General features: G+C 33.8%; 1 protein-coding gene across 13 annotated transcripts; it reads left to right on the top strand.

Moving 5' to 3' along the window:
• The first annotated feature begins 7,033 nt into the window (after positions 1-7,033).
• Positions 7,034-114,369, top strand: CALCRL (calcitonin receptor like receptor). Of its 13 annotated transcripts, XM_073807505.1 has the most exons (18): positions 7,034-7,262; positions 26,603-26,670; positions 61,824-61,908; positions 63,511-63,624; positions 67,123-67,212; positions 67,400-67,488; positions 68,542-68,634; positions 70,932-71,064; positions 73,772-73,882; positions 73,980-74,092; positions 75,485-75,576; positions 91,419-91,545; positions 94,449-94,602; positions 95,941-96,001; positions 96,085-96,151; positions 102,980-103,198; positions 103,354-103,395; positions 108,724-114,369. In XM_073807505.1, the coding sequence occupies exons 7-18, from the start codon at positions 68,581-68,583 to the stop codon at positions 108,937-108,939; spliced, it is 1,389 nt and encodes a 462-aa protein (XP_073663606.1). In that variant the 5' UTR covers positions 7,034-7,262; positions 26,603-26,670; positions 61,824-61,908; positions 63,511-63,624; positions 67,123-67,212; positions 67,400-67,488; positions 68,542-68,580; the 3' UTR covers positions 108,940-114,369. The 13 variants fall into 13 exon arrangements, with proteins under 13 accessions (XP_073663606.1, XP_073663605.1, XP_073663607.1 ...); XM_073807504.1 differs by lacking the exon at positions 61,824-61,908; XM_073807506.1 differs by lacking the exon at positions 26,603-26,670.
• Positions 114,370-144,179: the final 29,810 nt, after the last annotated feature.

Below are 144,179 nucleotides of genomic sequence, written 5' to 3' on the forward strand. Positions count from 1 at the left end.
GGAAAAACGCCAGTCATCAACAATGCTACTCTTCTTCCTCAACTTCCCCTAAAACAGAGCAGAGACCACAGAAGCACTGCTAGATATTAAGTACTTAAAGATACACTAATTAATACAACTCAAAGTTGAATCTATTTTTTATGCTTCCTTACAATTAATCCAAAAAAAGAGGGTCCTCCAACCATAGTATTTTTTTTCTGAATAGTCACAAATACCATGAAAAATGCATTTTAAGGATACCATATATAAGGGACCATGGTCGACACTGCAGACATTAACTTCCTAATAACTTTGCAGAAAGACATAGAAACATTTCTCAGGGAAAGGTTTTGTACTTGCCTACTCACGCCACCCCCACCACCCCAGTCCCACCCAGCCTCACAGAATAAAGCATAAAACTTGATTTGGAGTGCATGACCATTGCAAATAGATTAAAATACAAATTCCTTATCACAACCTACATGGCCCTACTTACTATGTCCTGATATACTCACCTGGAACTCTCTTCTTGCTCACTGATCTCCAGACTCTAGGAACAATCGAGGTGCAGCACTTGGACAGGTTTTGCTTACTTGCAGTAGTATTCCGAGTCAGCTTTGTTTTGGTTTACCACCCGTACTGAGCTGGTGCACTCACCTCCCTGTTGCTGGGAGAACTGGCTGCTAATAGTTCCCAGCTGCGTCCTTCTGCAAATTGTCCTCAGCTGATAGTAGTTACTTTCCCTAGAAGTTGTTTCCCTCTCCCAGAGCGCTTCACACAAGGACTGACTAAGAAGAAGCTATGAAAAGACAGACTCCTGTGCAGCAGGGGAGGACAAATCTGACCGGCAATTTATACTCCAGAGCCCTAGCCTTATGCATTAGGCCAAATCCAGATTTTACCTGAGACCACATGCTTGCTCACCTCATTCTTCTTCCAGTCCTGCTTCATTCCCTCCCTTAATGCTTTTTCCTAAAGTCTAAAGAGCACTCCTTCAGTAAATTGTGGGAACCTAAATCCTTCTCTCAATCTCTGCTTCTGGGCCCTACGGAGAACAGACTCCTTTCTAATCCATGGAATACCTCATATTTCTTGACTTTTAGGTTCCAGAGTAATTATTACCTTCAGAGAAAATGCGCTTCTGCAAGAAGTATGTCCTCCCTCCATCCTACCTTCCTATCCACTCAGTCCTGATGTGTTTCAGTCATTGAACATATTGCTTTTAAGCAATTGGAGTATTTGAGCAATATGAGTAAAAATAAGTGTATTTCCCTAAATGTCTACCTGAGGATAGAAACTAAATTCCTTGAGAGCAGGGACCATGTCCCTATTATCCAACTTTGTACTCCCAGTAACCATCCAAATGCTTGGTACATGGCAGATGATCAATTAATATGATGATCAGTTAACATCCAATGGATGGCTCTAGTTCAGAAACCTTGCTTTCTGATGATACAACTGTTTAGAAAGGTAGATTTCAGGGGGAATTAATATGCCCCCAAATACTGTCTCTCAAATATCAGCTGTATTAAGCCAGACTGGCAGGATTATAACCAATTAATCATTGATATTTTTCCCTAACACAGAGTGGTAAAACAAATATCTTTCATGCTTGAATACAGTGAGGTCCTTGTTTATCAAATGTGAAAGACACTTTTCACTCTGTTGTGAGCTTTTGAAAATCTGATTTGTATTCCTGATCAGATATGTAGGAGTTAATCCACTTTAACGTAGCCATAGGCTTCAGAGTTGTCCTGCTTTAGATCATTTCAAATATTTAAATGTATGTATGTTACATATATGTGATATGTACATTCATTGGAAGAAAAAAGGTGGTATGTCATTTTAATTTGTAATGTTTCACTCATGTTTTAATATTTATTTAATGATTGTTTGCCTTTGTATCTAAATACTGTATGAAGTACATATTCTTTTTGCTGTATATAAAAGGATATTTTAATTGTATAGCTACCATAAGTACATGCCCACTATAACTCTAGTCATCATGTGCATCAGATTGTTTTCTTAGAAATCTTCCCTAGTTATTGGGATTTTTATTTAAAGAAAAAAGGACAGAATTCCATTATTATTTCACTTAAGAGAGCAACTTTGGCAATTTGAGAATGTTTAACACTAGATGGCAGGATGAGACTGTAGATACGCAACTCCTCAAAGCTAAGTATTAAAAAAAAATGATACTTTCTCAAAGGTGTTAAGAATTCTTAGGCAAATACATTGCATTATTCTTTAATATATGCATTATATATAGTTCCACACTACTTTATATTTAAAAGCTTTCACTGTGTATGATAGAGTGATGTTAAACACAAATAAATTATTGAAAAGAAAATATAAATTGCTAATAATTTTACAAGTTATATAAATATGACAATAGCTGAATAAAATAGTCTGTACTGGGAAAACATTCATACTATTTGGCATTCTTAGAACTTAATAATTAATTTTTTAAGCAAAATGTAAGATGTGGTCACTTAATCAAATGTTGCTTAGGTCAGCATGCATAAACACAAAATTAAATAAACCATTTATTTTCACAATGAAGATGGATATTCAGCAAATAAGAAGCATTTCAGAATAAGTTCACAATACATATCCAGCGATGAAAAGGGCATCTTTTTCAATGCCAACTAATACTATCCTAGAAATAAGAACTATTTTAAACTCTTCTGGGAAAAGCGATTCTAGTTTCCCAGATGAATTACTCACTCTCAGTATTTATGTACCACTGGTCAGTGCAATATGGATAAGTATAGCTAGGGTGACCATATATAATTTTTCATCCAAACCAGGACACTTTTGAATATAAATATATAAACTGGAACTGCCCTAGCAAACTGGGGCACATGATCACCCTGCTTAGGGGACTTCATCCTCAGAAAGTTCATTTTGTGAGCATTTATAATTTTATTGTATTTTAAAATTAATCTTTAATTAGTCCATGACATATCTCATTTGCCAGTCTTAGCTTTTAATTCTAGCAACAGTTAGCCCTTTTGGAGGAGGAGAGGCTCAAACACTCATTAATATCTATAAGAAAATATTGAGTTCCTTAGAAGATCCAAATCCATCAGAACTTCATAAGAATCAATGAAAAGAATAGGCAGGTTTGTAGCCAATTGTTACTGATATGTTGTTTGACTTTCTTGGGGAAACACATTATAAAATACTGAAAGAAATACTCTATATAAACTAGTAAAATAGTTTTATTTATCCATATAGGGACCTGATGTCATGGTACTCACTTCAAATTTAAAGTTTTCTGTTCTTTTCAAATTTGTATTTATAGTAAATATTTTAAAAACAACATCAAGATCTCCTTGAAATGATAAATTATGTGTATAATTAGAGTGAAATCAGCCCTTTGGTTTTAATAATGGAAAATAGCATATTCACTTTCAATGGCTCAGCCATCAGATCTGGGTCCTTCTACTAAATGCAATTCATTTAGTAATAAAATAACTTTAAATATGTTAAGCAATTTAAGTAAAATAATAGAAGGTCAGGTCGACTTCCTTACTAGGATTTTTTTGATTTAAAGATTATAAAAATTGTGTTTCTCCCCAAATTATTGGTTCATTTTAAACAATGCATGGTATACATAATTTTGTTGATGCCTACATTTTCTGAGTATGACTTTCCAACAGTTGAGAACACAGAGGAATTATTAATTCACAATAATACCTGAAAAACTTCATAGAAATAATTTTTAAAGTTCTTTCTTGCACTCTCACGAAGGACAGTCTGTTCATAATATGTTTCATTTAAAAGTGTTTTGTTTTGTTTTGTTTTGTTTTGTTTCGTTTGTGGCAGAACTATGCTCCAAGGCAGTAGCCACATGAATTCAAAATAAGTGGTCAGTTCAACCCAAACCACATTTTTGGTCTAATTTGACTAAGTTAGTCAAATAATATAAACAGTAATCCAGATATTTTGAGATAATCTCCTCCTGAGTGTTAGTCAAAGTGCATTTCACATGGTAATTGGTACTCATTACTGGTAGACTACGGCTCTCATGTGCCTTACATGGGACCACAAATGTAGGCACAAATCTGTGTCTAGGATTCTGAAATGGGCAAGCATGACTAATTATTATCATATATTTCATTCTGCATTGTACATCATTCCTGAGTTCTATAGAAAACCTTATTGACAGCGTCCTGCATGGTTACATCTAGACTCTGCGTTTGCAACATTAGTTGTTAATTGCAGAGAATTTGGCACTTGATTCCTCATGTGCTCGTCAATCTATGCTGTATAAACTAGATAACAGAATACATCCTATTTTTTTCTTAATTCCCCAACACAGCTAGTACAGTGTCTAGCTCAAAATATAGGTTTGATCACTTATTAAATGATTACAAGTGTCTTTAATCATCTGTTCTGGAAAAAAATTATTTTATAAATAAAATACATAAGGCTAAATTAATATATTGATTAATGCCTCACTGGTTAAGAATCACCTCAATGATTATTGAAATGCTTTCACTTTGTTCTACTGCATTTTTTCCAAATATCTGTTGTCATGTTTCAGTGTTGAGATCCATCTTTTCACCTGTCCCTTCATATCCAGAGTGGCTCCCTGAAAGTCCTCATGCCATTTATTTCATCTGGAGTTTATAAAATGGCAATTTAGAATCTGATTAGTGGGATGCAGTTTGCCTGTTATTTCTAAATAAGGCTTTTAAATGATAAGTAATAAAAATTATCCAAGGGACTTCATGGAGTATAAACATGTGCCTGAACAATAATTTAAATATAAATACTATAGCCTCTATTAGCCTTCCCATTTAGTGTAGTATTAGTAAAGGAGAAAGAGGATGTATAGTAGAGGAGAAACAGGGTTGGTTTCAGATTCTTAGGACATAAGTCCAAAGCATAGATTTTTTTATTCCCTAGACTTTACTAGTGTTGGGCAAATGAAATCAATGACTCTTGAAGAAAAAATATTAGTACTTTTGCAAACTTATTGGCAAAAGTTTTAGTTTTTTATAACTTAAATTCAAAAGCTATATTTTGATCTCTTACTAGGAGTCAGATGATATACCAAGCATGAGAGATCAGAAGACATGGACAGTAAACATTCAGGCACATATTAAAGTCTAGTATTTGATTCTGCTCTGAATTTTAAGATGGGAACAGCAACACGTAAAATGTTTTGTCAAAGGTCACACTAGAAAGTATCAGAACCAGGACTGGAATCTCATGTCTCTTGGTCCAATCCCAGTGCTTTGTATTAGTGGTTCCCTTAGTGTATTCACTCTGCAGCAGAATTCAGTAAAGTTTTCACCTGGCAATATCCATGTCAGTATTCTGATTAAAGAGCCACTGTTTGTGGAGTTGGTCATAATCTGCAACATTGACTTTTCTTCTCATGGGCTGAAAGAAATAACTCCAAATGAAGTACATCTCAGCAGCCTCCCAAAGCAAAGCAAAACCTAGTCCTAACTGGAAATGACAATATTCTGTAAACTTGCAACCTATGGTTATTTTCTATTTCTCAATAACCAAATAGGTATAAGTTAGTTTCTTACAAGCTTTATAACTATAATTTGATAGAGATTAGTATGTATCCAATTTTTATATGTATTTATTTTTATCAACCTTGATCCTCTTGATCTTAAGATCAATAATTGTGTAATAAGTTTCTTCCAAGTAATAAAATTGTCAGCAGGAACATACTGTTTAAAATACGTGAATTCTCTTTAATTTATGTTGCCTGGTCCTCCTTTGTTATTCTACAAGGAATATGAGAATCTCATTTTGTTCTGGAATTGCAGTAACACACCAATATCTCATTGCCTCTGATTTCAGATTTACTAAGAATTGAGTAATCATCATCATATCATATGTATTTCTAAATGTTACCTAATTTGTTGACTGAAAGTGTTAAAAATATATGGATTTTAGATATTCTTTGATGCATCTCTTCTAGTTTACAGATAGAAAATTGATGCCCAGATAAGTGACTTTTAGTGCTGTTTAGATTTCAGAAATTATTATTGTTGTTGTATCTCACACATACACCATATTGTCAAAAAAAAAGTTCATTTCAAATTTAAAACTTTCTCCCCTGATAACTTCCAATGATTTATTAAACACATTTAGAATAAACTTATGTTTTGAGGCAAAACTTTTTCTAAAACATTAAAGTATGTTACATATTTTACCTTGTTTCATAATTTAAGTCTACAAATTATTGGCATTTTTGTTAAGGCTATTTTGAGGTATAAGTGTAGTGGTATTAATTACTCTTTTATTTCATAGGTGATAACAAGTCAAATATTTTTAAATATGTGCAATTATTTTAAATGTATAAACACGTTCTCAAAAGGTTATTTTCTCTAAGATATATATTTATATATAATGAAAAATAATTATGTATGTATATGTATACACACACAACACATACACACACAATGGTTTTGGTTATGACACATACACACATATCTATGTCATGAACAAAATAAAAAAAATGTTCAAAAATAGAGTTTCATCATTTAATTGTGGAAAACTGATCAGGGAATAGCTCTGATTATCAGAGATCCAAATTAACAAGAGTTAGATCACAGAACTAATTATGAGGGAAAAATAGTTATTAGTTTTCTGTGTTCCTTTATGAAGAAAGACATGTTAGATTAAAAAATTCCCTTGATGCTTTGTAAAGTGTAATTCAACACACACACACACACACACACACACGCACACTTCCTAATTCCTTTAATTCTTTGAGCAGAATACTATGTTCAGATTTCCTTCAAATCATAGGCATCTCTGTTTGACAAGTTCTAACAGAACTCAGTCAAGGTGAAATACAGCCAGCTTTTGCTGCTAACAATGTATTCATACAGCATATGATCTCTGTCTGTTCAGGCTGCTTCTTGCTCTTGTCTCAGAATAAAAAAGGAGTGCTGCTTTCCTGGGGTATGCCATTTGAGAAAGAAAGTAACCTAACACTAACTGCAGGCGGGGTCAGAGTGATGTAACAGGAAGCTCTGATGTTTCCCTTCTGCTGCTGAGCACATACAATGTGACAACCCTTCCAATCTACTCAGAACAACCCTCTCTCTCCAGCAGAGAGTGTCACCTCCTGCTTTAGATCATCAAGCTCTGCTAACTGGACCTCACCCTGCCTGCAGGGTTACACTGCAAAGCTTTCACCCTTCCGCACCTTGTCTGGGGGTACATTTCTTCTGCGGAATCTCAGAAAATCAAATTCCATCCTAAGAATATTTCACCAAGAATTTCCTTAGGAGCTGTGCTGGGTAAGTGCATTATTCAAAATAAATATATTTATTCGGAGTCGTATTCTCATGTAGTTTGACAATGTTTCTACTATAGAATTTAGTTAGTGACATTGAAATTATGTTGAAACAATTCTCATTTATTTCACATGTTAGAAAAATGAGAGTATATCTCCCCAAGATGTACACAATACCTATTACTACTAGATAATATTATGTACAGTGATATTCTAGAAAAATAAATTTGGGAAGTGATAAAACATCTAAATGGATTAAAAGGCATACTTTTGAACAAATATCTTAATCAGGGAACAATGCTTTTTAAAATTAGCTCTACTATTAGCTAAGCTTAAATTTTGACAGCTGGAAAACATTTTTCCCCCAGGAAGAGTCTTTAAACTTTCCATATAATCAGTATTCTAAAAAGGGGGTGAAAGAATAACTACTTATGGGGGTCTCGGAGTCTCACTCTGTAGTTGAACACGATGGAGAATTAAAAGAAAAGGAATCACTTTGGATTTATTATATTTGTCTTCTATTTGCCACTCACGCCTATTTACACATACATCTCTAACTATTGAACTAATGGAATTTTCATTGTTCGCTGTTGCCAGATGTGTCTAAGTCTCTCTTTTACTAACTCTGAACTGTTTCCGCTGTATTGGATCATGGGGTGGGCAACAAAGGAAAAAAACAACTAGGGTTGAGAAAATGTTGATATTTCTATATTAACTCTAATTTCAAAGCTCTTAAGCTAATAGAATGTGTTACTTCCATTTGTCTGGTATCCCCCTGCAAACTTTTTCGGGGAGGGTGTGATACTGAGATAACCGTGGGTAAAGAAAAGTAACAAAATATTTCCCAAATAGATATATCAGATAATTAAACAGGGAAATTAAAGTGTGTATTAAAAAAAGAACTTCCAGGATAAAACTTACTGAAATGTTGAGATGAATCATCTGTTAATGCTTCTTTCAACAGTACAGACCGTCCTGGACAATTTAAGAAACTAGTATCTACTTAATAAGTTGTTGGTATAGAGACATGACAAATTTGTTGCTAAGAAAAATTAGATGTCAGATTTGGGTTCAAATTATATTAATTGACATAATTTTAATATATTTTCTTACCTAAGTGAAATTATAATCTGCAAAATATCCTTCAGTGGAGAAATCCTGTACTTAATCACCCATAATCTGGCACATTAACGGTGGACTACCAACACATTCTGAGTAATTCCTTCATAATTTTCTACTCAGTTTTCCCACAAATTTCTCCAAATAATGGAAAGTTCAATTAAGTCTTATTTTTGTGATTCTTTAAAAATATTATGGCTGGTTTCCTATCTCCTGTCATTCATTAATTGTACTGAGTTCCCTGACACATTTGTGGAAATGGATAGTGTTTTTAGAATGTGACTTTGTAAATAGCCATTAGATAATTAGGGGAAGAAATGGAAAGAACACACTAAATGCCTAACCCAATGCCATGGGTTAGTAACAAAAATTAAAATAACACTGTTTTTAATTTAGATTATTTTCTTACAAGGAGGTATTACATTAATATTATATTTTATAATAAGGAACTCCCTCAAATTCTCTCATCTTTATTTAATTGCTAGCCAAAACCCCATAATTTTCTTTAAATTATTAAAATAATTTAATTTATTTTTTGTAACTATTCTTATAGTATGGTTTATAATCTTTATTTTCAAAAAATACTGTGGAAAAACACTAGGCAACGAATATTGAGGGTCATTTGGCAAAGGTTTATTATTTGAGAAAATAATTGAAAGTTGGAAATAAGAATTCATATTATTAAATTCTACAGTTTGCTTTCTTTAATGGTAAGAGAATATCAGAGCATCAATGCATGCTTTCAGCCATTAAGAATTAATTTACTTTTCTGGATGATATTACCCTGTAGGATCATAAAATCAATACACAGAATCTAATTACAGTTCTAAATATGTAAGATAAAAATACAGAATTGAGAAATCACATGGGTAATGTGAGCAAAACTATGTTCTACCTGCAATATTTAGATATCTTTAAGAATATGCTTTTGGTTATTGCTACAAGTTCTTTTTTCCCCAGTATATCTTGGCATATGCCAAAATATTATTTTGTTAGTTAAAATATGTAAATTTTTAGAATATATGAGTATTCATTCACTTTGAAAAAAATGAATAACAAAAACTTAAATAGAAATTAGAACTGGGTCTGTAATTTTAAAAACTATGTTAAATGAATGGCCAAGGTATATGTACTTTACTCATTGGTGATGCCTAGGACATACTGAAGTTTAAATGGAGTCAACACCCTAGTATACTGTGAGAACTTTCACATTAACCTGTACATATTTTATCATTATTTTATGCATAACAGATATTTACTTCAGTAAAAAATTCAAAATAATATTAAGACAAAAGTTTACCTTATAAGCTTTATGTTAATGTGGAAAAATTCTTTGATAAATACAAAAAAACTAATCAGAATTCAGTTTATAGTATTATTACATATTTCTAATTTAGATATTTGTAACCATTATAACAATATTTTGTTTTCAACCTTTAGTTCCATGGTTAAAATTTGATAGTTACTTAATTTTTAAGAATTGCCTTAGAGACTGCTATAGAACAATTAAAATAAACTTTTTAAAGATCTAAATATGCATTCACTAAACAAAACTTATTTCATACTCTATGTATGACTTTGAACACAGCTTGAAAAAATAATTGTTTTTAGGGATACCATGATAATGGTGTCAACATTTCAGAAAACAAATATATTTAAAGGACATTATTTGAGTCTTTGGTTTTATTCCTTATCTTTATTTAGGATTCAGAGAAGCTCTTAAACCATAAACATAAGATACATCATTGCAACAGTGTTAAAGACGACACTCAAAGAGTGTAGTATCTCTTAGTTCTTGACTTGTAGTGTCTCTTAGTTCTTGACTTAGACTATCAGAGAATATACGTAAGATGGAAAATCAGTACACACCTATTTAAAAGATTTGTCTGTGTCTGGTTTTGAAGTTCATGGATGCACTATATAAATGTTTATAATTTCTTAGGAAATCTCTCTTTTTCTACCAAAGTACTATTACCATGCTGCACTATTAAATTTAAGAAATTCTCTCATTTAATATCAGAAAATGTTCTGATGCAATTAGGTGGAAAACAAATACTTAACCAGAAACACAAGGTCTATATGCTAACCAGATATCTCGATCATTTTCCCATTTATTCACATGGACAATCATACCTGCCCAAATTCTTTCATCAATAGTAGTTATGCAACTCAAAGTAACTGGATAGTTTTCACACCTTAATTTTAGTTTACCTACTTATAAGTTGGTTTATAATTTTGAAGGTATACAGCCTTAATTAGTGTAAAATTGAAAAAATAATATAGAATACATTTAATTGTAAACTTTGGAATATAAATATTGAACTAGTGTGATTTAAGAAAAAAGAGCATATGATTAGATATATGATAATTAAATCACCAAAACCCATTTAAATAATAGGAAATATATTTTATACATCCTATTGCCATTCCCATTTAAATAATTTAAACTTTTTATCCTCAATAAATCCAGATTATTATTTTCTCATGTCTAATTTGGATTATAATATTGTTCATTAAATCAGATTAGATCAAATAATCTGTATTTTTCCATATTTGAGTAAACTTAAAATCAAGTTAGTTTTTTAATTTAATGTTATTTACAAAAAAATGAAGAAATGGATTTTAAAGATCCAATAAAAGGCTTCTTAATGTTAAAAAATAAAATGGAATCACTGGCTGTGAACTGAGTTAGAGTCTATGTTTATTAGGTTACCAGAATTATTATCAGATGATAAGTTGCAAATACTTTCCTAGAACATGTTTCTTCCTCTTTTTCCTTTAAATTAGTTTACTTAAAAGAAACAGTATTATACAAAACAAACACAACATATTGTCGTTTGCAAAAATGGTCAAAAGAGTTTATTTACTTTTAAACATAAAACAAGTTTTAATCTTTTTCTTCCTTCCTGGTTTAATTAAATGCATCATATGCTTCCTACCTTACTACCAATTAAAAGATCAAAAACTCAGCTCGACCCAATATAAATCTAAATAAACAATTAACCAAACCAACCTTGTGGTATTGAGGCTATTGCTTTATACTTTATTGAAGTTGTTGGATGGAGCCCAATTTTTAGTGAAATCTTATTCCTTTTAACATGGAACATATTTTTTAGATAAAAAATGTTAATATGGCATAAACTTTTGTATAAATCTGTCATTATTTCTCTATTTAGGTTTAGGTTAACCTGAACTCAATTGTGCTTCTCATAAAACCATAGTGACTTGTGAGCATGTCATTTGGTATATTAAATAGCAGTGATATAGTGAAATAGCGGCTAGCTGGTTTACAAGGTGCCCCTCTCCTTCCAGCTTAGTCAGCTGGGAGGTCATTAGCATATTCATGAACACATAAGCTTGGTTTTATCAATCAAAACTAAGATAAATTTGTCTTATATCCAAGCACTGATTTCATACATTTTACAAACGAGCATTATTTTGAACCCATAACCATTAGTTAACCTGACACCAATTATTATGCAGATATTTGTGCATGAACCTCAATTTTGCTTCCCTTCCAAGGATAACTTGAAGGGAAAATTGGAACTTCAGTAAGTACTAGAGAAGAATAAGTAATGTTATAGCAGAAAATAAGGAGGATTAAAACTATGGGAAAAGAATGTCATCAATACAAAACTGTTGGGTTTTTTTTTCGTAATTCTGTTATTTTCAAATGTGAGGCAAAATAGGAGACTTGTTTTTCCTTAAATAATGCAGATCTAATATCAGGGTAACATGCTTAAATATTTTATTAATCAATTTACATATGTCTTCTTTAAAAATCTATTTTCAATGAAATTTTTTTGGTTTTAAATCCTTTTTTTTAGGACATGCCCCTATACTTTATTAGCTAAGGCAAAAAATATAACTTATGGATTTGTGTTTTAGAAATTTAGATATAGTTGTTGTTTGAAGCAATTCCCTGGAATGGAGTACATTTTAGACATCAATCATATCACATTTAGTAAGGATATTGCTACATTTTAAATGTGTTAAACACAATTTCGTTAAACTCCCAGTTAACTAACTAAAATATATTGGAATTGTCAGGTTTACTTGGGTAAATATATTTATTGTCAGCTTTGCTTTTTGGTCCTTGACATTATTAGATAAGGATGAATTATTGGATGAAGGATGCATTATTGGATGCATCTATCTTAATATCCCTGAGGGACAGAAACTTTTTTTTTTTTTTTCTGCCTCAAACAGTAGAGTCTGCCTTCCCTGCTGCAGCATTCCCACCAGAAGTCAGCATGGGTGAATTTGTCCACACTGCACTCATACAAGAGAACCCCCTTTTAAAGGGTGGCTTGCTGCTCCTGATTTAGCTAATTTCTTTAACGGTTTGCCATGTGCTATGGACATTATTAATTACTCATGTATAAACCCATTTAATCTTCCCCAAAGCCCTAGCAAATATTATTATCTTTGTTTGCAGGTAAGAAACTCCAAAACCAAGGCACAGAACTCCTAAGTAATGTGCCAAAGTTCATATGGTTATCAAGTGGCAAAACCAGAACTTAAATTCTGACTCATGCTCTGAACCACTCTTCTTCCCTTTCCAATTGGTGGCTGGTATCTCATCATTCCTATTGCAAAGGGATGCTGTTCCTGGAACCTTAAGTTAAGTATAGAATGAACTGAAATTCTTTTGAAACAGTGATAGAATAAATAATCTTGGGTTTCCTGGTTAGTCCATAAGTTTAATTTTTAAGTAGATTTTTATTTCCCACTGCTTTCTTATCAATTGCAAATAAAATGAAAAGAAAAAAATTACAATACCACAGCTGAAATATGAGCTGTGCATATGAAATATGAGAAGTGCAGCTTAATGGACTTTGGCTTCAGGTCATTCACATATGAACCCAAACTTCACCACTTCTTAGTTCCCCTTTCTCTTCTGTAAAATGGAAGTGATTAATCACATTGCTTTATAAGGTTTTGTGAGGAATCCAAGAAACAATACATTGAAAATGTTTAGCACAGCACTTGGCACGTAGTAGGTATTCAACACATTTTAGTGCTCATCATAAATCTTTTGTGAACAAGACTGAGGACATAACTTGTCTCTATGCAAAAGCTCATTCCAAACAATAAACATACAGACAATTAGAATACAACTTCTTCACAGGACAGGGAGAGTGAACAAGTGTGATTTGTAATCAGTTTTTAGACTGATCACACTTTGCCATCATCATATAATATGTGCCAGACCTAATAAAACTGACATTGTTAATCACCATTTCTACAGAGCTTGAGCACCTAAAAAGTATCTTCAAGCTAAGAATTGTAAAGGTATATTATACAGAAATTATTGTTTCTTTCTTTCTTTTACACATGATGCCCAATGAAGTACATGGTGTTCCCGAAGTCAAATGATATCATTGATAAAGCTCTGATTTTAACGTACATCTACCATGACTCTGAATCCTAACTATTTTGTTGCACTATTATATATTATCTATTATTAGATCTCTTATTGCTAACATTGCACAAAGTTGAATAAGCATAATGATCCACCAGATTTAAACTCAATTTCTTCTAACATAAGATAATAAAAGTAAGTTTATTTATGTTATGTGGATTTTGTGGAATATGGTACATTAGAGATAAATTTAGATGTTTGTCAAGAAATTTTTAGTTTTTACTACTTATAGCAGCTGTAGAAACTGAAAATTTAAAGGACATTTAGAATGATCAAATTAAACTTCATTTGTAGGGCTCCAAGTTTTTGGTGGTTATTTTCTTTTTGTAAAAATGTCTTTATTACAGGGCCTTCTTACTACTGCCTAATGGTAGACACTTATATTTTCTTATGTATTATATTTCAGAAATAGGATGAAAGAGTACTTGTGCAATAGGACAGTGAACATTCATTTAAGTTTTGGTTTAAGATAATTTATTTTAAAAATCTGTTTTTGAATATTTTATGAATTACGGTCCATATTGAGAATATAATGAAAACTACAAATTCTTTCTCCAGTACAAAACCAACTACATTCATAGGGACTCACATTTTGCATACAGTTGCATGAGTTTCATGGGATCTCCCTTTTTGATGGATCCATTAAGAGTTTTTGGATCTCATTTATGAAACTTGCTAATTAATTCAAACGACAATTTTTCTTCTGAATGAAGTAAATTATACGTATATATTTTTTAGTTACTTCAGATACTTTTATAAGTACCTATGAACTCAAAAAATAGACATGAACATCAGAAACAAATGGTTTTTAAGATTATCTCCATCAACTAGAGGGCAATACTGCAGGGCTCTAGGAAAAAACTACACAGTAGGTAGAATCCGCAATTGGTAATTTTCTATCTCCTCTCTGTACCCTTCTCCATTCACGATGTTTCTATACCTACACCTACACCTTTGGACTCTCCTCCAAACCAAATACTCAGCAGCTTCGTTCTGGCCTCAGATAGTCAAGAGTAGCATGGAAAAAAATCTTGAAGAAAAATTCTTTCTTTATTGGGAAACCTCAGTGTTTAATCTTAAAGCTTTCCACCGATTGGAAGAGGCCCACACACATTATCAAGGGTCATCTCCTTTATTTAAAGTGTCTGATGGTAGATGTCAGTCACATCTACAAAATATCTTCACAGCAGCATCTAGACTACTGTTTGATCAAACAACTGGGCACCATAGCCTAGCCAAGTTAGAACATAAATTAACCATCATACTAGTTTGGGGAATTCATCCATATTTACTCTTTTTTCTCCAAAATTATTTAGATTTTTAGATTTGGGAAATTCTTCAAAAATTCCTTCTGGAATGATAACTGGAACTGTAGTGAATTCACTAGTTAAATTGACAAGAACTGAGACCTTAATGTTGTCATCCAACCATGAGCATGGTTCATATTCTCTAGTTACTCAGGACTTTTTTTAGGGGATTGGTAGGGCAGTCTGATATGGGCTTAAATGTATGTTAAAGGTATATTTAAAAGAAATATAATATATGTTATAACATAAAAATACATTATGAATGGGGGAGGGTAAAGAGAAATGATATAAGGTTTCCACTTTTTTTAAAAAAGATAACATACACACAGGATCTTCCAGATTCGCTCTTCCTCTTATCAAGTTAAAATATGTTCTCATTGCAATATATTTTATATGGGGAAATTTCTGTTCACACCAGAATTTAATCTTGTCAGAGAACAGTTGTAGTTTAACCCAGTGACTATGTCATCGTTGATATTAGGGGTGCTACGGTTAAACAGCCTGATCTTCAGTTTAGAAAGCACTCACAATGTGCCAGCCTCTATGTTAGATGTTAAAGGTAAGACCCCGGGTCTGGACAACATCAGCTCCACCTCAGTGCAGTGTAAGACAGTGCTGATTAACTCTTAAGCTATACTGCTGGCTGCCACTCTATTTTTCATTTTGTTGCAAGATCAGGACTGAATGCCTTAACTAGGGTGTTTCTAAAATGACAAAACCTGATAAATCAGATACTTTCTGCATATATTTATTATATTTAAGAAACCTTGGATTATAGATTAAAAGTAGAAAAAAAAACTGAAATAAAGAATAATATAATGGATTCTACTTAGCTCACAATTGTATGTGCTTTGATATTCTGAAATATCTTCTTTTCAACTGCTTCTGATATAACTTTGACATTTTAAATTTTAACAGAAAGATTTCCTTGCATCTAAATCCACCACAAATGTCATGGTCATGTAGCAGAAATTGTTCATTTTTTAGACAAAAAGAATGTGGTTAAAGAAAGTGATATCATTAAGAATAAAGTTTGAAGAATGTTTGGTTTCATTAATTTGAACAGGAAGGTCTTCAAATGAGATATGAGCAAGTTTTAAGGTCTAGAGCAAACTGAGAGGGATGTAATCCATAAATGATTTTCCTAAATATTGTTTAATATTTTAATTAACTGAATTCTTCACATGAATTAACTTCCTTAATTATACACTTTCCAAAAGGATTTCCTGTACTGTGCTCCATGTTATCAGTTCAAAAATTATTAGAAGACTTACCAAGTCTTTTGATCATAAAATTAATATATGTCCATATTTAATGAACCAGATTCCAGCCTACTTCCTTCAAAATAAATATACCAAAATCAAAGAATTTATGTTAGAGTTTTTGTATAACTCAAACATTTTCAGGGCTACCCTGGTGGCGCAGTGGTTGAGAATCTGCCTGCTAATGCAGGGGACACGGGTTCGAGCCCTGGTCTGGGAAGATCCCACGTGCCGCGGAGCAACTAGGCCCGTGAGCCACAACTACTGAGCCTGCGTGTCTGGAGCCTGTGCTCCGCAACAAGAGACGCCACGATAGTGAGAGGCCTGCGCACCACGATGAAGAGTGGCCCCCGCTTGCCACAACTAGAGAAAGCCCTCGCACAGAAATGAAGACCCAAAACAGCCAAAAGTAAATAAATAAAATACAAAAGTAACTGTACCATTTAAAAAACAAAAAAGGAATCTTTAAAAAAGAAAAAATCCTTCAAAAATCCACTAATTGTGTTTCAGATTAACTCTGAAAGCTCACAGTTCACTGAGTTCGTAACTGTCACAACCCTAGTACCATAAGACACTACATATTTAAGGCTACATATTCTCAACTTTCTCAGTTATAGTACCATACATACCATAAAAGACTACATGTTAAAAACTTTTAATGTTACATGTAGTTTCTGAAGCTAGAAGCTAGAATAAGCTAAATAAATCTAGTCAATGGGATCCTAACTTAGAAATAGGAGACTCCAGCTCAGTGTGTCTTCAGAGGGTTTCGTTACGTGTAACTATGATGTAGGTCTTGACATAGCATGTGCTCTAAAAAAAAGTTAGATTTTTACACTGAGACAACACTCTGCTCCTAATTACTCAAAATCATTTAGACTTCAAGGATTGTCCTACATCTTGGTCTATGTTTTTCTTCCACACATAACTGCATAATTTTATTATCACGAAAGGGAAGCAGTCTGTAAATACAATGTGTAAGCTTTTCTATCTGGAGAGTTATCACAGTATATCAATTCCAATTTGACTAACTCCTTGGAATTAAATTTGTAGTAAACAAAGATCAGGGAATTCCCTGGCGGTCCAGTGGTTAGGACTCCCGCTTTCACTGCCGTGGGCCCAGATTCAATCCCTGGTCAGGGAACTAAGATCCTGCAAACTGCATGGCGTGGCCAATAAATGATAAATATATAAATAAAACAAAGATCATTGTGTATCATATTACTTTACTAATACAAAATTATAATAGAAATTAGTGAAGGAATACTTACTTGAATGAATTGAGTAACTTTCTAAGTTTATTATGTCTTCTTTACTCTTAATCACATATGCATCATTATAGCATCTGAATATGAAAAAAAATGCTAATCGTTCTTATTTGTGGGTGTGTAGTTCCTGGATTCCAGATTTTAGTAGCTCTTCTTTCTTTTGTTGAGTCCTTCACCTCCAGACAAGTTTACTTCTTGCTAGTACTTCTGATATCAATTGGCATAAATTTAAGGGAAGGTCAACACATTATCTAAGAAGGGATTAAAACTTATCTGAGTCTCTTTTAATGAGCATAGAATGTTTTTCTCCCAGATATCCATATGCCTAGGTCCCTCTCCTCCCTGTAGTCTTTGCTCAAGTAAAAAGTTTTCTATGGGGTCTAAACTAATCACTATTTAAGATAAACCTACACCTATACCACCACAACCCTATTGTTCATCTTTAGCTATTTTAGCATGTTCTTGCTTTTTCCTTAACACCAATCACCTTGCAACAAACCATCCACTATAATTTACATATTTTCTGTTTTTATTTATTTTCTGTCCATGCAACTAACATGTAAGCTCTACAAGTACAAGCATTTCTATTTTTTTTTTCACTAATATATCCTAAGCACCTAAATAAGTGCCTGCACTAGTAGGTGCTAAAGATTGCTTAATAAATGATTAAATGAATGAATATGTTTCTTTCTACCAGTCTCCACAGAAAACTAGTAACTGTGATTTTGTATGCAGTACACAGTAGATGTCAGAGCTGAAATTTTGAAGGTGTTAGAATCACTACACATTGCCAAAGAGAAAATATTCAGAAGCTAATTAGCATTTCATTATTCTTAGGTCAACCTAATATTTACCCCTTCACTGTCTTTGTAAAGGAAAATAAATTAATAAAGATGCTTTCGGTAATGTATTTAGTGTTCAGGTTTCACTGAATTCCAAAGCATGACCTTTCAAACTGGGGTAAATGAGAAGGCTGGTCAGTGTTTTAACACAAAGTGTTGAAGCATTTCCCCAAATGGCCAAACAATGGCTGAAATTGGCAGAATTTCTTGTTGAAACTGGCAGACTTGCCCACTGTTGCCTCCCAACAAAAGTCTTCCTCCATTACTTGTTGCCTTTTTGGACAATAGCACTAAAAAGTCTATAGAAGGAGAAAAAAAACCCTTAGCAGTGAAATAGAAAGAAAGTAAATCAGTCTTTTAATAAAGCATATAGGGTAGAATACAACTCCTGTTTAATTGACAAAAAATTATACCTCTGTTTGATAAGTGAAGAGTTACATATTTGTAAATCTATAATTTATCAAGCTTTTAAGTGTTGATTTATAAATATTTAAAGATAATTTTAAAGTGTGCCAACTGTCAATGCCCTTTCATCATTGTATAGCTTTGAAAGTTTTCTAAACTTAAAGCCAAAGGACTATTTTATAAATTAAAATACATACTTGTCATTAAATAAAATCATGATTTGCTTGAAAGCCTAATGATGAATTTTCACAAAATGTATCTTTTAATTGACACAACTCATAAGTTATAACAATACTTTTCTAACTAAGATTCTCCATGTGTTTGAGACACATAGAGCTAACTTTATTTTCTTTTAAAACAGGTGTTAGTCATTCATTCACCTAGAAATATCACTGTTGAGGTTTTTTTTCTTCTGAGTCTAGAATGTATATCATTCAGGGAAATAATAATATTCCTTTGAGAAAAAGACTGATTCTCAACATATGTCCATAGTATTCAGAAAAAAAATATGTGTATAAAATGTGTCAAGGTTGTAACTTTACTGTCCTTCGGTATATTATCTAATATGACTGGATTTTAAACCACAAGCAACAAACTAGCTTGGATTAAACAACGCTCTGTCCTCAATGAAGTATTGTTCAAAACATAAAAGTAAGTTGTGAAATAGCTTCTTCTTTAAGTCTTCTTGAACTTTCTGACTTTATGTGGTATTATTGAATGGTAAACTTATAATAAAGTTACTATTACAAAACATAAATGATAATAATACCCTAAAAAATTGTATTTGTTTTAAGAATTATTCTACATTCAATTAATTTCTGGTATGTTTATATATAACATGACAATCCAATAATCTACATTTTCTTTGTCCCAAGTAGCTTAAAAACAACAACAATAATAAAATAAAGCTGAAATCAACAATAACTTAAAAGACCAAAATGTGACAATTTCTAATCTAGAAGGGCTTGATGAAATGGTGGAAAGGGCACTTAAAATACGCTTTACATATTAATAGAATAATAATGAATTTTCAATTCAAGAAATTGGAGCGCAAAAATAACTAATTTCTCACAGTGAGCAGAGACACTTCACACTTTCTCAAGCTAGAATCAGTCCCTACAATGAAAAATGGGTGCTCCCAGTAGTCCTGTTCAGAAAAAGGCAATGCCAAAACATTTGTTTACTCTCATCTAGATTCAGCAGAGGTACCATGTATTCTTGAGAGCCTTTTCTAATAGAGTGTTACTTGCAGGATGAAAAAGCTCTTTTGAAGACTGAATAATTGTCTAATACTAAATTAAGTCTAACAAAATTGCTGTCAAAAAAGTTTCACTAATTATTATAATTGACTCTTCATTGCACATTGGATTTAAGGGTATAGAACAAAATTCATTATCATTTTTAGTAGTTCTTCAGCTCTTATATACTGGATCTCCTTGACTCTGTTAAAGTGTCTCTATTCTAGAGGAATAGCTTGCTAGCCTATAGCATGGAATATAACCATAAATCAATTTTGTAATCCATGATGTTGTCCACAAACATTACTAGCAATTCTCTGATTAGTTCTATTTTAACTAATTCCTCTTACTTACTAGGTCCTCACCTCATTTGTTTCTAAAGGAGTGGATGTGCTCTCCTTGTTTACATGAATCTTATTTTTTAATTGCATATTTTTAAACATATAATTTAAAAACTATACAAATCCTAAACTTTTCTGCCTTGAAGTAAAACCATGTCAGGGCCGGTGACAGTGTCTGTCAAGGTGAAAGGTTTAGAGATTCAACCAGAAGTTGATGAAACTGGAAATGAAAGGAACAAGATTAGGGAGTTAGAGACTAATCAGGAGAACAGAGAACAGGAAAGATTCAGAAAAATTCTCATTCAGAGACCAAATATATATGACTGTAATAATGTAATTAACTTAGTAATTATTGTTTACTGAGTCAAAAAACTGATATAAAGCCACAGTGAGGGATGGGATTGTAAGTAAAATAAACCAGAAAAATAAAAGGGAGTGAATAGAATAAAGAGAGGAAAAGAGGGAGAAGATAAAAGGAGAAGCTATAAGAGAAGATAAATTGGTTCAATAAGACATAGTGTTTGCCAGAAAGGTTAGGAAATAAAAATCCAGCACTGAACTGCATCAGTTAAGATGTGGAGATATTTGGGGTACATGGTCATGAACAAAAAGTTAGTATACAAATACTCTCCAGCTGCTTGGTAAAACATTTTGGATATGAAGAATTTACCTGCTCTTTTGTTTGAAGAATGGGGTTGAGTGTTAAGCCTAAGGGTTATTCCTTGTGATAAGAGGTGAGGAGTGTTATGAAGAAGTTGTGAGAAGCGAATACCACCTCCTGGTACCAGGTGGTACCACCTCCAAGATTACCTGGATGGTAATCATGTTCTAAGACTTGGACCCAATTAGTCAAGATAATGACTCTACTTTTAAAAGGGAAGGGTTCAGAGAGACTGACCCACTGGGAAATCTTAGTCTGTCTAGGATAGTTTCTCTAAAGGTAGCCCAGAAATTGGGCTACATTAATCATACCACATTTAAAACAGCAGAGCTTATTTGGTTAACTGCAAATCTCTTGGCTCATTCCAAACCTACCAAATCAATCTGGGGTGGCTCAGCATACAGAGGGAGGTGATACTTAAGTACTTGAGTCCCATGTGCTCTGAAAACCACTTTCCCTTTACTTTACACTGCATATTGTGAGATAAGAGATGATAACCTGATTAGGTTCAAATTTACAGTAACAAAATAAGAGTGAACAAGGCACGGGTTTAAATCAATTAATTTTCCAAATAATGAAATAATAAGTATAAATTCACACTGAACTACACATAAATAACAAGATATATATTGCTTTCCCTTCTAATTCTGGCTCTGAGAATTATTAGTTTTGTGATTTGAGGTGTACATTTTCCATGTCTGAATCATTATAACTTAACAGTCTTAGAAACTTGGTAATAATCCAAAATACAACTTTACTGACCCTTTCCTTTTTCACTGGACTCGGGGGTAAGTACACACGCACACGCGCGCACACACACACACACACACACACACACACACACAAATACTCACACATATACATTGATTCACAGGTTGGTCATCATTGGTGTTCCAAAATTCCCTCCATGTAGCTAAGAAACTAACCTAAAGTCAAATAGAATTCACACACCTAAATCATACTTGTAAAATTCACAAAGTGTTTAAATCATACATATACTATGATTTAACTGTGAAATCTTAAAAAGGGTCTAATCTTAACAATATTCTGACAAAAGGAAATAAACTTTAAAATTGAATGCGTGTTGTGTGAGGCATCTCCATCTCCCACCCAACACCCCAGACCTATCTGAATTACATTGCGTTTTTATGTATTTTGATCCACAGATCCATAACAAGTACATGATTCCAAAGTAAGGAATCACACTCTGCACATTGTCCTACAAAAGCTTTCTAAACTTTAAAATTTTCATGCATACGAAAGATTATTAAAATACACTGCTTGGGCTTCCCTGGTGGCTCAGTGGTTAACAATCTGCCTGCCAATGCAGGGGATACGGGTTCAAGCCCTGGTCTGGGAAGATCCCTCATGCCGCGGAGCAACTAAGCCCGTGCGCCACAACTACTGAGCCTGCGCTCTAGAGCCCTCGGGCCACAACTACTGAGCCGGCGTGCCACAACTACTGAAGCCTGCGTGCCTAGAGCCTGTGCTCCACAACAAGAGAAGCCACTGCAATGAGAAGCCTATGCACCGCAACAAAGAGTAGCCCCCACTCACCACAACTAGAGAAACCCCGCGTGCAGCAATGAAGACCCAACGCAGCCAAAAATAAATTTATAAAAAAAAAAAAAGCTTAAATAAATAAATGCCTTTATACCTAGAACCCATCTTTTCCATCATGTTCCTCCCTGATTAAGTCACATGTATGTCCCCAGAAGTAAACCATTAGCCTAAACTTGTACTAGTCATTCCCTTGCTTTACTTTATGGCTTGACTACCTATATATGTATTTCTAAGCAATGTATTATTTAGTGTTATGTTTTTAGTTTTACTTTTATGAAAGTGGAATACTTCTGAATATAGTCTTTGGAGACTTTCTTCTTTCATTCAGCATTATGTTCCAAAGATGCATCACTGTTAATGTGTGTAATTTTGTGTTTGTTCTTTTCACTGTTGCAGTGTTCCATTGTATGAATGCACAATGTATTTATCTTTTCTCCTGCTGAGGGACATTTGGATTGCTTCTACCATTTTGCTATTATAAACAATGAAGCAATGAACATTTTTTTTAATGTATTTCCAGGTACACATGGTTGAGTTTCTTTAGGGAATAAATTTATGAGTGGGATTTCAGGATCCTAGCAATTCTTGTACCAATTTATAGTCCCACCAACAGTGTATGAGGTTCCCATGACACCACATCCTTTCCAATACTTTGTATTACTGTCAAACTTTTAAATTTTTGCCAGCCTGGTGGATATAACATCGTCTCACTGTGGTTCTAATTTGTATTGCCCTAATTATGAGTAACAGCAAATCTACATGTAAAACAAGTTAAAATTTTCCTCTGAAATATTTCTTTCTAATTGGGTAGCAGTGACTTGATGTTGTAGAATTATTTTTTGCTTATAATTATTTAAGAAAAGGACTATTTTTGGTTAGGTGGTCCAGGGAAAGGAAAGATTGTTTTATTGCTTTTAAAACTGGGTATGTGTGAATGGCATTTCTCATCATGATCAAGAACATAGACTGATAATACCTAGAATCATACCCCAAATTTTCCATTTCCTTTTATTCAAAAATTCCATCAAATACATATCTTCTTTAAAAACAGAGAGGAAGGGACTTCTCTGGTGGTGCAGTTGTTAAGAATCCACCTGCCATTGCAGGGGACACAGGTTCGAGCCCTGGTCCGGGAAGATCCCACATGCCACGGAGCAACTAAGCCCGTGTGCCACAACTTCTGAGCCTGCGCTCTAGAGCCCGTGCTTGGCAACAAGAGAAGTCACCGCAATGAGAAGCCCATGCACCGCAACGAAGAGTAGCCCCCGCTCGCTGCAACTAGAGAAAGCCTGTGCACAGCAACAAAGACCCAACGCAGACAAAAATAAATAAATAAAAATATATAGTAAAAAAAAAAAAAGAGAGAGGAAGAAAGTGAACACTTCCATTCGGATGCATGTGTGCTTTTTAAAATATAAACTTTATATTTTAGAGTTGTTTTAGATTCATATCAAAGTTGAGTACAAGGTGAAAGATTTTCCATATAACCCCTCTCCCAACCCTCCTCTATTACTAACATCTCCCACGAAAGTTATAAATTTGTTACAACCAATGAAACTATATTGACACATCATGCCCACTGAAAATACAGTAGGATTCACCATTGATGTTGTACATTCTATGAGTTAGGACAAATGTATCATGACAAGTATTATGTGTTTTTATAATATTTTGACTATTTTAAATCATTCATGGAGCTTACAAGTCTCCTGAAAGAGATAATGTCTCTCTTTCTACTGTTGTAAAAATTATTTCTTATACATAAAAATATCATAGAAAGCATTGGAGTCTGTGTCTTTCATGTAATTCCACATTTTGGAAACCACTTGATTTCCCTTATATCCAGTAGCTGAATTTAACTAATATATTTCTTCAAGATTCTGATTTCCTCTTAATAAATACACTTAGGTTTGCATTTTTCTTTCCAGCTTGATTGTTTTGCTTCACCACAGCAAATATCAAGAAAGTTTATCCAGTATTCTTACCTAATATATTTATTTTCTGTGTTTCTAAGGCTTAGTTGATTTTGATTTCATTGTCTACTTCAGTCAGTGGTGCTACTTCCACAAAATTAGCTTTCTTTTGAGTTTTCTCTAGGTATCGCTATCACTTTCATTAAGGCTTTATAATATTTTCTTTGTATCCTCTCTTCTTGGATATTAATCTATTTTTTGGTACTACAGATACTGATATTTTCAGAGGAAAGTGGAAGTAAGACCATGCTGACATATACATTATATTTTATTAATATGTGCAATGCATTTACTAACCAAAGTTAACTCATCAATAAATTTACTGATAGTCAGAAGTAATCGTTGACATATTTGTTTTTTACTTATTCCCTATCACCAAAAAGGTGCAAATATTCTTTCACAGCATTTTCAGCTCGGATGAAAAATGAAATTTCTAGACCCATGCAGAAAAAGAAAACACTCCATGGTCATGTCTATTTCTAGTGGCATTTTCTAGCAAGTTGGGAAAATACTCAAAATAAACTTCAACTTTGAACCTTGTGAATTCCATATGAATTCCAGTAAAGCCTGAGACTGACAGGAGTTTTTATTTTTTCCAAAATAGCTTGTAGAAAATTCAGATTCTAAATATATGTGGAGAGTCTACTGGTGTAAAAATACACAAGTCTTTAAGATGACCAGATCATTATCCTAATTACAACATATACTAGACAATTTATAATATATAATAAATTATTAAAATATATGAAGGTGTGAAAATTTACAAAATAATTTTACAAAGTAATCAAAACTTTTTGATTTATATAAAAAAATTTGATTACAGAGATTGCTTTTAACATAAGCTTTCTTAATACTTTTGGGTTTCCATGTAAGGATCCCTAGTGCCTTCATGGAAATCCTTGACAATCATTCAGAAATTATTTTTGGAAGTAGCAAATTCATGATCCATAAGAACAAGTTTAATAAAAGCCTCTCAAATCACAATATAAATTAATGGAGATAAAAAATTTGCAAATGCAAATTTGATATTTTTGAAGTTCTAAAGTCCAAATAATACTGTGTAAATGCAAAGCAAGGTAAACAAGATTATAGCTATATCTTGCCTTCGACCTTATTTTGAGGCTGAAAAAATGATGTAAACCACATTTATATACGTTAACTCAGTTTAGCAGTGGATGAATCTCACCTGTTAGTGATACCCTATGTTTAAGGAGAGTTAAATCTCATTACTGACATGGTCTAGCCTCTGGCTTCCTCTTTGACAAGATCTGTGTCACTCTTTCCCCCTCATTCACTCCAGTTTGATCACGTTGGCTCTCTTTATGTACTTTGAACTAGCCATGTCATTTCCTTCTCAGAACCATTGACCAAGCCACCATTTCTTCTGGGAACAACCTTTCACCTGAACATTTCAGGGCATTCACCTCTCCCTAGTGCTAAGATCTTGAACAACAGGGACCATCCTCCATGTTCGTGCTCCTTAAAATACTCATTCTTAAGAAATAAGGTCCAAGAACAAAGTTCCTGATTACTTTCAGGTCAGCATGGTGGCAACCTAAATGTGCCTGAAACAACGCCTCCCAACTTCCCATTAAAATGAGACATTTAAAATACATATGTTTGTGATTTAAAAAAAAACACTAGGGCTTCCCTGGTGGCACAGTGGTTGAGAGTCTGCCTGCCGATGCAGAGGACGCGGGTTCGTGCCCCGGTCCGGGAGGATCCCACATGCCGCAGAGCGGCTGGGCCTGTGAGCCATGGCCGCTGAGCCTGCACGTCCGGAGCTCCGCAACGGGAGAGGCCACAGCAGTGAGAGGCCCGCGTACCGCAAAAAACAAAATAAACAAAAAAAACCACACTAGTATATAACTTTAAGTTATGTAAAATCCCACTATCCACTAATAATACCAAATTCACAGGAATGTTCTCTTGTCATCCAGGGTCCTATGATGATACACCAGCCACTTGTGCTACCACCTGTCAAAACTATGGATGGCCCTACCTTCAGGTATTGAGTATGAATATATTACAAAAGAACATTCATGACTTGATGAAAGTAACATGTTGAAATTCCAATGAAATTGAGGATAATATGAACATGTTAACAATCATCAGAAAGATTTCACAGAATGATACATAACTCCAAATAACTTCTGAATCAAGGAAAACTTTGAAAGGCAATCTAACAAAATACAGGCTTAGGGACATCTGTCAGACTTACAAAGTCATTTCCTTGGGACCTTTGGGTATGAACTTATCCCCCATGTATTTTTTCCCTTGGCCAGAGGACTAGGAATGTTAAATTAATACGAACAGTTCTTATAAGATTTATTAATATTAACAATTTGGTAGTATTAGCCACAAACATCACACAAACACACACACACACGTATATAATGTCTATGGCTAATCTTATTTTAACTATAACTATGTATATGTTTCTATATATACATATATAAAAAGCAAATTATGTTTCCTGTATAAAGTAATAGGGCTAGGTTGCTCTTTTGAACTAAATTCCTTTCCTCTGTAGAGTTCTTTGTTTTCTGATCCACATAGTCACTATTATATTCTTATAAATGTCTGTAAACCTTTCCCATAATTGGAATGTAAAAAGATATTATTTATAAATAAGGGAACAGGAAAATGGGGGGTTAGCTGAATTAAAGATTTAAGTTGCTCTAGATACTATTTTTAGAACTCCCTGGCAAAGCAGTTTCAATTTCAATCCTGGGCATTAATTTCAAGCTTCAGGGGCATTGGTGCCTCCAAAAAGATTACTGTTGCAGACAGATGTGTCTTATTTATATTTAGTATTATAGTTCCATATCAGATAAGATATTATGTGATTATTATTACACCTCACATCCTCCTTCCTGACAAAATTAAAGTAGCTTTCCTGTCCTTACTTATTTTTAGACTGTGAAGTATTTAACAATTCAATCATGCATCGTCCCAATAAACTATAATAGCATTAATGAAAAATAAAGGCTACTGAATTATTTTACTTTAAATTCAAAGCTGAGTGACATAATTCCTTCTTCTGATTTTAAATTCCCAAGTCATTCTGCTGGACCCCAAAATAGACCCTCTATAATTATTCTTTGTCCCACAGCATGTCTTTGGGAACTCATCATTGTTGTTCTATCCTTTTTATGTGTCAGCTTCCTTTGCACATTGCATCTCATATGACTCACTGTTCCTTAGAGCATGGTTTGAATGCTCAAAATGCCTACTTGTATCTGACAGCTGGATTTTTCTTCCTGAACTTTTTTATGTGAAGTGGTGCCAGATCAATTTTTAAAGCCCCAATTTTGCTTATTGAAGACATACAAGAAAGAGCAGAAAATGGAAAAAGAGTCACTTACTAGGCGAAAACTGATTTTGACTTACAGTATCTGTTAGCACCAGTCATCTTCCTATGGAAATTAAGAGGATTACCCTTTTTTTTTTTTCTAAGTGTCTTTCCACCTTATAAATTCTAACATATATTGGATAGTTTGAAGGAGATAAATTGGAAGTGGCTTGAAAATGAAAGGTCCAAATTTAAGCTGCATTCTCTTCGTTAAATTGATTTCTGACTTGCAGAGTATTGGTAAGATTTTTTGTGAGACACTAATAGGCCTAATGGTAATTTTTAAAATTTTATTTCTAACAAGTAGAGTTTAAGGTGGCTAAATATTTAAATTCTAGCAAGAAAGAGGTTGAAAAAATGATCTCTAGGGAGATTAAAAAATATAACTGAGAAACAGGACTGTAGTTTGCTATCATATTAGTTTGACTCACATGTGGTTTAATTTTAACCTAATAAAAGAAGCACAGAAATGAGACTTAGGAAAGAGAACTCCTAGTTTTACCTTAGCTCATCTACCTCTACTGTGGGATATGAGGCACATCACTAAACTCTCCTGAACTCCCACCTTCCAAATCTGTAAAATAAGCAGGTTATACTGTGAGACCTTCAGGTCTATTCCAGCTCTGAGATTCTGGATCCTCTAACTGTAACTACTCTGAATTAAAGACAGGAGCTGGAAATAAAATATCATCTGAAGTTCTTTGTAACAAATACTGTGATTTGTAATAGCTCAATTCCTCTAACTTCAAATATTTTTGCTTTGCTTTATTTACATAATCATTCAGTAGACTCTGAAATTTGACAAATGGGTAAGAGGTGATAAAGAGGAAAAAACAAAGAGAATATCTCTGGCTAGACTGAATTTTGGCAATAGAAGGATCCATTTCTATTTATCACTAACATATTATATTCTTATTGAAAATTCTCTTTGACTCCAATATAGTAAAAATATTAACTTTTAAATTTATAATAATTTAAAGGTCCATTTTTACATTTAAATCTTAAACCAACTGAAACTGAATCTCAGATATAAACTTTTTCCCAAAATTGATGGACAGTTGTAGCAACACGTTTTACTAAACAATTCATCCTTCTTATTACTGATTTGAAACATAACTAAATTGTTCTATTTACTAAATTATATTAACAAAATTATTTTGGATTCTAGAGTACATTTGTCTTATTGTTGTTTGTTATTTGTTTAGCTGACCTTTAAAATTATTTATTATCTTGACTGCATTACATTTACACATTATTTGGGGAAAAATTAAGCATCTTTATACATTTTAGTTTTGTATGTATTAATACAAATGTCTCTTTATTTATTAAAAATCATTTTATGTCCATAAGATAATTATATATTTTCTTCAGAACGGCTCTCCATGCAGGAGAAGTGCCTGTTTCTTAAAGATCAGAGAAGATTTTTACACAGAGCAAGATGAAAGTTTTCTCAGCAAATAATATGAATAGTTCAGACAATCAGGAGTGAGTCCAGTTGGTTAGAACAGTAAGAACTAAATTAAGGTAAATTTGGAAACTAAAAAGTATTCGTATTCCACTAAACTAATGAAACTTAAATTCCAGGACTTTCACTCGAATAAGACCCTTTCAAGACTCTGCATTTAACTTTGAGTTTATGATTTGGTGCTGTTTTTTTTAAAAGAGGAATCCTATAAGTGTGTTAGTTTTCTCCAATCCAAGACCATAGCATATAAGTCCCCAAGTTGTCAGTGCTTTGGTTCCTACATCTCATCTGGTAAGGCAGTAAGGGTACCCAAGGAGCAAGGGGGCCACGGGTGTGTAATATGAGATACTGGCCACTGAGGGCTGGTCTGGTGTGTAGCACATCTCTCCTTCTAGCTAAGCTTTTGACTTATGCATGTCACATAAATAGACTGGAGTTTGGCTGCCCCATCCGTAAAATAGGAGATTAAACTAAATCTGAGAAAAAGAAAAAAAAAACCAGAAAGTTGCTCTAAGATCCTCCTTAATTCTAACTCTTCCCAGGCACTGTGCCTCATGGTTTTATCTCTATCTCCAAAGGGTACATTTTACGTTCTGTCTTTTGTCCTTTAATTTGGCATGTCCGTCTTTCTTGTCCCCGAGCTACAATACAGAGGCATCTGTAAAGAGCTATTTTAAACCTCTTTGTAGTACATCTTTTAGTGCCTGTAAACTCAATAAGTACGTTTACAAATTATATTAAAATGCTCCCTGGAAATTATATCTTTACTGTTTAAACTATGTTTATAGATCAACTTCATGCATGATTGTCTTACTGTCCCTTGAAAAATTTATAGCACACTATCTTATTGCTCAGTTAAAAACAGGTAAACTAAGAGATATCATTATTCTAGAAGGCATAATTAATGACCTGTTACAAAAAGTAGGTATAAAAATATGTAACATATATATATTTTAAAAACTGGAATTCTTTTGAATATTTTAAAAAATTATTTTTATCTTTTATTTTTAAACTATTTTAAAGGTTACACTCCATTTACATATTTTTTTTTTTTTGTGGTACGCAGGCCTCTCACTGCTGGGGCCTCTCCCGTTGCGGAGCACAGGCTCCGGACGCGCAGGCTCAGCGGCCATGGCTCACGGGCCCAGCCGCTCCGCGGCATGCGGGATCCCCCCGGACCGGGGCACGAACCCGTGTCCCCTGCACTGGCAGGCAGACTCCCAACCACTGCGCCACCAGGGAAGCCCCATTTACATATATTTTTTAACGTAATTCTTAAAAGAGTCAAAAGATGCAATATTCTAACAGTTAGAATGTCCAAAAAATACCTATTCTCATCTTTCTGTGTAATGAGCCATGTTTCCAATAAAAATTATTCAAAAAAATTATGGATTCAACAAAATGAGTTTAGCACAAACGATGAGGAACATTTGCTACATATACCTGTCATTTATGTTAACTTACATATCTCACATGCAAAATAAAGCATGAACCTAAGTATAACACACCACCTCAGTAAGTCAGTATTGTTATTGATCCAGTGACTTGGGGTTCTCATTTTCAGTGCCAAAAATGTCTACTAATATTCTTTTGAATCTCTAAGAGATTTCCGTATTATTATGCATCCTATAAATGGTGGTATTCTTTACAAATACACTTCTCTGAAACCACCTTGCTAACTTACTTTCAGTACGCGGGCCTCTCACTGTTGTGGCCTCTCCCGTTGCGAAGCACAGGTTCTGGACACGCAGGCTCAGCGGCCATGGGCCACGGGCCCAGCTGATCCGCGGCATGTGGGATCTTCCCAGACCGGGGCATGAACCCGTGTCCCCTGCATCGGCAGGCGGACTCTCAACCACTGTGCCACCAGGGAAGCCCTGCTAACTTACTTTTAATCAGACTGCCTTTTAGTGCATAAAGTTGTTCTACTTTGCATTGATCCCTGAAATAGTCCTTTCTTTGACATCTATAAAAAATTCCATACACTAAATTGTTTTTGAGCATAGTAGACTTCACTGCAGATTTTCATATGAAAGATTCAGGAGAGATTCACAGATTAGCAATGCAAACAATTTCAAATCAAGTGGTAGACATCACCATTTTAAAAAGGTCACTTGGAGAGTGGTATGGACATATATACACTACCAAATGTAAAATAGCTAGCTAGTGGGAAGCAGCCACATAGCACAGGGAGATCAGCTCAGTGCTTTGTGTCCATCTAGAGGGGTTGGATAGGGAGTGTGGGAGGGAGACGCAAGAGGGAGGAGATATGGGGATATAGGTTATGTATAGCTGATTCACTTTGTTATACAGGAGAAACTAACACACCATTATAAAGCAATTGTACTCCAATACAGATGTTAAAAAAATAAAAAGGTCACTTGGTTCTTCCAATATTTTATCTATTTCCAGCCTCTTTCCATCTTTCTGGATCCACGCTCTTCTTTATCACTCATTTTCCTTCTTCCCTTTTAGGAGTGGAAATAATACATTTTCTATTCTTGAAGCATGAAGAGGAGATTTCTGCTTCTTATATTTGAGCAACTGCTAACACTTATGGCCATGTGGCTGTTCTATCCCATGTTACTTTTGATGTATTTTACAAAAAAAAATATAATTCCTTCTATAAGAAGAATTCTGGTGTCAATGTTAATGATCATTATTTAATAAGTTATGGTAACAATTTGTTAATAATGACAATTATTTAATATTTAATTTAATAAGTAAAAATAAGTTGTCATTGAAGTTTAACGGGAACCATGTTATATGTAGTATAGACACTATAAACTTTCATACATTTATTTACTTATCATTTGTCCTTTTCACATTTGCTTTACATTAAGTTACAATTTGTCTGATTCATTTTTCTCACTACAGTGCCCAGCATAATAGTTCTCAAATGCAATGCATTTTTATTTTTGGTAGAATTGAATTTCTTCATTTAATATGTCTTACACTTTAAACCAGTGATCTACAAACTGGGGTATGCATACCCCTAAGGAGTAAGCAGAAACAGCTTGTTTTACAGAAATCAATTTCCAGATTCTTAACCTTCATTTGAACTCCATCCTAGAACTGATCTGCCACAGAAAATTACTAAGGTCTAAGCTTCAGGCCACTTCTCACTTTTTCTTTCATAGTGCTCCTTTTACTTCTTTACACACACACACACATACACACATGCACTATTTCACCCTTCTGAGCCTTACTACAAAGCATTTCTGCAGGATGTAACAATCTCCTAGGGCATAAATGAGGGGACAGGGATGATGGATACACTGATGTTTGCCAAGCCTTCTTAAAAGGGACACATGACTTTCCCACTTTCTTCATCTCATTAATGATGTAGTTCTAATAAAATATTGCTTTATGTGTTTAAAAATTATGTATCAAAATTTATAATAAATTTATTATGTTTTCATCTAGAGTATAAACTCTAGAGCCAAACTGGTTCAAATCCTGAATCAAACAATTTTTTTAATTATCTGCTGAAGTTAATAAACGTACTTGTGCCTCAATTTCCTCAAAGGTAAACCTGGGATAAACAGTACATACTTTATATGTTTTAATAATGTGATCATATAGTCTGAAAAGGTAAATATTATTTTTTCATGTATTATAATATAAAGTAGCATATCATTTATTATGTATCATTGGTGTTTCCAGACTTGGTGGCCACTCTGTACATGAACTGATGGAAGTAGAGGCAGAAGTATATAGTGCTTAGGTCATGGCTTGAAATTGAGTAAGCCTTCCAAAAGTTTTAGCTACTATTATCATCATTGTTATTAGTATTATTATTTCTAATAAAAATTGTAATGGTAATGCAATTGGGAAGGATTTTTAAAACATTCATTCAGATAGGATTTTTTTTAATGAAATTTCAACCTAGGTATACATATTTTGTTGTATAAAAGATTTTGAGCAGAGAAGACTTCATTGAAAATTTTGCTAGGAAAAGATTAGGAGAGGTTTGCATAGTAGCCATGCAAACACTTCAAAGGAAAAGGAAGATATTGCAACATTATAGTTTAAGTGTCACCTGCTCACTCAGTAATCTGTTTCTACATCCCTCCATCTTTCCTGCTCCACTCTGTCTTTACTCCTTCTATTTCTGTATTATGCTTTTTCCTGCTCTCTTTCAATGTGGTCATTTAAAAGAATTTGAAAAATAAAGTTCAGTAGAATAAAATTCTATCAGGGAAAGATGGATAGTGGAGTAGAATATGATGTCAATGAGATTAAGAAATGAAGTAAAATTTCCAACTGTCAAGAAGAGAGCATTCATTTCTCTACAAATGATTGCGTAGGTATTAAATTGTTGTTGCATTTACATTTCATTGAAAAAGAATACTATAACAGTCATAGTTTAAAATGTCATCATTTAAAATGTGCCCAAAATTACGTTTTGCAAATGACCTAGTAACTTAAATGAGTGAAGTTTTTTAAAAAATTACTTTATAAATAGTGTCAATAGAAAAGTTAGAACACTGCACTAGATTGGCATGTTTAATTCATCTTTGCATTTCCTCTTCCATGAAAAGTACACTTAAAATAAGTTTATTAATAAATATGAATATAGCATTTTTATCATGAAAATAGGATGTTATAATATCATATCTTTCATTGTACCATGGATCTGTAACCAAAACAACTAACTTTATGTTCTTGACTTAATTACAGGAGGATGTATTGGGTCTGGGATAAGGTGACTAGGTACTACACATATCACATGGAAATGAGCTCTTGCTGTTGTTAGTAAGAAAATAAATATAAGGCTTTGCAAGCAGTGGGTTGGAAGATACCATAAGGGCTTCTCTTTTGTTGTTAAGGATAATAAATTATAAGGAGGTTAAGAAAGGTCCTTTGCAACTGGAGCTTATAGCTCTATGTGTAATAATTTATATTTGTAACTTATGATTAACAAATAACTTACTTTTATTTTTTGATAATGAAGTTTTATTTTTGATAATGAAGAACACTATAATTTGCAAAAACATAAGAGGTTGTCATTAGATGTGGGAAAACTCCACAGCTTTTTTCCAAGATGCATTGACCCATATAAAAAGCAATCACGGGCTTCCCTGGTGGCACAGTGGTTGAGAGTCCGCCTGCCGATGCAGGGGACACGGGTTCGTGTCCCGGTCCATGAAGATCCCACATGCCGCGGAGCGGCTGGGCCCGTGAGCCATGGCCGCTGAGCCTGCGCGTCCGGAGCCTGTGCTCCACAACGGGAGAGGCCACAACAGTGAGAGGCCCGCGTACCGCCAAAAAAAAAAAAAGCAATCAGTTGAACAAAGAGTACCTATCTTGAAAGGGTTTTTTATCATATTTGAAAAGCTTATTTAATGGGATAGACCCATACTTATGATTAAGAATCAGACCCCTCAACCAAATCTCAGCCAGAGTCCATTAGACTCCAGATTAATTCTAACAGTCATTAGGGTGTGGATTTCCCCTCTGTAGGAAAACCGTGCATTAAAAAAAAAAAGCACCTCTCTCCCCCTACAGAAAACCTTGTCTGTTTCACTTAGATATTTTATTATTTTTTCATTTGTCTTTCACCCTATCTCCCAGGCCTTCCTTAAGCTTCCTTTCAAAGCAAATTATTTACCTTTCTATGGAATAGATCAATTTTGACAAAATTTTCCCTCTTCCCCAATTATGCAGACCCTAACATGAACACAACAAAGTGAAATTATCAATCAGCCTATGCCACAATTCACTTATACATGTCAGGGTCATAATTTTGCTAGTTTTTAACTTTGAGACAGTTCTTCCTAAACTGCCCATATTTATAACGTTCCTAGATTATCTAACTTTCTGTCTGTGTTAATCCATCAGTCACAATATATTTATAAATGGCCAGATGGGCAAGCCTTTCCACTTTTTGGCTTATTCCATTAATGTATAGAGTCTTGCTAATAAATTTAATGATATTTATACATCTACTAGTTATTGAAAATAAATGAAAACACATTTACATTTATTGACTCCTGTTTAAGTGACCACATTTCTACCTAAAGTAGTGGAGAAATGCCTAGGACCTAGGAAGAATAAAGGGTGTGGCATATGAGGAAACCACAGTCATTTACTGTATTTTACAGGAAGTTCCTGCTGTGACTAAAAGTTCTTTGCTCTCTCAGACTGCTGTAGATATAAGACAAAGAGAAACGCAACACAGATAATTATAGCTTTTAATATGCTGAATGTAAAGCACTTCTACCAATGAGAAACAGACCCTGGATTTAAAGGAAACAAATGCTATAATTCAATGAGCCTGGCAAATATACCTGGCAACAATAACACAAGACAGATGCACTATTACTGTTTTAGGTTGTTTTAGAGAAATCAAAACCTCCAGATGAAAGTTCAACACTTCTCTGTCAAATGTTTTGTCTGTATGACACCAAATATCACCTTAAGTGAGAGAAATTCGAGTAACCAGTAACTGTCAACTGCCAATGGTAAAAATTACCTCATTGGGCATATCCACATCTTTTAAATAAAATTTGGCTATTGTTAATTAGGCTTTAAGCAAGAGATCTCCTATCTATAAAGAAAAAATTATGGCCATGCTGAATTTATTATTTGTTATCTCACACATAGAGTAAACTTGTTTTTCACATTTACTATAAAATTAGTAACAAACTCTAACTTCAAATCATTTGGGATTCCGGTTTATAGAGTGTTCTAATCTTAGTTACATATTTCCTGAAAAATTTATTATTGTGTATTTATTCTCAATTTTTTCCAAAGCCTTTGGACATTTAATAAGGGATCCAGAAAACAGTGCTGTGACACAAAGATTGCCATATTACTGGAAACATTAATGCATGCATACACATAAAATCACAAAATACTTTAGAATGAATTTTACTATCATAAGAGTAAGTTTTCTGAATCATAGCAGACCTTAGAATTCATCTTTCAGCCAAAACATAAACATATACCTCAACAATATCTTATTAAGATAGTTTCTGTGTTTTCTTTACTGGGGGAAAAAGACATTGTATGCTTTTATAAATTCTCAGATTCTACTTGGTATTTCATAGACTATTTGGTGGAAATTATACATGAATACACACAAACATACATACATACATACATACGTGTAACTTGAAACACATTAGCAGAAATTCAGATGCATTCTGAGAAAAAAATACATGCAATGAAAATAAAGAGAAAGAGGTGTGTTTGTTCACAAAGACATACTAAATTATAAAGAATAAGGCGATATTTTTGGTTCACACTTTGTAGTGGCTGGTTTGGAAAGTTATATCTTTGTAGCCAGAACAATTCTTCTATTATCCTCTATTCTTAATGTCTGTTAGTTTCTATTATTGTCTTTGAAGGTTAACTGCGTCTTTAAAAATTTTTAGTAGTGAACAGGGAGGAGTTATTTTTTCTCTTACAAGTCCCACCTAAATACTGTAATGTAAACTGTAATTTCTATTCTCTCTATTACAGCTCTATTGCTTGGAAGTCTTTGGTGCCATTTCCAGGTACAGAGCTTTAAAAAGCCCTATATTCAATCTTCTAATACATTAGCTTCATAGTTTTGTAGGACTAGATGGATCCTTACAGTTTTTTGAGACAACCCCACATTTTTGAAATGAAAAACTGAGAATCAGGTAAATAAAAAGACTGATTAAAAGAAACAAAATAGTAATCTGGTGTAACCAACAGAATTAGTATCCATTTTACTTCAGTACACTTATACTGACTATTCTATAAAATGCCCACAAACTACCTAATCATGTCCCTTAAAAGTTATCTATAAGCAACACTCCACTCTTCACACAAATTTAATTTTCCCCCGTATTCTTCTGGACATTTTCTTATATGTTTCCCTTGGAACTTAACAAAGTATTCTCTGATATTGACTCTAAGATCATCACTATTATTGACAGATTTGATAAGTCTTCTTTCATGATGCCCTAAAACAAATTGTCACGTATGGTTAAATCTGGACTTCAAAAAACTACCCCATTTTTGGATTCATGTCCTATCCATTGTCCATTGAATTGTCAAGTTATTTTCTAACTGGGATCACATAATATGTTGATGTATCTTAAATTTCAGGAGGTTGTTGCCACAGAATCTCTCATGCAGTTTCAGTTCAAACCCTGATCAAATAAGCAGCGTGATTAATATTTCTATTTTTAAAAATTTGGCCCTATCAAATAACTTTCTGAAATTGCTCTCCATATCCTGACATGATGAGGGTACCACTCAGTTAACAGAGGGCATTCACATGTGCTTAGAGACTTTGTAACCACTCTGTCTATATGAGGTCTCTCAACTGCCATTTTATTTTATTTTTCTCTCTTTATGTAGTAAGTTGGACCTATTTAGCCCCAGGGCCTTAAGAAATTATTATGCAATTAGTATTTATGTTGAAAAAATACATATTACACAAGATAAAGCTGGACTTGTTAGCAGGAACATCAAACTGACTTCAAACACTGGTGAAGTAGACAAAAACAAAGATAAAGCACACACTGTTCACTAAATGTAACTCTTTTGAGTCACTGGTTTTTAAATCTGCCTGAACCCATATGTAAATACATTAGTCTAAAAATACTAATTTTCAAGTGAAATCTCAGTAATAAAGATCACTTGATCACTTGTGGATATAGTTAGGTGTTCATACTTTATATTGAGGGTGTTATTAGCTCATTTCACAGGATTTTGCATACCTGGGATAAGTTCCCAGTGACAGCATAGAGTACCCAAACGGATTTGAGTTAGGAGACATGTTTCTAGTCTCTCCTTTGCCTCAGACCTGTTGCGTGAATGTGATCACGACACTTCACTTCTTTGGTATTTTGTCCTCATCTATAAAGTAAATTTTTGTACCAAATTGATTTTATTTATATTGTGAAAAAGTGATATTTAATCATGCAATGCATATACTAAATAATAAACATGCAATGCATATACTTCCAAAGTATATAAATAATAACATGCAATGCATATACTTCCAAAAGTCATGTTGTATACTGTTTTTCTAATTCTGAAAAAGAGATCCCTTCTGGAGTCAGAAAGATCTCAAGTCTTATGTGATTGCTCATAGAATGAGCAATTTCAAGGTAGAAATTACATAACATTATTTAATATGGTCCATTTTTCCCTGAAGTATACTTTAATGCTCTTAATATAAGCAGAGAAACAAAATTGAATGTAAAAGAATGGTGAGGTTTATTCATTTTAATATCCTTCCTCTAGGATCTAGCATGATGGTGGGCACATAGTAAGGGATTACTCCATAAACATTGGTCTTTCAGTGATAATTTTGCTCTGTGGGAGAACATGTGCTTCACATAAACTTTAAAATATTGCTGGTAAATATCTGCATAGCCAGTGACTATTTGGGGGAGTGAAATAAATCAGGGTCCAGAGAAAGTTCTGGTTAAGAGTATATGTTTAGAAGTCAGAGTCACAGTCTGGAGTCCTAGCTGTTCACTGCATTAGTGAGATGACTTTGAGTTTCCTTATCTGGAAAAATAAAAGAGAGAGTGTAATAATTTGTTACTCTTAGAATTAAATATGGTAGCATGCTTACAGTGGCTGGGACAGTGCTTATCACACAGTAAACACTCAGTAAATGGTAGCTATTACTATTTAAATTATCCTGTAATTCTGATTTCAATTGTTGCAAATAACACCAAATTAAGACTTGATTTATAATGATTTATTCCCTACTATCTACTTTTGATCTTTTGCTAATAGATTTCTGAATGTTACCTCAAGGAATTTCTGACAATTTCTGCTCTCCCTTTATTAGTTAGTGGAACTAGGATGGGATGCTTAGTGCAAATACCCCTCCTTTTCCCCACTTCCTCCTTTTCCCCTACCAGCATCTATATGCTTGAAATAATGTGCAGGGAACTTTGAATGTTGTTGAAGAAGAAAGAGGGGGTTGTTTTGTTCTGTTTTATGGGACCTAACCTACGATGATGAGGACGTAAAACTCAGAGGGTGGCATGGCACCTATGCTTTACTGGGCATGAATTGGGTGGAGCTGCTAGGGAGCTAAAGATGAAGGAAATGTTTTCATGAGAGTATTAGTAAAACTCTGGATAGATCCCAGGTGTCAACACAGCAGAGGGTAATATTAAAGACCATTTTCTACCAGTTCTGCACAGAACACAACAGGTCTCTGGCCCCAAGAGTTGAAGGCTTTGAGAGCATCAGGAGATAGTGCCTTTGTGCTATCATTTTCAGGATGAAGCAGTAAGAAATATCAAGAGTAAAGTCACTTCCAGTGATTCTAAAGACAGAGGGCATAGAATAAAGAGGTCAGAGTTCTAGACAAAGTAGGGTGTGTGTTGGCCCTACGAAAGAGACTGGCCTATGAAGCATTTCCTTAGAGATTTCAAGAGTTATGTGGGACTTTGCAGGATGCTGGAGGTCGCATGTTCTAAGGAGCAGACAAAATTAGAAATTTGGGGGTTATTGATGATACGACTTGGTATCCAGAGGCTTCTACAGTCTAACAAGATTTCAGTCACAAGAATAATTATGGAAAAGTTTATTTAGATATAAATTAAGATAAATGTTTAACTAGTATGGAGCCAAGAATAGATTTCAAAGTGTCTGAATTTATGAAAATTGTAAGTGAACTATGGGATTACCCAGCTGATTTAAGGTACCTTGGGCTTTTACATGAGTCACCTGGCAATAAGGAGGTATGTGATATTTCCTAGCAAAGTTATTTTCAGATGGGAAAAAATGAATATAGCTACTTCCACATGGGAGGTCCTGCTACTGATCTATGTAATCCTAAGGATTAATCTATTCATGGTTTAGATAGTTCTACCTAAGAAAGGTAACATGTAACTTCTTGTAAGTCAGCATTCACAGATACCCTCCCTCTAATGTGTTCAGAGGAAATTCTCAAATGGCTTTAAAACCCTTAATCCTTTCTCAAAACCCATGCAAAGCATTCAGTATCCTGATATCTTAAGTCTACTTAAAATAAACTTCTAGACATGTATTGTTACTGTATTTATGTGTAAATAATCTGAGAGTGGATACTAGAGATTGTCTTTCTTTCATCTTCCTTTCTGAACACTAGCCTTTCCCCACACCTCCACTCTCTCGTATCACTTACACGTATATTTCAAAATGCTTCTTTCTTTTTACTCAAGATACCACTCAAACATATGTACTCCTGAAATGTAAACTCACGTTATCTCCTGCCAAGTTCAGATTCCAAATTAAGTTGCCTAAGGCCCTTAATGATTTGGTTTCCTCTAGCCAGTATTTGACAAGAATTCATATCTGCTTTCAATGTATCCTTTTAATAGATTTTAAAAAATTTTTTAGCCTGCCCTGAGTTTTATTTGTGGCTGTAGGCAAATAGGTGAAACTTGGCAAAGAATCATGCTCTACGATGATCTTCACCATAGGGACAGCTGCCTCTCCCTACTGGTCCAATTCTTTCCTTTTAAAAAATTTCAGAAGAAGAAATATAATTATGACCATTAGCCTATTTGAGCTGTACCTTCAACCAGTTTCATTGCAATGTCATTTTTATACTTTGAAAAAACAGCGGTTCATTAAAGAACAGATTTTTCCAAGATATGCATTATGAACAGTAAAATGCATTATAAATTCATGAAAGAAATTTCATCTCTTTCAGAATTAGTTCATTAAATGATTCTTTTAATCAGACTGGTTCTTGACACAAAAGACAGAAACTTTTCTCTTAAATTCATCTGGCAAAGATACAATCTTTTAAACACATGAAATATCAGCAGATTTACTTAACTTCAAGCACTATATGAAAATGATTTTTAATGCTCTTACTATGAAGGCTCTTTTAGAAATGTTAGTATCTATTTCATTTTATAGCTTTTAGAGTAATTTCTATTAGGAATGTATATAGTTCAGTGTGAGAGTGGCAACTGAAGGTTCATTGATTATTAGGGCAAACAGAGGTTAAGTTGGCATATGAGCCAGTCTCTGCTTCCATAAAGCTTAGCTTGTGGCTCCTGAACTAATAGTTATTAATCATAGCATTTTTTTAAACTATGTTTAATGGCTTAATATTATGCTATTTATCTTCATAATGGCTTCAGGCAGATAGCATAGATCCTTTAGTGGTAGATTTATACCTCTAGTTAAAATAATCTAAGGAAGGCCTTTTTAATGCATTTTAATTTAACCTCACATAGAGTAAATATTTTCTTTAAATAATAGCTCTTTAGCAAAAGAAAATGTATTTCTTTGTTTTAATTTTGAATATACGAAATGGTATATTTATCAACAAGGAAGTGTTTAAAATTAGATAATTTTTAAAATACCTTTATGAAATTCTGGGAAATTTTTCTTCAGGTTTTATTTAGACTCTAGCTCTGAGAACTAACTCAACCCAACTGTATTAGTCTGTTAGGGCTATCCTAAAAAATCACAGCCTGGGAGCCTTGAGAAACAGAAATTAATTTTCTCACAGTTCTGGATGCTGGAAGTTCAATACCTTGGTGTTGACATGTTTGGTTTCTCTTGAGACTCTCTTATTGGCTTGCAGATGTCCACCTTCTCATTATGTCCACATATGGCCTTTTCTCTGTATGTGAGCATCCGTGGCGTCTCTTTCTCTTTTCATAAGGACACCAGTCCTATCAGATTAGGGAGCCACACTTAGGACCTCATTTAACCGTAATAACCTCCTTAAAGGCCCCATCTCCAAATACAGTCACATTGGGGGTTATATCTTCAACAGAATAAGTTTGGAGAGGGGGGGAAAATTTACTCCATAATGCCAAGAATTTCTAAGAAATTTTTCAAAGAAAATGGAGTTGAAATAGGTAAGAGTTATTGGAAACTTTTTAATTAATCCCAAGTAATAACTGGGTTTATTCCCTAAGTAAAAAACTAAGCATCCTGTTGACATAAAATGAATAGACTGCCAGTTATTTCTACAGCAAAAAAAAAAAGGGGGTTTATTCAGGATCAGCAGAGGACTGCAATTCAGGGTCTACAATCCTGGCAAGCCACATGCAAGTCACCCACAATAAATGGAGAGGAGACCTCTTTTATAGAGGGGAAAAGGAATTTGGGAAGGCTATAGTAAACAGAGTCTGTGGCTTTTCACTGGCTGAGTTATGGCAGTCTCTCATTGGCTGAACTCTTGCAAGGAAAAAAGAGGAAGTCTTTCTTCTTCCTGTTGGGTTTTGCTATAGTTGTAGGGTGTGAGAACTGCTTCTGTTCTCCTGACTCTATTTTAATTGAGGTTTCTGTTTATTAATTTCTACATTTCCCATTTTTGAGCACGATCTTTCTCTAAAATCATTGTGGTCAAGAGTCAGTTTTTCCAGTTTCAGTGGCTTTTTGTCCCTCAATGCCAGGAAGAATATTTCCTGGGTATAGTGTCCCTTGTTAAAGGGAGAATGCACAAATTGGAAACCTATTGAGGTCATATTCAAGTAAAAATGAGCGGTAGGAAGGAGAGCTCTCAGGTAATTTTTATTTAAGGTCCATATGCTATCAGGATCACAGTCATCTGAAGTGTTATGTCATAATCAAAGGTTTGGCAGATGAACTTGCAAAAGGCCTGGTCTGGATATCTTGGGAAAGCTATCTCATCAGATGTTGTTTCCTTCAATTCTTGGAAATCTTTACTTTCAGGTCACCAGATGATATGCCTGTAAGTCAGGGTTTGGTGCTTTCTTTAGGTGTGTCATGTGAATCCAAGAGTCTGTTCCTTAGAATTTGGCAGGACAAAGGTTGGTTAGCAGCACCTGATAGGGGTCTTTCCAGTGAGGTTGAAGAGAGCCTTCTGTAGGTATCTTTTCCAATAGATGTAATCTCCAGTTTGCAAGGTGTTATGCTTAAGGTCTTCATCTCCTGAAACACACTGTGAAAAGACTGCGCTACCAAAACATGATTATTTTTAATAGAAGCAGTTAGACCTCTGTAATACTGGAGTATCTCTCCTTTTATAAGTTGTGGGTCAAAAGAGGCAGGAGCCAAATGCATTGGGTGCCCTGTGATTATCTCAAAGGGTGAAAGTTCTATGAGTTCCAAAAGAGTGGATCTAATCTTTAGAAAGACCAACAGCAATGCTTTTGGCCAAGGTATTTGGAGGGCCTCACAAACTTTGCCAATTGAGTCTTAATACTGCTATTAGTGCATTCAACTAAACCAGAAGATCGAGTGTGGTAAGTGCAGTGAAAGCGTAAAACCGGCCAAATAACACAGACTTGTTGAAGTACCTGAGCAGTAAAATGAGTTGTTGGATCATTATGAAATTTGAGAGTAGTCCCCCAGGTAGGGATAATCTTTTCCAAAAGGACTTTGCTACAGTAGTCTGTCTGCAAGGAAAGGCTTCAGTCCAGTGTAAAAACATGCAGACCCTGACTAAAACTTATTTATATTCATGAGACAGACGACATTTTATGAAATCCATTTGACAGACCTCAAACGATCCATTAGGAAGTTTAAAATGTTCAGGAGCAATACAAACAGGCTTCCCTGGGTTGTATTTTGGACAAGTGGGACAAATGACATAAGAACTTTTTGTAGCCTTGTTAATGTTTCCCCACCCATATTGATTCATGAATGCTATCATTTTGTCAGTAAACCAATGGTTTAATGCACGTACAACAGTGAGGAGTGAGAATCTGAGAGTCTGCAGTAGGACTGGGTTGTTTTTTGGTCCAAACCAGAGCCTTCTCTTTCTGTCAAAGCAACAATTATTGAATTTCCAATCTGGTTCTTCCTTTTCTGAGGCCAATTGTTGGGCTTCTCTAGCCAGTTTTTATAACTTATCATTTGGGGAAATATACCTTTTGACCATGACAGAGGTTTGGCTGCTGTTGGTTCCTTTAAGGAAATGATTTCCCCTAGCTTCCAGGCAGTCAAGTTTAGAATTCCCTGGAATCTTAGTAATAGCTAAAGTGGCAATAATTGCATTTAGTAATTCCTGAACATAAGGGTCATTTTTTGTTTTATTTTTTCTGGAAGTAAAGAAGTCACACTGCTTCCACAACATTCCAAAATCATGAGCTACTCTGAAAGCATATCTACTATCAGTATAAATATTGACAGTTTTGCCCTTGGCTAAAGTACAAGCCCATGTAAGAACATATAATTCAGCCTGTTAGGCTGAAGTAGACATAGGTGAAATGCTGCCTCAACAGTATCAAAATGTGTTGCAGTAGCATAGCCAGCACAGTATTTCCCATTGTCACCTTTTAAATAAGAACCAACAGTGAACCATGAGAAGTCAGTGTTTCCCAAAGGAATTTCCAGCAGATCATCCTGAAGAGTCAGGAGGTGAACTGTCAGCATTAAGCAGTTGTGAGGAACTTTGTCAGTGAGAGAGAGGAGAAGAGGAGCAAGGTGAAGATTACTGCAACTTGAAAGAGTTATATGAGGAGCGGTTTTAAAAAAGGACTTCATAGGAGGTGAGGTGGCTGATTGAGAAATGTTAAGTGTGATGGGAATTCAGGAAAGCCTCTATAGCATGAGGTACAAAAATGGTTAGGGAGAAATCCCACAACAATTTTCTCAGTAGTCTTAACCAAAAAGGCAGTGGCAGTAATGGCTCAAAGGCAATATCCCAATGTCCCTGGGTCCAATTGCTGGCTATAATACCCTATGGGTCAACGGTGGTCCCCATGTTTTTGGGTGACTACCCCAAGGACATTTGCTTCCTTTTCATATACAAAAAGAAAAAAAGGGAGTCTGATAATTGAGATGCCCAAGAGCAGGTGGGTTCATCAGACTCTCCTTTAAGGACTTAGAGACTGTATTGTCCAGTTTTTCCCACAAAATTGGGTCAGGGCTGTTGTTGTTGAATGAAACATACAGAGGTTTTGTCATAACAGAGAAATTTGGAATCCAATTTCAGCAATAACCAACTAGCCTGAAAAAACCTTGCAGTTGGTGCTTGGTTTTGTGCAAGTTCCCCATAAAAATGGAAAGGAGACCTCTTTTACAGAGAAGGAAAGGAAGTTGGGAGGACTATAGTAAACAGAGTCTATGGCTTTCCTTTGGCTGAGTTGTGATAGTCTCTTGTTGGCTGAGCTCTTGCCAAGAAAGAAGATGAAGTCTTCTTCCTGTTGGGCTCTACCATCATTGTAGGGCATGAGAGCTCCCCTTTCTGGCCTCCTGGCTCTATTTGAATTGAGATGTCTGTTTATTAATTTTTACAATTGATATCTTCTATATGCCAATAACTTCCCAATTTAAATTGTTATGTAAGAGCTTCTTACATATCAGCCCTTCAGTAAGAACTTTTAGCCAAATATTTTATAAACCATTCATAATGATAAACCCTTTCATGGCTGAATATCAAACTGGTGTCAGAAACACTGTTAGTTTCCTGTTATAGACACTATTAGATGACACAATGGCTTATAAAAATGTTTCTCTGTTAGTAAGTATACTTTTCAAATCTATACTCTTCCTCAGATTCTTCAGAAGGATTTCTCTTTCTTTTGTGATTCAATATTTTTCAAGCATGCCCCTTTTTAAAAAAGTTTATTTTATTTTGGTTGCTGATCATGGCCTGAAGATAGACCTGCTCGCCGACAGACATCTTGAGAATTTCCCTTGGTTATGCTCACTGTTCTCTAGGCTTTCATCAAAACCCCTTTTCATGTCAGAAGTTTAAAGGCAAGCAGATAAGCATAATTTTAGCCAAAGTCCCAACATTTACAAAGCATTTATCTAGATTTTTCTAGAGTGGAATTGTCTCATATCCTATATCCTGTCATCTGGAACTCTCACACTTTGACCAATAGAATGCATTAAAACCTCTTCACCAGGGCCCTTGCTACTTCTTCCTTCCCCGTAGGGCTTGACTTATGGGATTAACCCTTAACCATAGAGATTGTTGAGACAGCACCAGTGTCTACTCCTAACCAAATCAATTAATCAATCAACAAAAACAATGTATTTCTTGTTTTCTGGGAAATAAAATTCCTGATGAATGGGGGGAAAATGTACAAAAAGAATAGACACACATCTCTGGCCTTGTTTTGTTTTAAAACCAAAAACACCTACATTTACTAATTTCTTGGTGAGTACAGCTCACAATCCTCTGAGCTTCAGAGAAGATGTTAAATTTGGGATGGAGTGTGTGTCAATTTTTTGTCTGTTGGGTAGGCACTGGCTGTTTCTGAGTCCACCTCTACATTAATTGGAATGCCTCCATGGTCCTGGGAAAATCTGTCTTAAATGTCCATGTTTCTATGTGTTTTTCTTCAACCTCTGGGTATTCAGTGTGTAGCTGGTGTAAAGATAGTAGATGGCATACGGTGCATAGGTTGCCATTTAGATCCTATTTTTAGCCAAGATTCACATGTGTACTTTGGTTTTAGACATTATTTATTCTATTATGATGAAGGAAAGATTGTGTTTTCAACATCCTACAGATCTAGCTGCTAATAATTATGACCTCTCAGAGCAAAGTAGATTTTAAATGAGTTCATTATGGCATGCTGCTGCCTACATTAATATGTGAGCAGTGAGTTTAAAACGTGGTCATCTATTTATAACTTTACTATTTAAAGTTACTTTTATATTTAGGAATGAAATACTATTGACTAATATTGAGGAATTCAAACACCTTTTTGGCTAAGAATATGCTAATTGACCTCTTAGGCAACTACACTTATACAACTTTCCATACTTGCACCCTAATAAAACATGGTAGAAAAGAGAACTTTCTTCCCATAAATGAAATTTTTGCATAAATAAAATATTTGCTATGCTGATGTCCCTATTTAGATATTGTACTTCCCATTCCTCCTGCTGTGTGAAAATTAATGATAACCAATATTAAAATTGTATCATAATAATAATTCACATTGAGTGCTTACTGATGTGTCAGAAAATGTTAGCTCACTACATACTAACACATAAACCCTAAATAGGATATACTACAATTATTCACATTTTATGTAGATATCAAAATTAGAGCGATAAAATGATTTGCCTAGGTTATTTAGATACATAGTGACAGTTTATATCAGCACTCAATGAAATACTGACTCAATCAGTGACTAACTCTATAAAAATAGTCTTTCTCACTTCTCCCAAGATGAAAATGTAAGCAAAGCAACTCTGGGTTGACTTCTCTGGTATTTTATATCTATTGAGACATAAATCACAGTTTTTGCGTCAGCCCTGGTGCTGTCAACATACAAATTTTAGCTTGAATAGAGATTATTTTAAGGTCAGGCCAATAACAATTACTTCAGGGAGTTTTTCTACCAGAATTGTTGAAGAGAAGAATAATTTCCATTATTTTGCTGAAAATTTAGCTGCCCCAAACCTACTTTTGTCCTTTTGGTATATGAATAACAAAGTCTTAAATAATATAGTTCTATAACATTCTCTTGCTTTCCTCATATGGGGGGGAGATAAAATTTAATTAACTGATAAAAATATGATATAACAATTATGGTAGGGCAGACATCAGATAGATAGCAATTACCTTAAAAGGTTTAACATATAACAGCTGACAATAATCACATATACAATGTCAGGGGAAACAGAATGAATGTTTGAATCTCTAAACTTCAAAATTCTGAGAGATAAATACTGTGTCTTTTTGATATTCATGCTTTTCTCCATGTCTTTAAAAAAGATTTTTTTTGCACTTGGTCCTTCCCCCATTTGGAATATTCTCTCTCTCTCATCCTCTCTGACAGATGATTAGATCACAATAATATCTCCTTTATTGGTCCAGAGAACAATCCTGACAGTATTAAAGTTATCTCCTAAATCAAAACAAATAAGTTTGAAAAGCTGATCCAATGGAGGGGAAGGAAAAAAAAGACTTCAGTGTTGTAAACATTTTCCCAGGGATTTCAAGGCTATTATCCATCATTATTTGGTAAACAGAGTCAATTAAAGGCATTCACGTGTAAAACATTCCTTTACAAAGAGCTCACAGTGACTGCTGCAGTCAAGGGAGAAAACTGGGGAGAAGGAGACAAAAAGGGAAGAAAGAAAAAGACTTCAGACCTTTAACCAAGAGTAATTGTAAACATTTTACGTGTGCTGGAATAATTTATTTGTGCTTTCTTGAAAATGTAATTGCTACGTAATTTTTAGGAAAAAGCAAGTTCTATATTTCCATAAAATGTTGTTTTAATTACAAACTATATAGAGCATGGAGGAAGAGAGAATAGAATAAAAATGTTAAAGAAAAAACTGCATTTATAAACCTTTTTCTTCTTGGTTGAGCTATTCTTTAGCTATCACTGGAGTATAATTATTTCAGTCAACTATACAGTGATTAAATTACTTAATTTCTTTTACTAAAATTTCCTTGGTAGCATTTCTGAGATGGGAGGATTTGTATATGAATTACAATAAAATTCAAGATCCGTTCTGGATTATCACAAGGGCAAAAAAAAAAAAAAAAAAAAAAAGCCAGCTACAGAAGGGAGTTTTTAAATTTTCATTTGTACAGAACAGAGACTCCAGGGAAAGGTTATAGTGAAATCATTCATGTATTTCATTTAGTAGGTGTTTGGGCTTCCATATCATCCTACCTTTTTAAAAGAAAGATATATAGCATGTAATATAATTTTATGAATATCACATTAGGCATCTTTGAGTTTTATTTCTATCAACAGATTGCCTATTTCTTAATAATGTTTTAAATAAACTTTAAAATATACTGTCATGCTTCTTAAAAGTGTTGCCTTACTCATTTATTAAGGCATTGGGAGGAGGAAAAAAAAAGAAAAAAACTCACTAAAGCTAAAAAATGAAATCCAAAAATGTTTTCTAAATATTTAAATAGATATCAAAATAGCATTATTTTGCAAACTGTAATATTTGTTGTATGTAGATCTGAAACAAATTAGTGAGGAAAATTTTCTTTAGTTTAGCTTTCAATACTTAATGGATTTACATTAATATATATATCTTAGATAAAATAACAATGATATTTCCCCTCAGAACAGTAGAATTAAAGAACAAAAAAGGACCTTAAGAATCTAGTCCAATACCCTTATTTTACAGATTTAAAAACAAAACAATACAAACCTGAGACTACCAAAGGTAAATGGTTTTTTTCAAATTATATAGAGCTTGTTTAGTGACAGAAACCAAGACAACATATAGAGGTGAAAATACTAGTAATCTTACCGCACTATGCACAAGAAGCTTTAGGTCACACTAGAGCCGGCCTTCACTCCTTTTCCGCTGTGATCCCCAGGTTTGGCTAAAATTAGAACGCTGGTATTATTCACACTCAACCTGAAGCTATTCGAATTTTTTAGAATAGCAACATTTTACCTAAATATATGCTTAACGTTAAAGAAAACTTTAATATCAAGCAGCATATATTTATATCTCACTTTATCTCAGCCCTTACCTCATGCCAAAATATTTCTCATTCTTTTATTTCTAAATTTGTTTTTTTTTTTCTCTTAGAATATAAAAGTCAGCACAAATTTCCAGGATTAACAGCAAAAATATACCACTAAATTTTTGAATATGCACTATTTTAGAATTAAAAGAAGCAGTTCATTTGAAAATGTTCACAACTTGCCAATTTTAATCGCCATGATATTATCACCCACTAATTTTTAAAAATTTTCTTCAACCGTCTGAGAGAAAACATTTTTTGGAATAGTTTAAGTGTATTTCTTTATTTGACAAATGGATGAGACAAACCATTTTTAACTAGTCATACACTCTTCCTAAATACACATGAACTTTGCTGAGATCAGTCTTTGTAAATCATTAAAACGATTTTAATTATTATAACTATAGACATATTTTGTGATGAATATTTATTTCATTTGTTCATTCATTAAAAAAACTGGTAAAGGTTACTACACACCAGGCAATGTCCTGGGGACCCAAAGGTTAGTAAGGCAGTACCCTCAAATGCCCTCAAATAGCACTCACATTTGGTGGGAGAAAGTAAAAAACCAGACTGAACTAAGTCTAGTGTGATAATGTGCTGTAAGAGGGTGCAGTCTCTCTGTGGTGGGAACATTAGGGACATAAGGAATTCAGAGAGGGTTTCCTGAGGATGAGAGAGCCAAAGATAAGTCCTGAAAAGACAGTAATTAGATCCTTCATAAAGCATCATTAGCATTATAGGACAAACAGTTCTATTTTTTTCGAGAATTCTGCTCTTATATCTGACTAAAAGATTTTCCAGTTAAGTAGTTAATATGTGTATTTAATGGTGTGGATTCCATCACTCCTTCCCTGTGTAGGAAATAAAATGGGAAATCCTGTCCTTCTGTCTTCCAGTTTTAGCTCTCTCTCTCTCTCTCCCTCTCTTATGTAAGAATACACACACACACACACACACACACACACACACACACACACAAAAGGACCAAACCACATCTTTTTCAAAACTTATTAGTTGCTTATTTTAAGTACCAACCACAGTGTTTTAAGCAATGATTACTTTAAGAGACCATAGATATACCCAAACAAACAGACTTATAATGTTAGGTTCCCCAATACGTCCTCTTTTTTTCCTCCTTTTTCTTATCAATTGTACCCACCATTATGCAGAGGTAGAATCCTCCTAAGATTTTCTTCACAATAAAGATATTTAACAGAAAACTTACGTTGAATTGTGAATGGAGTATTCTAAACATCTTCATTAGTTAATGAATTTATTTCCAATTTTTTAAGTACATATAATTTTCATAAAATGGTAAGAGCTAACAAATAATTTTCATAAAAGGTAAGAGCTAAATCAAATAGTTACAAATAATTTTCATAAAACAATGAGCTAAATCAAAATATATGCAATTTTACAGAACAAGAAATTATTTTTGAGCTTCAAAATCTTTTTTTGAGATAAGGTATTGTTTTTATTGTTTCTTTGCCACGAACAAACATATCAACTTTTTCCCTCTTTTCTTTTTCTTTCTTTGGCTGGGGATGGTGGTGAGGTGGGCCAGAATTCAGTTTTAACCATAAGAATGAAGGGATAAAGCCCAGCTACTTACAGCCCCACATTCATACTATTTTATATTAAAAGGCAACATTATGTCTAAAACACAAAGAGTACTATTTAATTAAGAAATAATAAATTATTAATCTAATTATTTTGTGTTATATATATGTCTGTATTAATTTTAATTGTTTTGGACAACAAAATAAGCTTACCTAAGAACTGCTCCAAGTTTTTTCTTTCTTTCTCCTTCAACTCTTTACGTTTTATATCTTTGCACTATTCTGCCTCCAGCTAAAAACTCCCTGTTTCCAGATAATATATCTGATGTCTTCAGTTTTACTGGTTTTTTTTCATCCGGGATTAAGAAAATCAAAAACAATTGATAATGCAGATGTAGAAATCTTCATAGGGTATGTGTTTGTGACAAAGAATAAAAGATTTCACCTCCTTAATAATATTGTCCTGGGGATCTAAAGAAGAGACTGGAACACTGGTGTTTATTACCTTCTTAGTAAAAAGGCCTGATGTCGTGTATGTGTGTATATGTGTGTGTGTGTATATATATATATATATATATATATATATGTATATATATATATATGTATATGTATATATATGAAATGGTACCTCCTAACAGAGCAAGGGTTAGCAGTGCTATGTATTGAGCAAAGTAGTGTTCATAAGAAAACAAGCAATTTTGGATTTAGAGTCCATTGTCACTCCCCTTTGAACATGGTAAATCCCAGGCCTTTGATGGCCAATAATCTCCTCTTTTACAGAAAGCTGAGGAGGTTGGCATTGTTAAATATTCACATATAATTTTACCCAAAATTGCAAGTCTTGTCACTGAGACCGATTAAGGCAAACCATGGCATTCTCGTCCGCTGCAGGGGAGAATAGAGACCACTACTTTCTGAGTACTTATCACTTCCCAGATAGCAACAGGTGATTATGTGGGTTATTACATTTAACCCCCATAGGTATACTTAAGATAGAAGTGCAATGCCCATCTGAGAACTACAGAAACCCAGGTAAATGTTGCAGGTTAGGTTTCTGCCTACATTCCCAGTTTGTAAATACTACAGCTGGTATCCAAAACCAGAGCCCATTGACGCAAAAACCTGTGCTCTTTGCCCTGCATCTTGCTTTCTACCGTTTTCCTGTCTTTTTTTTTTCCCAATACAAGTCCCCTACTGTTATTTTTAAAAAGTTGTCGTTATCCGTTGCCAAAAGCAGCATACTGTTCAGATAAATGCACTGACTCCTGTCCCAGAAAGCCACATGTGAGTTTTCTAGCCATAGCCCCCATCAAAGTGGCCATGAGGCTGTGTTTATCTTTTATTTACTTTCCTCTTCTTCCCCCTCCTCTCCCTCCTTGTCCTCCTTCTCTTCCTTTTTTTTTTTTTTTTTTTTCTTTTCTGAGATTGCTATTTTGATTGCTGTTTAGAAAGACTTTTGATGGAGAAACACTTCTCTCTGCAAAGATAGACATGCATAACACTACAACCTGAGTTGCAGTTTGATGAACTTGCCCCCAAAATGCTTGGGGTTGTTTTGAAGTGACCAAGACAGATTTCAGGATGTTGTGATTCTTTTCTTTTCCTCCAAAAGAAGAAAAAAAAGAAAGATCAACTTACTGGGTACCTAGGGGACCATTTCATATGACTAATTTATTTTCTTTTAGGTTATTTTAACTCTTACAAAACATTTATTTTCTGTAGTAATTTTTTTCTCTTTATTTGGAGAAAAATCCTACTTCGGTGGACAGATTTTTCACTTGATTTAAAATGGTGACTTTTTTTGGTAAATTGTCTCATCTGTTGTTTCTTCAGGGTATTTTGCATTTTCATGAAAATGCACTGTCTTAAGATTCAGTGAGAGGAGGGGCAGTCAGGTTAGGAAAATGTTTTACTGTTGTTGTTAAGGCCTATTATACCATGTCAAGAGTGACAGGGCATTTTTTTTCTTTAACACATCCTGGTCCAGTTAAGGCTGAGATTCAGAAAAAGTGCTTGCACAACAATTTAGCAGGAAAGAAAGCTATTTTAAAAGTCTTTTGGGAACATGTTTGTGAAACAGGAAAAAACATAAAATTGAGTTGATAATAGCACTCCATAAAGGTTAGACTCGCTGAAAGGGACTTGCCATCTTTTTTTCACAGGGAACGTGTTGTTCTTAAGCAGCAGTTCTCACTTAAGCATGGCTTAATTCAGCAAGGAGCTTCTTCCTGTGTAACTTCTTTTGCAATGGAATATCTATTTTTAAATTACAACCCAGATTTAGTCACAGGACTAAATAATTAAAAATAAGCTGTGTTTGGTATGTGCAAAATTACAGCAGTTGTAGAGTACATCATGGGACTGGGTGCCTGGGAAATGTTTCAAGTCACATATCCAGGTTTCTCCGCATTGATTTCCTAAAGATTCTCAAGTTCCTTCAAGCCTGCCCCTTTACCCTTACTCACACAAACCTTGCTCTTTCATGAACCTATGCCTTTGTGTTTCTAGTTCCTAGTCTCTAGAAAGCTCTACATCTATCCTCTATCAACACACAGTCTTCCTTTTGAAGGAAGGAATTCCTTAAATTCCACCAGTGTTTTTGAAATGTGCTCCAATTCAATTCCATGTACATCTCTTAGAGTACACTGTCTAATCCTTTCCCATTATAGACAGTGTTTCTGGAAAAAATGGCACCTTTTACTGTTCTATTATATTATGAGGAGTGTGAACATTTTATTTCAAGGCCCTTCCTTACTAATTTCCAGAACTATCTAGACAAACACTCTCAGGCATTTTCTTCTTCAGAATATCTCATCTGTACTCAGATATTTTCCCACACTTGTTTTCCTCTGTTGTAGACCCTATATTACTGACTGGAAGCCAGATACTCATATTAGAATTGGGGGGATTCATTTAGGTTAATTACACTCAACTGAATTCTAATATCTTCATAGTTTAACCTTTTTAGTATCTCTGACTTTTAAATATTGCTTTCCATCCCCATCATTATTAATCTTAGTTCCAGCCTCCATGATTACAGTATTTTCTTGCCTCACTTACTTAGAAGTCACTGCAGTATTCTAATTCATCTCTGTACAACTGCCCTTGTCACCATCTCTGAATTAACCCTCATACTTTGTAAAATGAAAATCTTGACGTACTGTTCTACTACTTAATTCCCCTACAATTATTATTATTATGATTTTTCTGCAGCTGGGCTAGCAAATATTTTGAATACTTGTCATTCCTTCTTAGGATGATGCCCATGGCAGACATCACTGATGCATCAGTGATGCTCACTGAGCCTAGACTCAACCTCATCACTGCTCAGTGCAGCAATACTGCCTGCCATCAACAGCAAATCAGAGTAGGCATAGAGATGAAAATCTATAGCCTAGAGCGTTAAATCAAAACTCTTCAATATGACAGAAAATATCATCTTTAATTTGCATCCCTGTCTTTCAAGAAAGCCTTATCTCATAAGTACGTGCATCTTTTTAGCACCTGACACTTCCAAATTACTGATTTTTTGAAACTCCACATAAATGTCATATTCTATATGTTTCTCTCTACATGCATGAGCGTGCACACCCACACACACACTTCTCCTATCTAAAATGCATCATTCTATCTGATCAGACACTACAAATATTTATTGACCATCTATAATACTTTATTATCTACATTTGTACATCTTTTTCCCCTACAAGATTTTTTACTATCTCTAAGGTAAAAAATTATAGCATTTCTGGATCCCCAGTATTTAACATAGCTTTTGATATATATATTTCAAACAAATAAATTTTATATTCAAATGAATATACTAAAAAATATTAAGGTGGAATTATGTTTATTGGTTGTGAGAAAAAGAAATCTGTAAAGGAACAAATTTTAGTATTATCAACCTTCTGTTTGATTCTTTATAAAAATAATGAAAAATAGAGTTAATTTTAAATAAAGTGTGCATTTACTTGAGACACATATTCCCTCCCTCTTTCTTCTTTCCCTCCTTCTTTCCTTTTTCTCTATTCTTCTTTCACTTTTCTTTTACCTATTAATAACATCATAAAAGGGAAATATTTGGGATATAAGATTTTTTTCTCGTTGTGCTAGGTTTTTGTTGCGGCACGTGGGCTTCTCTAGTTGTGGCATGGGGGCTTAGCTGCCCCATAGCATGTGGGATCTTAGTTCCCCGACCAGGAATGGAACCCGCATTTTCTGCATTGGAAGGCAGATTCTTAACCACTGGACCATCAGGGAAGTCCTGGGATAGAGGATTTTTAACCAGGGTTTATTTCCAAGAATGAACCAAAGTTCAATAATTTCTCTTCTCTTTCTTGCTAATACTCCTGTGTGCTATTTCTTTGTTGTTATGGTTTGTAATCACACAATTAAAATATGCCTCAAATGAGATAAAAATATCTGCATTTTTGTATACAAATTGTCAGTTTCTACTCCTATCAGAAAATGAAATAATGCTATAGAAATGTAGAGAAAAGAAATTACTGTCAAGAGAAAAGAGATAAACAACTACAAATCCTATTTAAAACTAAGGGAAATTTTCTTAGATATCATTATACTTTTTGCTCAATTGTGTACAATGGTTATTTTAAGTAAACATATTTATTCTTCAAGGGAAATGTAAAATTTTTTTGTATGAGGTGAAAGCAAATTTCAATGCAAATGTACTTTTCCTTACAAATCAAAACAGTACTAAGCATGTAAAATAGGGTTGATTGGGTGTTGTTGAACATGAGATAATGCATCAAATTGAAGGGACAACTTAGTATACATCCATGTAAACTAGGCAGGTTTTTTGGTCAATGTATTTTGGTTTACAACATGAAAATTATTTGTCCCTTGACAAAGAAGAGAGAAATGAGACTAGATGTTCTACTAAATCTAGTGTAAATCTTCCCTTAGATATACACACCTTATTTTGCATTTACTTTTTAAGATATAAATCATATAACATATAGTCCATCGATTTAAAGTGTATAATTCAATGGCTTTAGCATATTCACAGGGTTGTGCCACTATCACCACAATCTAATTTTAGAACATTTCATCACCCTAAAAAGGATCTCCGTACCCATTAGCAAATACTCCCCTTTACCACTCTCCCCCAGCCCAAAGCAACCACTAATACGGTCTCTGTTTTTATAGGTTTACCTGTTCTGGACATTTCATATAAAAGGAATCACATAATATGTGTCTTTTGTGGCTGGGTTCTTTTACTTAGCTTACTGTTGACAAGGTTTATCCATGTTGTAGTATGTATAAGTATTCCTTTCTTTTTATTGACAAAAAATATATCATTTGGGGGATATATCACATTTTGTTTATCCATTCATCAGTTGATAGACATTTGAGTTGTTTCCACTTTTTGGCTATTAAAAATAATACTGCCATGAACATTCAAGTACAAGTGGTTTTTTGGATATATGTTTTCATTTCTCTTAGGTAAATATCTAGAGTAGAATTGCTGGGTTATATGGTAACTCTATGTTTAATATTTTGAAAAACTGTTAAACCACTTTCCAAAGCAGCTGTACCATTTTACATTCCCACCAGCAATGTATAAAAGTTACAATTTCTTCACATCCTTTCCTACTTGTTATTGTCTATCTTTTTCACTACAGCTATCCTGGTGGGTATGAACTCATAACTTATTGTGGTTTTGAATTGCATTTCCCTATGACTAGTGATGTTGAACATTTTTTTCATATGCTTATTGGTGATTCATATATCTCTGTGGAGAAATGTCTGTTCAGATATTTTGCCCATTTTTAATTGGATTGTCTTTTTATTATCTAATAGTAGTAATAGTTCTTTGTATATTCTGAATACAAGTCCTTTACCAAATACGTAATTTGCAAATATTTTCTCCCATTCTGTGAGTTGTCTCATCATTTTCTTGATGGTATCATGTGTAACACGAAAGTTTCTAATTTTGTTGTAGTCCAATTTATCTTTTTTTTTTGGTCACTTGTGCTTTTGGTATCATGTCAAAAAATATTGCCTAACCCAAGGTCACAAAAATTTATTCACTTGTTTTCATGTAAGAGTTGCATTTACTTTTTGAATTAGCTATAAATATCTTATTGCGGGCACATATTAGCTGTGGATTATCCAAGGGCATATATGGTTAAGGCTATTTCAAATTTAGAAAAAAACAATCACATCATAGATATATTGGGTGGAAAAAGTTAGTTTATGAACTCATATTGGCTGGGCTTGGAATATGCTTTGGAAATGAATAATGATGTCCTGCCTTGGTAAAAAAGAAAATAATTTGGAGATATTTAGATTACAAGGTATAAGAGAGATTGAAGTCATCTTATTTTACAGGTCAGGAAACTGGGGGCTGGCAGCGTAACTATCTTAGGCTCGGTAAAGCTAGGCAGAATGCAAAATGGAACCTTCTTAGTAATCTTTCCACTACACTAGCATTTCTCAAATTGTTAGTTAGAAACGTGTTGGTTGCAAGAGACAAAACTCCAAATCAATCCTGTTTAGGCATAAAATGTAACTTGATGGTTTTTCCCTGATAACATTAAAAGAAATGTCCCAGGGAGAATTTTGACAGTACAGATTGGATCACATTTTCATGCCTAAATCAACCTAAATCAGAGGATTGTGCTAATCTGACCAGTTTTCAGTCACTTCCTACCTCAGTAGAGCAGCCTCACTTGAACCAGAGGGAACAGATTTTCCAGTGGAAAGAGAGGTTCATTTTTTCAGGGAAAAAAAGAAAGTGTGCCAGACCAACAGTATCAACAGAGTTCCCGTGGTTCCGAAATGCTGAGATATGCTAGTAGGTGGTGTTTAAAAATTTTTTTTTTGAGAAAGATTGAAAACAAATAACAAAAATACCATAACTTTTATGATGGACTATTACGTTAATTCAAATTAAAACACCAGCAGAATTATATACTTTCTGATTTTATTGTCTGAGGAAGAAAACATGTTTTCGCATAGAACTTGATTCCTGACTTTGTGGAAGGGAAATAGGTATAAAGCTCGTAGTCCAAAGAGCTGGAAAGATGTATTTTGTTTCTATGCTCTTGGGCAAGCAATTCTTTCCATATTAGATCTCCTGGAGGGAGATTGTTCCATCAAGTACAAAGCAATTTTTTTCAGGTTCCCACCTACCTTTTACTAATTAGGCTGATATTTGGCCACTTGCCTCTTTCAAATAAAAAGAAGGTGACCAAAATCACCGGAAATGGCTAATTATGCCCACAATGGGAAAATTATTCCCATGAGTAAGTACTTCAGAGTGTAAAATGAAGTCCTAAATTTAATCACAATATTATCTCTCTTTAATGGTTATTCAACTATTCACCCTGGAATGTTCATTAGATAAGCAAGTAAGCATAGAGTCAATGTTTTTCTTTTTGGTTCCAATACAATGTTAGTAAAGGCTGTTACAGTCAACCTAAAATTAAAGTCAAATTTGAGAGGTTTTATATCTTGTTTTTAATTGGATTAGCATGTTATATTCTTTACAGTGTGACTGATTACAATGTGTACAATTTGCTAGAGTTTTAGTTTATATAAGCTCAGCATTAGGAAATATGCAGTTATTTATTAACTAGATGGATATTATATTTGGAATATACTTGTTATCATTCACTTAACTCAATATTTTCATAACTGATTTAAATGACAATAGAAACAATCATATTATTTCTACAGAAGATAAAAAGTCAAGATGCTTATCATGATCACCTTGAAATATAGGATTAATTTTCACCTATAATGCTATTGAAATTGTAACAAATAACTTAAAACATGTATGAACTTACTTATATTATTAAAAATTTTAATGTGATATAATAATAATAACTAACATTTACTGTGTTCTAAAATGTTTAGGTACATTATCTCATTTTATTTTCACAATAGCCTTTTGGTTTAAAAACTATTTTGCAAATGAGAAAACTATTCTTAATGAAGTTTTTTAACTTGCAAGTGTGAGGCTGAGTTGGGTTTTAAAATCAGGAAATCTTACTCATATTAGTAATCAGTACAACTACTGCCTCTACTTGTAACTGACCTCACACATTGTCCCTCAATTATGCTAATTATAAATATCAGTTGGATATTACTTTATTTCAATAACTTTGGAAAAAGGAAAACTGTATCTTTAGCAATGGGACAATATTTACAATATATGTTTTCTTAGCATTTGGAATTTAATGGTTATTATTAAACTAAGGTGTCATTTCAAAAATAAAATACTTTCTGGAGGTTTTTATGAGAGTTTTTATTGCCTTTTTAAATATTAGATGTGTTTTTATACTAAGTCACTCATAGGATTTTGATAAATTAAATGTAATAATCTTTCTTACTCTTTCATTAATTAACTTGTTGGGTATATTGTTGCATCATTTCTTAACATGTCCTGTAATTTTTGGCACTGTATGATTTTTAAATTTTTACCTAAGTCATTTTCTGTTAAATGAAAAACAGATAAAAACCAATGTAGCTAAATTTCAGAAATTGTTGGTTTCCAGTATTAGGAGCATTAAGGCTATTCCAGTGATGATGGTAATAAGTTTAGCTTGGCCTAGATGAACTGATCAGATTCCATTCTGAGAAGTCTGGCAAGGGGGCTTATGAGGAAGTATGTTTGCTTTTCTAATTTCAATTTTCTGCAGTGCAGAAGAGAGAACTAGCCCTTTTTTTTTTTTTTTTTTTACAAATGGCCTTTCAGAAGTAAGAATGGCTCTTAAAAAGAGGCAGTATATGAAGAGGTGAAATCAAGATGCGATTTTTTTTTTTTGGCCTAGATACCTTTTCCCTGAATTCCCATGTAACAAAAGAAAGAGCATCTAGCCAAATGGTCCACTTTCCACTGTCTTAGATTCAAACTCAAACTCCTTTTGGGTAATTGGTAGTAGGAGACCTAGAGAAAGTCTTCCTGAGCCAGAAAAAAGTTTCAGGAAAGACTTGGTTTCAAGGATACTTGGGATTTGGGTTACTTTCAACAAAACTGTTCCTATACTAACCATTTTTTTCTTTTTATATAAATTTTGAACCTTTATTCAATATTTAAATTTATCTTATCCTACTCTTTTGTTTTACAAATGAGACACCTGAGAAGGTATGTAACCTGCTCAAGCTCATTGCAAGTGTACTGACTGAGGCCCAGCACTAGCTTCCTTTCTTAAATGTTGTGAAATCATCCTTTTTTAGAACCTCATGAATGACTCTTATGGACTGTGTTTAAAAGTACTGAACGAATCCTCTAAAATCAGTGTAAGATTACCACTATCTAACTTGATAAATATTTTCATTGAGAGCAGAAATCTTAACTTGTGTTCACTTCTGTCTCCGTGCACAACTAAGTGAAAGTAGTTGCTCAAGAAATAGGGTAAGATGACTAATTGAATTTCTAGAAGTACTTCTTAATCTAAACTGCATTTTAAAGTGCTTGCAAGTGAGACAATACATGTGTTTTTGATTTTGGTACCTTAGCAGAATGGCAAGTCTGAGTTGTCAAGCCATTTACAAATATAAGTTAAAAAAAAAAAAAAATCAAATGTCACAACATTTCTAAGGAAAGGAATTAAAAGAAGAAATTGTGCCAGAAAAAAATTATAAATGTGTCTTATGAATAAAAATAAAATGCAATGCAATGAATGAATGGCCGGTTAAATAAAACAACTGAATAAGCAAAATAGAAATGTATTCTGCACTTTTTAAACCTTAATTATCCAAATAAATGACTCAGTCCTCTAAGTCAGGATGGTGCAGGACAAAGGGGCCCAGATTTAGGGTCAGAGAATCTGAGTTCTTAGCTTTGCGTCAGCCCTAAGCTTCTATGTGACCTTGGCCAAATCACTAAAATATGTATGCTGGTTCATTCAGTTGAGATTAGCATTGTGACAACTGATTGAAATAATATAGTAATAATGATAATAGCAAGAGCTAATGCTTATTGTGTATTTATTATTAGACAAATTCTTTATATCTATTATCCAATTTAACACACTGACAAGATGAGTTATGATAAAAATTCTAGGCAACATTGATTCAGCCACTACTTGTACACCCACTTTCAGGTCAGGAAATAGATTTAGTGAGATTAAGTGTTGCAAGAGCTTAAGTTTGAAAATATGGCTCTCTGACTCCAGCATACCTCTTCTAACAAGGATGCAGTAGCAAACAAGAAGCTAAAGATCAAGTTGAGTACCCATTTTCTAGTTGGGTAAACCATGCAGAAAAAAAGTTGAATCGATTTTCTCAAAATCACACAGCAATTTAGGAGCAGCTAGAAAGAAATTCTGCTAGCTAACATGATTGCCTTGCAGTATAATGAATACATAGACAGTCCCCAACTTACAATGGTTTGACTTTATGATAATGTGAAAGCAATACACATTCAGTAGAAACCCTACTTTGAATTTTGATCTTTTCCCAGGCAAGCAATATGTGGTATGACATTCTCTTGTGATGCTGGGCAGTGGCAGCAGCTGCAGCTCCCAGTCAGCCACAAGATCATGAAGGTAAAAAACTGATACACTTACAACCATTTTGTACTCATAAAACCTTCTGTTTTTCATTTTCAGTATAGTATTCAATATGTTACATGAAATATTCAACACTTTATTATAAAATAGTATTTGTGTTAGGTGATTTTGCCCAACTGTAGGCTAATGTAAGTGATCTGAGTATGTTTAAAGTAGGTTAGGCTAAGCTATGGTGTTCAGTAGGTTAGGTATATTAAATGCATTTTTGACTTATGATATTTTCAATTTATGATTTATCAGGAGATAACCCTATCATAAATTGAAAAAGATCTGTATTCTAGAGTTAGGAGGAGTGACTGACCAGTTGGGAAGCAGAAAATTACCACTTAGTTTTGATGGGAAAATTAATTTTTGATCAGGTAAGTAGTTGTACCTAGTTTTTTCTCACAGCTGTAAAAAATTGCCACAAATTTAGTGGCTTAAAACAACACACCGTTATTATCTCACAGTTCTATAGGTCAGAAGTCCTATGGGCTTGGCTGGTTTCTCTATCCCAAGTCTCACAAGGCCAAAGTCAAGGTGTTGGCAGAGCTGTGTTTTCTTCTGAAGATCCTGGAGAGAATCTGCTTTTGGACTCATTCAGGTTGTTGGCAAAATTCAGTTCCTTGAGGATGTACAGTTGAGTCCCCATTTGCTTGCTGGCTGTTAGTTTGAGGGCCACCTTTATCTTCTAGAGGCCTATTTCTGGTCCTTGTACATGAGCTCCTGCATGGCACAGCCAGTAATGGTGCATCAACTCCTTATGTTGCCATATCTCTTCTGCTTCCTTTCTTCTGCTGCATCACTCTGACCTTCCTCTTCTACTTTGAAGGGCTGGGTTTAGGCCTACCAGGATAATTCATGAGAATCTAGGATAATCTTCCTATTTTAAAGTCCATAACCTTAAAATTGCAGATTCTGGGGATTAGGTATGGAAATCTTCGGAGGCTCATTATTCTGCCTACCACAGTATTCTTCTGTCTATCCCACTGGTTCTCAAATTTAGCTGTCTATTCCTGTATCACCTAGGAAACTTGATAAAATGCTTATACCTGGGCCATAGTCAAGATGAATTGAATCTGAATTTCTTGGACTACAATCCAGGCAATGACTTTTTTAAGGTATCAGAAAATTTTAATATGTTTGAGAGGGTTGAGAACATCCCAGAACACAAGCTTTCTTCAACTTGATTAAATTCATTTTGTAAGTAACCTACTCAAAACATACTTGATATACCCTCTTTATGCCCCCACTTTGCTAGGGTTTGGAGTCACAGAGATTAATATGATGCATGTCCTATTCTTCCTGTGCTCACAATCTAGAGGCACAAACGGTACAAAGGAATAATTACAACAGTACATGAAATGTTTTAAAATAGGATATTTGAATAACTTGCTCTGGAAGTTCTCAGATATTAATTATGCCTGAAAACACTGCAGAATATTTTGCTTGATTTATACTTAATAGTACTTTTAAAATAGTCTGGCTAGTACCTAGGGACAGAGGAATATAAGTGTGTCCAGGTTTCAACATGGCCAAATGATGATGATGTATTTATAATGTGCTTCCCAAAATTTAACAGGCCATGAATTTCCTCAGGTGCTTGCAAAACGTGCAGATTCCAAAGTTCTGAAGGTTCTGATGCAGAGGTTCTGTTGTGGGCCCTAGACATTCTCACGTGTTCAGCAAGTTCTGGTGGTGATTCTGATACAGGTGATCCATTAACCCACACTCTGTGGAATTCTGTTTTATGTTACAACAGTAATTTAGTAACTGTTCATTAAATAATGAAAACCCCAAGCCATATTATAAAAAAGGACTTACAGTTTGATTTTCTTACATCAGTAACAGATCTTCAGGAAAGAGAAGTCTATTTATATTTTAATTTTCTTACTGCTGCATGGATTGAAAGTGTTAGGAACATTCCAGGTCAGGATGGGGGTGGGGAATTAAAACCTTATACTGGAATTTCTTTCTCAAAGACTCTAGTGGAAGTAAAGACAGTAATTTGCAAGAATCATTCTAGCACAAAGACTTACGTTTTGCCAAAAAATAAGCAGTGAGGAGAGAATAACAGGTAACCAGGTCTTGTACTTGGATACTTGTTTTAGTGGCACAATCTGTTCCACATAGTATAAAATGACAGAAAGAAGTTTGCATTTGTCATAGACATGTAGAATATTGAGATTGAAAAGTGCTTTTCCCTTGTTTTGATTCAGGAGAAATATAGCTTGTTTAATACGCCATAAAGGAAGACATGTAACTAGATAGGAAACAGCCTCACTTTGCTCACACAAAGGTTCAGGATACTTAACGGCAAATTAGATATGTGTGGGAAATGCTTCTGTTAGCCAACTTTATAGTGACTGGATAAATAAAAGGAGGAGAGAATATGGCTTAGGGCCTCTGAAAATCCAAGATATTTTGGAAATGAAGGAGTGGAAAACAAAAGTTGGGTTTTTTTTCTTAATCTTGGAGTGAACATACACTTTTAATATTAGGGTTAGGTGACTCAACTAAAAATAAGAATTATTATTAAGAAAAATAAATTAATGGAAAATGTGTATATGTATAATAAAAATCTGAGAAAATAAGAAGAGGGTTTGAAAGGCACTGGATTTATGCTTTTATGTTCTGGTAAATTAGTATTGATTAAGTCACACTAATCTATTATGTTTATGTAGAATAAAACATGTTTTTACACTGAAGTAAGCCAAGAAGATTGGTTAAACTTTGTGGACTTGGAAATGTAGAACTGTTTAAAAAAGGTAGAACTGTCTTGGGCTGCAGATCTACTGAAATTTTAAGAAATGAACCCAGAATGATGCTACATAAAGCCTTGAGTGACTAGGAAGCTATATTTCAAAAGTTAGTTGAGGTCTCAAGTCAAAGTTCTTTCTGTGATGAAATCAATCATTTTAATTTTATTTTGGTGATTCTTTGGTCAAGAAGCTTGTAGACTATTTATAAGCTATTTTTTATTCTATGTGTACAGTAAAGAAAGTTATTTTGTTTCTAGTAGTAGAACCAAATCTTCCACTTTAATTTTGAGGTGTGATAATGAAATGGTATTTATAGGATCCATGAGGCTAGCAGAAACAGAAAATGCCAGTAACTACTACTAGTACCACTGTGATTACAGATTCACTTAAGTTTAAATTAGAGCTTTCTCAGTTTTGAAGAAGTGCTTTTCCCATGAAACAAACCTAAGTTCACTTGGAAAACTCCACTACCAGATTTAGTCATTTAACTTGACCTCCTTTAATTATGTACTTGATCTCTCCTCCAAATTGAATGGGAGCTACTATGTATTTCACCAGGCAACATGCAACTCAGTTGTCAGTAAATGGTTTAACTAGAACTGAGAAATTTACAATAATTTACTTAACAGCTTAGGTCAATTGATATCAAGTGAACTTCAGCAAAGATAAATTTGGAATAAGCTAAACATAGAAGAGAGAACCACTTGCTGAATGAACATATGAGAGGCTGTATACAAAGAACCAATAAGCTAAACCTAGGAGTACAAGTAAACATACTTCTCCTAGTAATAATCATGCCATTACACCTACCAATATGAGGCTCAATCTAAACTGACCTTCATATGTATCTGCAATGGCATTATCTATATGCCCAGTCATGATCCCTCCATTATTGGCCTAGGGAGCTCTTGGTGAAAGAGGTGATTCTTCCATAACTACCACTCGCCATATGTGTCTGCTGGTAGGGAAATTTAATGAGTCCTTCGTAGAGTAGATGCCTCAAGCGAATTGTATCACCACATGAAATGGACATTGCTAGATCTAATGAAGAGTACAGGTGTCCACCACGTTTTTGAAAGACTGGCACCCAAACTTGCTGCTGCATCCTTGATAAAATCAGAGATCATGAACCTGCCCCCTTGGTTAGGAGTGCTACAAGTTTACACAGTGCAGAATACAATCTTGTCCCTAGTAGCCCATTTTCCAAATCGCTAGGGAATAGGGTAAAGAGAGAAAGCTGTAAAAGTGGAATTACTTGCACTGATCAATATTTTGTGAGTTGAATAAAGTCCTCTTAATTATTGGTGCCAGGATGATCTATTGCATGCTAAGAGATATTCCACTAAGATACTTTTTGGAATTCTGATTTTGAAACCCATTAGATAAGCAACAAAAATAACTGCTATTGTTACATGAACTGTTTTTCAAATATGTTGGATATAGGAAAACTTCAAACATGTTTTTTAAGGCACTTTTTCCTTCAATTTTTGAGCCCATGTACACATGGAAGGTAATTTAGTCTTGACTCATGTAAATCATCAAAGCATTGCTTCATAAAAACCTATCTGATTTCCAAATAAAACAATATCAATATTTCTTTACATTCCTGTTTGTAAATCTGTGTGTTTTATATGTATCTAATACAGAAAAATGTGGATGACTAATGTTTTAAATTTGGCTTAAGCTTTATGACTTCCAAAGACAGTACAGTAAACTACTGCTTATTCAATATCCAAACGACCACAAGACTCAAAAACTGAATAAAGGACTTTATTCTGTAGGAAAGTAAACATGCTGATATAAGAACTTTTTTCCCTAATTTTCAGTGTCAGTATAGATTCAAACACTACTTAAAGTCTTCTAATAGAAGAAATGACAGTTCACTAATAGTTATGATTAGTATTCCTGATTGTAAGCTTAAAATCCTAAAGTACTTTATTGTTTCATTTGTTTATTTATTTATTCATTGATTTATACAGCAAATGTAAATTAACTGCCAGAGACAAAGGATACAAAGATCAATCAGATATGGTTTCTGCCTGTGAGACACCACACAAGCTAGGGAAATAGATATAACTAAGATTAACAGATTCCAATAAATATTACATAAAATTATTCAAAGGAAGTTTAAAATACAGTTTAATTTAAAAGTCCTTTTATCATACTCTAGTTCTTTGAAATTTACTTAAGTAAAAGATTCAGTTAATTGCTAGTGTTTTGACCATCCTGGATAAATGAAAATTGACATTAAGTTTTTCCATATAATGGAAAACAACAAATATTTGTGACAAAACTCAAATATATTGTAAGCAAAACAGATTTTTAAAAATTGGAATAGCTTAATAAAAATATCATTTTTCTAGTGGCATTTTCTTTGAAATTTTAAATTTATTATGGAAATGATTTTGGCTCATTGAAATAATATTAAATTATTACATCAATATTTCAGGTCATGACCCTGGATTTAAGAAATTTTTCAAGACAGTTTTGAGTATAATCCAAGAGAAAATGTGATTTGAGTCTGGAGACAATTGTGAATGTAAGTATTGGAAAATTAGATTTTTCTCATTGTTCCATGCAATAAAAACTAAAATATCAACTCATTAATTTTTGAATTGCAAAAACTTTGATTCATTGTTTTCTCTGTATTACAACACGATTTTTTACATCTAAAATTAATGGAATTCTTCCTATTTTTTTTTTTTTCTGGGTTGTATTTTTTAAAGATCAGCTAATAATAAAAGCCCAGTGTAGCTGACTGAAGAGAAAACATTATTTGGAAGATTGCTACAATAAAAAGAAAAGTTTCTTCTAGGTAAGTCATTGATGAGGGCAAGCAATGGCATAGATTCTGTGTGCTAGTTAATGGCATGCTCTCATTGCATGTGATAATGCAAATGCTAAGTAAAATGAAGAAAAGTTTTTTATAATTCTTATTCTAACATTTGCCCTATAATAAAAATCATGACATGTTTCCTAACAAAATCAAATCTAAGTTCATAGTCCACTGGCAAATATCTATTGATTAGATTTTTATCTCCTTTGAAAAATATTTTTTACTCATTCAGTTAAATAAATACTATATTTTATGACTAAACCATGGTCATCTATATTTCATAAAAATACTGCCAGAGTATGTTGATCATGGAACTTAGAGGGAGTAAGCATTATACACGTTACTCCTGCAATGTTTGTCTCTTAGAATTAAGAAGTTAGCAGAGAACTGTATCTATCATTAGAAATACTCAACAGAAATACTTTTATTTGGTATTTCCCATCTCCTGTAACCTTATTTTAATAATATAGATGACTTAGGGAATCTTTTACTTTTGATTAAAAACTTGAATGCTGAAGTGAAGAATAATTTCTATTAATTCATAAGGCCATTTTTATGACTTATGGATGTTAACTCTCAAGAAATTGGCCCAAATACAAATTTTTCCCTTAAACTGTTGAAGAGTCATAAAATTAAAAATAATATTAATACTTATCGGAAATAAAGGTAAGCTTTATAGTAAAATATGCTATCAAAATTTGTGCTTTTATGTTCTCGTGAAACTCTTTACTTTGTACTTTTTATCCCAACTTTGGTAAAGGTAAAGAAAGTGAGATGTTTTCTAATTACTTAAAAATATATCTGTAAGAGGCTTTCCTGCTTGTAAGGCTAATTAAGTTAAATTAAAATGTATTTAATTAAGCTCTTTAGTACTTTAAGCCATGATGCTCTTAACATTTGTAATATGTAAGACTATTAATCCAATCCTTAAAGCAAAATTATTGTGTAGTTTTAACATTTTTTCCATTGAGAGCCATCTATGTTTATTTCATAAATATTGCTAAATTATATTTCTTTTATTTTCTATTGCAGTTTGATTTATATTATATAACATATTTCATCTTGGCTTTAATGATGGAGAAAAAGAGTGTCCTGTATTTTCTGTTTCTCTTGCCTTTTCTTATGGTAAGCATAAATTTCTCTAATGTATCTCCCTATCTATGATTATTTCTGTTTTAACTTCCAACATACCCATAATTGATAAAGGCTAATAACACAAAAATACATGTAGTTATTGGATGCATAAATTAAGTACATTTTTATATCTAATCAACACAGCAATCATTTGTTTCCCTTCAGTGTACCTTTTTAGGCTTTTAGTCCTGTAGCAGGCACAACAGTATGATAGTGCAGTGTGGGTGGAGGGATGATGAACACAAATGTGCGGACGCCAGAGAAAAGCCATTACCAGAGTTCGAAAGAAAAATGGAATGGCTCTATGGTACAGTCGTACATAATAGATGAAATATTTTCAATCAGACCTGCTGATTCTGAGTTAGATCTATTAAAAAAGCAATTCCAACCTGTTGATTTTTCTCCCATTCTGCCAACTGATTGACCTGTATTGATTGAAAAGCACTTCGGAATCATGCACTATGTTTTAAATTAATTTCCTTACCCATTCACTCAAATAATTATTAAGTGCCCATTTTCTGACAGGCATGGATGCTAAGTTTGAGGCAGATGTGTATGTGAGTATGTGCATTCCTGCATGCCTCTGCATGTATATGCAGGGGACGTGGGGCTGGAGGTGGAGGGTAGACTAAGGATGACTAAAAAGCAATTGATGTACTCGAGGGGTCATAGGTCATAGACATTTAATTTTATTTTTATTTACAGAAATTTTTGTTCCTATTTTTCCCTGTTTCACATTAAAACAGTGACTATACTCTTATTATATGTTGAGAAACTCAGAGACATAATCTCACCTAATTCTGTGCCAGCAAATAATTTTCTTGTGGTGTTTCCAAGTAAACCCCACAAAGATTCAAACAAAGAAACTCAAGAAAAATATAGAAAACCTAAATGGGAAAAAAGCACAACTACTCTCCTGTCATCCTTTGTATTTAAAAACATTCTCAAGTCTAGGAGCAGTCCAAATTCTGCACTTCTTAGATGTTATCTTAAGTAAACAGACTGAAATTCAAGAAACAGGATTCCTGTTTCTTCAGCTCCCACCCTCCATTGAGCATGCCAATGAGCTGCACAGGCCAAAGTTGGTTCCCTGTAGGTAGTTCTGTAACAGATTACCAATCTGATTATTGTAATTTAAGGAATTGTGACCGTTTCTCTTGAATTCATTCAGACAATGTGCAAACTTGAGTTTTTAAGTAACAATAAAAATGATATTGATTTTATGCAATTCTATAAACTGAGAACAGGAGGAAAGAATTTTTTCTTGATGTTATAAATTTCCATTTATTACTTGTGCAGCACAACAGCTGCATAAATCTTTATTAAGAGATTAAAGCCAATCAAAGAATAAAAAAGTTAATATTAAATGGTGGTGAGGTGATGGTGAAACTTGAGTGGTGCCACATACTGAGGGACTTTTACTATTTATTTTAAATTTAAATTAAATTCAACTTCCTGCTAGAGAATAGAAAATCAAAAATAAGGAAACAAAATAGGAATAGAAAGATAACTGTTTATGGAAAATAATTAATAGGAATTATGCAAAAGCAAAGAAGAAATAAGGTTGAAGAAAGGTTTATACAGGCTTCATGCTACAAAACAGGAAAAAAAGTCATGTAGAAATTCAAGTATAAGTGAAGCTTAAAATAAAGCTACTGAAGTGGAAGAATATAAATATATACCTTGCCTAAAACCTTTATTGATGTGCATACAATAAAAATTCTGTTTACCAACATCATAAATGAACTTGTCATTATTTTGATTATCAAAATGTAATTATAAAAATGGCAACAATTTTAAGCATTTACCATGTGCTAGACACTTCCCCTCTGTTATCTTGATACTATTTTATCCCATTTACAATAAGAAAGCAGAAGTTTTGGTAGTGGTAGAGGGGGTGGTTAAATATCTTGTCTATTAAATATTAAATATTTTAAACTCCCAGTTAAATATTTTGACTCCCAGGTCAAAAAATAGAGGTGAATTTTGAATACAGCTGTCTGCATTCCAGATACATGGCCTGGAGCTGGCTCCCACAGTCTTCTGAGAGGGAACTGTGGACTATGCTGCTCACTGGGGCCATTGGCAACTCTTGGTGGTGGTTTGAAATTGGACATAGTAGGGATATTTACACCATGGAAATTGGCAAACACTACAAATCAGGAATTTCCCCCCAGAGCCTGATGACCCTGCAGTACATCACTGCACTTACTGTTTTTCAATGTGACAGACTGCTTCTCACAGACATTCTCACAATTCTGAAGTTTTATTTTTCTTTAATCCCTTAGATTCTTGTCATAGCAGAATCAGAAGAGAACCCTGGTGACTTAATTCAGTTGGGTGTTACTAGAAATAAAATCATGACGGCTCAATATGAATGTTACCAAAAAATTATGCAAGACCCTGTTCAACAAACAGAAGGTAAACATGACTAATTTTAAATGCACTTAAAATATTTTTGAAAGAAAACTACCTCATTACATTATTATGGGTCCCTTAGGTCCATTCTTAAAAACGGGTTAATTGCTAGTTTTTCCGGTATATGTGCAGTTTTAATTATTTACTTATGAAGAACATTTTACGATGCAATTATCTTGCCTCTTTTTAAAAATTCTAATAAAAATATGTGTGACAGGGATATTTTTAGTAACTTTTTTATGGTATAAAGATATTTAAAATATCAAATAAGTATGTGTCTTGGATTAAATCAGTGACAGTTGATCTTCAGTTTATGTGATTTGTATGTCTTTTTTTTCAAAAGCTCCTTGATAATAGCTTAATAAAATGACAAATAATTTTTTTTTTTTTGCACATAACATACTTTGTGTGATACATTTGGTAGCAAAGCTAATGAAATCCAAGAGCTTCTGTTTCCATTAAGATATTTTTAAGGTATTTTTGAAACATTTATTGAGGGCCTACTAAGTGCCGTATATATGCTTCAATTATGAGAAGGACAAGTAGAGTTGCCAAATTTAGCAAAAGCAAAAACAAGTCCTGTATTTTACCTGGCAACCCTAAAGGCAGAGTTATGTTCAAAATGTAAAATGCAACACTCATAGTGAAACAAAGCAAAATGTGAAGACTTTAGATAATTTAAAATCTTTAAACCATCAGTGGAAACAAAGAATTTAACTTTGGGGGAAAATATTTGATAGTATAAAATACAATGTTTGTTATATACATAAAATGTTAAAAGTAGGTTATTATTAGTATTTGTAACTGTCAAAATGAACTTGCTTGTGAGAAAGAGAAAAAAAGCAATTTTTCCACATTGGGCAACTCTTGAAACCTTAATCTAACTGAACAATACAATTTGTTCATCTTCGGAGAAGTAGTTAGCTATATCTGCCCAAATATTTTTATTACAATATATATTCAGTTAAAACATGTCTTTAAAATATGCCAGACAATGATAAACTATCTGATATTAGCTCAATAGGGATTGAATTATCAAGTAATTAAAATTTGTATACAAATTCTTTGTTAACTGATCTGGCTTCTCACTTTATTCCATTAAAATCTAAGTGTTGGGCTTCTCTGGTGGCGCAGTGGTTGAGAGTCCGCCTGCCGATGCAGGGGACACGGGTTTGTGCCCCGGTCCAGGAAGATCCCACATGCCGCGGAGCGGCTAGGCCTGTGAGCCATGGCCGCTGGGCCTGCGCGTCCGGAGCCTGTGCTCCACAACGGGAGAGGCCACAACAGTGAGAGGTCCGCGTACCGCAAAAAAAAACAAAACAACTAAGTGTTATTAGTTTAAAATTATTGAATTAACACCTTCCAAATCATCTAGATATGTGTGAAAGCTAGCTTCAAATCTAATTGTTTAACAATAGGAATATATTTATGAGGGTTTTATAATAAAATAATTTTGTGATAAAATAAGTTCAAGATCACTGCAAAATAAATCTTCCTCTTGGAGAGGCATAATACACTTTGTAATTTTAAATACTCTAGAAAATCTTGTTATAAAGAAATGTTTATTTTAACTTTGTGTTCTCCAAATCTATTTGATTACATAATTTTTTAATGGAATACCTACTCATGTCTCACTCAAATGCCATACAACACAGTTGGAAAAATTCTAGACCTGGCAATCTATCATGCAGCCAGTGTTGTGGAATCTTTTGGAGCAGTATAAGGACTTGTTTGTGAGGCTTTCTAAAATGGTATCAGGAAATTTTTCTCTGATAGGCCACAAAATGCACTTTATTTAGTAATATGTGGATGCAAGCTATTTATATGAGTTTGAAAATCTCAGGAGGGAAAACAGACTATCTGAGGCTTTTTTTTTTTAACTAGAATTATTTAGATTTTCAGGCCAATAGAACTTTTTCTATTTCTGTGAAGCCTAGATTGATTCTGAGATTGCTGTACAAATCTGTTAATAATAATAAACATCTCATGCAACATTCAAGTTTCTATCTATGTGTGCTTACCTAACAAGGCGGAAAATTACTCTCTTTGATTACAGACTTATAACTTTGGAACATTTTGGTCATTTTATTTCTCTATGTCTTTAAAAAACTTTACATTTTTTCATGTAAGAGGTTCTTTCTCTTAATGTTGGTAAGAAAAGAATGAGAGATTAAACACTCTACTTCATTTGAAAAGAAAAGGAAGGAAAGTAAGAGCTAGAATTTGGTGGAGGGACCTAAATAAGTATGTGTCAGGGTTAATGTGGTGAAACAGGAAATATTGGAATGTTCATCCGTTCACTTCAGAAAATACTATAATTTGCCCTAAGAATACAGTTTCTAAAATAAAACATATTTTCAATTTCCCATAGTTTTTGAATTTCAAGCATAGGGACACTAATTAACCACTACTTTATGGTTAAGAAAACCAGCAAAGATCATGTGATTTATTAAATACATAGCTACCTTTGAGAATTATAATTAAAGCTAAACCTCATATTTTTTTAGATATTTCTAAATTTAATTTAACAATTAGTTATTCTAATAATTACTTTGTGAATAATCCAAGTAATTGTTATAAAGATTTTATATGATGCCTTCATTTTCAGTAGACAGTCTTTACTCCATGTCAGTGTGAGTCTACCATTATTTATGTCTTTCTATATAACTAGAGAGAGTTAGTAAGCCCTAATTTCTACTCTCCCCTTAAGGCATTTATTGCAACAGAACCTGGGATGGATGGCTGTGCTGGAATGATGTTGCTGCCGGAACAGAATCAATGCAGCACTGCCCAGATTACTTTCAGGACTTTGATCCTTCAGGTAAAAGCAGAAATTTATATACAAATATCCTTGACATCTATTTAATAAACCCTAGGTTAACTAAATTAGTTTCCTTTTTTCCTTTTTAATTTTAAAGAAAAAGTTACAAAAATCTGTGATCAAGATGGAAACTGGTTTAGACATCCAGCAAGCAACAGAACATGGACAAATTATACCCAATGTAATGTTAACACACATGAGAAAGTGAAGGTAAGTAATAATTATAAATTCAGATTTAATTTACACTATTTTAAAAGTTAGTTGCCGATACAATATTGGAGAAAATTTAGCTAGTGTTCATTCCATTGTAAAGCCTTTTCATCATAAAAACAATGAACAAAAATATCTTTGTAGAAATAATTATTGATTTGGTCATTACACCGAGGAAGCAATCCTGCTAGGTAATTCAGTGTCTCAGTATTGGAGTTCAGAATTTTCCAAATTAAACATACTTTAAAAATGTAAGAAAAAAGAAAATTTTCATCTGTGGTGGAATTCCTATAATTACGGTCAGGAATTGTGCTCAAATAAACAAAATAAGCCCAGCGGGGTTTACGCAGTTCCCTCAGCAGAAGGCTTTCATTCTGACTGGCTATTAGGTCACCTTCACTGGCATTCCCACTTTTAACATCATACATTAAAGTCAAGGTTATTCACAGTTTGTCTCAACAATAAAGCTTCGATACAAAGTGCCTGCATATATTTGCACGTGTGTGTATATTGAGGCAGTTTGTCACAGTGATTAAAGCTGAGTTCTGATTTCTGACTTCCTGTTTCTGCTCCTTACCAGCTGTGACCTTGGGCAAGCTGTAACCTCTCTCTGCCTCAGTCCCCTCCTGTGTAAAGTGAGGATACTAAACCCATCCACAAGGTTTTCATAAGAATTGACTTAATACAAGGAAAATATTTAGAAAACTAACAAGCCTATAGTAAGCATTTGATAACTGCCAGCTATCATAATTATAAATCATGTATTCTTTGCTTACTCAGAGAAGGGTTTGAAGAGAATTATAAAAATACACAATAAAATGGTAAGTTACAATAGAATAAAGACAAAAATCAGAGAAAAAGTCAAAACCAAGATAAAAAATTTATTTGTACAGATCAGAGGCGCCTCTAAATTACTGTTCTGAGACTTGTTTTGGAGCCTCAAATTTGTCAAACGAAAAAAAAAAACCCAGTTAGGAAAGAAAGCCTTATCTGGCATTTAAGTCTAAAGAAACAAACAAAAATCATTGATTTAAGGTGCACAAACTGATAGAGTGAAAATTGTCAATGTCCTCCAAAATGATAAATGTTGGTTTTCATATATTATACAACGCAGATCAAGAAATTTATTTCTTCATATGTTTAATATGTGACTCCTAATTTCTTAAATAAAAAGAGCAATTTATAAATTTTGATATCACCTGATAAATTTTCATAGATATTCTTCATTCCAGATGTATTCTAATACTCATTGGCTTGCAAACTAAATGGTAAGGCTATCAGATCACATGTTTTTAAAAATATAAGTTATTTTATTGATTTTGAGCTTACACACATGTAGAATTATAGTATTGATATGAGCCTTAATTTTTTTTTTATCCATACAAATTACAGACTGCACTGAATTTGTTTTATCTGACTATAATTGGACATGGATTATCTATTGCATCACTGCTTATCTCACTTGGTATATTCTTTTATTTCAAGTAAGTACATGTAAAATTTTTTTTTAACTTACTGATTATCTTTGGTGAATGCAGTATCATGTGCATGTTTATCCATGTGCTGATAAAATTTATGAAATATAGATGATTTATAATGTTTAAAATAAATTGAATGTTTAAAATAATTAGAAATATGTTGACTTTATCTTGACTTTATAAAATGTAGAGAATCAGGAGATTGATAAAATATCTGAAGCCTAACTTTACAAAATGAGTATGCATATAAGAATGAAGTCATGCAGTAAAAAGGGAGCCAAAATGAATATGTAAACCTATCCTTATTTGCTTTGGAAACTGCCAAATATTATAGGCCTTCCTAATTAAATTTTCAACTTCTTGGTCAATTTTAGTATCAGTATACATGGTACATTATAAGAACTGGTATTTTGTGCAAAAAATAGCAATGACATTTCATATATATTATTAAAAATAATAATTTCAATATATTATGGTTAGATTAATTTTTCTGGTTGGGGGGACATATTTAAAATAGTTTTAAAATTATATTTTGAAATTTACTTGCAGTTTATTCTTTTTTAGGGTGGAGGGAGAGTCAGCTCCAATTTCTTTTTTTTTAATTGAAATATAGTTGATTTACTGTGTTTTAGATATAAAGCAAAGTGATTCAGTTATGTGTGTGTATATATATATATATATATATACACACATATATATATTCTTTTTCAGATTCTTGTCCATTATAGGTTATTATGAAATATTGAATATTGTTCCCTGTGCTATACAGTAGGACCTTGCTGTTTGTCTATTTCATATATATAGTAGTGTTATCTGTTAATCCCAAATTCCCAATTTATCTGCCTTCCTCCAATTTCTTGATTCAACCTATCAACTGTGATTTTTTTTAATTGACAGGAAACTAAATTCTAAAACTGCATAATTATCTTATGCATTAACATGGTCTTCATGATTTTGATCATCACCAGTAATTAAAGAATTCAGTGTAAAGAGAGAGTTATATAGAGAGAGTTATATTATAAAATATAGCTCTATATATAGAGCTATATTTTATTGTATCTTCATCACCAGTGTCACTGCCATTGTCTCTCTCTTCCTCTCTTTCCTCCTCTTCTTCTTCCCTCTTCCCTCCTCCTCCCTCTCCCCCTGCCCCTCCTCCTTCTCCTTCTTCAACAATTATCTTGGAACATTAGCAGCTTCAGAACCAACTAAAGTAGTAGCTGCACATCAAAATAATCCAAATCCAGAAATTATTAGACACCTAGATGTTAGGCTCATTTGTAACTGGAGCACCAGCTTTTAGCCCACAGTTCATCAAATATTCAAAGTACATGAAATAATATACGAACCAACCAATGATTATTTTTCATGGGATCAAAATCATGGGATCTAGAGATTGCATCATAATTGCTGTTTTTGGAAACTTGCACTTTCTTAAGAATCTTCAACTTTGGAGAATTTTTAAAAAACTTTTTGTTTTATATTGGATACAGCCAATTAACAATGTTGAGATAGTTTCAGATGCACAGCAAAGCAACTCAGCCATGCATATACATGTATCCATTCTCCCCCAAACTCCCCTCCCATTCAGGCTGCCACATAACATTGAGCATAGTTCCCTGTGCTATACAGTAGGTCCTTGTTGGTTATCCATTTTAAATATAGCAATCTGTACGTGTAGGTCCCATACTCCCTAACTATTACTTTGGGGAATTTAAATGGCACTTTTGATTTATAACATTATCGAGGCACCATTAGAAACCGACTAAAAATATTCCACTCTGAATAAAGCTAATTCAACATTTGAGTACATTTTAAAATGTGACTTTTTTTTTTTTTTTTTACTAAATTGTGTTAAAACATGCATCAAAATAAGTTGAAGAGACTCTTTATCCTAAAATATGGAAAACATTTCTTAAAGAATAAAATTTACTATACTATATTTTGTAACAAATTGCCAAAATGTTCTTGCTCAAAACAAACTGTCAATTCTCGGTCAGTGCCTTTATAATTAGTTACATAATATCAGTTGCTTATATACAGTTTAATAAAACTTCATGTCTTTACTCTTGAATATACTCTTAGGTTATGTAAGATTTTTGAAATGAATATTTTGGAGTACGAAAAACTTCATTATCATTGTCTAATAGATTGAAAACTGGAAAATAAACCATTTCCCAAAGTGACAATTTTTAAATAAAGTCCTCGGGTCTACAGTGATAAATTATTTATGCTAATTGACAAAGTGAAATAATGTTACTGATGATAACAAGCTTATTGGTAAAATATGGCACTAAAACTCAGCTAATATTTTATTTAGTACATTTAAAAACACAAAATAAAATTAAAATTTCAAAATCTCACTTAGTATAAATTTAAGCAAGATATAGTTCTTTTTTCTTCTTTATTGCTGAAAACAAAATCTTTACAATTTAAAAATGAATGTATCTAAATTTGAAAAAATGACTCTCTTGGAACTTAGAACTAAATGATACAAGTAATTCCCTAAAATCTATGCAGTACTCTAGAACTCAGATTCTGAGTTCATTAAAATTACATATTACCACACATACAAACACAGAGAAGATTAATTTAAATGTAACTAATATCAGCTAAGATTCTTTTTCTAACATGGAGACTTTTATGACCATGACTAAGTATAAAGTAGATCAGCCTCTACCCTAAAGGCATACAATAGAAATCATAAGAGTTATTTAAGACTATCTTAAAAAGCTTCTTGGAGAAAAGGTTATGTTTTAATATTTCTAACCTCAGGAAAAAGAATGCAACCATTAATTAAAAACAAACTAGTCTTGAGAACTGCACTTATATTTGCAATATTTTTAAAAATTGAGAACAATTTAATTTTTTAAAATAAATTTTTAAATAAAGAAATATATACACCTATAATTCTAATACACTATTGGGCAATTTCATTTATTTTTCCAGTTTTATTTCATACTCATTTGTATTTACTCAGTTTTATTTGTAATGTACAAGTTATTTTAACTATTTTTACAACTTAGCATTATATAATTCTTTCCCTGTCACTAAGAAGTTTTTAAAACAACCATTTAATTGGCTAATTGGCTATTTAATTGGCTAACTAATACTGCATTTAGTAAGTTGACAAAAGTTTACTAAATCATTCTTGTATTTTTGAAAATTAACGTTGCTTCCAACTTTTCCTATTAATAAAATACACTGCAATGGACATTTTCAGCCATAACTTTCCCCATATTTTACACTATATTTTTAGGCTACATTCCCAGACTTGTGATTTCTTGGTGAAAGGGTATTTATCTTTTTATGGCTCTGGAGATATATCATCTCAGAAGTATTTCAAAATCAACATGTTCAAAACAAATTCATACTATCTACCTTCTCCTAACCCAAAGCAGTTTTTCTTCCAGAGCGACCCATCTTTACAAATAACACCACCAGCAATCTAGTTGCATAAGCCATAGACTTAGGAGCAATCTTTGATACCGTCTCAGTTTTCCTATCATTCTCTCCTCATACTCTGTGGATAAAACCTCCTAACAGTCCTCCAATCTATCCATTTTGTTTCATCTCTCCTGCCACCACCACCAACCTAGTCTTATCTAGCCTCAGTAAGTCCACTTTCACCATCTTCATTCAATGCTAAACATCGCAGCCAGAATATTTTCAAAGATTTATATTAAATATAGATCTGATTTTGTCATCCCTTGCTTTAAAAATTTTAGACTTCCTATTATAATTTATATAAAATCAAAGTCATTAATGTATCCTATAATTGAATATTCTGTATAGTCTCTTCCCTGCTCCTCTAGTCTAGTTAAATGTAGTCATCTTTCAGATCTAAACCTTAGCATCATTTCCTCAGTGAAATCTCTGTGATTTTTTTATTGTAGTACTTCTGAAACTGCAACTAGTTTGTGCTGAATGTGGAATAAATTTTTAATTACCATTTAGGAGCCCACCATCTCTTCAGATTTAATACTAATACAGCTGAGACCCTTCAGATTAAATGATCTCTTTTTATTTTGCATGTAATAAGCCAAAATATTTAGACACATTAAATTTCTGAAGGACACAAAGTTAAATATAGCAATTATATTGCATGCCAAAATCAGTATTTAAAAAGACGACAAAGGGTGTCCTAGAATTCCAAGTCCTATGGCTCCAATCAAGTTTGAAATTTAAGGATATAAATAAAGTTCTAAACTAACTCCATAAAACCAAATGTAAAATTAACAGTTTCTTTATGAAAAAGCCATGATTTAACTGAGCAAATGCTTGCTGTGTACTAATGAGGCAATAGTGGGACTGCCAAGGGAAAACAATATCGCAAGCCAGACTATACATAAATGCAAAGTATCCAGTTTCAAAGCTCTAATTAGACCAGTCATCTATTCTGTCTACTATGGACTGACTTTGTAAGAGGAAAAGAGTATGTCATAGAACTGACTTATCAGGACAATGAAGAAATTAAAGAAAATAATATCTGCTGATCAGGGAGTGAAGGTACCAAAAATGTTAAGCCAAACAACAAAATAAACAGGGAACAGCAGATGACTTCAATAATCTGAAAGACTAAAATGGGAATAGATTTTGTATAATAACAGAGAGAAAAAATAGTTGGCTCAGTTAAAAACAATAACAAAATAGACTGAACCATCTGTTGACCAACTGACCTTTCTGTCACCCAAGATTTTCAGATATTAGGTGTCAACCTAGCAGGAATTTTGAAATAGGTGATTTCTATACTGGGTTCATAGCTGCACCTAATGATCTGTAATGCTACTTTGAAGCCCAAGTCTATAATTTAGGAAAGAAGATTAGAATGAAAGAGTTAATTTTTTAAAACAAAATATATAATTTCAATATCAGCAAAGTTAGCATTTGTGAAAGTATTTTGCAGGCTGAAAGCAATCTACACAGGTAAACTACATTTATTATTGATTAGGAATTGAAAGAAAATCTGGTTCAATATTTTTATATCTGCATTTACATATATTATATTTTAAAAAGCAAATGCTATTCAACCAATACAAGTAATTTTAAACTGAAGGGTTAAAATTTTAAACTTGAGAATTAATTTATTTTCTCTGTAGAAAAACACTTTTTAAAAAACTGAAATTGTGTATATACATGCTAAGTACTTTAGCTTTAAAGATATAATCTGTAGACCCATTTCTCATTTTAAAAAGAGACGCTAAAAATTTCATGTTGCCCCAAACATCATCTTCATGTTAAACATATTGATAGACCTTATTTTTTTCAGAAAAACAGGTTTTCTTTTTTTAAAATCAAGAATACTATATGCAATATATATATATAACGTATATATATATGTTAATTACTAAAAATTTCAATGCTTTAGAAAAAAGATTTGTGACATGCTACATAGGCAAAACCTCATTAAAACAAATAAATATCTTGCCAATATATGGAAATTGGTTCTTGGCCTCTACATAAAAGAAAAATTAAGGTTTTTAACTAGTTGCATTGTTTATTTTTAGAGTTTATTCTGAAACTACAATTAACTATTCATTTTCTATAGTGAACTATAAAAAAGCTTTAATGGTGAGTTAGCATGATAGATATATACTTGATTTCAGGCACAAGTTAATTTTAATGGATAGTGTAATACAGTAATTAAAAACATGGGATATATGCAAATCTTGCCATCACCACTTACTAATAGTATGGACTTATCCTGATTTCTGTTTTTCAGTTAGCCTGTTTCTTTAATGAGTCCTAACGTTTAAAATACTGGGCAGAGAAGACACACACAGTACCTGGCATGTAGCAAACTTTCAATATACAGTAAAAGGTACTAATTTTGTCTTTAGACAATATCAATCATGTAGGCACATAGACTACACTTACTTAGTCATCTAACATTATCCCTATATAAATAGTAACTCAGGGCTTCCCTGGTGGCGCAGTGGTTGAGAGTCCACCTGCCAATGCAGGGGACACGGGTTCGTGACCCGGTCCGGGAAGATCCCACATGCCGCGGAGCGGCTGGGCCCGTGAGCCATGGCCGCTGAGCCTGCGCGTCTGGAGCCTGTGCTCCACAACGGGAGGGGCCACAACAGTGAGAGGCCCGCGTACCGCAAAAAAAATAAATAAATAGTAATACAAAGTAAACAACAACAACAACAACAAAAGCCCCCAAAATTGCTGTGGAGCTACAAAGAGCTATGGGAAGACAGAGGAAAGAAAGACTCATTTTGACTCATAGAATTGGAAGATTCTTGAGGTGATAATCTCACTGAAATGAGTGTTGAATAAAGAGGGTAGAATTTCAACAGATAGAAATTGTAAGCCATGAAAACTGAAGAGATTATCTAGTTCAACACCTAATTTTACTTATATTCTAAGTAGTTAACTAAGTTATCTAGGGTTCCTCCCCATCTATGTACTTTCTGTTTGGCTTAGTAATTTTATTTGACTTTAGTTATCTTTTAAAAATGGAGAATTGACCAGAAAGAAGCAAAGCTTCAAATTAATTTTTCTTTTTCATTATACATTCTCAGGCTTTATGAGAAACCTGGGTCAAGTTAGGCCCGGGTATACCATTCTAAATACTTTTTTATGTGTTAGACAGCCTTCACTACAGGTGAGTAGTTAAGAGTATGTTCTCTAAACAGGCACATCTTCTCTTAGATTCCACCTTCGTCAGCTACTTGCTGCATAGTATCGAGCAGCTGCTTTCATTTCTCTAATCCTCAATTTCACATCTTTAAAATGCAGATTCTATTAGTGTCTATATCATAGCTGAGATGATATATATGCATTGTTAAGTGGAGAGTCTCGTTTGGAAAACACTATTATTGGCATAGTTGTCACTCTTGCTCTTTCTTTCTAGTCCATTAAAAGATTTTATATAAATATTTAGCCCTGACTGGCATATTTTAACAGTGGGCGCTTTTAAAACATAATTAACAGTGGGCTCTTTTAAAACATAATTAAAGAACACAGTTTCTAGTTTTATGTGTACCACATTTTTAAAGAAATTGTTATAACGTTCACATTATAAGAAAAATAAGTATACAATGAATGAAAAATTTTATAAAACAAAGTAGTAGTATAATTATATCAGGAAAAAATTGAGGTTAAGTAAATTAGTCAAAGATAATAAAACTTTTTTAATGCCCACAAGATACCACATAGCTTACTCAGTACTTGAATTTGTAGTCTTTGATTTTAAGGCACTTTTAATATATACTCCCAGAACTATCTACTAAAATAGGAAAAGCCACTATCAACCCAAAACAACTATCCACTAAAACAGGAAATAATGGAAAGAACAGCACAAATTTAGCTCCATGAGAGCAGGAATCATCACTGCTTGGTTCCTTTACACATTCCAGGGCTTAGCACATAACCTTGTGCATAGTAGGCACTTAATACATTTTTAAGGAATGAAGACATGAACTGACTTGGAAACTTATTTCTAGGACAGACTTTCCCATGACTTATCTGTGACCTTGGACAAGTCCCTTGAGTTTGTCTGGCCTTGGCTGTCTCCATCAACAAAGAAAGACATTAGAGTAAGACTCTTTACAATTCTAACCAGTAGAAGCAACTGTGTAAAATAACATAGGATACCCTGCAGCTAGATCCAAAGAAGACCAAGGCCATCTCAGAAAATGCTTAACTGAATGGTTAATGAAGCACGTTCATATAGTCAGGAGCAATAGAAATCTTAGCTTTCTTCCAACTAACCTGGAAACAATTCCTAGGAGAGCTGATGTTTCACATAAAATCATTGTGTGTACAAAAATCTATCAATATCTCCTTTCTGCTTCTGAACCCAGTTCCTCATGCTGCAGTCATTCTTGCTTAGTCTAGGGTAGAGGCAACTATTTTTTTCATTTGTTAATTGAGTGAGGGTCACTGATCCATCCTAATAAAAACCAAGACCATACAAAAAGTTGATTTAGGGTACTGTTTGTTATTTTTTATTTAGAGAGAGAAAAGAAAAGTCTACTACTCATCCATGCTTTAAATTAGAAGCAGAGAACACGAAACACTATTTACCAGATATACTTCAGTTTTATATTAGAGCCAATTAAGGAAAGAGAGTGGGAAATAAAAAGAAAGGGAACAGAAAGGGAGGGGAAGAGAGAGAGACAGAAATTTGGGATTTGCCAAGCCCTAAGAGGCAATGACTCTTACTCATAATGATCCTTGGAAAAACAAAGCAGAACCCTTTAGATAAAAAAAATAAATAAGCTTTACCAGAATTAATTATAAATTATATTTTAATTACTGTTTAAAATCTGAGAGCATAGCAAATCTCGCTCTTACTTGCAACCCAGACAAAAGGCTCCATATTCTTGCACATAAAAGAGCACACGTAACTTGCATGGGGAAGAAGGTAGTTCTTTTTTTTTAAACCATCTTAATTTTGCTGACATTTCAGACAGTGATTCTAAATAATTTTAAAGCCAAGTTGCATATTTACAACTATATAGAAGATGATATTTCTCGGTAGTCCTGAATAAAATTCAGCAAAACATCTATTTCTCAACTTAATAAAATGATCCTTTAATGCTTATATTTCTGCTTTTCAGGACAAGTGACAGAAATTCTCACCTTTCTTTTTTTAAAATCATATTTGAAAATATTCAATCAATATTGTGAACCTTTCTCTCATTTCCAGTTTCTTCATATATCTCTTGAATTAGAACAAGTATGGCTTTCTTCTTTAAGCTATAACTATTCTCCTGAAAACTGTTCATGATTCAATCTTTAAATTGGTTTCAAATAAAGCTAACTATTTAAAGAAATCCTACATTGAAACAGAGAATAGAGAGTCTTATCTACAAATCATGTTCTGATGTCCCTGTATTTGCAAATCAGAGCTATCACTTAAATAAGTTGTTTAAAACCTGGCAAATCTGCACTGTCAGAAGTCTGACAATGGCTGAGTTCAGAAATAGTCACGTAGCGATCCTTGAATAACATACCTCTGAGTGCCTACCCAGGACCACCCTTGCTTTCTCCACTCTTGTAAGAGTGCATTCATTGTAAGTCTGTTGTGCACTACAGTTCTGAGATACATTCTATTCTATTGTATGTATTCTAGACTTCGTTCAGCTTAACACTGGATATTGTTAGTTATAGTTTTTCATATAATGTTTTATTAGAGCATACTCACTGAGTCTACTTCCAAAATAATGAATTTAATCAATGTGCTGAAACATCCTTCCCTCTCAAATGAACGTGATGAGAGCTGAAAGCATACCTATTCAGGAATGCGAGTCTTGACTGGAAAGCTTTTTAAATATGTCCACTGTAATTATATAATAAAAGCATTGCATTTCTACATTAGAGTATCAGATTTAAATCAGAACAAACTGGTGCAAGAAGTAATGGGTTTACTCTAACAAAATCCAGTTCCTCTATAATGTAATTGCTATTACTGGTTTATGGAGAAGAGTCCCAAGTATGGAAATATAACTGAATTAAAGAATTTGGACTTATTTTAAAGAGTAAATTTATTATTTAAACTATAACTAAATGTTAAAGATTACATATTTATGTTGATTTTTCTAATAAATATGCAACTTCTTTATAAGTGTATTTATAACGTATATTTAAATGTAAGTACTATTTAAGCATAACTGAATTTTCATGGGAACAAAATGACAAATTATTTTAAGAATGTTAATGATCCGCTGCTTGGTGTAAAAACTATACAGTTACTAGAATGGATTAAAATTTTGTAATTTGAAATAGATAACACAAATAATATAACATCTTTCTTCCCCAAATCATAATATGTTTTGCAATCTGGTTTCCTACTCTTGCAGACATAGTTTATTTTCCTAGACCATACCCACTGATATGACTATATATGAGGAGAAGGCAAAGCAAAGTAAACCCTCCCAACTGTAGCATCTTTTTAGTAGTTAGGGAAAAACAAAACCCAAGAATGACTGGATATTACATTGCTAACATTTGCTGATGGAACATTAAGATGTAACGTAAGAGTAAGAGCTGCAGAATCAGAAAGTCATTTAGTATGTTATGTTCTTTAAATTTAATTTTCCTCATTTAGTATGGAAAAAAAAAACAGTGTAGAGTTTTGCCTTATGCTTTATTCACATTGTCTGTCCTTCTTGTCCCTCAAAAACCTTAAGCTTTAACTTTTAAAAAAAATGTTCGACACAGGATGCTCTCTTTGCTTGAAATGCTTTCCTTCCCTATCTTCTGTTTCAGTTCTATCTGGAGTATTCCCCTCACTCTTGCCACAGTCTTTGCCTATCTCCTAATTCTATTTTAACTTCTAAAAAGCATATAACACTATGTAGAATTACTTTATGTAATATATGTGTCTATTTACCCTCCACTGTCCCATGAGTAACATGAGATCAGGATCTTGCTCTGTGTTGTTCACAACTGTTTCCCCAGTATCTAGAAACAGTGACAATATATTATTATGCATCAAAAATAGTTATGTGACTAAATGAATATTAAAGGAGACAAAAGCCTTATTATTGATACTTTATTAAAAACTTAAACGTTCAAATTCAAAAGATCACTTAATAGGATTGTGACCTGGAGCAGCTTACCTCAATTTTATTAAAGGATAATGATATTTCAAGGGGTTGTTAAATGAGATAATGAATGTGGAGTACTTATCTCTGCACCTGGGATATTGTAAAGCCTCAATATCATGGTGTATGCTATTATTATGAATTTTATCTCTAAAAGGGTTGTTTGTCGGTTTTGCTTTTTGGGATTTTTTTTTTTTTTTTTTTTTTTTAGAGCATAAGAATCACAGGCATTCAGAAAGCCAGACTATTTCTTCTCTGGTTTTCTGCCCATTAGGAGACCAAGAAGCACACTTGCACTGGGGCAATTCACACATGAGAGCAAACCATTTGGCCACATAAAATGAGCAGGTCTCTTCCTTATGCAGCCTGTATTTATATGTAATATTAAATGAGCAACTTTGAAAGGCATGGGCAGTGGAGGAGAGAGCATGATAGAGGAAGGGCAACCATTTCCTCTCTAGCAGGACTTGACTGAGCACCTTGGTTGAAACACTCTTGGACTCTTTCTAATCTGGCTGAATGGATCACCAGCAGCCTCCAAAAGAGAGCTAATGCTAGAGGTTATGTCTACTTTGTGTCACATAACCAGGTGATTCCATCAACTCAAAGTTCCATTGCCAGTAGACAAAAGATAGCCATACTGCTTATTCTTTTAATACATTTATTGCTTTCTGCCTGTTGTTTTTGGCAGTGTTCCTATTGGCACAGGCTTTCCTTTCGGATACATGATTTGTGTTTTCTTGTGGAAAAAGCTGAGCATTTGGAAATTAAATTAGATAAACTAGCATAAGGAAGTAGTACACTGTAGAGTGGGCTATTCTTTTATTGCTTGTATTTCCTCCTTCCATGACTAGTTTTGCTCAGGATTAGTACTGAGGAAAGTAATTTGGAAATTTCGACCTCATGTCAAAACCAAATGGGAATCAAAGGCAAGTATTTTGTCTATACTGTGGCAGAACTTTGAATATGGAGCAGCATAATACCTGGCATCAGCATGATAAGGAAAGTGGAAATTTGCAGACAACTCCTTGGGAAGATAATTTAGGTTGCTTGATCTATTGCCCTTCATCACATGGAAATTATCTTTCTGATGCTGAATTCTTGTGTTTTGTAACAAAAAGATGACAATGTATCATTGCGTTACTTAAAACATGGGCAGTTTTATATTACTGACACGAACCTTGATGCTATTTTATTGTTTGTGAGAGAAAACCATTAGAGAATTTGATTAAAATTAACCGCATGAAAACTATGTTAAAAATAATAGTTAACTTGGAATGTTCACTATAGGTTAGATATTACGCTTAGCACTAGACATGATTTAACTCATTTAACCTTCCAGCCAATCCTATGAAGTACTATTGTTATCCCTATATTACAGAAAAGGAAACTGAAACTGAGGATTAGAGTTTTTAAATAACTTGTCCAAAGTCACACTTTCAGTAGGTGGCACAAAAAGAGAATTGAAAGGCATGGTTACATTACACATGGAATGTAATTGTTTTGCTGCCACACTTATGCCAACTGCCTCTATTACTCTGCTTGTCAAAATTGCATATTGAAATAGTGTTCTAAAATAATTATATGTAGAGAATATGAAATGGAAACAATCCAGACCCACAAACCACATTTTCTATTCTATGGTTATGCTAGGATAACATTTAAAGAAAGCAGACAGATATTTTTGTAAAACATTCTATAAGCCTATAAAACAACTTTTAAAATATTTTGAATAAATAATCACATTAAAGAATTTAGGATAGGTTAAATTGGTTGCAGATTAACATTTGAAAAAACAGCAAAATATTTTAGTATTTCATTTAAGCAAACCAGTGTGTTTACCAAGTACATATTTTGGTTTTCATTTTCAAGTTTATTTTATTTGGCTTAATGTACTTATACGTATTAATGAATATGTTTAAAAGAAAACAATACTCATCACTAGAAAAATCTGAACCATTTTTATCACTAGACATTGAGAAAAAACATGTCAGATGGCATCTGTCTACATTTAAGTTACACAGAACCTGGAGGAAAAAATCGAAGAAACCAAAACTATAGTCTAGTATTGTAGAGAGTAGGACTTATTTTACACAACACAAACTGAAATGATTTGGCAGTGGTTCAGTATGCTACAACGATATAGACAGCTAAACAGGATATCAGGGTTCCTAATGCAGAAGTATATGGTTTGAGTCATATATGGTAGATTATCTATGTTGACCATACTACTTGGATAATTTTGTATAACACTCAAAATAAGCTTCATGTGTCTATTGAAATGATTTCATGTGTCCTCTTAAGTATTTGTTTGGTTTTGGCATTCAAAAATTCATTTACCATAGAATTTCACTCTATCATTTCAAAATTTTGCCCATAATATGGCATTGTTTGGGTCTAAAAGAGGGAAATATGGTATATTCTTTTATCACATAGTAAGAGAATAAGAAACCATTTTTTTGGTGACTGTAGTCACAATAATTACATCTTTAGAAGAGAATAGATACCAGCAGCTCATTTTTTTTTTAACATCTTTATTGGAGTATAATTGCTTTACAATGGTGTGTTAGTTTCTGCTATATAACAAAGTGAATCAGGTATACGTGTACATATATGCTATCTATTTTACATTTGGTAGTGTATATATGTCAATGCTACTCTCTCACTTTACCCAGCTTACCCTTCCCCCTCCCCGTGTCCTCAAGTCCATTCTCTACATCCAGCAGCTCATTTTTAAGTCTTTAACTTTCAAGCAAGATTGAGGTGGGAGTAGAGTCATTAGAAAAGAGGGGATTCTCAGAGGAACAGAAATACAGACTATCATAGAGAAGAGAAGGAAGTTTAAATGAACACAAGGAAAATTAAACTGGTTTTTCAACTAACTAGTTGGCCTTTTATTTTACGTATTTTCAATCTTTTCACATGTGAATACTATAAATATCAACAGTTATTATATAAATGCTGTTTGTTTTATGTTCCTCAGTTCATATCTTTCAGCTCTTACTTCTACAATGAATTGCTATTTTTGAAAGCCTTCTTCAATGTTTGTTTTCCTGCATTCCAATTTACTCTTTACAAATATTTCTGACTTGCTCTGTAAGCAAACCCTCCTAGTCTTTTGGTCATAATTTGAAAAATATGAAATTTTGTTTATGTATATATGTCTTAACCAATGGACCTGGATATAAGTGTGTTCAGCAGAAAAGGGCAAAACAACCCAGTTAAGGAAAACATTTTATTTTTTTTCCCATGATGGAAGCTGAGTTATCTAAATTCTGTTACTAAAAAAGGGCATGGGTGTTTTATAATTGCATGGATAAGCAGTTTTTCCCTAAACAATAGTTGGCACTCCATAGACACAGGGTAAGCCCAAGACAGGCATTTTAAAATAAGACCATGTTGACAAATTTTATGTGTTCATAATTTTCAACACAGAAGAGTGATAAATTATAAGAAATAAACTACACATAATATGTATAAATGATTTGAAAAGAATATTTTTTATTAGACCTCTCCTCATATTCATTAATTCTCTTCACTCTCAGTAAACACAAGCACTCGTGTCACTGCTGTGGCATTTTATCAAAAATAGAGCCATCTTTGCCTCAATGTTGACTTCAGTTAAAGAGCAGAACTCATGATACTCCTTAATTCAAAAACTTTCAAAGATTCTTCTTCTCTATAGAGTATCATTTTTACACTGTTCCTTGATCCCTGCCTGCTTCTCACTACTGTCATGCACTGCAAAGTCAAGTCAAGTTAAAGACTCTCTAATATGAAAATACTAGCAACTCTCAGCTGTTTCTATTTTGATGGACTCCATCTGGACTTCACAACTGTTGGTATATGACTATCTCACACACAATGATTGATCTGAGGGCCGTCTTGTTCATGAAGCCTTTCAAAGACGTTTCCCTGATAGCATCTACTTCTGTGAAAGGCATGTATTGAAATTCCATAAATTTTGATTTGGATTGGATTCACTTTCAGATCCTTTAAAATACTAGAGCTATATACACGATCACAGACCTTTAGCTGCAAGAAATTTCAGAGACAATATAGCCTAAACTTTGCATTTTAAATATAGAAAACCTTGGCATCCCAGCCTAACTATAATATCCTGGGCACATATTCTATTTAAAATAAGGTGATATAGTGATAAAACTAGGTTAAAATCTCAAAGTTTCCAAAGTAGAAGTCATTGATTTGAGTTATATAAGGCAGATTATCTAGGTTGATCATATTAATTGTATAACTGTGTAAAACCCAAAATGAGCTTTTAACTCTTTGTAATGAAATGATTCCTCATGTCTTCCTACATATGTTTTGTTTTGATATTAAGTGTTCAGTTTCAAATGGATTCCTTTATATTATTTTAAAACTTTACCCATAATAAGCCATTGAATAATGCTTCATAGAAGAGGTAGTACTTAAATTGGTCTTTGATCATGGGTAAGGCAGTCATATACAATCTTGTAGAGCAGATGTGGATTCAATCTGAAGACCAGCATTACTTGTCACGAATGACATCTGCTCCTGAAATCTATTTCTATATGAACTCCATTTAGGCAGTTTTAAAATTTTGTTTTACACATGAGGACCTTCAGTAAAAGGAGGTAATATTTTTATATCTTATGCGTGGCTGGGCCAATTGGAAAAAAATTCAGTGAAGCTGAGCAAACCTCATTGGTTGCTAAATCTATATTTTTATCAACTCATTTCTTCTAAGTACAATGTTATTTTTCTCATGATTGGTCTACATAATCACCACTACCACATAGGAGCTATATAAACAGAACAACCATAAATAACCATAAACAGGCTATATAAATAGAACAGCCTATGTGGTATAATGAAAAGACCATTATCGATATGAGAATCTGATGACAAATCCAAAGTTTTCAAATTAATTAGCTGCATGATTTTTTGATCAATTATCTATTTTCACTGAATTTCAGTTTCTACATCTTCAGAATGAATTAGAATATTAATCATGATGAGAGATTAAGGGAAGAAATTTATGTAGAGGCCTTGTACAGACAAATTTCCTTTCCTTATATATGTTTACATGTACTGAAGCAACTCATGTGTCTCTATGCTTTAAGGAATTATAGATTTTCCCCAATTAAAATTTTATCATGAGTAAATCTTGGGGAGAAAAAATAATTCTTCCAAATTTGGAGCAGCTGCTATGAATTGTGAATGTATCTTATTTGAATGATTATTAATACAAAATGTGGAAACATTTTATGATGTCAGCACACTTTGGTTTCTCTTGCCTTTCAGGAGCCTAAGTTGCCAAAGAATTACCTTGCACAAAAATTTGTTCTTCTCTTTCGTTTGTAACTCTATTGTAATAATCATTCATCTCACTGCAGTGGCCAACAACCAGCCCTTAGTGGCCACAAATCCTGTAAGTAAAATGAAGTTTAGGTTCAAGGGGTTAGTGGGGAAGAAATAGGAGAGGTGGGGGGCAGGGGTAGATACATGTATATGTGTGTAATTAAGTACTAATATATGTATATTTTATGTCTGCCATATAAAGAGTATGTATATGTAGCTATATTCCAATTTAGAAAGGTAAATATATCTCAATATTCCCCAAGTTATAAATATTGAATAACAAAAGGAAGAGTAATTTCTTTGTTTCAGTTACCTATACATGTTAAATGTCTTCACCTCATTTATGGTTAGAGTCTTACTGCTGGTGGGACATAACATTTCCTCAATCAAATTTTAAAAAAATCAAGCAAAGCAACTAACTGTGCAGTTAGAGAAAGGCAGCACGTGAAAATGGAAAATTTAATTTAAATTATATGTTTGGTATCAGGCTGACTTTAAAGAGTTAATAAAACCAGGGAAAATGAATGATGCCTATATAATATTGAACTTTATCAACATAAAATTTTTCAAGTGCTCTACCAAATCCTAACTGTCTCAGCAAATATTTGTAAATTGTTCCCTTACAATCCCTTTGGAAGCACAGGTTTTAGGATAAATATAAAAAGATACACAAAAATAAGCACAGAGACTATCACAATACAAAAGCTATATTTTAAAAATATAACCTGACATTTACAATACAATTTTATCTATTTTATGCAAGTTATATGCATATGTAAGCTATATTTAAATTAAAATATCTCCATAAATAGCAAGCATATATTTGATATTTTTTAATTGCCTGCTTTTATATTTGTAGTATCTATAATACAGTTTTGGATGTAGATTTGGGAAGGGTGTGTATATATGATATATAAAATAGTTTTTATATAAAAGATTAAGGTTAAGATTATAAAAGACTAAGTTCTGGTTACTGAAATCGGGGAAGGGAAGGAATTTTCACTTAATTGTTCAATAAACGATACTCTCATATGTGTTTTATGTGTGCTTTTAGGGTAATTTCCAAAATTCTAAAATTCCCTGCGTTGTTTGCACATATGCATCTGGATGCTTAATCTTGTATATGTTCCACTCTAAAGTCACTGGGTGAGGAAACACTGGGGTATAATTAGCAATATAAAAAATTGGCAAATATCCTGCCATTTTAGAGTGCATTTCTCTAGAGCAAGGAAAGTCAGAGTTTTGTCATGAAGCTTCAGAGAAAGAGACTCTAAATCTTACATTTATATACATGTGATACTGTTTATCACATAAATTGCAAAATGTAGTATAGTTACTTTTAATGTATTCTTGGAAAATTTATTGTCTGTTTATATTGCCAATGCCATCATAAAAATATTTTTCTAAAGCATGCTTTAAGTTCTTTTTATCATAATAATTTATAGATTAAATTTTTAATGAAATCAGGAGTTGGAAGCCCAATTAGATATATGTGTCTAAAAACTATACAGATAAAATTTTGAAGCTGAAGCCTATCATTTCTATATAACATAGTTAAATAACTCAGCTTTATTTTTGAGAGAACTTTTTAATATAATGTTTGACATCAATGTACAATATTTAAAATTTAATATCATACATTCTGCAGATGTATTTAATAAAAGAATAGTTTTATAAATATCCTCAGTCAGAAGGCATTATGTATGGTCGAGAAAACAAAATTTTGTTCAGGATGTAGCTTTGATTGATGTTGTATGAATTAGCAAATCATTTAACTTCTCCAGTACTCAGTTTTTATCTATAAAGTATGTGGCTAGTGATTAATCATGCCTCACAGAATTATCTCAGGGATTACATAAAACAATACATACTAAAATATTTTTAAGCTAACTTATATGCCAATGTTATTACTACTATTCTATGATAATACAATATTTATTTTCTAGTGCATTTAATTTCCAGGTTTCCTTTTAGTGAAAAAGATATTTATTTCAAAAACAGTGATAATTGCCACTAAATATTTGAGTTCCAGTCTGGAAACTGGAGCTGATGGGAGTTAATTGGAGAGCTTTAAATTTATTCCCCTTGTTAAGGGGTAAATATCTCTTTTACTCCTTTGTATTTTCTTTACCCAATATTTAAACCTCTCTCTTCCTGTCTCTTTGAGAAAGTGAGACCTCAGGAAAAGAGGAAGGAAAACCATAACTTTTTTTTCTTTTTACCTACATGAAACCCTCAAACCCCGTATTTAAATAAAACAAAGAATGGGCTCATTAGATTATTATTTAATAAGTATCTGCACTGGTAGCACACGATATGCAAGACTTCCTAAGTATTTGGCACTTTTCATGAACTGCTTTTAAAATTATTAAGATTTTTCCAGCAGAATGCAACAATCGAGGAGTTCATGATGACATGGTTAAAATAGATGTAAATTCATTCATGTGCAAAACTTTGATACTTGTAATTACACAATAACTAAAACAATATTAAGAAAATACACACCCACTAAATGTAATAAATTCGGCATTCACACATTTCCTGGGAGGTGTATCATTTTAAATCTCTGAAGTCAGTGGCTAAATACTTTAGAGGCACCATTAGATGGGGATGAAGACTGGCTTTTATAAATCTGAATCATTAGTAGGAAAGATTTTGTGTAGAGGAGAGAAAATTCTGTGTTTCTGTATAACTAAGCTAAACTAGAATATTGCTTTACACGTACATTTATAAACAACTAAATATGGATTGCTTTCTGGGAATTCCCTGGTGGTCCAGTGGTTAGGACTCTGTGCTTCCACTGCCAGGGCCCAGGTTCAATCCCTGGTCGGGGACCTAAAATCCCCCAAGCCACATGGCACAGCCAAAACATATATATATACACACACACACACACACACACACACACACACACATATACATACATATATCTATATATCTATATTTAATATATATATCTTTCTTTCCTCATAGGTTAGCTGTAAAGTGTTCCAATTCATTCATCTTTACCTGATGGGCTGTAACTACTTTTGGATGCTTTGTGAAGGCATTTACCTACACACACTTATTGTGGTGGCTGTGTTTGCAGAGAAGCAGCACTTGATGTGGTATTATTTTCTTGGCTGGGGTAAGTGCCATCATGCATATCTACTGACTCATCTTTTAAGAAAACTTTTGGAGGATGCAGAGTTCCTTTGTAATAAAAATATTCTTATTATTAATCATTTTTTAAACAATATCAAGTGATTAACCTTTGCTCATTGTTGTAAATTAAAATATTTAAAGTACCACTGACTCACTGTTTTCGGTAACCACAGGTCAATTAATAATACAATTTTTTTCTATTTAATATTCCAGTGTATATTTTGGCCAAATATGTAGTGACTAAAACAATAGAATTAGAATCATAAATTAGGGATCTATTCTGAATCTCCTTTTTCCTCATGTGCCAAATGAGGGCATTGGGCTTAACCAGCTTTGAAGTTCCATTCTAAAAATGATTGTTTAAAAAAATTGTTATTTTATTTTAAGAGTAGAGGCAACAGTAACTGAATAAAGACAGCCAAAAAAATCTGCTTTTTCCACACAATCTCGTGACATATTATTCACAAAGCAAAAAATAATACACTTCTAACATATTTTTTAAAAATAACCAGAATAATACAAAACATAAAATGCTGAAAATGAATTCACTGTACATGAATTCAAAAGGACTAGTTTCCAGAAACATAACTGAAATGATACTTATCTATCTATCCATGTATCTACCTATTTATCCAGTCAGATAATAGATGTAGATATATAGAGGTATGTACACACACACTATATATTTTTTTACTGAAATAAATATTGTTCCTATTGGTTGTTTGATATTATTGATAATAAAAGTGTCATATATATATTTTCCAAGTGAGTCCAATTTTTGCTCAATTATATGTATGTATGTGTTGAGGCTATTAGTACACTCAGGTTACCTTTATAAAATATACCTTCATTTTACATTTGAAAGATCTGATTTAGAATGCTAAGAACATGCAAACTTTCTGATATATAAGCCATCTCTCTCTCCCTTCTCTTCTTCTTCACATAGTCAGTCTCAACTTCTTCCCACATCTGATTGGTCAGTTCCATCTTATGGAAGATATGTGGATGCTGAATTTCTTCTAAGCTTTTGAGCCCAGGCAGCACATTTATGAACTTAGATCTGGAGTCCACTGATTCAAAATGGCCCAGATTAGAAGAAACTGTACACACACACACACACACACAAGCCTGAAGACAGATACCTAATACTTCATCACATTTACTGTATGAGTAGACAGATAATATTTACATCAGAAGCACACAGTGACCAGCTATTTTTGCTCCTAGAGTATCTCTGAGTTTCATATTTCATGACATATTTTAGGAATTCCATCTACAGAGAAAGATGCCTATTTATTTTCTTTTTGTTTGACATTTACAGGATTTCCACTGATTCCTGCTTGTATACATGCTGTTGCCAGAAGCTTATATTACAATGACAAGTAAGATAATCTCTCTTTTTGATTTCAATTGGAAATAATTACAATGAAAATCTTCAACATAATTTCCCTGCTTTTTCCCTTAGCTGCTGGATCAGTTCTGATACCCATCTCCTCTACATTATCCATGGCCCAATTTGTGCTGCTTTATTGGTACGTAATTAAAATGCTCCTTTTTTCATCATTGTTCATAGTTCAACTTTATTTCCTGAAACATCTGGCCTATGGTATCCTTCAGGATCTCAGTAGACATAGACAGCATACTCACAGTGTTTGATTGAAGAGGGTTAAAGGAAGGTGTTATATTTGAAGTGTTGGCAGGAAGAGGAAAGGAACTAATTCATAAGGGATGGTGAGACACCAGGCACCAACAGTGGGAAGCTGTTATCATGGATAGGCTTTAAGAGGGGGTTGGGTGAGTGCTAGGAGGGGTAGCCCAACAAGAGGTCTGGCCTTGGGTAGAGGAACACAGCTACTGTCAAAACCACAGCCTGACAGGGAAAAAGGAGAAAGAAATACTCAAACTTCTCTCTTTTCCCATGCTCTGATCTCTTGGATCCTCCCATTGGCCAAACGCAGCAAATGCCAAGGGTAAAAAAGCCTTGTGATGATGCAGTCCTCAGACATGCCTCAGAGCCTGCTGGGGCGCAGAGCAGAGAAGGGCAGAGGATGGATCTAGTGAGTGGGGATGGCAAACAGGAAAAACCACACACCTGTGATGGTAATAAGACTAATATCCCCGTAAAGAAAAGACTTTAATTTGGAAAAAGAAACTATTGCTTAAACTGTTGTTTTATTATAATGATCAGCACTTAATCCAAGTGCACGAATTGGACATTTTTAAGTGTGGTTGCAGGAAAACAGAAGTCAAATTCAGTGCTTTTATTACATTGTTTCAATGGGGAAATAAATTAATCTAAATTAACATGCCTTCTCTCATAGAGCATTAGAGACCAGATTGCAATTACAGTCTTTAAGACTGTAACTATAGCTGATATTTAATTATATATAAAAAGATGAAGGGGGCACATTTCTCAGCCAAAATACTAAGCTTCCTAACCCTTCTTTTCAGATCCTTTTTTTAGAGAAATATTCTATTTATTTTACTACATTTTCTAGCTGCAATTTAGTATGTGGTTATGCACTATTCAAGCTATTCTCAAGTGTATCACTGTTATTTTCAAAAGTTTGCCATAATTAAGAGGGTAAATTTTAGAAGCTGATTGCCTGGGTTTGAATTCTTCTACCTCTTACTTGCTATGTGACCTTATGCAATTAAACTCATCACTCTGGGCCTCAAGTCCCTTATTTGCAAAACAGAGAATGTAATTACAGATACTTCTAATTTTTTTTAACAAGAAATTAAATGAGTTAATACATAAAGAGTGCTTAGCCTGGCATGTATAAATCATGGAGTAAGTGTCAAATTTCTGGTTTGTGCTTGGCTACAGAAGACAGCCAGTTCAAAAAATCAACACATGAAATTTATTATTATATCTCATGGAAATTTTAATATACCTTAGTGCAGACTTTATGAAAATTTCAGAGGCAGGAGCATTTCCTTCCCTTGCTACTTGCACATACTAGGAACATGTATAACACATTGTTTAAGCTATATCCTGAGAAGTCCTAGCTTTGTATTCTTGGAAAGAACCAGCATTGAAACCTAGCTCTACCATTGCTGGTTGTGTTTCTCAGGGCAAGTTCTGTTTTGTTTTGTTTTGAGCCTCTCTATGCCTTTGTTTTCTCATCTATGACTATGCAGTAATAAGAATAAATACCTCATAGGGTGTTGTAAGGATTGAGATGTATCCTGTTAAGCAATTAACACAGTGCCTAGAATATAATAAACTCTCAAAAAATGCTTTTAAAAGATTCTTCACTTATAATTTCTACATGATACCATGATTCTGTTTTGAGGAAAATACAAAGAAATTAAGATTCTTTTTTTGGGCCATCCAGAAGCTTACAGAACAAATACAAGGCAAAATTTTATTATAAGAGATCTGGCTCTAGAGAGGGGTATGTGATTCAGAGTCCTAAATCAGAGAGGTTCAGGAAATAAGTAAAAGCACCTAACAAATGAAAAATATAACAGCAATTAACACAATCCTTGGAAGAGCCTGTCCACAACAACTTTGGGAGGGAAGAGTAGATGGTGCAGTTAGGATAAAATATCACATAGGAATATAGCCCATCAAGCTGCTCAGTAAGAAAGGAAGTGAAAATCCACATTATTTGCAGAAAGCTTTTTCCATTTTTCTGGCCTAACCAAAGATTAGGAGCCTATTTTTCTAACAGGGTAATATGATCTGTCCTTGTTTAAGCTCTAGGGCTCCTCACTGGTCCTGGCCAATTCCAAGGTCTTGGGAGGGGCTCTAGCAATTTTTTATATGGTCACATATTTTTGTACAATTTTTATAAATGAAGAGATTTCAACCACAATCAGTTTCTTTCCACTCAGACTTCCTCTGTCCCATATTCCCTCGAGCAGGGTGGTATTGGAGTGTCTACAGCACTTTTGAGATCTTGCTAAGGGGAAGTTGAGAGGGGATACGGTTAATTTGTGTATAGTGAGAGATGTTTAGGTCACTTCAGTGAGCAGTTAAGTGATTGCTGGCTAATCTAGTAGAGGAATGGCTTCCAGGAATCCTGCTGCCACTGGGTTGATTCACAGGGCTTCCTGCCATGACCCTAGGTGGTATCATGATGTGAAAATGTCCTGTTGTACCTACGACCATCTATGTGAACTTTATGGGTATTGGAGTAAAAACAAGTTTCTTCTCTTTTCCTTACCTAGTTTTTCTCTAAGATAGATGAGATTCAGATGTAATTCATCTGAAATTCACTATTCTTGTTCTATTTGTATTTAAAATAAATGGAAGTATTTGCAGAAAAGAAAGTAGGATGACTTTCTAGTTTCTAGGTTCACATTTTAAATCAGACTTGCTATTTGGAGAAGCACTTTGCATTTAGAAATTTTTATATAATGGGCATTTAAATTGCAACATTTATAGTGATTTTTATAATTTATGATTTTTGCATATTAGGATTATAAAATATTCTAAATTCTAAATTTATAAGCAGATAAAATGGCATTATTACTTTTTATTCAATGGGCTGGTAGTAATTTCCACTTAGTCAAAACTTTTAAAACAGTAATGAATGCTTGGGAAGGGAAAACAGTAGGATGGGTGGAATAACAGCTGATGTGTTGATTCATCATGTTTCATTCTTACACCTGTTGCAATAGCTTATTCTGCTTTTGTCTTTAGCAGACAGTCCTGTGTCTGTAACCATGTTACTTTTCATAGATGTGTTTCCATCAGGATTATAGTTAGCTGTTTATTTTTGAAGCATATGTTCCATTGAATTCTCTAAAAGAATAGAATATTTTTATGCCCAGTTATTTTCATAACACATGCCTTAAATCAGCAAATGTATGTTATTTTTTCATTGCTTTCTACATTAAATGAGATGCTACCATTATTTTTCTGATTAAAGTATGTGGATATAAATTGCATAATAGTACACAGTTTGAAATTTTTACATTATTAAACAAAACACAGATGCTAGAAGTCAGGGTGAGAAAAAAGGAAAGAGAACAGCATAGGAGAATAAGAGCCCGAAGGGACTTTTCTGGGGCTATTGTCCATAATTCTGTAGAAGGCGTAAGGAATAGGCATAGAGGATATAGACAAAAGTAACAGATATTGACATGGATAAAGATAAGAAAGAGAGAACGTAGTATTCAGGAAGAGAGAGAGAAATGTATTTCAATAGAACTCTTCATTTCTTGAACACTATATATATATTTTTCACATCTTTATTGGAGTATAATTGCTTTACAATGCTGTATTAGTTTCTGCTGTACAACAAAGTGAATCAGCTCTATATATATACATATATCCCCACATCCCCTCCCTCTTGAGCCTCCTCCCCACCCTCCCTATCCCACCCCTCTAGGTTGTCACAAAGCATCGAGTTGATCTCCCTGTGCTACGCAGTAGCTTCTCACTAGCCATCCATTTTACATTTGGTAGTGCATATATGTCAATGCTACTTTCTCACTTCGTCCCTGTTTCCCCTTGCCCCTGTGTCCTCAAGTCCATTCTCTACGTCTGCGTCTTTATTCCCTCCCTGCCACTAAGTTCACCAGTGCTGTTTTTTTAGATTCCATATATATGCATTAGCATAAGGTATTTGTTTTTCTCTTCCTGACTTACTTGACTCTGTATGACAGACTCTAGGTCCATCTACCTCACTACAAATAACTCAATTGCATTTCTTTTTATGGCTGAGTAATATTTCATTGTATATGTGTGTCACATCTTCTTTATCCATTCATCTGTCCATAGACATTTAGGTTGCTTCCATGTCCTGCTACTGTTAAATAGTGCTGCAACAAACATTGTGGTACATGTGTCTTTTTGAACTATGGTTTTCTCAGGGTATATGCCCAGTAGTGGGATTGTTGGGTCATATGGTAATTCTATTTTTAGTTTATTAAGGAAGCTCCATACTGTTCTCCATAGTGGCTGTATCAATCTACGTTCCTGCAAACAGTGCAGGAGTGTTCCTTTTTCTCCACACCCTCTCCAGCATTTATTGTTTCTAGATTTTTTGATGATGGCCATTCTGACCGGTGTGAGGTGATACCTCATTGTGGTTTTGATTTGCATTTCTCTAATTATTAGTGATGTGGAGCATCTTTTCATGTGTTTGTTGGCAATCTGTATGTCTTCTTTGGAGAAAGCTTTATTTAGGTCTTCCACCCATTTTTGGATTGGGTTGTTTGTTTTTTTGATATTGAGCTGTATGAGCTGCTTGTATATTTTGGAGATTAATGCTTTGTCAGTTGCTTCATTTGCAAATATTTTCTCCCATTCTGAGGGTTGTCTTTTAGTCTTGTTTATGGTTTCCTCTGCTGTGCAAGAGATTTTAAGTTTCATTTGGTCCCATTTGTTTATTTTTGTTTCTATTTCCATTTCTCTAGGAGGTGGGTCAAAAGGGATCGTGCTGTGATTTATGTCATAGAGTGTTCTGCCTATGTTTTCCTCTAAGAGTTTGATAGTGTCTGGCCTTACATTTAGGTCTTTTATTTGTTTGTTTGTTTGTTTGGTTTTTTGCGGTACGCATGCCTCTCACTGTTGTGGCCTCTCCCGTTGCGGAGCACAGGCTCCGGACGTGCAGGCTCAGCGGCCATGGCTCACGGGCCCAGCCGCTCCGCGGCATGTGGGATCTTCCCAGACCGGGGCACAAACCCGTGTCCCCTGCATCGGCAGGCGGACTCTCAACCACTGCGCCACCAGGGAAGCCCACATTTAGGTCTTTAATCTATTTTGAGTTTATTTTTGTGTATGGTGTTAGGAAGTGTTCTAATTTCATTCTTTTACATGTAGCTGTCCAGTTTTCCCAGCACCATTTATTGAAGAGGCTATCTTTACTCCACCGTATATTCTTGCCTTCTTTGTCAAAGATAAGGTGACCATATGTGCATTGGTTCATCTCTGGACTTTCTATCCCTGAACACTATATTTTTAAAGTTTCATGTCTCCCTTTCAAAGAGAATGATTTGTTTTGGGGAAAGTTGTAAACTCATAGTAAGTTTATAATTACAGAAAGTAATTGACAGAAGGCCTTGTTGGGTGCCAAATTTTTTTATATCTAGGATGATCTAGGTTGAATATCAACTGGTTCCAATATGTGATTCAGCCTCCTCATAAGGATAAAGAGGATTATATTACTATCATGGGGAGCTGTGAGGATTGTTGTTACACACATACACATACAAATAATGCAGGAAGGATAAACCAAAAAGATGAAAATGGTTATTATGGTATAATACATATTTGGTAGGTACCTAGTATGAACACTAATACAGAGTAGACACTTAAAATAATTAGCCTTTGCTACAAACAATTATTTCCTTTCTTTGGGCTGAAAATGTTCAGAAGCTTTGGTTTTTTTAATCATAGCAAAATTTTAAAATTTTGCATAAGAAAATGAACTAAGCAAAACAATCAGATATTACTTAGCTGAAGGTGGTCCACAATAATTCCACCATAAATTTATTTTTTAAAATCTAAGCCTATTAAGATTGATGTACTTTTTAAATTAATAAATCACAATTCCATATCCAAAGGAAACAAGAACACTATGTTAAAGAGATATCTGCACCCCATGTTCATAGCAGCATTATCCACAATAGCTAAGACATGGAAACAACTTAAGAAGTTATGGTATTTATACACACACACACACACACACACACACACACACACACACACCACAATGGAATACTATTTAGCCATAAAAAATAAGGAAATCCTGCCACTTGAGACAACTTGGACGGGCATTATGCTAAGTGAAATAAGTCAGAGAGGGAAAGACAAATATTGTATGATCTCACTTATATGTGGAATCTAAACAAATAAACAAACAAACTCATAGAAAGAAGAGAACATATTTGCGGTTACCAGAGGCAGGGCATGGAGGAGGAGGAATTGTAGGAAGGTGGTTAAAAGACAGAAACTTCCACGTTTAAGATAAATGAGTATGAGGGATGTGATGTACAACATGATGATTATAGTTAACACTGCTCTATGATATACATGAAAGTTGCTGAGAGTAAATTCTAAGAGTTCTCATCATAAGGTAAAATATATACAATCTTTGGTATTTCTATGAGATGATCGATGTTAGCTAAATTTATTGTGATGATCATTTCACAATATATGTAAGTTAAATCATGCTATGCAACCTAAACTTATATAGTGTCACTTATGTCTCAGTAAAACTGGGAAACATATGAAAAAATTCAGTAGCAGAAATACAAATTAATATTTAGGCAAATATTCTCATCAATAGAACATATTCTTGTGTACTGAAAATATTCTAAGATTCATAAAAGATCCTTCAATAATGATTCTTAATATTAAATATGAAATAATTTCCATATGCCATTTTATTTTCTTTTAGGTGAATCTTTTTTTCCTATTAAATATTGTACGTGTTCTTATCACCAAGTTAAAAGTTACTCACCAAGCAGAATCCAATCTCTACATGAAAGCTGTGAGAGCTACGCTTATCCTGGTGCCATTACTTGGCATTGAATTTGTACTGTTTCCATGGCGACCTGAAGGAAGGATTGCAGAGGAGGTATATGATTACATCATGCACATCCTCATGCACTATCAGGTATGGTGTTCTTGCATCAGGAAGGCAGCTTGTGAAATTTGGTTTTAAATTTACATATAGCTTTGGTTTTATTTTTAACTATATGTGCATCAAGTTGGTTACAAATAATGTATCTTTTCCATTTGGAATCAGATAATTCTATTTTTCTTTTACAGGGTCTTTTGGTATCTACAATTTTCTGCTTCTTTAATGGAGAGGTATGGTGATTGATTTTATTCCTCTTATCATTTTGTATTTGCAATACTTTTTTACTTTAAGAAATTAGACGGAATTATAAATTCCCTAAGAACAAGTATTTCAAATTCCATTTCTGTCAGGAAAAAGAACCATGGAATCTCTTTTACTAGATGTAACTCTCCTTCCCAAAAGCTCAGGTCATATTGGAGTTCAAGGCTGGGGCAAATTCAGCCTCACTTTAAAATATTCCATCAATGACTTTTATTCATCTAGTCTTTCGACCTACCTCTTGAACTAATCCTACTAATTCTGGACTTTGTCCTAGGTACAATGTTAGGCAATCCTTATCCTCATAGAACATACACTCAAATAAAATTGGGTCATTTTTATTTTCCCCCTTTCTCTGGGTTTTTTTTTTCTCCTGGGAAGAGCTGCAGTGGGTTAGGAAACAGAAGAGCCCTCTGATTTGTAACATGGAAATGTGCTTTTGGATATTTCAAGATTTTTATCCAATATTTTTTTTTCTAATTGGGAAGTTTCAGGCATCTTAGAAACTGGTACCATATTTCTTATGCATATCAATTGGGCTATAACTCAGTGGTTTGAGCTATATTGATTTAGTTCTTTATAAGATTTTAATCTACTTGACAAAATTTAACCTGTTGGAGGATTTTGGCAAAATTCAATAAAGTTTAGAAATTCAGACAGCAACTAATGAAACATATATTTGGTAATGGTGAAGCTTATCACAAAGCTTCAGATGGGCAACACATGGAACCAGTCGTCATAACTTTATAAGAACCATCTCTATACAACTAATCAATGTTGGAAATCATGTACATGTCATGAAAAACTATAAAATATTGTTTTCCCTTGTTTATGTAATATTTTAATTCTTTCTCTTAGCATACAATAAAATTTCATATTTGATTTCTTAATCAATTTTAAAATATAGATATTTATTTTATATATTTATTTATGTATAATGGCATATAGAACTATCAAACATGGTAGACTATATTTCATATCTTTGAGTGGTGTCTCCATGATTCTTCTGCTGTATCGAGGACAAGAGTGACTTTTTCTGAAGTCAGTGAGAAGTAGGGACAGAGAATGCAATTAGGAAGAATAGATACATCATCTGTTTTGATAATAAAATTCAATTAGCATTTATTATATAACTCTATAAATTAATTATTGTATAAACTGAATTAGACAATCCAATTTCTGCCTACATAGGACTTTACAGTTAAATATAGATGAGAAAGCTACAGACAATATGCCATAAAGCATGTATGAAATAAGATACACGTTTGCATCTGCAGAAACAGATTTGATTTTTATAAAGGGTATTTTTTAAATGTACAAATTATAACCACTAGTAAAATATTTTGTGATGGAAGGCAGTGTAGAATAAAGGCGCTGACACAGTAATGCATTTAAACCCAAAGATGCCTTTTTGTTCCTGGCTGTAACATCTTGGGAAATATTCTGAACTTCCAGAGGTCTCAGTGTGTACTTTTATTAAAGGGAAATAAAAGCAAGTTCTTTACACAAATCTCACAGAGATTAATGTAAACTAGGAATATAAAGTTTTTAGCACCATGCCCCACCCACAGTAGATACTCAGTACATTATAGATTCCTTTTTAGATTTGTCAAATCGCTCATTTACAAAAATATATGTACAAATGGGAACATTAATCATATCGGAATCAAATCTCAAATTGGCCCTTATATTTAGAAAAAGTGCCCAGGGAATATCTAAATTAATGCCTAACACTCTTATTGCACTCTACCTGTGTAAGGAAAAGAGACACAGGCCTTGATCTTTTGCCATGTTCTAAAATTGAGAAAACTTTGGCACTGGAAAATTACAATAAAAAATCTTTGAGCCAACTTGTTACCAAATCCTTCAGCATCTCACAACATCTCCAATATTTGTCCCCTTGTCTTCATCTCTAGATACAATCCCTGTTTGTGTATGATTCATTTCTCATCTTAAGAAATACTATAATGCTTCCTTTTTTTGTCTCTTTGCCTCTAGTTTTTCCCACTCTCATAACATGAAGACACAGCTGCCAAACCCATTTTGTGTGGTTCCAACTATGTCATGTACTTCTTGAAATGATTTGCTCAGGCTTAGTTTCCTTCTTGCTTTCCACGTCAGGTCAAAGAGCTTGCCTTTATCTTAATATCTCCATTTATTTTTTATTCTCACATTTTATTTTTATTTATTAGCCAAAATATTCCTAGTTGCATTTCTCACTAGTTAAATAACTGTGGCTTGACAAGTACTCAGGTCACTTTCATCTCATCTCTAGTCCTCTTAATCAAAAAAATGTGCACTGTTAGCATAAACTAGGGACTCTAGACATCAGAAGGGCCCTCCCTAGTCTCACGGGTATCTTTAACAACACCTGAGAGTAGATATTTTTACAACGTGAACAAAAAGATTTGTTGAGAATAACCAAACTCACATCCTGTAATGAGAAGTAGGTAGAATTTTTATATACAGCTCTATTAAACACCTTTTAATTGATTTAGGTTAAGCAGTGTAGAGTTGGTTTCTTATCAGGTACTAATGGTCATATAAACCCATATTCTTTATATTATACAAAATTATATATTGCAATGTTATATTCTAAAAAGTTGGCCTTACTACTTATATAACACTTATGTGTAAATTAATGAAAACACTTTCATATCTTTAATAACATCAGGCAGGCTCTCTTGCCATCCAATGGCAATTTCCCTTTTTATCTTTCCCCATTACATTCTTCTCATTGTAAGTTTACTGAGAGTGGCCACTTTAATGTTCTGTTAATCAGGTGTGATGTTGTGTTAGAGAAAGCAGATGAAAAAAAATAACATCCTTATAGAGAGTCCCATAAACAAACAGATGTCTACAAGGCCTATGGGTCTTTAATTACCTTTATATTTAGCTTCAGTAAATAAGTCAGGAAATTGGCTTTCCATGGTTTTTCTGACGATTTAGTTGCAAGGAAGAAATAGGGTGATGATCTTAATCAAAGTAGATATTTCAAGAGCAAACAGTCATACATTTCAAAGCCATTTTCGCTTTTAGAATTGAATTTAAGCTTTCCTTGTTAAGACTATAAGTACTACTCTCATAGCTAAAATATTTCTTCATGTCAGCTTCTTCCCAACATTTATGTAGAATCTTTTGTACAAAGCTACATTCCACCTCCTTTCAAACAGAAACTATATAGCACATGGATTCAATCAGTCCAGCTTTTAGTAACAAAGTGAGAAGTTAATTAAGCATAAAAATCAGGATCAAAAACAACTCCCATTAGAAATACCTAGATAATTGGCCAAATGTCATTTTTGTTTTAAATCTCTGAATATTTATTTAAAAGTCATACTCTAAAGCCATTCCATTTGTCATTTGCTTATATTCTTGAAGATATTACATATGCAGATGGTATTTTTTAATTACCTTAATTTAAATATGTTATTTGGAGAACTTAGAAATACATCACTAAACCATGAGAGGAATAAAGTATAATTTTTATAAGATAAATGTATTCATTTTCCTATAAATGCTGTTATTTCAAAGAAAATTTATATGAATAAAAATTATTTCCTTCAGATATAGTTGCCATATGTAAAGAAGTAAGCTTGAAATTCCTGAAGTTCTGAATTTCATATTAATAAAACAACGTATTGCATTCCTAACTACATAATTTTTGAATTATAGAGTAGGGAGACGCCTCTCCCTGCTGTGGCCTCTCCCGCTGCGGAGCACAGGCTCTGGACGCGCACGCAGGCTCAGCGGCCATGGCTCACGGGCCTAGCCGCTCCGTGGCATGTGGGATCTTCCCGGAATGGGGCACGAATCCGTGTCCCCTGCATCGGCAGGCGGACTCTCAACCACTGCGCCACCAGGGAAGCCCCTCCTGGAATTTCTAATAACTCATTCTGAATTCTTACTAAAGAAACTGATTGACCTTATATTTGTTTGTTTTGTTTTTCTACATGTTAAAATATGAAATGAGACAGTAAAACTTTGTGTTCATTTTAAGCGACAGATTAGAGGAGACTAACAGGACCTTAAAGTATCCCACAGAGCTGCAGACATCCTGGGAATACCTATTCGCTATAGATTGTTTGTAATTTGGAGAAGAGATAAGAAAATGAAAAGACTTAAATAAGCAGCCCTATTTTAAAGTTTAATATTGCTATGTACACATGAATGTAATGAATAAAAAGTTGAGGAATTTATGTAATTCGTAGAAAGTTAAACAATATTGTATGAGTATGTTTGTAGGACATGAACTACTAGAAAGTTGTTTTTGGATGCTCAGATTCCCTTTGGGGAAACAATCAAAGGGTCAAAGAGCAGTAGAGATTTGGGGAAGACAATTCAAAGTTATACATGCTCTGCAAAGACACAGATCAGGTCACAGCATGTGGCTAATACATTCTTAACCTAGAAGCAGACAGGAAATGTACAGGTGATCGAGTTGGAGATGCATTTGATATTCTCATTTATGCTCACTGACTCAATATGAAGAAAATCATCTGTGTCTTATGTTCAGTTAAAACCAAAATCTTTGTATATGACCTACCTAGTTCTCATCTCTATCCCCAAGCAGAAAAGATAGAAGAGTCATTAAACTTCAAATTTATCCAGACAGGGGGGTATCTAAATACACAAAAGTGGAGTGGTGACATTCCTAAACTTTTTTTTCCCACAATACTCATCCCATGATATGTTCAATGCTGTAATTATCTGTTCAACACTTTCTTCCCTCTGGGGGTAAGCTCTATGAGGGCAAAAACCCTGATCTTTTTTTTCCAGAATGTAGCTCAATACCTGGCACATGCTAATCACAGTAAAATGTTGTTGCTGCTGCTGTTGATGATGATGGTGATAATTATTTATATTCCCTGTATCCCTGTTTTTAAATCTTTTTTCTCTCTTCTTTTATATTTCACTAATTATCTCATTCTTTTAATAAAAATATTGATACAAAACTAAATGTTGCACATGCCAACTTGTAAGTGAGGGTATAGATTAACTATCTGACAGCAAGACATTCATGTGCATTTTTAGAGCTTCAAAGAGAAGGCATAGAAAGAGAAATATGAAGTTTTCTGTAGTCTGTACTAAAGTATAGAGTAATTGCAAAGATTTCCTAATATAAAGATAGTTTACTCAATTTCATTTTTTAATTAAGAAAATAATATTATTCACTCAATATCAATGCTTTTTTTAAAAAAAGCTTTTGTACATAACTTATTTTATTGTATTATTAAATACATTATCTTCATTTCATTTATGAATTGCTCTTACCCTTTCTGTTTCTTTTTGTTTTATAGGTTCAAGCAATTCTGAGAAGAAACTGGAATCAATATAAAATCCAATTTGGAAACAGCTTTTCCCACTCAGATGCTCTCCGTAGTGCATCTTACACAGTGTCAACAATCAGTGATGGTGCAGGTTACAGTCATGACTGTCCAACTGAACACTTAAATGGAAAAAGCATCCACGATATTGAAAACGTTGTCATAAAACCGGAAAAGTTATACGACTGATAATAGAGCGTGTATTGCTGAACTATTTTGTTCCACTCCTAACTCAAGGACTTGGATCCATGACTTTACAACCAGAAGACTTCAATATTAAATGAATTATTTGAAGGTGACAAAGAAAACCCTCACATGAATTCAGTAGTGTGTTGATAAATGTTTCACACTAGCTCCATGGGGGAAAACAGTCCGGATTTGTAAGTTTTGCCAGTTTTTATGGTGTAAGTACTCCCACCATAGCTGATTTCAAGTTACCAACTTGACATCAGTGAATGTGGACTTGGGTAAAAATGAGCACAGTCAGTTGTAGGTTGGTGTGAGCCAGCTCTAGCACACCACTGCATGAATCCACAAATAAATAGACCATAAAAGTTCATAGACACAATGGGCACAATTCCACTCCTGTTGCCTAAAGAGACCTAGCTAAGGCCTACAGACTTGGAAAGAAAATGAGCTTTTCATTTATTTTTAAAATCTTTATCCCATATTCCTTGGTGAAGTTGATTTTTTGCCCAGAAAGTATTCTAGCCCTTTTTGTTTTTATTTTTTCAAATGGACCAGATAAAGAATTAATTATTCCTGTTTGCTTACCCTCTTCTCCTCCCAAAAAATAAATGAGCAGAATTGCTGTTGGCTACTCATTTGCTGATTCATCACAGTTATACCCCTTGCCATATCCATTTTTGAGGCTTGATGAATAGTATGTATGATACGCAATCCTACTTTGGTAACATTAGGGAGAAATCTTGGTTGATACTACAAAACATGTAGTTGACTACTTTCCCATCTTACTACACAAGTGGGAAGGAATTCGTGTCCATATACCTGTAAATAGAAACTTTGCCCCTTCCATTTCTACTTTGTGGACAAATAAGCAATTATTTTACATGAAGGAAATCAAAGAAGGATTTCTTATTTTCTTAAAAGTTTGTAAAAAAATTGTGAAAAGTAAGCTTGTAAATACTCTGTTATTCTATTTTATAGTCTCAAATATATACAATCTAGGTAATTTTTTTAAAAACAAATACTTAATGTAACAATGTGTGCATGTTAATATCTGATACTGTGTCTGGGCTGATTTTATAATAAAATAGAATCTGGAATTCTTATTTGTTAACTATTTTAAAGACAACCAGATGCCAGCATCAGAAGTTTGAGAACTAAGTTTGAGAAATATCTATGATAAGATATAAAATATTTATTTAAAAAATCCTCAAGGCCATTGTTTTATTGAATATATTAGCTTTGGTGATTCATACCTTAATAATAGATATGTTTGACATATTTCTTTTTTTATTTTGATGATGAACTTTCATTCTAATCCAGAAAATTTAAATGACTCCTATAATAAATGCCAATCTGCTATTCTTATGGTTTTTACCCCGTTAAAAAGATTACTTTTCTGACTTACTATATGAAGCTTTGGAAATGCTGCAAGGCTATTTTTTAAAATTAGAGGAACACAATATATATCATATACAATGTTTTTATATTTTAATAGAGATACTATATATGATGATGCAATATAGTAAAAGACCTGAATGTATCAGTAAGGAAGAATTGTTGTCAGAACATTTATGGAATAATTAAATTAAGATGGAAGAAATCCTCGCTAATGAATTAAAGTGACATTTAAATGGGATTCATTTTTCCTAATGTCATTTTCCACTGATTTCTGAAAACCAAAATGCCTTCAATTAGTAAGTCAGTTTTGGCAGGAGAATTCATTACATCTATATGTTTTTGTTGTTGTTGCTGTGGTGTGTCAATCTGCTTAAAATGGATTAAACTAATGACTTAGTCATCATAGGTTGTTTCTTAAGCTGTCAATAGATGGTAAGTTCAGAAGTCATTTGAAATTGTCCAGGTAAATTATCTAAATTAGTAAGAATTCACTTATTAAAAGGCCTGGTCAGTAGATTTATGATTTATCTATACACATGTAAAAGCTGTATTGTTAGTTTCAGATTTACGGATTTCAAAACAAGCTTTTATAAAGAGGAACTCAGGCTGTTCTGAACTTTCTAATGCCTAAATTATACAATAATTCCTTTAAATAATCTCATACTTTAGCTATTTATTATTCAAAGACACAGATTCAAATCCTTCACTGGCACTGTTCATATATTTCAGCATTCTTCCAGACAAGCTATCAAGTCTCAACCATAAATGACAGTAGAAAATGTCAAATTATCAATGAGCATTATATTAAAAATACATTGTAACTTTCAAGTCTTTTTATTGTGCTTTTATCATATTAAGTTTAGATCAGATTTCCTTTGTGGCCAGGATTTATCTATTGTACCATCTTTAGGTGAAGACAGTCCATGATTAATCAGTGTTAATTTTGAACCCATTTTTTTTTAGAAGTAATATTTTTAAATATTAGACTTCTCTAAAACTGAAGTACTAATAATTAAGATCTCCTTTGTATCTTACTCATATAAAAAAGTAAAATCAATACTGTTTAAAAGCAAACTTCCTTGGTATCTAAAAACTTATTTGGGGAATTTCTAACTTTTAAAATGCAAATCTGCTGCTTTTCTGAAAGTATTTGTGAAAGTCATTTTAATTTCTAAACAATTCTAGTCTGTCATTTTTTTTTAATTTCTAAAGTTATTTAGTGCATTTATTCATAAAATATTCATTCTGGAATTTAGTGTTTGTTCAAATGTAATCCAATGTACATAGAAGTAGTGGTAGCTATAGTGCTGTATTTATTGCTTGATAATGTTTTTTAAATGTGAACTTATCTAATTTTCTCTTGGTTTTAATATGCTAATAAAAACCATTTCTTTTATTTCTAAAACATACCCAAAATATTCTGATCAATTAAAATAACTCATGTTATGCTTACTTAGTGTATATCTCTATATTTTGATTGTACGAAAATATTAAAGTTATGAGCTAAAGTTGATTTTCACTCATGTTTACTGGAGTACTGAATAATCTAAATTACAAATATAATTCTTTACAGCAATCAGTGTAATACTTAAAATCGATGACTATATCACCATTACCCTCTTTGAAGTCTTCCATAAACCTGTAAATCATTCCATAAACCTGTTTGTTAAAATTATGAATTCATCTTGTAAGCTAAAAAATTCCAAATAAAGTACAGTGTACGCAAATTCCTTCCTAGGCTAAATGAAAGGAAAAGATTCCCAGAAATAGGAAAATGCACAAAGATTTGTCTCCTTTCTCCATTATATTCTACTGTATAGTTTTGTGTTGAATAGCAGAAAGAAACAGAAGGAAAAGAACTACTTAAAAATATAATTTTCTCATTTAAAGTTGTTTTTAGTGTATTATATTGGTATAGTATATTTACATATATTCAAAGATGTGTAACCATCTCCACAGTCAATTTTATTACATTTTTATGACCTCAGGAGGAAACCATGTATCCTTAGCTATCACTCTTCTATCCTCCCATCCCTGCTCCCACCCAAGCCCTAAGCAGCACTAACTTACTTTCTGTCTCAATAGACTTCCCTATTCTGGACTTTCATATGAATGGAATCATATGGAATATGATCTTTTCTGACTGACTTCTTTTACCTATAATGTTTTCACAAGTCCATAACTTGCTGCAGTTTCATTCCTTTTTATGACTAAATTATTCCACTGTATGGATTTACCACATTTTGTTTATCCATCTGTCTGTTGATGGACATCTGTGTTGTTTCCATCTTTTGGCTATTATGAATAATGCTGCTATGAACATTTGTTTACAAGGTAATTTTTTTAACATATATTTTAATTTCACTTGGTTATATACCTAGAAGTGGAAATGTTGGATCATATGTTAAATACATCTGAGGACTGCTAGACTGTTTTGCAAAACGGCTGGACCATTTCACATTCCCACTAGCAGTGTCTGAGGGTTCTGATTTCTCCACATGCTTCCCAACACTTGTTATTATGTGTCTTTTGTACTTTAGCCATCCTAGTGGGTGTGAAGTGGTTTCTTGTGGTTTTAATTTGTATTTCTTTGGTGGCTAGTGACGTTGAGCACCTTTTCATGTTTTTATCGGCCATTTGTATATTTTTGGAGAAATGTCTATTCAAATCCTTTGTTCATTTTTAAATGGATTGCTTGTATTTTATTATTGAGTTGAAAGAGTTCTCCATGTATTCCAGGTACAGGTCCCTTATCAGATATAAAATTTGCACACATTTTCTTCCATTCTGTGGGTTGTCTTGTCACTTTCTTGATGGTGTCCTTCATAGCACAACAGTCTATAATCTTGATGAAATACAATTTATCTACTTTTTTCTTTTGTTTCTTAGGCTTTTGGTGTCTTATCTAAAAATCCTTTGCCAAATTGAAGGTCATGAAGACCTACTCCTACAGTTTCTTCTAAGGAATTTACAGTTTTTGCTCTTACATTTAGATCTTTGGTCCATTTTGAGTTAAGTTTTGTATACGGTGTGAGATAAGGGGCCAAATCCATTCTTTTGCATGTGGCTCTCCATTTGTCCCAGTAATACTTGTTGAAAAAAAATATTTTCTGCATTGAAGGATATCCTTGTCTTGGTATCCTGATCAAAATCAATTGACCTTAGATTTATGGTTTTATTTCTGAAAAATTCTATTGGTCTTTGTGTCCAAACCACATATCTTGATTACTTTGCTTTGTAGTAAGTCTTGAAATCAGGTAGTGTGAGTTGTTCTGTTTTATTCTTATTTTTCACAGTTGTTTGGGCCATACTGGGTCTCTTGGAACTCCATATGCATTTTATTTTTTAATTTTTTTAATTAATTTATTTATTTTTGGCCGTGTTGGGTCTTTGTTGCTGCACACGGGCTTTCTCTAGCTGTGGCGAGCGGAGGCTACTCTTTGTTGTGGTGCATGGGCGACTCATTGCAGTGGCTTCTCTTGTTGTGGAGCACGGGTTCTAGGCACGCAGGCTTCAGTAGTTGTGGCACGTGGGCTCAGTAGTTGTGGCTCACGGGCTCTAGAGTGCAGGCTCAGTAGTTGTGGTGCATGGGCTTAGTTGCTCCGTGGCTTGTGGGGTCTTCCCGGACCAGGGCTCGAACCTGTGTCCACTGCATTGGCAGGCCAATTCTTAACCACTGTGCCACCAGGAAAGTCCTTCCATATGCATTTTAGACTGAGCTTGTCAATTTGTACAAAGAAGCCTGTTGGAATTCTGATAGGGATTACATTGAACCTGTTGATAATTGGGAGAGTATTGCCATCTTAATGTTAAATCTTCTGATTCATGAACATTAGATGACTTTACATTTACTTAAATCTTTAATTGCTTTCAATAATTTTTCTAGTTTTCAGAGTATAAGTTTTGCATTTCATTTGTTAAATTTATTCCTAAGCATTTTATTCTTTCTGATGCTATCATGAATGGAATTGTTTTGTTTTATGTTTGGATTGCTTATTGCAAGTGTATAGAAATAAAATTAACTTTTGTGTATTGATCGTATATCCTTCAACCTTGCTGAACTCATTTATTAGTTATAACATATTTTAGTGGATTCCTCATAACTTTCTACATAAAAGATCATGCCATCTGCAAATAGAGGCAGTTTTACTTCTTCCTTTTGAATATGAATGCCTTTTATTTCTTTCATGTCTAAATGTCATGGCTAGAACATTCAGTAAAATGTTGAATGGAAGCAACAAGAGCACACGTCATTGTCTTGTTCTTGATCTTAGGGAAAAGCACCCAGTCTTTCCTCCTTAAGTATGTTAATTGTGTGTTTTTTGTAGATGCCCTTTACAAAGTTGAGGAAGTTCCCTTCTATTCCTACTTTGTTAATAGATTTTACCATGAGAAGGTGTTGGATTTTGTTAAATGCTTTTTCTGCATCTATTGAGATGATCATGTGATTTTTGTTTAATATTTTATTGATATGATGTATTACATTATTTAATTTTCAGATTTTAAAACAATCTTGCATCCCTGGGATCACCTCTATTGGTCATTTTAATGTTTAATTCTTTTTATATGTCGCTAAATTCAGTTTGCTAGTACTTTGTTGAGGAACTTTGCATCCATATTCATAAGAGATTTTGGTCTGTAGTTTTCCTTTTTTGTGATGTTTTTGTCTGGCTTTGGTATCACAATAGTATCATCTTCATAGAACGATTTGGATTGTGATCCCTCCTCTTCTGTTTTTCGAAGAGTTTGTGAAGAAGAATTCCTTGAAGCATTTGTATTAAATCTTCTTCGAATGTTTGGTGAAATTCAGTGGTAAAGCCATCTGGACTTGGACCAGATAAGGGCAGTTTTTTGATTACTGATTCAATTTCTTCACTTGGTATTGTCCTATTCAGATTGCCTATTTCTCCTTGAGTCAGTTTTGGTAGTTGATATTTTTCTAGGACTGTGTCCATCTCATCTACTTTGTCTAATTTGTTAACCATAGAGTATTGAACAATCATTAAGGTCACAAACTGATTTTTGGCTGGAAATTTTATAAGGAATCTTGGCCTGGATTTTTTAAAACCTGTGGTGTTTTTTTTTTTGCCATCTTGGGACTAATAAATCACACCAAAAAAAAAAAAAAGTCTCTATGCCAGATTTCACCTGCTGTGTCTATAAATTTGAGTGAATTCCATTTTTCTCAAGGTCCCCCAAATGTGACATAGTTCCTAGCATGCTAGGAATTGACCATCCTTACCACCTATAAGCCTGGGTGGGACCTGTAAATCAAGCACAAAGCCAGTTTTCCTAGGAAGGTTTAATAGTCATTGGCTCCATAAGAATAGTCACCCTTTCTTCCCCAAATGACCATAATTTAATGACCATCATTCTCAAAAATGACACTCCTGGTTAAGGCCTTTAGTATACAATCTATTTGTCCTATTACATACTGGTAGGAAGGAGGATTCATTCTTACTGAACCTATTCAAATAACTATATTATCATAAAAAGTTAGAATACTTAAGTTTTTTTTCTAAAATTCTTGGGAATCAGTTAGAATCTATTATTTTTAAATGTTTTATTTCAGTTTAAAAACAATATTTATAATATTATTTTGGGTTAGATATCTGAAAATGAAAGATAAAAGGTTTACTGCTAATATCCAGAAAATAGAATGCTGAAACAAAATATTAAAAATATTCCATACAAATAACAATAAAAATATTTTTCCTTATCAGTTCTTTCAATTCTGTGAAATTAATTCTTGGTCTGGTGGATCTCACATTAGCAATGTCACTAAGATGTCTCTTGTGCAATTTAAAAAGTTCTCAAAATCCTGGTTCACTCCACTTGGTATGGTCTGAAAGTTTGTGGTGCACTGACATTTTGGCCTTAACCAAAATAAAGCTGAGAATTTCATTAATTTTTTGGCAACATAAGCATTATTAGTGACATTGGCAAAGGTAGTTTCAGTGGAGTTTTTGAGACAAAATCTTGATTACAGTGGGTTCCAGAGAAATGGATTATCGTAAAATACTTTTTTGAACAAAATAAAAAATAGAAAACATGACATAAAAATAATATGGCAGAATCAAATCCAATGCATCTAGGGCTTAACTTACATATTAACAGATTTTCAACTTGGATCACAAGCAAAACCATATCTTTGAGGTAGACAAAAGACAAACCTAAAAACCTTGAAAATACAAGGATCAGCAAGGGTAGGATATCAGGGAAATCAAACAAACGAGAAAGCAATGGTCCTGATCTTAATATCAGTCAGGGAGGAATTTAGGTTTTTTAATAAGGCATCATTTGGGGAAAATAAATGTACTTTATAATGCTAAAGAGTACAAGTCCCAAAGAAAGCATAACACATATGAATACCTGTGAAGTTATGAATATATAGAAGAAATTACAGGAGGCATAAGGAGAACTAGACAAAAACACAAAAGTAGTAGCAGACTTTAATTTATCTCTCTCAACAATGATAAAGTAGACAAAAATATCAGAAAAAAACCCAAAAGACATAATTAACATATTTAGAAAAGTAAACCTTTCAAACTACTTTTATAAAGTGAGAATATCATCGAATTCAAAATATGATATTGCACCAAAGTAGTACAATTAATATCTTATGAATATTGGTAGATAAAATACTAAAGTAAAATATTGGCAAACAGAATTCAATGCATATTAAAGATCTTTCACAACCAAGCAAGATATATTTCAGGAATGCAAGGATGAATCAATATTTAGAAATCTATTAACTTAATACACCATAGTAAAGCAGTAAGGAGAAAAATATCAAATAATCATCTTCAATGAGAGTGGAGAAGCATTTGACAAAATTGAATTTATACTTAATTTTTTAAAATAAAAATAAATAAGGAATTTATATACACACACTTCATTTACATGACAAAAGATACCTCAGCCCCCAAATCATCACCATGTTAATAGAAAAATACTGGAAGCTTTGTCCCTAGAGTCAGGATCAAGATGTAAATGCTTACATATAACCACCATTATTTAGTATCCAGCTAAATGAACCAGCCAATGTAATTTGACAATGCAAAACAAAATAAAATTAAGCAAAATAGAGGTAAAAAATATGGAAAGGAGCAGAAAACTATCAAGATTTTCTGATGATAGATACAGACACACCTGGAATGTTAATCTAAGCAGTAAGAGAATTCAGAAATTTAGGAACATACAAAGTAAATGTGCAAAACTCAGTATTTTCCGTATATACATATACCAACCAGGTAGAATATGCAGTGGGAAAAAAAGGAGCAAATGCTATTTGTAATGGCATCAAGAGAAATAAAACATATAGGAAAAAAATAAGCAAGAAATGAATGAAATACATTTTAAACACTACTATGGTCACAACAGAGGACATCACTACGTGGAAAGGCACCATGTTCTTAAATAGGAAGATCATCGTAAAGATGTAATTTGGCCCCTAAATAAATTATAAAGTATTTATGATCTAAATAATAACAGTAGGTAGTTATTTTGAAATCAGATGTGCTGATTCTAAATTTCATATACAGTCATCCTTTGGTATTCTTGGGGGATTAGTTCCAGGGCACTCCTCCTCCCTGCCAATACCAAAATCTGCAGAGGCTCAAGTCCCTTATATAAAAAAAGCATAGTATTTATATATAACCTATGCACATCCTGTATACGTGTCTAGATTACTTATAATATCTAATACAATGTAAATACTATATAAATAGTAAATACAATGTAAATGCTATGTAAATAGTTGCTGGGTGGGTGGCAAATCCAAGTTTTGCTTTTTGGAACTTTCTAGAATTTTTTTTTCATCTGAGGTTGGTTGAATCTGCAGATACAGAACCCTTGGATATAGAGGGTGGACTGTAGGGTAATAAAAATAAATAGTCATGAAGATTCTAAATAACAGTGGTTAGGAGATAAGCCCTAACAGATGTTATGAAACACAATTAAAACAGTGGTAACGGTACATGATTAGAACAGAGAGAACAGGAGGAGGGGAAGTGTGTATACAGACTACTCTTTGGAGCAGAAAACAGTAATCAGAATGGGGAGTGGAATGACATTATCACTCAGAGAGTCATTAATTCTTGTCCTTTCCCACTTTCCCTTCTTTAAAAATGTGCCAACTCTGGAATACCAGATGTAAGAAATGGGCATAACTGGTAGTGGTTTCTCCCTTGGCTTTAAAATGCCAAACTCATTGAAACTATTACCCATTAAGTATAAAAGTCTGTAGAAAAAGCCATCTTCCTCATTAATTTTTGCCTGGGAAAAAAGTGGAGATGCTAGTTGTTTGTTTGCTCAAGTTACAGTTATAAGCATATAATTTCAGTGATTTCATAGATTCATGGATGCTGAACTACATCTGTGGATGACCTAGGAGTACTTAAACCTTAAGTAAATCCCTTTGGCCTACATTTTCAGCAAAGTTGAATAGTTATTCTTTTGTTTCTAAATTCCATCTACAATCTCTTCCCTCAGACTCCAGCTAGAAGGCATTTCTCAGGCCTTCTGAAAGCTCAAATATCTTCACCATACAATTTTGTTTTAAGGTATTTCTTAAATAATTTTGCTATTTCAATTTGTCCTTTACATTTTAACTTTCCTTTGACCTTTTTCTCTTTATCTTATCTCAGGGTATATATTATATTCCAACCATTATTGTCATAAATTTTCTGTAAACTCATTTATATATTTAAACCCTAGCCTCTTACTGCTTGTTGCATGTCTTAGTCTGGTCAGTTTCCAAAACAAAAATACCATAGACTGGGTGGTTTAATCAACAGAAAGTTATTTCTCACAGTACTGGAGAGAAAGCCCAAGTTCAAGGTGCCAAGATTAAAGTTTAATTTTGAGTCCTCTTCTCTTAACTTGTAGGCAGCTGCCATCTGGCTGTGTGCTCATATGACCTCTTCTTTGGGCATGTGGAGAGAGTAAGCTACTTGGTGTCTCTTCTTATAGGTACACTAATCTTATTTTTTCAGGGCCCCACCTTTATGATCTCATTTAACCTTAATTGCTTCCTTAGAAGCTCCATCTCCAAATACAGCCACACTGGGGGTTAGGGCTTCAACATATGAATTTGAGAGGGATGCAAACATTCAGTGCATAACACGTCATTATTTCATTACAAGTTCTCTGTGTACAACCTATTATCTCATAATAAAGCAAACAAAACATAACAAAAAACTAAAATTTGCATTCCTCTTGTAAATCAGATAGTGCCCCCTTTTCTGAAATGAGTTCTGCAAAAATGTCATTGCTTAAGTCTATTTCCAGACTGTTGCTGATGGCTATCTTCTTGATCTTCTTCATAGGACAACTAGTTTCCTCACAAACTTCAAAATTCTCTCTCCTTTAAGGTTCATTTTGGTTATTTTAAACTTTTATTTCTTTGTGTTCATGTCACAAATGCAGCCAGTCATTTTTCTCTTTTGGATTCTGTGTCCAGGAAGCTCGCCCAGCTGTATCATTTTTCACTGTTACTTAGTCATACAAAGCCTGTATAAGAATGTTCTTCATCTCTGAGGATATACAAAGAGCTCTTTCTATGAAAAGAAACCTATTTGATCCAAGTCTACAAACCCAGGACAATTTTCTAGACTGCAATTTACACCCCAGTGTGTGCTCCATAAATTTAGGGTAACCATATACATTTGTTTGCTTGAGTCTAGGTTTGTTGCTTATTGTCCTGGCATCAATTACAGCTTAGCATTTGCAGTACTGGCCTCAGATCCATGAGAAAGGAGCTATGTTCTTCTCCCGGCACTTCAGAGACTCTAATTCTGGCTTTATTCTAGCTTGATCCCTTTCCATGTGACAAGGAGTTATCTGATCCAAGGAAACATGTCCACCTAAAGCTTAGCCCTTCTAACCATACCCTGAGAACCCTGGGACCCCAGAGTTTCCAGCTCCAGTGGCTTATGCTCATATCCAGGAACTGCACAGGTCTTTTGGCTGGATTCTCCTTTCGTATGATGGACCTTGCCTCTTCTGTGCCCATTCCTAGTCTCAAGAAGTAGCCATGGGATGGGTGTTTACACGGAGAAGTGAACAGAACTCAGATGCACAAGCTGAAATGAACACTTACATCCACATGAGAGGCCCCATCAGTGCAAGGAGGAACTGGGGATGGACAAAAAAGGCCCTTTTGGGGGACAGGCAACAGTTTATCCCATACCAGCATATTCCTGTACGAAACTCCAAGGATCCTAAGAATTCTGAGAAACGTAAATTTGAAATTTATCTTCTTGGGTGTTTTGAATATTTATGTGTAAAAACAGGTATATAAAGTTACCAAATAGTGTTGTGGCTTCCTTTATATACTTGGAATATGTCACATACACAGGCTTTAATTTGTACCCTTGCCTCAGGCTCCAGATACTAGGGAAAAGCCTGACCAATTTTCTTAGAATAAACATTTCTTAGTTTGGATAATGAATTATATGTTCCCTTATTCACTGCTACTCTAAACCTCCCCTAACCCCATTTGAGAAGTACATATTAAATGGTTAAACCTTTCTTGTTTTTTCCTTTTCTTTTTTACCCACAGATGTGTTTCATGCTTTTATTATGCACACTAAAGCGTACATTTTCCCATTATTTTCAATCAGTCATAACCTAATAATTCTTCACAATAACCATGAAAACAGCTAGTTTTACTCATGTTATTCTAATAACTCTACTGATCAAATATCATACCTGCGTGGTCCTGTGAAGCATAGGCCACCTCTGAAGGTAACTAATAATCTCTGTCTTTGACTTGCTAAGTGGAATTGCAATAGGATTCCTCCAAAAGTCATGTTTCTTCTACTGATACATTTTAAACCCAGATTCACTGCTGTTCTAAAGATCATTTGAAAGTTCTTTATTTCCTGGCATTAACATAATAATAAATATCTACTGCATTCCTAAACATTGACTTAAACATCAGAGTTTGGGGGGCAGTTGTTCTTTCTCTAGAGACACTGGTTCTCACAAAGAAGCCTCTTCCTCAAAGGATCCTCCCACTCTCTCCTGCACAGAAACTGTGCAAGTTGTCCTCTTCTCTGCTTTTTTTCAACCTCCAAATGTAGATATTATGTATGATAAATAGAAACTAACAGAAAACACTGCTTTCCCTTCTCTTTCTGCTGTAAAAATGCACTCAGTTCTGTTCCATGTGAGAAAGATTTGCCCTGCCTTTTATCTTTCTTAAACTTTCCTTTTGCAGGTGTCTGCAGACATTTCTATACCCCTGTCTAAAGCTAAAGGAGAAAACTCAGCACTCTGCATGACCAAAATCCTTTGTTGGTTGCCTGCTACTCTTGATCCTTTGCAGACACGTACACCCCACTAAGATGCTCATGGGTTCTTTCTGCACTGTAGTCTCTTTGTTTTGTGCCTCTTCACTGTCTCTGGCTCCCTGAGTAGCTGTAACAACTGCAGAGACCTTCTTTTCCCTCTACCCTACCTGCCCAATAGGATGTGTTACCTTATGTCCTATCTTACACGGCTTCCTCTATATTTTAAGAGCTTGGCACATAGTAGGCACTCAGTAAATATGGTTTCTCTTCCCTCATCTATTAAAAAATATATTTGAATCAGTAAGACAAATGTAATCCTCAGCTGATTAATAAAATTGAGGCTTCGCAAACTTATGTCAATGCCATACTGTTTCCAAAATATAAAGTTAAGACTAGAAATCGATGTCCGTATTTGATACTAGAAACAGTATCAAACTGTTCATACCAAAAAGAGACAGTATAGAATAAAATACTTTACAAGAAAGCCCCTCAGAAGACCTTTTACTGTCATTTGATAATAAGGGTTTGGGGGAAGAATCTGTCAAAGAAAATGAGCTGAAAGGCAAAGACATGGTTTTAAAATAATGGCTTCCAAAATAAGGAATTGGCAAAAATTCCTTTGCACAATCCCATCTACAAAATAGGAACTTTTTTTTTCCCTGACAGTCTGTTGTCTCTTCTATCTCATGATGAAAGTAGATTCATCCTTTTATACTACGATTATTTCCTGTTTCAGTAGTCAGTCATCAGTGGCTGAAAGAGAAAGAATCATTTGTTGTTCTTTTCATTCAGTTGATATGGTCACTCAGCTATCTCAAACGGTGGCCAGGCCAGGTCTCATTGGCTGCCTGACTCTTTGCAGCCATGCCCAGCAAGGTCAGAACCAGAAATGTGGAACCCAGTGGGGGTCATGACCCTAAACTGTGCTCCATGACCTTGACTTGTTTATGTGATCTTTGAATATCCATTTCCTCAAATGCAGCTAGCCATGGCAATACAAAAAGTTGAAAACTCACTGTTTCTAAGAAGTTCTAAAGAATCAAGAGGTGTCAATTAAGACATAAAGTGACAGGTAAAGATCTGCAAAGCACAGGGAAAGAAATTTTAAACTATAATGAATACGAAGGTCTTGTATGATTAAGCAGGAAAATATGTAGCACTGTTGGTAACTTCCAGTAAACTATTAAATCAGCTATGCTTTAACTGTCACAGGTGTTAGGCCACAAGGTGCCCCAGGGGAGAACAATTTATTCTATGGCTTCCAGAACACATTTGATTCACATCCTGTCTCCCATGTTATTTTACAATGTATTGGGATTGGCCAAAAAGTTCATTTGGTTTTAAGTAAAAATAAAAGACACATTTTTCATTTTCACCAAGAACTTTACTGAACAACATATTCTCTAACCCAGCAAACTTTTTGGCCAACCCAATTATTATATTTATCAGATTACAAGATAAGCATATTTTGGATGGGCTAAAAATCACCCATCTTTCAAGACTTCTATTCCCCTGGGGTTTGTGGATAGAATTCAGGGGATACCTGAATTTAGATGCACAGAAAACTGTTTATTTTTATTAACTGCTGGCTGAAATTCAATGTCTCCTTCAATTACAAATGTAGGCATAAACCACAACAGCATTAGTAATATCTGTGACTTTGTCACTGATATAAATCACAGATATAGTCATATCACATAGTGATTGTTGCAGATATCTGGAAATGATTTTTTTCTGATCACCAATATTTTAAAAGTATGATAGTTATTAGACTTGCCCTTGGATCTTGATCAGTTAAATTTATTAATAAGGAAGCACAGGTATGATGGTATCACACGTTTGTTTTTTATATTTGGATAAATAAATTTCAATGTAATCTATTTCTTTAGTACTCTATGTATTTTATTTCAGATATTTAAAAATATTATTCTTACAAAAGATCCATAGGCTTTCAGATATTTAAAAATATTATTCTGACAAAAGATCCATGGGCTTTACCATACTGCGAAAGGGGTCAAAAATATACAAAATAGTGACAAGCCATAGTTTAGAAGAGCAGTAGTTCTCAAAATTGAGTGTGTATCAGAATCCCCAGAGAGCTTGTTAGAACACCAATTACTGAGCCCCATCCCAAGATTTTCTCATCAGCCAGCCAGTCTGGGGGGACCTGAAAACTTGCATTTCAAAGAAGTTCCCATGTGATGCTGATTCAATTGGTGCAATGACTAAACTTTTTAAATGAATGCAACAGCATTGCTTGGAAGAAAGAATGGGCCGCTCTTAAAATCAAAGCCTAAAATTTTTAAAAATACTACAGGGATGTTGGCAAGGAAGAGTTCAGAAAAACTTGAAGGTCACACACATTAAAAAGAAATGCTCAAATGATTTTCTTACTATCAGAGCACAGCAAATCCACTGTATGAAGATTTATATCTTAAACAGCTGGTTTCCTCTCCTAACAATAACAATATAAATCAATAGAAAACATCAACACCATTATCAAATACAAAACACATTTTTACCTTGATTAAGGAAAGAAATCTGCAAGTTAAGATGTATTTTCAAATGTATCTCCTTCAAAACTCAGTGTCTTTAAATGTACCATGCATGTGAAGTCTCCCTTCTAAGTGATGAATGATCCATTGTAATGATAGAGAACTCATTCTATTCCTCTTATTCCTACCCAGGTCACTTTGCAAAAACCTGTCCAAGACAGGAAATTTTTAAATCCAATTGCATATCTTAATATAAACTGATGAATAGTGAAGGAATCTTTACATCTATAATTCATGTAAATTCTGAAGGTTGATTTTGTGTTTATAATTCAGTTAGTTGCTCCAAATTAGATTAGCTGCCTCTGGAGTCTTGAGCATGTCAATTTCATCTCAGGCAAAAGTATTTTAAAAAGTTGTGTGGTGATAAACTCTTGTTTTACAGACTCTTCTCCTTGTGACTGTAGATTTTTAATTAACATTAGCTCCTGAGTTATACGTGTGAGTGTTAATGGATAAGATTATACATTTAGCAACTCTTCCTAGCAGAAGGAAGAGACACATGCACAGATGAGTTGAAAGGAAAAAAGATGGTGTGACTGTGAATCAATACACGTGGTATTCTCTACACACTATGTTCTAGAAATTGATGTAATTCTAACATCATTCCATTCTCCTGGACCCAGTGTACACAAGTTCTTTGCCTATACAACCATTCTATTCAAACTTAGCTTACATAGTAAAAGAAAAGGTAATATTTGACTGAGCATAGAGGGAGCTAGAGTGAGAAAATGTACAGGGGACTAGCGTTAATGTGTGTTTGTTAAAGGAAATGTATATACTCAAACAATATTCCCAGGACGGTGGGCAGCTGCCAAAGCTCAGAGTGAAGATACATCGATAAATATGTGGGAAAATCAGCAATCAAATAGGTTTAGTAAATTTAAATAATTCCTGCCAAATTTGACCGCAGGCATTTAGAATTTGAGAATCCCAAGTAGAAAACCACTGAGATTTCTCAAAGGATAAGGCCTGGCTCGTTTCACTGTGAAACATTATTTTTTACTGACAAAAGAAGCAACAAGGAAAATGACTGAAATACAGATGCTAAACTATAAAGGAAAATGACATTAGTTTCCATTTTAATCAAAATAAATGAAAGTTTTCATTAGCATCCAAGATCTCAAAGACATTTCAAGATCTATTTTAGTTCAGAGAATAAGCATATGGGGAAAGTATTAGTAGAATCATTATCACCTCTAATTTTTTCAAGTGTTCAAAGGAGGATGAATACTTATTAAGTAGTAAATGATAATAGCCCATCACTTGATTAATTTGATATCGTTCTCGTTCTGTGAAAAGTAAGGAAAAGATAATGTAGCTCTGAAACTTGCATCACTAATGGCTGGGGTTAATTATCATTTCATGTTTTCCCACTTTCTTGTCCATGGGATCCACTTTTTAAAGGGATTGTTTTCAGTGACATAAAGAGATATTTAGTGTGTCTATCAGAAAGGGGGAAAAATCTCAATCTTGCCGAAAATATTTTGAACTATTTGATATGCAAAATCTTAATAAATCTAATAAAAATCATTGCAACCCCTAGAAGGATTTTACAGTAGAGTACCCCTATGTGAAACTGTAAGCTGAGGCTTCCCAAGTTACTGATCTTGGGAGCAAGCACATACTAAAGGAGTTTCAGAAAATCAATTGCTTCTCTGGATACCTGTTAACAATTGATGGGAAATGAAAAATATAAGAAGAGAAATTAAATCAAATGATGGAGAAGGGCGTCCCTGGTGGCGCAGTGGTTGAGAGTCTGCCTGCCGATGCAGGGGACACAGGTTCGTGCCCCGGTCCGGGAAGATCCCACATGCCGTGGAACGGCTGGGCCCGTGAGCCATGGCCGCTGAGCCTGCGCATCCGGAGCCTGTGCTCCGCAACGGGAGAGGCCACAACAGTGAGAGGCCCGCGTACCGCAAAAGAAAAAAAAAAAAAAAAAAAAGATGGAGGAAATGGTGAGGAGGAGTTTTAAAGGAGAAGCATGCTGGGTCATGCAGTGTTCAGCCGCACAGGATTCTAAATTAGAAAGGCCACTGTGCTAATTCTAGTTCTATCATTTTCTACCTTAGCCAGTTTGAGTAACTTGAATTGTACTTTTGTTTCTCTGGCTCCTCAGTGAGAAGGCAAAAATAGCAACTTTTAGAACTTTGTATGAAATAAATTAGTTAAGGTATTTATAATGTCTAGTGGGGTGCTAAGAACTGGAGGATATTTCAAAAAACACAGTTTTAGGATTAGGCTTGGTAAATAGTTACTATTGTATTATGAATTTTGCTAGACACTTTATGTTTTATTTATAATTACTATTAATAATTACTACAATAATTACTATATCAAAATTGTGCCAAACTCTTTCTTAGCTATTTCTTTAATATTAGTTCATTTCTTCTTAATTCATAACTCTGCAAGGCAGGTATTGTAATTCTTAGTTTACCTACTGTGTAACTGTGGAGAAATTAAGTCATTTGTCTAAAAGTCATGTGGCCATAAGTGAGAAAGTGAAGGATTATATCTGGGACCAGACTTTCATACAGCTTACAATTGGATGTGTCATTTGTTTTTAAAAATTAAGTTAAAATATGCAGGGAACATTTGTGCTTCTAATTGATGAATTAAAAAATTCACTTATGCAAGTCCCATTTTATATGGGAATTTTAGATAATGATGTGTGGCTGTTGATAATTGGTGAGTGGTGGGGATAATTGGGAGAATTATTTTCTATAGAACTGTCATTTCAAGTTACCAGCTATTTGGTAAACATTCTTATAGAACTAAATCCCATTTAGTTCATGTTTTTGATTTATTAAAAAGAGATTATGGACCAGATGGTGATAGATGCCATATAATGAAATGCATCTTTAATAGAAATGTCATTTTTGGGAGAGGGTTGCAGTGTAAAGCCTGAGCATGAGCATAATGGCCTACCCATAATGGATTATTTCGCTGACAAAATTATTGACACTGCAGAAATTCCCTTTTTTCACTACAATGTACATTGTGACATATACTGCAGATATTTGTGTGTCAAGCCCAAGCACATAGAAGACTTTTGAAAAATGCTGATTAAATAAATAAACGAATGGATTAATTAAAATCTTTCACACTTATTGCTCTTACCAAGGGCACTAATATCCTCTTACTCCTCCACCTCTGCAGAATTTGCTGCTTGACAAATTGACTTCTTTAAACTCTCTTTAACTTCTATGATGTTATTGAGATTTTTGTTTCTGTATCTAGTTTTGCAATCAGTTTTTCTCCTTTACTGACTGTTCCTCTTCTAACCATCTCACAGTGCAAGTTTTTACTGGTCACCCTTAATTACCTTCTTCAATCATATTCACTCTCTCTGAGCGACCCCAATCAGTGCTATGGCTTCAACTATTACATTCATATTGAAGAAACAGAAAGACAAGGAGGAGGGTGTGAAAGAGGAGGGAGGGAGGAAGGAAGGAAGGAAGAAAAGAAAGAAAGAAAGAGAGAGAAAGAGAGAGAGAAGGAAAGAAAGAAAAAGAAAGAAAAGAAAGAAAGAAAGAGAGAGAAGGAAAGAAAGAAGAAGAAAGAAAAGAAAGAAAGAAAGGGAGGAAGAGAAGAAGGAAAGGAGAGAAGATGGAGGGAGGGAGGTTTTTTGTAAGCTGGCTACAACTTATTTCTCTACCCACCTTTTCCTCTCTTCTCTATGGTTTCGTGCCAAGCACACTGACCTCCTTGTTCCCTGAACACACAATATGCTTTCAGAATGTTGTGCCTGGAATACCCCACTCCATCTCCTCCTCTTGGCAAACTCCGGCTCATCACTCAGCGCCGGTTCAAATGCATCTCATCCGTGGCCTTCCCTCACTCCCTCAGGCAAGTAGTTGTTCTGTTTTCCTCTCCCAAAGGAGTCATGCTCACACAGTGATTATATCAGCGGTTACATGCTATGGTAGTAATTGGTTCTGATATCTGTCTTCTCCACTGTACTGCTTTATTCATCCATGCCTCCATCCCTAATATAATAATTGTAGAGTAATTTGAATTTATGCATGCATATATGAATATCTGCATGCCAAAATTTCATTCAAATATTCTTTTTAAATTATTTCATTTGTCCTTTCAGCTTAATGTTATAGTGGTCAGTGTAATAATGATTTAGCTAGTTCAAAATTTTGGTAAACCCTAATGTAATTTTAATTATTTAAAATAAATTATTTATTTAAATATTTTATATTTTTAAAAATGATTATCACTAATATAATCCGCATGCCACCTTTCAGGCATGCATAGATTCATCAATATGAAATCCATCTCTTACCATAAATCTGCTTCTTATTGTGTTGGCCTTCATGATAGGTTATTAGTCATGGTTTCTCTTACTATTGCTAAGTCTACAAATTACAGCCTATTCATGTATAATTTTTAAAATTTGATTTGGCTTTTATATTATAAGTAAGTTATAATTGTGTTATAAAGAACGAATACCCCTCAAGGAAGAATCTATTGGCCTCTCTTAGAGAATAAAATCTATGGCTTTACTGATGGGATTTTATGAAAGATATTGTGGGTATTTCAATGATCTGTTCTACTTCCTTGCAAGGGTAATGAGTTATATTTAGGAATACTGATGTTTACTAGGAACTACAGTAACCAACTTCTATTCAGTGGCAGTTGCAATATCCTGCCTGATTTGTAATTACGTTATTTTTACTTCATTCATTTATTTAAAAAATGTTTATTCAGGTCTTCCCTGGTGGCGCAGTGGTTGAGAGTCCGCCTGCTGATGCAGGGGACACGGGTTCGTGCGCCGGTCGGGGAGGATCCCACGTGCCGCGGAGCGGCTGGGCCCGTGAGCCATGGCCGCTGAGCCTGCGCGTCCGGAGCCTGTGCTCCGCAACGGGAGGGGCCACAACAGTGAGAGGCCCGCGAACCGCAAAAAAAAGAAATGTTTATTCAGTTTCTATACTGTGCAAGGTACTGTGCAAGAGATGCAATCAATGGTGAGCAAAGACAGACAGTGTGCCTGTCCTCACAGCATTTACAGTCTTCTATTATTAGGTCTATTGGGCAAGAGATCTGCAAAGCATTGTATTACTAAAAACGCATCATTAAAAATTCCTATAATTAACAAAAATTTTAGATAAAAAGAGAAATCAGCATGCTATGTATGATGAAAGAGAAAGAAGTTAGGAAATTCAGTAGTTAAAATAGCTATTAAATAAGTGGGATGTGAAAGTTTTAAAGGGTATAGAGGAGGCGATTGGGGAAATATTATTTATGCGATTATACCACTAGATAATCTATCTTAAAGAAAGAGCAACTTTCACAAATTCAATAAACTCATATTAGAAATACAGAAAAGGAAAAGGACATTCATTTTCTTATTCTTTGCCCCCAAATAATAAGTTGTCCGTGACGGTGTGAATATACATGTAAAACACAGCCCAGAACTGTAATACAAAAGCTCTTAAGATAAAGCAGTTTTCAAGGCAATTCTAATAAACGTGATCATCATGCTCCTTTGCCCTATGGTGATGAGAGTGAAGGGTTGTTAGATATTATTTTGTCTGCTAATATGCTTTTAGGTATACATATGAGAAAGAAGAGTGAGATAGAAAAACAAGGTTTCTTAATGTGGGCCCCACGAATGGGCTTTAGGACATGAAATAATTTGCAGTATTTTTTAATGGAGAAAGAGTCAATAGCATTCTACTGAGCATTCAATAGCATCCTCAGATTCTCCAAGGAACCTATAATTACCCAGAAGTTTAAGAACCCAAAAAGCTGGGGAGTAAGAGAAAGAGAGAGAGAGGGAAATAGATCAGAGATAAAATAATTCCAAGGCAATAATTAAGAGTACTTTTGAGAGCCCAAAAATTTTTTTAAGTTTACAGTATTCTAAAATAAAACAGGATATTTTAAAAAATAACTAGCTCTCAAAAATGTTGTTATTTTGTTTACTATTTGGAATAGAGAAAAAGGGGTAACTGAAACAGAGAAAACTTCCCGTCATTTAGATGTTTTAGCATTTGCTACAAACAACTTTTGCGAAAGTATTTTTACATCTACAATTATCAAAGTCAACTCAGTCGAGACTTGCTTTCAGTTTATTCATGTAAACTTTACTTTGAATTTTGCTCTTAAAGATGCCTGAAATTGTAATTTGTATTCTATATCATCATTATATTTACTATTGTAAATTAAGTATTGTACACAGATCAATAAGGTGTTTCAGAAACAGAGGTTAAAAGTCACATTCACTCATGTCACTATGACCTATTTTTCCAAATGATTAAAAAGTGTTCATCAAATTAAATGCAATAACATCTACATATTTGGAAGGACTAGTTTTTCAATATAGCATATGTGAAAGTTTGAAAGTTTATTTAATAAATGAATTTCAGCTCTTCTTTACTGAAGTCACTTCCTGATAAACAGCCAACACGAAGAAATAAATAAATATAAGGCGGTTGTGAATTCCAGGCTTCTTGGCTAGTCACAATTGGTGTGTTGTTATTTTGGCTTGAGGACAATAGTCGTAATTACTTTCCTCTAAACAGCTGAATTCAATCCAACTCATAATGTCAAAAGTTTATGAATCTGTTGTAGCAAAAATTAAGATTAGCAAAGAAGACAAATGCCACTGAAAAAACATTTTTCAAACATTTCCTATCCCCCCACTCCCCTTTCTTGTTTCATCAAATTGGAATCACTCCCAGTTTTAAAGGTATCACAGATTGAATTGTACTTTCCCAGCCACTGTCTGTCCAGTGAGTTAAACAAACACATATGTAGCCAGAAAACATCTTTCCTTTTGTATATGTGGCTTTTCACGTGTATTAAAATCATGTCCTTTAGTTTTGCTTAAAAACTGTGGTTATTACATCATTATAAATATATTTATGTACATTTATTATAGATGACAGTTTCTGAAAGATGTTTAACTGATATTACAATGATTATGCCTTGAATTAGAATTTACTAGATGTGAACAAATAAAAAATTGTTGATCTTTATATTTCTCAATTTTCAAAACAATATTATTAATTCAGTAATACAAATTAAAATATTTATATCATTGGTGACTACAGAAAATGGTCACTAATCCCAGTGAGTCTTAAAATTACTCAGTTCTCTAACAAAAATTGAAAAAAGGAGGAGTGTGTGTGTGTGTGTGTGTGTGTGTGTGTGTGTGTGTATGTGGAAGTAGAAAGAGAAAAGTCATAGATAAGGAGGAAGTAGAGGACCTTTAGGTACTCAGCAATGAACTTGAAAGTCTAAGAATAGGAGAATCAATGGATTAGGTGGAAGATTTTTATCAAGAATAAAAGAGCATTGATTGGAAAGAAAACTGTATGATGTGACTAAAACTTTCACCAGAGATTATCCTACTAGGATAGATAAAAGGGGACAAATAAAATAAAAAGTTTCTCAGAGGAATACAGAGAAATATTTTGTAAGATTTTGATTATGAAAAGAGAGAGAAGGAAGAGATGGGGAACACTGAAATTTTATGCCCAAGGGCCTGGAAAGATGATCATTGAAGTCATGCAAGAGAAGGAATAGTGAGAGAACATTTAAAGGAAAACAGATGGTCTAAGGTCAAACATGATAATAGCCATAGTAGAGGTTATTAATGCTAATTTTAAAATTACATGTGTACAGTGCATTTTGTGTCATCAATGTTTTCACGTGCATGTTGCCTCATTTGACTTGATAGGGAAGAGGAATGGCCATGTATGAGCAAGAAGAAAAGCTGAGGTAAACCAGACAGTGAACTTTCATTTAGACTGTTAGGAAAAAATTAGAGAAGAGCTAATACCATTTATTTAGTGCTACTCTATGTGCTTGACATGATGTTAAGTTTTCTAAATCTATTTTTTTTAATCTTCACAATAAATTTTTCAGGTACTTATGTCTCCATTTTGCAGATGGAAAACTGAGATTCACAGAGCTTTTGTAACTTGCCAAAGATCACATAACTAGGAAACAGCAGAGCTAGCATTCATCCCAGACATGACTGGCCAGAACATTTAATATATTTTTTAAAAATCCTAGGCCAATAAACACTGAGGGACCTTTTTCAAATAATAACAAAAATCAAATTTCTTGGCTTCTTATTCGCCATTCAGCACTGGACTATTTTGGTTAAAAAGTAAATGAATCAAAAATAATCTAAACAAACACAAAAAAAATCTAAACATAGTTATAAAAAATTTGTAACTATGGTGAAAGATATTAACTAGACTTACTGTGATGATCATTTTGTAATATATGCAAATATTGAATCATACGTTGCACACGTGAAACTAAAATTATGGTATATGTCAATTATCCTTCAATAAAAAACAGTCTATAAATTCTATGCACTAAGGAAAAGATAAAGTTAGGGGAACATGTTCTACATATCAAGTACTCTCCTAAGTACTTTACAACATAATCTTTACAATTTCTCTGATGTTACAACAATTTCATTCCTTCATGTGTCATTGCATTACCCAGGGGCTCACCAATAGAAGTGGGATAACATGCTCTATGTATGTCCCTTCCTTCAGATGGAGGGAAGTGAGAATAAGAGCAGCAGGTAACATTTAGTGTAGTGCTTCTATATACCAGGGTATTTCCAAGCACTTTACATACATTAGTTCAGTCAGTCCTCACAGTGGCTTAATGAAGCGAATGCAATAGTATGATCCTCATTTTATCAATGAGTGAAGAAAGGTACAGAGTAGGTAGTTTGCAGAAATTTCCAGAGAAATAGAGTCAAAGATCCAGGATTAGAATGGAGGTCCTCTGACTCTGGAGCCTGTGCTACCAGTACATACATTGTACTGATTTTGTACAACTTAATAAAGGAAACTTGGTGTCCCCATAATGGTTCTAGAAGCCTGCAGAGGTCTGGAGTAAAGAAAATGTTCACCATTTAAAGAAACAGAAAATCAAAACAGGATAAGGAGCGGACGTTTTTGTTTGCAAACCAGTCTCTACCAACAAAACAAAACAAAACAAAACAAAACACAGAGACAACTTATATACGTTTATATTCATATTTTATGATTTTTTAAGAATATGGTGAAAAATATTTTGCAACTATCAAATCAAAGAGCAGTTAAACTAAGAACACAGATAACTACTGTTGATATTTTTATATCTAGCATTGAAATGCCAAGAAAGACTGTGAGAATGTCTAATTTTAGACATTCAAAGGGTGAATGTACCTAAATATGCAGACAAACGGAGGAGGAAGAGAAGAAGATGCCCTTTTGTTCCCTGATACAGTCTGAAGAATTATAACTCTTGAAAATACAAATATCAATGAAATTAATACTAGCTAAAAATAGCCATATAAAACCATTCCCAAATTTTTTTCTCACATTCTGAAGGCAAAGGGATGTGGTTTTATGTTTAACTTTATATTTCTTTATCAGTTGGTACTTCTTCCTTGTGTTGCAATAATGATATAAAAATTTTGAATCACAAGTTTATGTAGGTATAACTAAGAATATTAAAAAGTGACATGGTTCTTATAAAAACTGTTTCTGTTAATTATGGACTGACAGAATTGAAACGTGCTAGCTAACATTTGGATTTTTATTCATAATTAACACTTAGGGTCTAACAAATATCAGACAAAGCAATACTACACATTACCATTCAGTTCTTCTGTGATTTAGACATTGTGAGTAGTTCCTTTGATGTCATTAACTCCATTAACTCCGTGGTAAAGTTTTCCCACTTTTAGCAGTAACTAAACGGACCAGATAATCTTTCCATCTCCTATCCTTTGCCCATGACCACTACATAAAGCAAATTCCATAAATGCTAACATCATTATTCTCAACTGTCTGTATTTAAGGAAAAACATTTTCCTATGGATGATAACATGGCTGTCGAGGAAATACTAAAAAAAAATATCCAGCAAGAAGCTTTTAATTGTATCTTTAGCCTTTATCTCAATCTCCTAAAATCTACTATGGTTTTTATAGGTCTTACATTGTATCAGTATCAAATTTTGAAACTAATACCAAGAAGATCTCTCATATTTTCTGCTAAGATCCTGAAAATAATGAAATTCTTTTTCACCTAATTTAATTTACAAATTAATTCATAGTCTTTAAATTCTAATTTATTACTCTCAAGTTTCTATTTTGAAAAACCATAATTTGTGTACTACATGAATGAATGATTAAGGTATGCTCTTTGGGTGTGTTTCATGCAATCATTTTATTAACGATCTTAGAAAAGAGTAGAATTTTTGGATATAACCAACTTATTGACCGACTCCTCATGAATGAGCACAAATATCACTTCCTCAGAGCAGTCTCCCAAAGTGTCCTCCCACTCCTCTTCCCCATCTAATTACTCTTCATCCTATTAGCCTGTTTGGTTTATTTTTTCTTCAATTATTTTTATCTTTTCATTTATTTGCTTACCTATTAATGGTTTGTTTTCTTCCATTAAAATGTAGATTCCATAAGGTCAGGGATATTTTCTACCTTTCTGACTGCTATCTCCCTTGTGCTTTGAGATACATGCTCAATAAACACTGCTTGAACAACCGTCTACTCCTAAATACTTTCGCATCTATCTTTTGAGTAGATGGTTGTGATGTCTGCAACTTGCTCTCAAATGATTCATCAATAAAATAACAATATATATACATATAGTTATGTATGGAGAGAGATAAAGCAAATGTGACAAAGTAGTAGCAGTTGGGGAATCTTAGTGAAGGGTATATGAGAATTTATTGTTCTAATTCTGCAGTTTTCCTAAAAGCTTGAAACTTTTGCAAAAGAAAAAGGTGAAACAAAAAAAACATTACTTGAACAGATGTATGGATGAATACACGTAACAATGATTGGTGATAATGATATGGAATGCTTATTTGTTTAGTTATCTGATGTTATTCTAATTTGCTGATGTGGCCATAATTATCTACCTATTATTTTCAGTTTCACCAATTATTGGAGGCAACTTGTAAAGATATGCCAATCAGGTAACATGCATATGAGCATGAAACTAAAAGTCAATATAACAGATCGAGTTATTCCAATGGTAAGATTAAAAACTTAATGTATTTATTCATTGACTCAACAAATGTTTATTGAGTATTTCAAGTCAGTTAACTTGCTAGGTGCTGGGGATACAGTATGGGTAAGATGGATAGAAATACATAGAGTAGGGGCTTCCCTGGTGGCGCAGTGGTTGAGAGTCCGCCTGCCGATGCAGGGGACGCGGGTTCGTGCCCCGGTCCGGGAGGATCCCACATGCCGTGGAGCGGCTGGGCCCGTAAGCCATGGCCGCTGAGCCTGCGCATCCGGAGCCTGTGCTCCGCAACGGGAGAGGCCACAACAGTGAGAGGCCCGCGTACCACACACACAAAAAAAAAACAGAAATACATAGAGTATGTACCATCATTACCATTTATTTGTGGGAAGGGTGTAATATAACTACCACCCAAATAATAAAGATTGTATTGGGTGCTATGAAAGAGGAAATACAGGTGATATTCACCTAGTCTAGGAGAGGCCTCCCTAAGGAAATCACAGTTAGAGTGAGCTCTAAGGCAACCAAACAAGCAGGTGAGAGGCAGCAGGGAGATTATTCCAAATCCAGTGACCCAGATTTGGAAATTTACTTAAATATGAAATCCTCTTTATATATACTATACTACATTAGAAATGATTTCTCTAAATGTTTACGCATAGATACAAGTACATTATAGAGAATTAAAAAAAATTAATCAGTAGTAACTTCCAAATATTCTATAAAACTGAAAATGTTTGTAAGTATGAGTTAAGAGCCCTTTCAACCTAATTATACTATGGTGATTTTATAGCCAAAGGATCATCTAATGGTATCGCCTTAGAACATACAGCATACTTTTATAAACAGGAAGTCTCCACTCTTTTCAGAAATGGATTTTTCATTTTTATGAAGGGAGGATATTGACACTTGCAATTCTCACAAAATTATAGAAAGTCAGAGAATCCTCTTTGAGTAGTTTATCAAGCCAAAAGCTGTGAAAACGGAGAACAGAATGGTGGTTACCAGGGGCAGTGGTCAGGGGTGGGGGAATTGGGGAGATGTTATTTAAGGGTACAAACTCGCACCAATAGATAAGTCCTGGAGATCTAATATACAGCATAAAAATGATAGAAAGCAACACTGTACTATGACTTCAAAGTTGCCAAGAGACTATATCTTAATTGTTCCCACCATAAAGAAAAGAAATGATGATTGTGTGACATGATAGAGATGTCAGCTAATGGTATGGTGATAATCATATTGTAATGTATAAATATATCAACCAGTGTATACCTTAAACTTGCACAATGTTCTATGTAAATTATATCACAATAATTTTTTTTTTTTTTTCCTCCTTGCGGTACGCAGGCCTCTCACTGCTGTGGCCCCTCCTTCTGAGGAGCACAGGCTCTGGATGCGCAGGCTCAGCGGCCATGGCTCACGGGCCCAGCCGCTCCGTGGCATGTGGGATCTTCCCAGACCGGGGCACGAACCCATGTCCCCTGCATCGGCAGGCCGACTCTCAACCACTGCGCCACCAGGGAAGCCCACAATCATTTTTTAAATGGAGAAGTTTAGCAAGAATAACCAGTTGGACAATAATGATTTAGGAAAACAGACACTGCCTATTTTATGTATTACATAAATTTGCAAACCTTAATGCAAATTGCCAAAAAAGACCAGGGCCTGAGATGGTATAACTAAATGGCTCCAAGCCATCAGTAAGCTACTGGTGGCTTGTGGGAAACTCTTCTTTTTGGTTCTCTGCCCAAGAAGAAATCTTTTTAATAATTTTAATTAAGAAATAAATATTTTGAGAGCAAAATAACAGCTTTATTATTCTTAATTATGACTTAAAGTGAACAAATGCATGCTTATTTAATACAAATTAACATAGATTTTAAAGAATTATTAACTCTCACTCTGAAGTATAGAGAAAAGTGAAGCTAAAACTTTTAAATTTTGCATTTTGGGCTGATACATTAAAATGTGGAGCATTCTTAGCTAAAGAAATATAAAATCTGAAAGTACACTATGATTCAGTAAATACATGTAATGTTTTTCAAACACATGAGCATAATTCTTTTCAGTTTAAATCTGGTAATTTCAACACAAGAAGACACAAAATTAACACAAATATTTTAATATCCAAGAATTTAGCACAGATTTTTATAAGAAAAATATGGTTCCCATAAGGCAGAAGTGCTCCATCCTCATTCATAATGACTAAATATAATATAAGGTGTTGGCTACTTTGAAAAGTCTCACAATTTGTTAAGAAAAACACAAAAACCTTAGTTTCTTTATAGATTCCCATAGTATAGCAGAAAGGAAATAAAATTAAGGATTAGTATAATTATAAGATATCCTTCCATTTTGTCATTTTAAGGTGATCTTGGAAAAAAACCTGAAAATCATAGTTTCACACAAAAAATGTACATATTCCTCTAAAATATGTGGTAGAACATTTTCCTCCCTGAGAATACTTTTGTTAGATTATTTTCTTCATCCTTTATTATACAAATAAATAGACTCTTTATCATGTTTGTCTTCCTTTTGGCTTGGAGCATTAGGGCACCCTACAAAGATTTGCAGCTGGCAAATCTTTCCATAGCTTAATGAATATTCATCGCCAATTTGCAAAGATAGAATGACAAGGAAAACTCTCAGTTTGCTTAATATAGGACAATTTGGCTAGCTCCTAATGATTGCTTTCTGTGTTTGAACACTGAATTACACTAGTAGGGAATTAATGAAAGAAAACTCCACTGCAAAGGGGAGGAAGAAAAATGATTGGAGGGGTATGAAATGGTGATTATAAAAATCATTTGAGAAGTTTAATCTCACAAAATTTTAGCTTCAAATAATATTCCGTTTGCTTTAGAATTGTGCTGTTACTCATGAATATAATTTATTGCATTAATATCAGTATGTATTCATCTTAAAATCTCTTTAATGAATTCTGAAGTAGACTAAAGAAATGGTCATATGGGACTTCAGTAGAAAAGACTGCTAGAATAGTATACTCTTAATTACTGAAAATAAGATGTGCTTCATTGTTAACACCCTGTTCTTAATGACATTAAAATTCTTATTTGCTTTGCTGAATAGAGTCTTTTTCAGATAAATTATGATTCCTGGTGTGAGATGAAAAGCATTTTTAAAATTCCCACTACATGGGTATTTCAGTTAACATAATTTAGGCTTTTGGTTAACAGTATTGTTGAATTCAGAAAAGAAAGTTCAAAAAACTCTCTTTTGCTGTAATGTAAAATGAAGTACAATCTCAGTTAAAACAAAGTAAACAAGTAAAACAACACAAAAAGAAGTACTCACAGACAAGCAATTTCTCATTTTCTTTGCCTTTTTTGCCATACTGTCTTTTTCCTTTTATATTTAAAAGTTGTTAAAAGTAAAGAATCATTACACAATCATACAATATACAATACTAATGAGAAACATTAAATGTGGAAATATTCTCTAGTGGGATACTGATTCACCTAAAACCTATAAAATACAATAAAAGAGGAAAATGTAATACTTTAAAAGTTTATGTAAAATATGACCAGGTTATTATTAAAAGGTATTATATAAAATGAAGTAAACTATGTTTATTTGTTAATAGAAAAGACTGATACTTAAATCAGATTACCATTATATCTAAAAACCAATATACTCTTTCAAGTCCTTAACATCTCAAACCGTTCAATAATTCTTCTATGTATAGTATACCTTACTACCTGGTGATTCTTTAGCAGTGTTATGAGGCTGCTTAGTGTTAACACACACACACACACACACACACAAGGTCTTTAGACTTTCCTGAATACTACAACAACAAACTATTTTTATTCAGACACTTTATACTGAAGAGGGCTATTTTTAGAATGAATCACATCCTGGTCTTCAAAAACAATGGGATAAAACTGGGTACTAAATACAAGGGCAATATTTCTACTGTGTAAAGGAAATGTGTGTGTGTATCAGTGTGTGTGCATGTGCGTACATCTCTCCAAAAAGCTGTAAATGATTGTCTGAATCCTCTATATATTTTGTAATCCATTTTATCCATGAATACTATGGTTTCAAATGATCCCAAATTATTCTTTTTTTCTTTTGCTTATTCTGAGTTCTTCAATCAATTACTCTATTAGTGGTTGTATTTTGTTTAAAAGTAAAATTATTATTATTACCAAATAAAGGATTATTAGTTTTACTATTGAGTGCCTATTTCTCCTTCTGAGCACCACTGGAATTTCTCTTCAAATCTTAGAGAAGTGTGCCCTTCCCCAAAAGAAAATGGAATTTCTGTGAATCAAATTGTTCAGGGCAGCTTGCAAACAGATGGGAGAGTCCTGCTGATTTTTGCTTTTGAACTTCTGCCATGCAAAGCTAGTACACACAGAAAAGCACTCTTTGAGGGTCACTTGTTTGTGTTTTCTCTAAATGGAGGTGTTGTTGTCCACATGCATACTCTAAATAATTTTTGCTTTTCAAAAAACTGCAAAGAAGTCTTGCCAAATTGAAGATCTAAAAATAATACACATTGTAGTGAATGGATATCTGTTTCTATATCAACATGACATCTGTAATATTTACCCATTTTTTCCTACTAACAGAAAAAAACTAAAAATTACTACAAAAGATGTGAATGGAAAGAAACTTAAGGAGAATTATTTTTCTTTCCTCAGGTCAATTTTTTACTTTAAAGTTATATTTCCATGTTAATATATATTTCTGAAATTAACAGAAAATATGATTTTACTACATGATTCTCAATAGAAAATTTCAGAATCAAGCATAAAATATTTTAGTTCTAGTTGGAAACATTTTTTCCAATGTTTAGATACGGGAAGTAGAAATTATAATATTTCAGGAATATATATATATCCTCATTTTGCCAGCTCAATTGTAGGGATACTACACTTGAATATTCCATACTTAAAACACAGTTATAAATAAATGTTTTGTTATTGAATTTGAAAATTTTTGTTTTTGAAAAACATGCAGATTTTGGCTTTGTCATTTGAAAATCTTAATTACATGACCATTGTCCAGATAATTACTAAAAGAACTACAGACTTGGCTAAAGTAAAAACATTAGAAACAAATTTTCTTTTATACTAAAATGATTACTTTTTAGTAATTTCAGAACTTTATGTTACAGTAGCTAAAAATAAAACAAAATTGCCTTAGAGAAACTGGTGAATCCATACTATACTATGATATGTTTTAAAAATAAAGATATGAAATTAGACAATGGCCACAGAGGTTAGTTTTGGGTACTGAAATAGTTAAAATAATATTTTTCATATAAACCTTTCAACCATGATATTGGTATATGAACCTGCTATTAGGTCAGTTAAATGAACAAAGATTGGATAAAGCTTGTCTCCAGTAATTAATTCTTCTAATTGAGCAACATTGTTTTCAATCTCCCAGTAGGATTTAGATATGCTGTTTTACTGGGTATAATATATATTGATTAAATTTAAGATAGAAAAATGTGAACAAATATAACAGTAATTAGAAAGCACAAAGTGTGACTCAGATAATTAAGAAAGTAAACATTTACGTTGTATTTATTCCAAGGAAAAAATGTTTATGAGTAAAAGGGAAATGATGACAATTTCATTTGGTAAGAGAAATTTTCACTTTTGCCTAAAGGGCCCCAAAAAATTAAAGAAAGAGAGAGTGGGAAAGATATGGGGGAGGGGGAGGAAAGATGGGGAGGAAAGTACTCATAAGGTGTATTTTTCAGAGTGGCCTTCTGATTGTGCCCTTGTACAACTGTAACTATGATGGCAGAAATTTTTGAAATTCTCTGCAGTGGCAATTTTCTGACAGGCTTACGGGGTAGATGAAGCCTCTCAACACCTACTTCCTCTAAGAATAAGGCCCCAATTTAGAGAATACTTCTGCCATTGCAACAGGAAAAGAACTGTGTTAATTTTGGCTATATTGATCACCTCAGTTAACAGTAGAGAGTAAACTACAATTAAACTGCAAAATTTTATCCTCTATGACAGTGCTAATAAAATTCATCTATTGATATATTAGGTGAGTATGAATAGAGTATGCATCTAGCAAAAATTGCTTGAGAGCCTATTATACTATCCTATCCCATGCTTGAGCAGTTCAAACTTGTTAGGGGATGAGGAGATAAGAAACAGGACATGTTTCAACCAAAATTTAAAACATTTTTAAAATTACACAAGAAAAATATGTGTAAAATGTGTAGGTACACCAAACAGGAAGAAGGCAGTGGGACTAGAGATAGCTAAATTATTAATAAATCATACTCAACTTTAATGCCATGCTACAACTTTGGGCATTGAAGAGATGTCAAAAGATTTGAGTTCCAACAAGACAAATCTGGCGTTCATGTAAGATCTCACACTGATTCTGGGCATAACGAAGCATCTTTAACCAGGAGGAATGTTATCCAAGATTTCAGACTCCATCCCCACCATCCCTTTCAAAAGCTATCTTGCATTGAGATTCTCCATCTGTATCCTAATTATGGCCTCCTGCTGCTCTCCTTTTGCTTCTTCTACTTGGACCCTGTTCTTGGCCTTTGCTTTCTAGGTTGAAACCTTACTGGCTCTGCCTCTGTCAATCGGACTTCCTCATGTTCGTCTTAGTTGGGTTATCTGAGAGACATCCTGGCTCTTTTCTTTCCTAGTGGTTCCCTCTTTGGGTGTTATTTCCCTCTAGTTATCTATACCACAGAGAATTTTTCAAAGATTAAAAAGTGGTAATGAGGGTACAAGCAATCTTGTTGTTATATTCTTTTTATTTTATCTAGTATATTAGCTACTGTCCCTGATACAAAGACAGCAGATTAGTTTCTTGGGTCTCCTACATTTCTCCATTGATAAATGTTGCACTCACCCTCCAGGGTTCTTCCAGGCATACTCTCCATCTCATATCAGGCCATTTTCTCAAGGCTAGATTTCTGACCTGGGCTGCACTTTGCTGCCCTCTTCTGATCTACACTCATGGTTTTGATCTGGCAGAAAGGAATCAATTTTTAGGCTCTCTCTAGAATTAACTCTTTTCAGGTTCTACTACTGCCAACTTTTATGTCCTTGCCTATAGTAATAATTGCTACTCCTATTGTACTGAAGCATGCTGAATATATACAATTATAGGATAAAGCAGGGGTCCCCAACCCCCAGGCCACGGACTGGTATCCGTCCCTGGCCTGTTAGGAACCGGGCTGCACAGCAGGAGGTGAGCGGCAGGCAAGTGAGTGACGCTCCATCTGTATTTACAGCCACTCCCCATCGCTTGCATTACTGCCTGAGCTCCGCCTCCTGTCAGATCAGGCAGCATTAGATTCTCACAGGAACACGAACCCAACTGTGAACTGCGCATGTGGGGGATCTAGGTTGCGTGCTCCTTATGAGAATCTAATGCCTGATGATCTGAGGTGGATCTGAGGGGTGTTGCTAGCACTGGGGAGCGGCTGCAAATACAGATTATCATTAGCAGAGAGGTCTGACTGCACAGAGACCGTAATAAATCAATTGCTTGCAGACTCATATCAAAACCATATCAGTGAGTGGCAAGTGACAATTAAGCCTCATCTGGTGGCAGGCTTTATAGTAGCAAGTGAGTTAATGTACTTCAATTGTACAGCTGCATCTGGTGTCAGGCTTTAAGTCAGAATTCGACACTTATTTTAGTCCATGCATGGCCCACCCATTATTTTATTTACCACTTTCATCCACGCCTCTTTCCCGCACTGCACACTTGTCTCAGTCATAGTTTTGGTAAGCCCACAAGCTAACCCTAGCCAAAATGAATAAAAACTAAACGTCACTGGAGAGCTTCTTTGAAAAGGGGGAAAGACCCAATGAGACAGCAGAAGGCTCTAAGACTGCCAACTAAAAGAAAGCTGCACTTAAAAGAAAATACCAAGAGTCCTACTTAAATTAGGGGTTCATTGTAACAGGTGATTCACATTCTCCAAGCCCGCTTTATATAATATGTGGCAACTGGCTATCCAATGAAGTCATGAAACCTTCAAAACTGCTTGGCCACATGGAGACCAAGCACCCTCCATTACAAGACAAGCCTTTGGAGGTTTTTTGTTTTGTTTTGTTTTGCGGTATGTGAGCCTCTCACTGTTGTGGCCTCTTGCATTGCAGAGCACAGGCTCTGGATGCGCAGGCCCAGTGGCCATGGCTCACTGGCCCAGCCGCTCCACGGCATGTGGGATCTTCCCGGAACGCGTCCCCTGCATTGGCAGGTGGACTCTCAACCACTGCGCCACCAGAGAAGCCCAAGCCTTTGGAGTTTTTCAAAAGAAAAAAATGTGAACACGAAGAACAGAAGCAATTAATGAAGGCCACAACTTTATCAAATGTGTCTGCACTGAGAGCATCATTCTTAGCGGCTAACTGCATTGCTAAAGCTAAGAAGTCCTTTACTATTGGTGAAGAGATGATCCTGCCTGCTGCTAAGGACATTTGTTGTGAACTTTTAGGAGAGGCTGCAGTTCAAAAGGTGGCATGTGTTCCTCTTTCAGTCAGCACCATAACTAGACAAATTGATGAAATAGCAGAGGATATTGAGGTGCAATTGTTAGAGAGGATTAATGAGTCACCATGGTATGCAATCCAGGTTGACGAGTCTACCGATGTTGACAAGGCAACAATGCTTGTTTTTGTGCTATATACTTTTCGGGCGGATGGCATGAGGGTATGTTATGTGCACCTCTGCTGCCAACCAACACCACAGCTGCAGAACTATTCAAGTCTTTAAATGATTACATATCAGGGAAACTGAATTGGTCCTTTTGTGTCAGTATATGCACGGATGGAGCGGCTGCCATGACTGGACGGCTTTCTGGTTTCACTACTCCGGTCGAAGAGGTCGCTTCTGAATGTGAGTCTACGCACTGTGTCATCCATAGAGAAATGCTGGCTAGCCAAAAAATGTCACCTGAACTTAACAATGTTTTGCAGGATGTGATTAAAGT

Source organism: Tursiops truncatus, chromosome 7 (genome assembly GCF_011762595.2).
Source record: "Tursiops truncatus isolate mTurTru1 chromosome 7, mTurTru1.mat.Y, whole genome shotgun sequence".
Lineage (NCBI taxonomy): Eukaryota > Metazoa > Chordata > Mammalia > Artiodactyla > Delphinidae > Tursiops > Tursiops truncatus.

Excerpts from the sequence above, each read along its gene's own strand:
- CALCRL (XM_073807505.1), top strand. The coding sequence starts at position 68,581 with ATGATGGAGAAAAAGAGTGTCCTGTATTTTCTGTTTCTCTTGCCTTTT. Across the intron at positions 68,635-70,931 it reads TTCTCTTGCCTTTTCTTATG|ATTCTTGTCATAGCAGAATC; the intron begins GTAAGCATAAAT and ends TTAATCCCTTAG. Across the intron at positions 94,603-95,940 it reads GTATTATTTTCTTGGCTGGG|GATTTCCACTGATTCCTGCT; the intron begins GTAAGTGCCATC and ends TGACATTTACAG.